This window comes from Vicia villosa, linkage group LG3, assembly GCF_029867415.1.
Source record: "Vicia villosa cultivar HV-30 ecotype Madison, WI linkage group LG3, Vvil1.0, whole genome shotgun sequence".
In the NCBI taxonomy this organism is placed as follows: Eukaryota; Viridiplantae; Streptophyta; class Magnoliopsida; order Fabales; family Fabaceae; genus Vicia; species Vicia villosa.
The window spans coordinates 214,501,843-214,646,021 of record NC_081182.1 but is presented as its reverse complement, the minus strand read 5'-3'; the positions used below and the strand labels follow the sequence as shown (position 1 = coordinate 214,646,021).

The window sequence follows — 144,179 nt, the reverse complement described above, 5'->3', positions numbered from 1 at the left end:
GTCATAAGACCTGTGATGTTGTAGAAGATAGAATGTTGGGCGATTAAGAATTAACATAAGAACAAAATAAGTGTAGCAGAAATGAAAATGTTGTGTTGGATGTGTTTATATCAGACAATATAAGATTAGAAATGACAATATTAGAAACAACGATGGAAAAATGTATATAAAAGTATATAAAATTAACTTATGTGATTTGAGCCTATAGAGAAAAGACTTATAAATTATTCGGTAAGAAAATTAGACCAAATAGAAAAACTAAAAGTAAATGAAGAACTGGAAAAATATAAGAGAAATTATTTTAAATTTTTTAATATTAACGTTTTGGATAGAAGTATGGTTCTGACTTGAATATTAAGATAAAATTAATCCATACAGTTAATAAAATAAGACTTGTTGTTATATATAGCGTGATATATATATTTTTTTTTTTTTTACAGAACGGTGATATTTCTACTTAATTCATGATGTTTCAAGATTAACTCCAGTCGCTATAGTCCCTCCTAATTAATGTTTACATGTAAATTGTCATATAGTGCACTAAATTCATATTTTAGTGTATTTAACTGATCTAGTAAGCCCTTCAGCCAAAAGAAAATGAATTAATAGATTATAGCACAAAAAAAAAAATGAATTAATAGTCAAGAGTCTCGTTAAAAGGAAATAGATTAGTTGAGCCTTCTATTAAAAAACCTATTAGGTGAAATTGTAAGCTTTCAATGTCTATTATTCATATTTTTAGGGTCTTTAGAGTTGAATTTGTAAGAGTTTTGGAGGAAAGCTTTTTTTGGAGGACTACGTATATATTTTAAAATATGTTTAATATTTTAAAAAAGTTTAAAAAATAATATAATGCATTAGCATATAAAATTATGTTGTTTTTTAAATTTTTTAAAAATACCAGACACATATCAAAATATAGACGCAACCATTCAAATTTTTTCCCTCCAACCTTGAATCTCCATCTTTGATTAAAATTATTGTTTTGTTAGAAATTGTTGTTCTGATATTGCATAGGCCTTTGTTTCCCTACGTAGTTTACTTCCTTATCTGTAAGATGGCGAAACTCGACTCAAAGGTCCTTGCTTCAGAGTTCACTATATAATATGTAGGGTATGTTTGAGGTACTTCATGCATCTCTTTCAGTTGTTGGGGCAATTTTAACAGTTGTTTGGTCAGTTTATTAATTATTTGGATCAATATATTATTTTGAGCAAGAATAACAACATTAGTGTTTAGTCATATGATACCATTCTTCCTTTAGGAAGGATTTTTGTTGTGTTGTCCTTAATGATCATTAGGCGTCATTCTCTTGTTGCATCTTCCACACTTTTGGACATGAGAGAATCCCTAGCGATATCATATATAATAACAACTTCGGTTGCTATTGGAGTTCAATTCTAAAGATGTGTATTGTGTGGGTTCGTCAAAACCATGGTTTGGACATTGTCACAACATGGGCTTATATCTTTTCCACTCCTCCGTAGAGTTTCCGTTGCGCCTTGGAAAAATACCATGATGGTTGTCTTAACTTCCATGAATTTGTTGTGAGGAAAGAACTAGTAACAAACCCGTGCCTTCGCACGGGTTCTGGTATGGGGCGCACATTTGTTTCAAATGTATGTTTTTTATTAGAAAAATATTTGATACTTGTGAAAAAATAATAATTGAATGTATAAAAAAATGTTTGGTACCCGTGAAAAATAATAATTGAATGTATAGAAAAATGTATGTTACTTGTGAAAAATAATAATTGAATGCATAGAAAAAATTCCGATGCTTGTGAAAAATAATAATTGAGTGTTTAGAAAAATGTCTGGTACCCGTAAAAAAATAATAATTGAATATTTAAAAAAATGTATGGTACTCGTGAAAAAAATAATTGAATGTATAGAAAAATGTCCGGTATCCGTTAAAAAATAATAATTGACTGTTTAGAAAAATGTCTAGTACCCGTGAAAAAATAATAATTGGATATATAGAAAAATGTTCGATACCCGTAAAAAAATAACAATTGAATGTTTAGAAAAATGTGTGTTAGTTACCAATTTGTGTAAATATCTTAGGTAATTTTTGGTAACTCTCAAGTCTTTTTGTGGTTAATAGTAGTATTTTATTGTCATTTGGTATATATTTATTCTTATATTTATATTATTGTTGAATAGTTCTTATCTTTGCAATCTATGTTGGATTTTGTAGTTTTTATAGATAATTGGAAGCTGGGACCATGGAAAAAAGCACTTTGAAGATGTTCCAAGACCAAAGCCTAGGATTGCTGAAAAGAGGTAGCGCGCTAAGCGGGGTTGAGCCCGCTAAGCGCGCTTTTGAAGAAAAGAAGGAAGTTCTGGCAGAGAGTTCCGCGCTAAGCGAGGTCTGGAGCCCGCTTAGCGCGGTTGGGCGGTTTGAGCAATTATTGATAGCGCGCTTAGCGGGCTGCACCGCGCTAAGCGCGGTCTGCGAAACTTTGTTTATTTGTTTATGGGCCAGATCACTTTGAAAGGAGGTTGGAGATATTTTAGAGAGAAACAAGAGCAAAATACACTGTAGCAAATATAGAGTTGAAGATTGGAAGCCTTGATCGTCGATTAATCGCCATTGGATGCTTGTTAATCTTCATCCTTACCTTCTTGTGCAAGCTACCATTCTCATGGATAGCTAAACCACTTTTGTATCAAGATAAGATGTAATCTTCCTAGCCTTTTGTATGTTTTTCTTGTGAATATATGTGTATGAACAAGTGATGATCAATATAGATGGTTTAGTTTGTTATTAAAGCTTTTCCTTTGGTATAAATGTTTGAGACATCAATGTTTGTATCTAGACTTAACTAATCATCTTTCAAACTATAAGTTGCAGACATGGATTTAGAGTTTGATGTTTACTAAGTATCGGTCCTTAAAACGTTATTTGTATTGTTTAAACGGTGGAGAAATCGTCGGTTAAACACTACGGTAAATCTAACTATATCGTTGCGGACACGGACGATATAGGTGTCGATACGTAATTATATTGATCGTTAGCAAGTTCATAAGCATCTATTTATAAGGAGACATACAAATTTAGGTCGATGAAATCGAATCTTGATACATATTCTTTAACTTAGAACTTTCATTAATTTACTCTTTGCTACTAAAAGAATTGAATGATCTTTTGCAAACCTAAAACTAAAGTAACATTAACTCAAGACAAAATAGGCTATAGAACGGCGGTGATATCGCAATAATCCCTGTGGAGACGATAATATCGAAAAGTACACCACAATACTCTTTCAACAAAATGGCGCCGTTGCCGGGGATTGTTGTTTAGATATTGCAAGCATTGCAATAGTTGGTTTTGTATTGAGTCTTATAATTAATATCTTGTTTCTAAATTTATTTTCCTTGTGTTTGTTAATTTGCTTGGTTAGTTTTTCAGATTACAGTTTATGCGAGGACGTGTACCTGCAGATCAACTCCTTTTTGATCCTGAGATTGAGAGGACTGCTCGTAGAGAGAATAGCAAAACTCGTAGGAGGAGACAACTAGCTAGGGAAAGAAGACAGCAACAAGAGGCATCTTCTTCTTCAACTCCTGTTGAAAACTTGGTTGAGGAAGAAATGGCTGCGGATCCACCACCTCGAGGGCCATGTGTTAACAGCCCTCGTCTCAATGCACAATTTGCTCGTGATCAGGCCAATGGAAGAAACTCCGAAATGAAGACGGGGTTACTTCAATTATTATACCAAAATCCGTTCACAGGGGCAGATCACGAGGATCCATTTACTCATCTAACAAAGTTCTACGAGATTGCCGGAACAATTGGTGCTCCGGAAGACCAAGAAGAACAGGTGTTCAGGAGACTTTTTCCTCATTCCTTAATTGGAAAAGCTAAGGAATGGTACCTTGATCAACCTAATAATGTCATGACAAATTGGAACGAGTTAGAAGAGAAGTTCTTGGATCGGTTCTTTCCTCACAATAGGTTCATGGAAGCGAAAACTTCTATTGCGGTGTTCTCTCAAGGTTCGAATGAATCTCTCAATGAAGCATGGGAGAGGTTCAAGTCCATGGTTAGAAAGTGCAAAGGTCATGGGTTTGATGAGTTGTCTCAAATCCATATCTTTAGAAATGGACTCCAACCTCAACCAAAAACTCTTTTAGATGCTACCGCGGGTGGTTCGTTGATGTCAAAAACTGCTGCAGAAGCGATTGCTATCATTGATAGAATGGCTTTGAATGATCATCAAGGGCAACACAATCGTAGTGCATTGCAAAGAAAACCGGGAGTTCTTGAATTGAATACTAGTGATGCAATACTTGCTCAAAACAAGTTATTGACTCAACAAGTAGAATTGCTCACTCAACAAATGTCAAAACTCCCTCAACAAATCAAAGAGATAAATGGGAGCCCTTCTAAAAATCAACATGTGATGTGTTGTGAATTGTGTAGGGGTGACCATCAAACTGGTTTTTGTCCTCCACCGGATGAAGAGGTAGCGCGCTAAGCGGGGTTGAGCCCGCTAAGCGCGCTTTTGAAGAAAAGAAGGAAGTTCTGGCAGAGAGTTCCGCGCTAAGCGAGGTCTGGAGCCCGCTTAGCGCGGTTGGGCGGTTTGAGCAATTATTGATAGCGCGCTTAGCGGGCTGCACCGCGCTAAGCGCGGTCTGCGAAACTTTGTTTATTTGTTTATGGGCCAGATCACTTTGAAAGGTTGGAGATATTTTAGAGAGAAACAAGAGCAAAATACACTGTAGCAAATATAGAGTTGAAGATTGGAAGCCTTGATCGTCGATTAATCGCCATTGGATGCTTGTTAATCTTCATCCTTACCTTCTTGTGCAAGCTACCATTCTCATGGATAGCTAAACCACTTTTGTATCAAGATAAGATGTAATCTTCCTAGCCTTTTGTATGTTTTTCTTGTGAATATATGTGTATGAACAAGTGATGATCAATATAGATGGTTTAGTTTGTTATTAAAGCTTTTCCTTTGGTATAAATGTTTGAGACATCAATGTTTGTATCTAGACTTAACTAATCATCTTTCAAACTATAAGTTGCAGACATGGATTTAGAGTTTGATGTTTACTAAGTATCGGTCCTTAAAACGTTATTTGTATTGTTTAAACGGTGGAGAAATCGTCGGTTAAACACTACGGTAAATCTAACTATATCGTTGCGGACACGGACGATATAGGTGTCGATACGTAATTATATTGATCGTTAGCAAGTTCATAAGCATCTATTTATAAGGAGACATACAAATTTAGGTCGATGAAATCAAATCTTGATACATATTCTTTAACTTAGAACTTTCATTAATTTACTCTTTGCTACTAAAAGAATTGAATGATCTTTTGCAAACCTAAAACTAAAGTAACATTAACTCAAGACAAAATAGGCTATAGAACGGCGGTGATATCGCAATAATCCCTGTGGAGACGATAATATCGAAAAGTACACCACAATACTCTTTCAACAAAATGGCGCCAATTTGTGTTAGTTACCAATTTGTGTAAATATCTTAGGTAATTTTTGGTAACTCTCAAGTCTTTTTGTGGTTAATAGTAGTATTTTATTGTCATTTGGTATATATTTATTCTTATATTTATATTATTGTTGAATAGTTCTTATCTTTGCAATCTATGTTGGATTTTGTAGTTTTTATAGATAATTGGAAGCTGGGACCATGGAAAAAAGCACTTTGAAGATGTTCCAAGACCAAAGCCTAGGATTGCTGAAAAGAGGTAGCGCGCTAAGCGGGGTTGAGCCCGCTAAGCGCGCTTTTGAAGAAAAGAAGGAAGTTCTGGCAGAGAGTTCCGCGCTAAGCGAGGTCTGGAGCCCGCTTAGCGCGGTTGGGCGGTTTGAGCAATTATTGATAGCGCGCTTAGCGGGCTGCACCGCGCTAAGCGCGGTCTGCGAAACTTTGTTTATTTGTTTATGGGCCAGATCACTTTGAAAGGAGGTTGGAGATATTTTAGAGAGAAACAAGAGCAAAATACACTGTAGCAAATATAGAGTTGAAGATTGGAAGCCTTGATCGTCGATTAATCGCCATTGGATGCTTGTTAATCTTCATCCTTACCTTCTTGTGCAAGCTACCATTCTCATGGATAGCTAAACCACTTTTGTATCAAGATAAGATGTAATCTTCCTAGCCTTTTGTATGTTTTTCTTGTGAATATATGTGTATGAACAAGTGATGATCAATATAGATGGTTTAGTTTGTTATTAAAGCTTTTCCTTTGGTATAAATGTTTGAGACATCAATGTTTGTATCTAGACTTAACTAATCATCTTTCAAACTATAAGTTGCAGACATGGATTTAGAGTTTGATGTTTACTAAGTATCGGTCCTTAAAACGTTATTTGTATTGTTTAAACGGTGGAGAAATCGTCGGTTAAACACTACGGTAAATCTAACTATATCGTTGCGGACACGGACGATATAGGTGTCGATACGTAATTATATTGATCGTTAGCAAGTTCATAAGCATCTATTTATAAGGAGACATACAAATTTAGGTCGATGAAATCGAATCTTGATACATATTCTTTAACTTAGAACTTTCATTAATTTACTCTTTGCTACTAAAAGAATTGAATGATCTTTTGCAAACCTAAAACTAAAGTAACATTAACTCAAGACAAAATAGGCTATAGAACGGCGGTGATATCGCAATAATCCCTGTGGAGACGATAATATCGAAAAGTACACCACAATACTCTTTCAACAAAATGGCGCCGTTGCCGGGGAGTTCTTGAATTGAATACTAGTGATGCAATACTTGCTCAAAACAAGTTATTGACTCAACAAGTAGAATTGCTCACTCAACAAATGTCAAAACTCCCTCAACAAATCAAAGAGATAAATGGGAGCCCTTCTAAAAATCAACATGTGATGTGTTGTGAATTGTGTAGGGGTGACCATCAAACTGGTTTTTGTCCTCCACCGGATGAAGAGGTGAATTATGTGTCTAATCCTAATCAAGGATATGGTGGAAGACAACAACAACAACCTTACAACAATAACCAAGGTTACCAACAAAGAGGTAATCAAGGTTATCAACAAGGATGGAGGCCGGAAGCGGGCCCATCGAATCGTCAAAATCCTTATCAAGGCGGTTACAATGAACAACCTCAACAAACAAAGCTTTCTATCGAGGACACTCTTAGCCAATTCATGCAATTGCAAATTGCAAGCCAAAAGAGTACGGATGCCGCAATTAAGAACCTTGAAACTCAAGTCGGGCAATTGTCAAAGCAACTTGCCAATCAAAACAAAGGTCCTTTTCCGGCTACTACACAAGAAAATCCTCGTGAGCATTGTAAGTCAATTCTAACTCGTAGCGGTAGAAATATTGATATGGGTGTAGGAGAAATAGTTGAGGAAGAGATTGTTGAGAGTGAGAAAGATAGGGTGATTGAAGTAGAAAAAAATGTTGAGGGTGATTTAGTTGAAAATGAGAAAGAGAAAGAATTAGTGGAAAAAGAAACTCTTGAGAAAGTTGTAGAAAAAGAGAGAAAAAAATTGAGTGTGAGTGAAAAGGGAAAGAAGAAGGTGGATGATTCTATACAAGTGAAGAAATTACCTTACCCTCCCGGTCCGTCAAAGAAAGAAGATGCAAAGCACTATGCTCGGTTCTTGGACATTTTTAGCAAGTTGCAAATCAATGTTCCTTTTTCCGAGGCATTAGAGCAAATGCCGATGTATGCAAAATTCATCAAAGACATCATCACTAAGAAGAGAAGATTCTTGGATCCGGAGGTAGTAACGGTGAGCTCTTGTTGTAATGCGTTAATTCAACGCACTACTCCGATAAAATCAAATGATCCTGGGCGGGTAACCTTACCGGTGTCTATTGGAAATGTTCACATAGGCAAAGGTTTGGTAGATACCGGTTCTAGCATTAATTTGATCCCATTGTCTATGGTGAGAAGATTAGGAATCAATGATTTGAAGCCGACAAGAATGACGTTATCATTAGCAGATAAATCCACAGCTCATCCTCATGGAGTTGCGGAAGACTTGCTTGTCAAGGTTGACAAATTTTGGTATCCTGTTGATTTTATCGTCATAGACATGGAAGAAGATCCTGAGATTCCATTGATCTTAGGAAGGCCTTTTATGAAGACGGCCAGAATGATGATCGATATTGATGATGGCTTAATGAAATTAAGGTACCAAGATGAAGAATTATGTCTTGATCTCTTTGAAGCCATCAAGCATCCTAATGATGAGGATGATTGTTTTAGAATCGATGCTACCGAAAGGGCTATTATGAAAGTGGAGAATCAAATGTACTTGTCGAATCCTCTTGAGAAGACTTTAATGGAAGCTCTCGAAGTTCTCACCAAAGATCAAGAGAAGGAAATTGAAGATTGCTTGAGAAATTTAGAGGCTTGTGAGGAGATGAATCCATTTGAAACTCAAATTGAAGAGTTGAAGGATGAACCTAAAGTTGAAGAGCAAAAGGTGGAGTTGAATGTGTTACCATCTCACTTGAAATACGTGTTTCTCGGTGACAATTCTACTAAGCCGGTTATCATTAATAGTGGTTTGTCTAACAAGGAAGAGCATCGATTGAAGGAAGTGTTGACGAAGAATCAAGAAGCAATAGGATGGGTTTTATCCGACTTGAAGGGTATTAGTCCGGCCTATTGTATGCATAAGATTATGTTAGAAGATGATTTTCGGCCCGTGGCACAACCTCAAAGGCGATTGAATCCAACCATGAAAGAAGTTGTTAGAAAAGAGGTTGTGAAGTTATTAGAGGCGGGGATGATTTATCCCATCTCCGATAGTGAATGGGTGAGCCCGGTGCATGTGGTTCCTAAGAAGGGTGGATTGACAGTTGTGAGAAATGAGAAAAACGAGTTGATTCCTTCGAGAGCGGTGACTGGGTGGCGAATGTGTATTGATTATAGGAGGTTGAACCAAGCAACAAGAAAAGATCACTTTCCATTACCTTTTATGGATCAAATGTTAGAGAGGTTAGCCGGAAGAAATTTCTATTGTTTCTTGGATGGTTATTCGGGATACAATCAAATATCAGTGAATCCGGCGGACCACGAGAAAACTGCTTTTACATGTCCTTTTGGCGTTTTTGCATACCGAAGAATGCCATTTGGACTATGTAATGCTCCTGCAACATTTCAAAGGTGCATGCAAGCTATCTTCTCAGATTTGATCGAAAAAAGCATTGAGGTGTTCATGGATGATTTTTCTGTGTACGGGTCATCATTTGACTTGTGCTTGAAGAACCTTGATGTGGTGATGGCGAGATGCATTGAAACAAATTTGGTTCTCAACTGGGAGAAATGCACTTTCATGGTGACGGATGGGATTGTTCTTGGCCACAAGGTTTCTTCAAAGGGTCTTGAGGTCGATCCGGCAAAAATTGAAGTTATTGAAAAGCTTCCCCCTCCGGTGAATGTGAAAGGCATAAGGAGCTTTTTGGGACATGCTGGGTTCTATAGAAGATTCATCAAGGATTTCTCCAAGGTCGCAAAGCCTTTGAGTAATTTGCTCAACAAAGGTATGGAATTTAATTTTGATGAATCATGTCTAAAAGCTTTCCTAGAGCTTAAAGCAAATTTGACCACCACACCCATAATTGTCGCTCCTAATTGGTCGCTTGAGTTTGAACTCATGTGCGATGCGAGTGACTATGCGGTTGGTGCGGTCTTAGGCCAAAGGAAGAACAAACAATTCCATGCTATACATTATGCGAGCAAAGTTTTAAATGGGGCACAGGTTAACTATGCCACCACAGAAAAAGAATTGCTCGCAATTGTATTTGCATTGGAAAAGTTTCGTCCTTACCTCATTGGTTCTAAAGTTGTGTGTTATACTGATCATGCCGCAATCAAATATCTTCTCACCAAGCCTGATTCAAAACAGAGGCTTATTCGGTGGATTCTTTTGCTTCAAGAATTCGATCTTGAAGTGAAAGATAAGAAAGGTACAGAAAATTTGATTGCGGATCATTTGTCTCGGTTAGTGAATACCGAGGTGACAAACAATGAAAAAGAGGTGAGGGAAGAATTCCCCGATGAAAAACTGTACATGGTACAAGAAGTTAGACCCTGGTTCGCAGATATGGCTAATCATAAAGCATCTGGCTGGATACCGGAGGATCTAACTTGGAATCAAAGAAAAAAGTTTTTAAACGATGCTAATTTTTATGTTTGGGACGATCCTCACTTGTTTAAGTTAAGTAGTGACAATCTTTTGAGAAGATGTGTCGCGGATGAGGAGGCAAAAAGCATTTTGTGGCATTGCCACAATTCGCCGTATGGTGGTCATTTTAATGGTTTGCGTACGGCCACAAAAGTCCTTCAATCGGGATTTTGGTGGCCTACTTTGTTCAAAGATGCTTACCACCATGTTGCCTCATGCGACAGTTGTCAAAGAACTGGTGGAATAGGGAAAAGAGAGGAAATGCCCCTCCAAAGTATTGTAGAAGTTGAGGTATTTGATTGTTGGGGTATTGACTTTGTTGGACCATTCCCTTCCTCAATGTCAAATGAATACATCTTGGTAGCTGTGGATTACGTGTCTAAGTGGGTGGAAGCGATTGCTTCACCCAAAGCGGATGGTAAGACCGTGATAAAGTTTTTGAAGAAAAATATATTTTCGCGGTTTGGCTCGCCAAGAGTATTAATTAGTGATGGTGGATCTCATTTCTGTAATGCTCCGCTTGAAAAAGTGTTGGAGCAATATGGAGTAAAGCACAAGGTAGCTACTCCATATCATCCACAAACTAATGGGCAAGTTGAGAGGACCAATCGAGAGATTAAGAGAATTCTTGAGAAAACTGTGTCTAGTTCTAGGAAGGATTGGTCAGTGAAGCTTGATGAAACCTTGTGGGCGTATCGGACCGCTTTCAAAGCACCGATCGGTCTTACACCATTCCAAATGGTGTATGGTAAAAGCTGTCACCTTCCCGTAGAACTAGAACATAAGGCATATTGGGCCTTGAAGCTTTTGAATTTTGACCACAAGTTGTGTGGAGAGAGAAGAAAAATCCAACTTAATGAGTTGGAAGAGATGAGATTGCATGCCTATAAGTCTAATTCGATTTACAAGGAAAAGACCAAATTCTATCATGATAGTAAGGTTAGAATGAAGGACTTTAAGGTAGGGCAATTAGTTTTACTTTTCAATTCCCGGTTAAGACTTTTTCCGGGAAAGTTGAAGTCTAAATGGTCCGGACCGTTTTTGGTCAAAGAGGTTAGAAGCCATGGGGCTATTGTGATAGAGGACCAAAAATCAAAGCAAGAATGGGTAGTTAATGGTCAGAGGTTGAAGGTTTATCGAGGATGCGATTTTAATCGTGAAACTTGTGTTTTATCGTTTGGTGATCCTTGATTGCCTTTGACCGTCGAGCTGACCGACGTTAAACAAAGCGCTTATTGGGAGGCACCCCAATTTGTAAATATTCAGCTTGTTTTATGTGTTTTTTACCGTTTATGTTTTTTGCGTTCTGGTCGAGCCAAAATCAGTCTACCGGTAAAGTTACACTTGCTGGTAGAAGAAAAAATTTTCTGTGTTCTGTCAAGGGCGCTTAGCGCGCCACTAGCCCGCTTAGCGCGCTTTTGCAATTTTGGAACCCCAAGTTCCAGAGACTTGCGCGCTTAGCGCGCTTCAGAGCCCGCTTAGCGCGGGTTGGTTTTTCAGAAGAAAAAAAAAATATTTTTGAATTTTGGGCCTTTGTGTGTTAGACCCGGCCCAGCGCGTTCTGAATGGAGAAAATAGGGTTTTGAGGTTTTGTGGCCTCATTTCCCTCATTTTGCTCTCCTAAAAGAATTTCCTCTCTTGGCTTCTCCATTTTTGTGTTGTTTAGCAATCTAACTCCTTGCTTTTTCTTCTCCTTCATCTTCACCAAGGTAATTTCTCCATTTCCTTTGCTATTTCTTTATGCTTGTTTTATATATTAGGGTTTAATTTTAGTTTAGGAATAGAAATTTTGTGGTTAGGGTTGTTGATTTGAAAACTTAGTGATTCAATCTGGTTTCCGGTGCTTTGTGCTTGTTTAGAATCATATTTGGGTGCTGGAAATGCATGGATGAAACCCTGGTTCGCAGGGGATTTTTTCTGCAAATCGCAGAGCCCGCTTAGCGCGGTAGGCGCGCTTAGCGCGGTCTGGGGATTTCAGAAAAATCCCCTCTTCTCCCTGTTTTTGTTTGATGCAGGAGGAGTGATCTGTTGTTTTAATTCTTGTTATGGCTGTTTAATTTTTGTTATGTATTGTGTTAACATGTTGGTTTTGTGGTGCCGTGTTCCTAATTATTTCAGATGGGACCGAAATTCCTGGGCTCTAAGAAAAGAAAGACCGGAACCGAAGGTGGCAGTTCTTCTCAAGCACCTAGGGCTATTCCGTTTAATCAAAACCGTTTTAAAAGTCATGTTCAGGAGGCGAGGTATAAGAAGTTAGAGGTTAGGACATGGTGGCCAGAGCGAATTGTGAGGATCAATCCTGAGGGAACCTATGGGTGGTGTCATCGCACCATTGAGGAGTATGGTTGGCTTAGACTTTGTGAGCCTGCACCTAAGTTTCATTTGGAGATTGTAAGAGAGTTCTATGCTAATGCCGTTCCAAATGAAGAATTTCCGGTTGAAGGTGTTCCCTTTGAGTTCAAAACTTGGGTGCGTGGTAAGGAAATTGATTTTTCTCGTCAAGCTATCCGTGAGTTTCTTGGAACTCAATTACCTTTTGAGGATGGTGAGCTGTGTGGGTATCATGTGCAATTGGCAAGGGGTAATTTTGATTGGGAGCATCTGAGGGAGGTCTTGTGTTCGGTTGGGCAATCTTATGATCTTAATCCTTCACAGCAGCCCCAGAAATTCTCTAGGAAGTCGTTGTCTACTAATGCTCAGATTCTCATGTCTGTGGTCCTTCATAATTTGAGGCCTAGGAGTCACACTTCTTCTTTACCTGCTGAGTCTGCTGCTTTGGTTGCTCGTATGATTGAGCATGAGCCGATTGATATTACTCGCATTATTGCGAATGAGCTGAAGAGGGTTGCTTTGAGTGGAACTCGCCATGGTGATCGTGCCCCCTGCAAGTTGATATTCCCGGGTTTGATCATGAATCTGTGCAGGAGAGCTAGAGTGCAAATTCCTTCTGAGGGGCTTATGTCCATTGACACTTTTATTGATGATACTTTTATTGAGCGTTACTGTTTGTCCAGGTTAACTGCTGTTCCTGTTGCTGCTGCTCGCCCTGCTCGCCGCCGTAGTGATCCTGATAGAGAGGAGAACTTGGCATTTCATATGGCACATCAGAGAGCATTCATGTTTATGCATGACGCTATGTCTCAGCTGAGGGTGCAGATGATGGAGCCCCATGTGGCTCATCCGTGGAGTTCTCGCCAAGATTTGGTGGATTATGCTAATTGGCCTGAGGTCAGTCCATTTCCTGAGGAGGAGGGAGATGGTGGCGAGAATGAGAATGTGGAAGATGATGATGAGGATGAGTAGTTCTTTTTAGTTAATACTTAGTATGTTTAGTTAGTATGTTTAGTGCTAGTTTTTTTTATTTTTGACTTAAGCTTTGTAGTTTTTGTTCCGTCCTTTTATAGGATGAGGTATTTTGAACCTTAGGCATTGCTATGCCTTTTTGGATATTTTGACACCTGTTGGTGTTTGTTTTTAATTTATTAAGTTTTTAGTTTAATTGCTTTTATTTCTATATACATATGCAATTGTGTTTTTAAATTTTTGTTGTTGTTCTTGTGAAAGTGCTTCCTTTGATGAAGCAAGCTTTTACAACCAATTGGGGCGGTGATGATATAGTGTGAAATTAGCACGTGCAAGGTACATTTCTACCGTTCCTTTAAATATACCATGAATGAGATGCTTGTAACTGTACAATTGAGATGTCATATTTTCTTTAACAAATATAGTTCAATAATGAATCATTTTAGTTCTAAAACTAGTGTGAGGAGCCTTTCCATTGTACATATATATATTATTTTGTGGTTACCAACAATGTGCGTTTAACTCGTGTTTATTATGTTTAATCTTGCGTTTTTTATTTTAATTGTGTAAAGCATGAAAGTGATCAAAGCATTTTGTTTCGCATTACGAGTATAACTTCTCTTCCAAATATAAACTACCCGGTGAGTGTGTGAGTATTTGCTAACCACTTTGAGCCATTTTGCCAAGATTCAATCGGTATCATGTCATGCCTTATAATTGCCGATTTTTGATTTGAATCTTGATGACTTTCTTTGAACCTTGAAAAGTACCATGAAATGTGGTTAGGATTGATTCCTTTTCGCCTTAGAATAGGGAGCATTCGTGATTATGTGGTGGTAATATTCAAGTTGGGGAGAATAAAATTTTGATCTTGGTTGTATTGGTGTGTAGAAGAAAATAAAATTGTGTGATCGGTTGATAAGGATGTGTGGATTTAATCATGATTTGAATGCTCTCTTAGGAATTGACCCCTTTTGTTTCAATGGCCTTGAGAAATGACACTTCCTTGTTAACCAACCCAAGTTTCAACCCTTAAGTCTTTGTGATTCTTGCTTCTACGCTTTTTATATAAATGTTGTGTAGATGATTGCATAATTAATTCTGGATGTTGGCGACATTGTTGTGTGAGTGTTAGGTCCTCAATTTTGTCTCTTACTAGAGAAGTGTGAAGGTTGTGATTCAATTTTGAACTTATTTTGTTTTAGGAGCTGTTTACATCAATTGTGTATTTAGTATTAGTATCTCAAGCATGGTATTATTTGAGCAAGGGTGAGATGTTGCTTGTGTGCTTATGGAATTTGAACCACCCATTTGTTCTTGTCTTAGCTTGTGCTCTCTTGGTTTTGCTTGTTGATTGTTTTTGTGTTTGTTTTCGTTTGAGGACAAACAAAGGTTTAGTTGGGGAGAGTTGTTAGTTACCAATTTGTGTAAATATCTTAGGTAATTTTTGGTAACTCTCAAGTCTTTTTGTGGTTAATAGTAGTATTTTATTGTCATTTGGTATATATTTATTCTTATATTTATATTATTGTTGAATAGTTCTTATCTTTGCAATCTATGTTGGATTTTGTAGTTTTTATAGATAATTGGAAGCTGGGACCATGGAAAAAAGCACTTTGAAGATGTTCCAAGACCAAAGCCTAGGATTGCTGAAAAGAGGTAGCGCGTTAAGCGGGGTTGAGCCCGCTAAGCGCGCTTTTGAAGAAAAGAAGGAAGTTCTGGCAGAGAGTTCCGCGCTAAGCGAGGTCTGGAGCCCGCTTAGCGCGGTTGGGCGGTTTGAGCAATTATTGATAGCGCGCTTAGCGGGCTGCACCGCGCTAAGCGCGGTCTGCGAAACTTTGTTTATTTGTTTATGGGCCAGATCACTTTGAAAGGAGGTTGGAGATATTTTAGAGAGAAACAAGAGCAAAATACACTGTAGCAAATATAGAGTTGAAGATTGGAAGCCTTGATCGTCGATTAATCGCCATTGGATGCTTGTTAATCTTCATCCTTACCTTCTTGTGCAAGCTACCATTCTCATGGATAGCTAAACCACTTTTGTATCAAGATAAGATGTAATCTTCCTAGCCTTTTGTATGTTTTTCTTGTGAATATATGTGTATGAACAAGTGATGATCAATATAGATGGTTTAGTTTGTTATTAAAGCTTTTCCTTTGGTATAAATGTTTGAGACATCAATGTTTGTATCTAGACTTAACTAATCATCTTTCAAACTATAAGTTGCAGACATGGATTTAGAGTTTGATGTTTACTAAGTATCGGTCCTTAAAACGTTATTTGTATTGTTTAAACGGTGGAGAAATCGTCGGTTAAACACTACGGTAAATCTAACTATATCGTTGCGGACACGGACGATATAGGTGTCGATACGTAATTATATTGATCGTTAGCAAGTTCATAAGCATCTATTTATAAGGAGACATACAAATTTAGGTCGATGAAATCGAATCTTGATACATATTCTTTAACTTAGAACTTTCATTAATTTACTCTTTGCTACTAAAAGAATTGAATGATCTTTTGCAAACCTAAAACTAAAGTAACATTAACTCAAGACAAAATAGGCTATAGAACGGCGGTGATATCGCAATAATCCCTGTGGAGACGATAATATCGAAAAGTACACCACAATACTCTTTCAACAATGTGGTACCCGTGAAAAATTATAATCTAAATATATAGAAAAATGTCCGATACCCGTGAAAAAATTATAATCTAAATATATAGAAAAATGTCCGATACCCGTTAAAATATAATAATTAAATGTATAAAAAAATACCTAGTACTCGTAAAATTGAAATAAATTGGATAACTGTTGAGTCCTATCTACTAATATTTTTTATGCTAATGTTTTTAAAAATCTAAAAAAATATTATAAATAAATAAATATTTAGTTGGTTTATAAAAAATAAATTATAATTTTGTTCTTAACTTCTTAAATAAAAGAAAAATAATTTAAGTATATTATATTTATGTTTTTTTGAAAATGAAGAATTTTTTAAAAAAATATTATAGAAACTTAGTTAAATATGGAGATCTCATCAAAACTTATTTTCTATATAGATGTCTTTTCTCTCTCCCAAAAATTAGCAAAATAAAAATTAGTTTTTATGGTAATTTTTAGATCTAAATAGTAAAATGTAGGTATAATAAGGAAAGAAAAAATAGCATTTTTCAAGAAATGATTTTTTATCTAAAAAAATAGAAGCATGCATTGCAAAATTGAAAGTGTTGGAAGAGTTGGAAAAGAGCTCTTAGTAGAATACCCCACCAATTTGTCTTTGTTGTTCTCATTGTTGATGTAGGTTGATCTAGATAACACTCCTTTGTTTTTTCAATGAGAGAGTGTGGAAACAATCAAAGGAATACTTTTTTTAGACTCAACTACTAACTTGAATATAACTTGAATATTGAAGTGTTAATTGTATGCGTCCACTCCTATGTAATCGCTCGAGAGAGTAGCATCACAAGGCCAAGCCATCATGAGTCCACCAACTGTATTTTATCGCTTTTCTCGTTTCATATTTATTAATTAAGGAATCAAATGACTAAAAAAATTTAAGCTAATGGACTTTAATTAAACATTTAACTACTACTTAAATATTTAAATTTTATCTTATTCATTTACTTCCTCATTGGTTGTTAACCTTATAATTTTTCATAATACTTTTTAAAAAAATATTATTAATTCCTTAATATTAAAAACAGTTTATCACTAATTCCTTTTTTTCCTTCCATCTATTTTAATTTCTCTCCAACCAATACCAATCGCAAACACACTCCTTTTATGTGAATCATGTACTATTTTATTAACAACTAGTAAGATACCCGTGTGTGATATTGTATAAAATTTAATTAGATACATATTAATTTAAAATGAATTGTTTAATTGTAAATGAAAAAAATCATATAAATTCAATTATATTAAATAATTATATATAAAAAATTGTAACTTGGAGAAAAAAAAAATGAAATTTTAACATTTAAAAATAAAAATTATCTCTCAATTAATAGTAGTTGTTGATTAAAATAAAATAGATATTGTATTGATAATGACCCGTGAAATAAAAAAAAATCTTTGATGCAATATAAAATATATTTAAATACAAATATAAAATGAACAATAATTATATAAATTTAATTGCATTAAATAATCATAAAAAAATTTGAGATGGAGAAAATTAAAAAAAGAAAATATTATCACTCAAATAAAGAAAATGATTGGTTAAAATAAAATAGATATTGTGTTGATAGTGACCCGTGATAAAACAAAATTTTTAATTTTATTAAAATTAAAAAATAGATATTTTTAGGAGTAATAAATAAATAGAGAAAAAAATTAAAAAAGAAAGTAAGAAAGTGTGAAAAAAATGTGAGAGAAATTTTAAATTTTAATTAAGATAGAGAAAGTGTGTAGTGATCAATTAAAATAAATTAAATATTATGTTGACTGTGACCCGTAAGTTAAATAAATATTTAATTTTATTAAAATCAAAAAATAGATTATAATTTTTGTGATAATAAGTAAATGGAGAAAAATTAAAATGAAAGTAAGAAAGTGTGGGAAAATGAAATGTGAAAGAAATTTGAAATAAGAGAGAGAAGATGTGTGTTGGGGAGAAAAAGTTGAATGCTAAATATTGCAATTGACATGTGGCAAAAGTCTTCATTTTCATTGGACAATAGAAAAGTGATAGAGTGAATTTGTTAATTACTATTTTGTCCAATTTGTAGTGTAATATTTTTTAATAGGAAGGGTAATTTTGTCAGTTTGGTCAATTTCTTAGTAATATGTAGATAGTAGAAGTTAAAATGTCTTGAGATTCCTAAGTTAAGGTTACTAAGTTTTTTATGTTGGTTTTGCTGTTAGTAGTTGGTTTATGTATAAATAAACAATTTATGTTGAACTTGTTTTAGTTGAAAAGCTTTGTTTTAGAATATACTATATTAAAGTTCACACCACGACGACCGCAATCAGTGTTACGTTACCGCGATGGAAATACAAAAGAAAAGGACTCGGCTTTTGACCATTCCATCACCATCATCTTCATAACAGACCCGGCCTCCCTATAGTCATCATTGGCCATTGGGTCATCATCAATAATTTCCTCAACTTTTATAGTAACAACTAACAAGAAAACTTTGGGAATAATTGAATTCTGCTAAGCTTCTAATGCCTTCAATTCCTTCCCAACAACAAAATTCTTACTATTATTGACTATTTCCAACAACAAAATCCATTCCCTATTTGACTCTCTTGCTAGAGGGAGAAGATAATTCTCAAACTATTTCCCGAAAATCCAATTTCTGCCTCATAATCTTGCTTGATGCTTGTTCAACTTTCATTTTCTAAACATTTGTTTCATCGTTGTTACGCGTCATGGTGGATTATGAACACTTACACATGATGCAGGGCTATGTCTGATGCAAAAGCTCTTCTCTGGATTCATATTCTTTAAGATTATCAAGTATCTGACGAATTCTTGTAGACAGCTTCTCATTGTGTTCTTCAACAAGTTTCATAAAAGAAGTTAATTGTTCTTGATATGTTACACACAACCGTTTTCTCATCCGAAGCTCTGTTGTTAGTTCCTGAATTTTCTTATCCTTCTCGTCCTAAAACAGAAACAACGCAGAAAGCAATCAAAGAAATGTTAGCAAAAAAAAAAAAGATGGAATACACAGTTAAAAAACAATTATGCGAACCTACCATTGTTTGGCGCACTTCGCGTGGAGAGACTACTAATGGATGATTATGATCTTTCACAAACTTTGTTATCACCCATTTTCCGGACTTATCAAACTTGATATGAATCATTGCCTTACAACCTTCTCTTGTGCTGGCCCTTGGTTTCCGAACTGGCCCGAGTTTCCCTCGTATGCTAACACAATGACCCTCCTTATTACACCCAAGCCTGCGGGCAAGAATCCTACCGTCTCTTTCTGAGCGTCGACAAGACATCACGCGCATGACAAATCCTACATGTCGGGCATATTCATCGTAGAATATTTTAGCAGCGTCTTCGGATATAAACTCCATGCCTTCATATGGTTCCTGTATAGAAAGGTCATGACAAGAGATGCCCAATTCTCTCCCGGAATAACTCTCTAGCAATCTACACCCATCATTTGGTTCCACTGTCACAAATCATTTATTAACCCATAAAAAATCTATAGTAATTAGAAAGCTTTAGATGATATTTCTCTCTATGGATAATTTACTAATGCCTTTTACACATGTTATAGAAAAGTATTGTGTTGATTTTGGGTATTTCCGTGTGTTTAGTATTCAGAACAGCATTATTACACTGTCTTGGGCTCATTATCTTTTTAGGCTTGCTAATGAGCCCAAGACACTGCAATAATGATGTTCTGAATACTAAACACAGAAATACCCAGAATCAACACAATACTTTTCTATAACATGAATATATGATACTCTTACGAGCATTGTTTGAGACTTCTATTAGCTAAAATGTTAGAACTAAGTTAGAGGTTATGAAGCACATACATCAGGAACAAGTCACTGACACGGCAGTACCGGTAATAATTTTAAAAAATAAATAAGTTGAACGTAATCACAAGTGTCGGTGTCCAGAGGTGTCAGTGCTACAGAGGTTTGAGGTGTACCATAAGAAAATACCAATATTTCAAGTCAACTGCAAGAAATTTCATAAGAATTTCTAGTTGCAAACCTTCATATGTTTCTCGATGTTCACACATAGCCAAACCAGCATCCCCGGAATCTGCCATCCTGCCATTTTGATATGAAAATGAAATTCAAAGGTTCACTTTTCTAGGAAAATGTACAAAGCACAATCAAAATTGAATATAAAGGTAATAAAAATGGCAATTAGAATTGCAGTGTTAAGAATTAGAGAGGAAAATAAGTTACAGAGTGAAGATGGAAGAATATTTGTTGATCCAAATAGAGTGAGGGCGGATCGAGGAGGAGGAGCCGCGAGAGACACGGAGAGTTTGGACCGCGCGGTGGATTAGGGTTGTAGGGTGGGGTTCTTGTTTATAATTTAAGTGGGGGTATTAGTATTATTGCCAAAAATGAATATTTAGAATAAATATATATTAATACAAACAATTCACATCATTAGATTTGTAAAATAATCAATTTATATATAATATACATGTTTAGTAGTAGAATTTTAATAATGGTGGTTGTGGCGAATGCATGTTTAAGTGGTAATTGTTGATCATTAATATTTTAGTAGTTTGTGGTGGTTAGAGTGGTGGTTGGTGGTGATGAATAGTGGTGGTTTATGGTTATTAGAGTGATGATTAAAGTGATAAACAATAGTGGTTAGTAGTGGTTAGATTGGTGGTCGAGTAGATGAAATGGGAATCGATGATGGTTATCATGATGATTGTGGGTGATCGACGAGGTGGTTGATTGTGGTCAGCTTGGTGATCGATGATGGATGGAATTGTGATCGAGGATGGTCTAAATGATGGCTGGTGGTGGTCAACATGGTGATTAACAGTGGTCATAGACTCATAGTGGTGATTGATGGTAGTCATATTAATATCATATGTGGATAAAGTGGTGATAGTTGATGGTCGTGGTGGTAGTCATACTGGTAGTCATACTGGTGGTTGTTGGTTGTTGTCGATGGTCAGAATATTAGTTTGAGCACTAGTATGAGTGGTGGTCAGTGGTAGTCAAAAGTGATCAGAGGTGACCATAGTGGCAATCAAATTAAATATCATAGGTGGATAAAGTAACGATTGAAGATAGTCGTAATAGTGGTTGATGGTTGTTAACAATTGTCGTATTGGTGGTCGCTGGTTGTTGGTATTTGGTAGTGGTCAGGATAATGGTTGGAGCAATGGTATGAATATGGTCAATGATAGTCGGCAATTGTTGAAGTCGATCTCATCGATGGTCAAAATAGTGGTTGGTGACCATTAGTGATAGTGTATTTGATTTAAAAATAAAAAATAAAAAATTCAAAAACCCATTTTCCAATTTTGAGTTTTAGTAGGAAAATATTTTGGAATTATGTAAAAAACATATCAACTTTATCTTTACCAAATATGTTTTGGTTTTCAAATTGATTTTCAAAATCAAAAAATCAAAGGCTTACAACTCCAATTTGAAACCATGTGTCTCTTTCTACTAACATTTTGAAAATCCCCCTCTCACACAAACTTCAAATTAAAAGCGCAAATTACTTATTGCATACAACAATACCACAATCTATGCAACCTATAAGGGTTTTAAAAATTTGCAAAATAACTCAAAAACTTAAAGAAACAATGAAGTTTAACATCAAACATGAATGAAACAATAAGCCAAAAGGTTGAAATAATTATTTTATTAAAAATAAAAGACATAGAGTAATAATTTATGTTTCTTCTTTTTTCTTTCCACAGTGGAACAAACATTGATTGGTAAGTGAGGATGTAATGCTTGTTGTATTGGTTTTGAACTTCTGATGTGATGGACGAAAAGATGACTTGTAAGGTTAACATTTCAACGCTTAAATCAGTATGAGATTGAAAATTTGTGTGTGAATGAGAAATAATTTGAATGCCTGAAAAATTGTGTGTTTTCCCTCTTAAATAGGACAAGAGGTTAGCAGTGAAAATTCGTGAATCATGGTTAATCGTCAAATTGATCTAGATGGCTAGCAAAGCTCTCGCATGTGAAATTATCTGCTCAAAGAGGGAAAAAAAGGACTACATGTATTGTTTTACATCCTTCTTACTATATTATTGGACCTTGTGGGCAGTCCATGATAGTTGTCTCCCAATCCCTTGTTTTGGCTTTGCAAAATTAGGGTTTGTAATACACATCATTGCCCGATCACTGGATTCGTGGATGTGGAGGCCATTCATAGGACACCATCACTCTTAGGAATAATTGCATTAAATTCCTTTCTCATGATAGGTAATTTTTCACTAGGAACGATCAACGCGTGTCCCTACGCTAGTTGGTGATAATGTTCCATCTTTTCCTTAGAATGATCAAGTGATTCAAACTATTTTTTGAGAGATCTCAAACAGTGGTGGTGCCTAGTGAATCGTACGATCCTTTGTGAATGAACAGGATACATATCAAAATCTGAGTGAAAATAAGATGGATGTCATTATAAAAGAGAACAAATGTGGTAAGATCATACATATAAGAAACCCATAATGAAAACATAAGAAGCACCATCAATAAGTTTAAAGAGAACAAAGTGGATAAAAATAGGATAACAAAAAAAAACAATATGAGCAAACTGTACTAAAAGGATATTAATCCAAGCTCTGATAATAGCAACATTGTGACCAACAATGATGACACGGAGGACATCACAAATCAGAGGATGAAAATCCAGATAAACACCAATATATATATATATATATATATATATATATATATATATATATATATATATATATATATATATATATATATATATATATATATATATATATATATATATATATATATATATATATATATATATATATATATATATATAGGATATGTTAACACCAGGTGTAAGACTTGCACCAAATCTCAACAGTTAAAAGTATTGATCAAATAGTTATATTGATGTCAATTAATAGTTGAATAGACACATCAGACTATATGACGCAAATTTAAATATAGAACATCCTAAATTTTATTTGATTTATTCACTTTTAACACATCTAATTTATAAAAATAATTTTTATCTATTTTATTAAAACAACTTAAATGACAATTATGAAAAATGTGATTTTGAATACATCCTCCATTTTATATTATAAGAAAATTTTACCTTTTCACATCCATTGAATAATTAATATATCTAATCTATATATAATCTAAAAGAATTAATTATTAAATAAATTTTTTAAAAAAAAATTGTTTATAATATAAGATTGAGAGAATACTTGATCGTAGTACTCATTTTATTCCCCTTCAAAACTTAAGTGCACCTGTTTTTATTTTCAACACCCCCACCAAAATTCTAATTATTACTACTAGTAATGTACAGCACGTTTAGTCAATGAAGTGTGTACATGTAATAAAGTGATTACTATTTCCAAGTGTCCCTATTTCAAGGGGCATCTTTACTTACACTTAAACAAGATATACTTAACCTTTCTTGTAGTCTACACTTATTACGGTTCCACTTCTAGTCATAATATCCAATTCTTCCTTCCCTCAATTTCACGTTCGCATCAATGGCTGAAAAACCCGAAGAAGAACTCGAAGTCACCGAATGGGAACTCATCAACAACGACGAACCACCAATTGTTTCCGCTACCCCCGAATTCTCCAGTCCCAATTCCTCATCCATTATCAGATCCGATCATTTCTCTCTCAATCAAAACCCTAATTCGGTTAATTCGGTTTCCAGTAGTTGCAGTTCGAACTCCGAAATCGATCGGAACTTCGACGATTCCTACGTCGCGAATCAGCTTTTCCCTAATCCAATTGCTCCGGAATCATCTTCCAATAATAATCGGTGGAATGATTCTGATTCCGATAATTCCGTTATTTCCGATGATTCCGATAGGTTTGTTGCAGATACAGTCGGTTTGAGCGGTGATTCTGAGGAGAAAGTGGAGGAGGAAGTGGAAGAGAAAGTGGTGAAAGGGGAGAATGAGAGATTGGTGTGGTGGAAGGTTCCTTTTGAGGTGTTGAAGCATTGGGTGAGTCCTCTTTTGATTCCGGTTCCGTTATCGGTTGCGGCTGCTGCTGCGTTTTTGGGGCTTTTGATATTGGGGAGGAGGCTTTATAAGATGAAGAGGAAGACTCAGACTTTGAAGCTCAACCTTGCTCTTGATGATAAGGTCGATCTTTTTGTTCTTATTTGCTTTTGATTTATAGTTGCTTGTAGTATTATGCTATGGTTCACAGACACCAGACACAATACTGACACGGATACATAGAGATTAATAATAATTTGAGAAAATGGAAGTGATTGAATGTAAACACAGACATGATAATTTGAGAAAATGAAAGTGATCGAAGGTAAACACACTCATAATAATTAGAGAAGATGGAAGTGATTGAATGTGAACACATAGTCCTAGCGGTTGAAAATTGAATACACCTTCAATTTGAAGTGTTGTGTTAGATGACGCGGATGTTTGTTTCTGCGGTGAAGAAAATTGTTTCTAAGTAAATTGATTTTGGCTAAAAGTGATTTAAAGATAAAGTGATATATGTTTGTATAAATTTTTGCAAAAGTAAGTTGAATAGTAAAGTTTAGTGGAAAAAAATCACGTTTAGACTCAAAAACTACAAATTCTAACTTCAAGCAGAATTAATTCTTGAAAGCATAATCAATTCTACTCTAGAACAGCCAAACATGTCATAACCAATTCTATACTTCCAGAATCTATTTTGAATGCTCCAAATGGGAAACCAATCACATGATATAAGCTTATATAGTTTTTCGATATTAATGGATGTTTGGGAGAGTGTATTTGGTTTTATCTCAATGTAGACTTGGAATATAAAACAGGTAAGCTATTTTTAGCTTATTTGGGTGGATAAGCTTCCTAGAAGCTTATTGGATGATTGCTTGATAAAGCTGTTTACTTAATTATGGTTAATTCATGATTAAGGTATAGATAAAAAAGTTAGAGAAAGGATATAATTTAGACTTTGAATATGGTTTGATGTGATTGATGGTTGTGATTTGATTAAAAAAGAATAGGAAGTAACTCTCATATACTAATAAAAGACTTATAATGAAAATTCCTATAACAAAAAAGTAACCCTTATGTCGTGGTTAGTACTTAGTAATATACAAATACATGATAGTATTGCATAAATGATAAAACACATCTTTTATAGTTGCATAACAAAACTAATTCAGTCACTGAAACAGAGAATGAAGTGTTGTTGCCTAATCAGAGAGGCTCAGTATATATGCTATTTGTTCATTCATGTTATGGTATACGAGGCCCAATCGGGGATTTACTCAGCAACTTCTCATGATAGTGATGATGCCTCGTTTCACGTGTTTTGTTTGGGAATGAATAACAGGATCTTGAGTTGGCACATGGAGACAATACTTTGACTGTCATAGTAGTTGATTGGAACTGCAACATGGACCGGTAATTCAGTAAGAAGAGACTGATTCTAAATTATTTCACCTGATGAATGCAAGACCCTCAAATAGAGTATCTTTCTTCAGGGTCCAGTGCTATTGGTCGAGGTTTAAAATCTTGCCATGTCGTCCGCGTTGTGGCACCGTCATAGCAGATTATGGTGGAAAACTCGCAATATGAACCTATATTTACCATCGTGGAGCCCAAAAACTGCCACGGATATTCGCTATGGCCGATAGTCGATAGCACTGCCAGTATTGTCGATGGCAGACGGTGATCCATGGCGGTGAGCCAAAATCCCGCCACACCCTCCGCCAAGCGCAAAGCGGCGCTGTCATAGTGGAGTATGGCGGGAAAAACCTGCAATATCGGCCAATATTTACCATTTGGATATTCAATAACACTGGCCTGATGCTCTATAGGCATCACAAAAGACATGTAAAGCAAGGTGAGTCCGCGGAGGGGCTTGCATTAAACTAGAATGCACTTTGACAATTTTCCAATGCTCATTTAGTGGCCATGCCCTAAATTGGCACGTCTTATTTTCACTATAAATTTCAGATTTGGTGACGGTTGCATATTGCAATACACCCACCTACAGTATTATAACAGAACTGAAGGTAAACCATACAGTTTCCTCCAAATTCAGCAAGCTTACACCCGCCAGGCATAGATGTTGAAATACCCCAAGATTATGCCCTTTATGCCTGTCTGAAGTAAATCTCTATAGAGCCATCAATCAGTATATAATTATTTTATAGTTTTTCATTGCTTAAAGTATTCTGGTTTTGGTTGACATTTGACTATACATAACTAACCGGAACTGCCTTTACACAAGTGTCTACTAGCGTCAAGGCGGGCACGGGATGTCCACTTTTTAGTACGCACATATGTGAAAATATAAACTATATTATTATTTTTGCTTAATAATTTTACTCTAAATTATTTATAAAATAGTAGAAGATAATGAAATGAACGAGATAGGTAAACTGTTATATAAGAGTTAGTGACAAAGGATAAGTTGAAGTTTAAAACAAAAACTGGAAGAGTTAGTGACAAAAGATAAGTTGAAGTTTAAAACAAAAACTGAAAAGGGTATAATTAGAAGGAAAAAACAGGCCCCACAAAAAATATGTTTTGCCTTGTTCTATCTTGTTATAATGTTTTTAGCAGAAATATGCACATAGAACACCATACACTTGTGATATTATCTGTATGTTTTGACCTTGATTTTATGGCCTGATGATTATTAGACTCGCAGGTTTTTTAGTGTCATTTTAATATGCTGCATTCATTGAGAATTTTTATAACATTGTTAAGTTTCTGAGGTACACTTATAACACTTTTAGCAGAAGGTAGCTCAGCTCATGGGTCGTGTAGCACGTCTCAACGAAGCATTTTCAGTTGTGAAACGTATTCCTGTGGTGCGACCATCTCTGCCAGCTCCTGCTATAACTCTGAGGCCTGTGATGAGTATGAGATGAAGAAAGAATTCGACAAATTACTTTGATTTGATGTAGTGTGAAATTGCAATAATGTTTGTAATATCATAAAAACCTTTTAGTATGAAACATGTATGTATGTATGTATGAATGTATTATGCACGTATGTATGTATGTATAAGTGTGTTGGGGTCGAATTTTTGAAGCTACTCAATGGCTTCTTGTATATGACATTATATCTTGTTGAATTCTATATCTTTCCTACATATTTGTTTTTGGGGTAATACTGCAATATTTTGAAGTGTAATTTTTTTAATTATGAATGTTAATTGGAAAATTTCCAAAAAAATAAGATATTGTAACACTAACTTGGTTTTATCAAGTTGTAACATAATAATAGTGGTTAAATCAACTTTATTTAGTTGTATTTTGTTTATATGTAAGTTAGATAAACTAGTTGTTGAAGGAATTATATTAGTTGTTGAACGAATTAGGGACTGAAGGAAGTATATGATATAGGTTTGAAAAATTTGTCCTCTATGATCACTTAAAATTGATTTTTTAATATTTATATAAAAACTGAATTCTGATATGCATAAATAGGAATAAAAACTTTATAGTACACCAAGTGAATTTTAATAATTATTCTTAGAGAAATGCTAATGCCCTTAGAGCATCATTATCGGCATTTTTGAACCGTTTCTTTACTATTACCTAGGCCTTTATGAGTTTCATGGATAAATTGATCTTCAAAGCATGTACACAAACTTGAAAAAGTATATGTAGTAATTAATTGTGAGATATAAAGTGAGTTTAATGGGACTCATTTTACAGATTTTGATGGATATTTAAAAAATGTAGATGATTGAAATGTATGAAATAATATTAAAAATTTAATAGGATTCATTTAAAGAACTAAAATGAGTTCTTTGGATGTGAATGCTCTTAGGGCACTTTTTAAGTGATTAAAGTAGTATGTTTTTTTAAAAATGCGTGTATTCAATACATTAAAAATGCATTGGAAATCGAAATATTGATTTTTATAAAGAATATTTTCTTTATTTAATATGCTTAAAGAGTGCTTTGAGGGCACTGGTTAGCAAGACCCTTATTCGTATAGTCTTTCGAAATAACTTACAACATTTCGAACGCTACATCATTATTTTTACTACACTTACTTTACGCAACATCATTATTTTGCTACACTTAATTTATTAGCGTGTTGATTATTAATTATTCAACATTTTGTCCATACATCATATGTCTTACATTTGCCATTAACATTTGCAATCTAACAAAAAATTTCCATCAACATGTGCAATACATTTGCGTCACATAACTCACTTAAAATCTGAATATCAGAACAACAATAAAGTAAGTGGATGCTGACTTGTTTTAGTGATAGTCCGATCTTAGAGATATATTCAAGAAACCATAACTAATAAGTATCAAATTAAGAACCAAGCTAAATATCAACTAAAAATAATTATATAAAATAAAATATAATCCATGAAATCGCACGTAAAATCATGGCTGAGTATTAGTTGGGGTTAAAATTCTCAAGAAACATCCTAGCATTAAGAAGAGGGTGATATCAAACTCTCAACGCACAAATGTAAATAGTCCAACATAGTAGCAACTTTAAAAGTACCATTCTTAAAATTGTAAAACATCAACTTCCATTCCGAACTCTTCTTAAACATTAGCATCACTTGATCATCTTCAAAAATATTTAATGTCCTTAGCAAGAGAGAAGACACGCTAGAAGGATCTAGCAAATTAGAAATATCGAACAATTTAGTCCAAGATTCTTTAATTCCATGTTCTCTCATGACCCAAACATCATGGTCAAAAATTATGAACAAACAATCCCTAAACTCATACAAGTTAAATTTCAAGTTATGATCATCTATCTCATCAGGCAGAAAAACTTTTTGATAAGACTCCTTATCCAAATCAATAGAAATAATAAAGGGTAGTTGACTGTTATTCCACTTGACAAACCAATTAATTGTGCCCCTTACATATAATCCTTGTTGATAACCAAAGACATAATCAAAAGGGATTTGAATGCTAGTCCAAGAATCGGTACTCAAACTATAAACCACTACTTTAGTTGTGTTTTTGATAGATATACAACATAAGTACTCTTAAAATAAGTATTTTTTTTAGCCATAAAAAATTGTCTCGAAATAATTGTCTCTTTACTTTTCTAATGTAATATTAACTAACTTTTACTAACTTTACTATTTATCTACACTCTTTTCAAGTCATAACAATATATAACAACCAATAGTAATTAAGGGTAATTTTGTAAAAATATTATTTTTATGGATTCAATCATTACTTTTCTTAATCTGTGTATAACAACCTTAAACGACATTTATTTTGAGACGGAGAGAGTATTTGTGTAAAAAAGTGGTGTAGGAATAGTTACGTTGTTATTTATACAATCTAGTTTAAGCAATCCAATAAAAGTACAACCGGTGGAAACATTTTAGATTTGAAATTGGAAGATCACTTATTTGAACCTATTTAACAAAAATTGTTTCAAAAGGAGTACTATACTGTTTTATTAGTTCCTAACAAGATCGACTCGAAGATCAATACTATTGAAAATTTAGTGTGGAAGTATTTTTATTCAAAATATAATTAGTTCAATATTTTTATCTTTTGAATTTCTTAAGTATAGATGTCATTCAAAAATATATAATTAGTTTTAATTAATTGGTCTTTGATTACACCCTTCTACTACGGTCCATACTTTATCATTTAAATTTCAGTTTTAGATATCATTCTTCCCCATAAAAATGCATCTTTTAAAATATGTGATTAAGTGCAAGTATGATTAGTTTTTCTTTATTAAAATTAGTAAAAAAAAAAAGAACTTTTTATATTTATAAAAGTACGTAAATTTATATAGGAGATAACCTACATGATACTTGACACGAGTCATCAAATTAATTAAGAGAAAATAAAAAGTTTCAATTCTTAGTATTGTTACGGTATATCATAAATAAAAGGAATTTAAGTTTATTTTAATCTTTTAACTTAAAAATTATACATATTAATCTTTTAATTTTTTAAAAATATATTACATTAATCTTTTTCATCTAATTAACAAATGTAAGTCGAATGTTAGAGTTATAAAAGCGGTCTTCTTGTTGTTTGAATCCATTTCGAGGTTAAAAGTGAATTTTCATAAGAGTATGTTGGTGGGAGTTAATATTTCTAATTTTTAATTAAAAGAGGCATCTTTAGTGTTAAATTGTAAGATGGGAAGTCTTCCATTTGTTTATTTGGGACTGTCCATTGGGGAAGATTCGCGGAAACATAGTTTTTGAAACCCGGGGGTGAAATCTATTAAAAATAGGTTATCTGAGTGGAAAAGGCAAAATTTGTCGTTAGGTGGTTGCTTGATTTTGATAAAGTTATTTCTGTCATTTATTCCAGTTTATTTCTTTTCCTTATTCAAGGCTCTCGCAGGTATCATTTCTACTCCTGAATTGTTTAATGCTTTCTTTTGGGGATCTAGGGAAGATAGGAGGAAATGACATTGATTGATTGGAATTCTATTTGTTTGACTAAGAAGAATGGAGGTCTGGGAGTGAGAAGGTTGAGGGAGTTTAATGTGGCTTTATTTGGGAAGTGGTGTTGGAGGATGTTGAGGGAGAGGGGAAGCCTTTGTTGTAGGGTGTTAGCTCAGCGTTATGGAGAGGAAGGAGGGCGGTTGAGGTATGAGAGTGGTGGAGGGTATGTGTGGTGGCAGAGAGTGAATAGGATTAGACTAGGAGTTGACATGGTCGATAGAGGGTGGTTGCTCAATAATATTGAGCGTGTTGTGGGTAATGGCATAGAGTCGTTGTTCTCGAAGGATCCTTGGTTAGAAGGAGGGACGTTGATGAATCGTTTTAGTATGCTTTTCGAGTTAGCTATGAATAAGAATGTGTCAGCCGCACATATGTATTCCTTAGGGTGGGGTGGATAGAGCCGCGTGGAGATGGCGTAAGAGGTTGTTTGCGTGGGAGGAAGAGATGGTGAGGGAATGCATTTTGCTTCTAAGTTATGTGGTTTTGCAGGTTAATGTGGCTGATTCGTGGGTGTGGAGACTTCATTATTCAAATTGTTATAATGAAAGAAGCGCATATCATTTTTTGACAAAGATCTTGGATGATCATTTGGTTCGTTACCATAAGCTTTGGTGGATGAAAGCGGTGTCTTTGAAGGTTAATCTCTTTGTTTAGTGGTTATTTCGTAAAAGACTTCCGACGAAAGACAATTTTATACAAAGACATATTATTAGCGTAATGGAGCAAAGTTGTTCATCTTTATGTGGCTTAAACGAGTCTCGAGATCATATGTTTTTTCGGTGTGAATTTTATAGTAATCTTTGGTTGTTTTTGTCTAGGTAGTTGGGGATTTAGTCGATTTTTCAAGGAAATTGTAAGGATCATTATGACCAATTTGTGTCGTTTGATGGTTGGAGAAAAAATGCATCCAGGTGTTACATATTATTTAGGTAGCAACTATTTGGTTCATTTGGAAAACGAGATACCAATGCGTTTTTCCAGAATAAGAGTCTATCTTAGATGATTATGTGTGATAAGGTTAAAATCCATGCCTTCTGGTGGTTAAAGACTCACAAGTCTTTTTTTAGAGTTGAGTATCAGGGTTGGAGGATTAATCCGCTTTAGTGCATCCTAGGCACTGGTGGCTAGGATAGATTTTCGGTTGTCGTTACCTGAAGTGAGTGGTTGTATTTTTGGGCAGCTCTTCTAATACATCTTGTGCTTGAAAGATTGTTTTGTCGTTAATATATTTTAGTTTTTTTAAATAAAAAACAAATGTAACACGTAAAATAATACATCTTAAAGAGTTAAAATATTAATATTAATATATATATATATATATATATATATATATATATATATATATATATATATATATATTTAAATTAAAAGAATAAGATGAACAATGAAATTAATATAAAAAAGAAATTAAGCCTAATCTAGAAAAAAGTTAAATATATTCATTATTTATTCATTACTTATTGATTGTCTGGTAGCTAGAGGTGGGAATACACAGGCCGGGCCAGTTTATGCACCGGTTAAAAATTGGCAGGTTGGGTGGAATTTTGGACCCGCCGCCCACCAAAGCTCGCTCCGTCAAAATCTGCCGCCGGTCAAAGATCGCTCAGCCAAAGCCCGCTGTCCGCCAAAATATCCATCGCCTATTTGTTCAGCCCATCTCGTCTTAAGTCCGCTCTTTTTTAATTAAATCAAATAATTTTAATTCTTAATGATTTTATTTTATACATTTATTTATAAATATATGTAATATTTTCTTAAATAAATTTTGTTAAAAAGTGTCTTTTATAAAAAGATTTAGTATTTTAATCACTTAAAGAGTACTCTAACGATACTAGTTAGTATTTCCTCTTTTTTTAAATAAAAGTTGAATTTGATTATTTATGGCCCGTTTGTTTTGTTTTTTATTTAAATGATTTTTATAGTGTTGCATAATTTTGTGTAAAAAAAAAGTACTAAAAAAACTTTTTATAAAAATTTCAAATAAAAAATTGCGTGAATAGTTATTCTTAAAATATTGTTTTAGGTATTTTATCTTTTTATCAAAATTTTTTTTGGATATCAAAATTTCAAAATCACTTAATTTTGAAACTATTTCAAATAGATTTTTTATAAAAAAAATCATTTTTGAAATACCTCTTTTTGAAAAAATTGTGATTTTATTATGTTTTGCTTTTTAATAAAGTTTATTTAAGTTATAGGATGTAAAAAATAATGTTTCAATTTAAAAAAAACAATTAAAAAAACTTATAATATTTTAAAAAACGGTTTTGCAAAATCTATTTTTTTAAAGTTGAAACAAACAGGCATTGATTTGTTTAAATTATTAAAATTTATTTAATCATGCTTATATTTTTAAGTACATTTTTATGTTTTATTAAATTTGAATATAAAAAAGATATTTAATATAAGTCTAACTTACTACTATTTTAAAAAATATTTATATTAGCTAATCAATTGATTAAAAAACATATTTATCCTCTTCAAAAGGAATATTGCTTTTACCATTTTGTTTTTTTGTTACAAAATCAAACAAAGTCTTTTTTTTTAAGTATATTTTTATTTTTTATTAAATTTAAAATATAAAAATTATTTAATAAAAGTCTAAATAACTTTTAACAAAGGTAATTTTATAATTTAAATATAATATATTTCTTATCATGTCATTACTAAATATATATAAAACATATAAAACAATAAAATAATATTGTGATGTTTCTACTCATTATTAATATATTCTTTCTGCCCTAAAAAAGTATTTATCAAATAAATCCAATTTAATATATAAATTAATTATAAAAATACAATTGAAATAGAAATTGTAACTTACTACTATTTACAAAAAAAAATATATTAATTAAAAAACATATTTATCCTGTTCAAAATAGTATGTGTAGAGGGAATTATACATTTGTCATAATTTAATTAGAAAATAGTATAAACCACACATAAGAAATTGTATATAAATTTTCTTCTATTATTTTTACCATTTTTGTGAAAAAATCATACAAAGTTTTATTTTTAAGTATATTTTTTAATTTTTTTATTAAATTTAAAATATAAAAATTATTTAATAAAAGTCTAACTAATTTTTAACAAAGATAATTTTATAATTTAAATATAATATATTTCTTATCATGTCATTATTAAATGTATATAAAACATAAAAAAATAAAAAAAATAATAATTTCATGTTTCTCCTCATTATTAATATATTCTTTTTGCCCTAAAAAAGTATTTATCAAATAAATCCACTTTAATATATTAACTAATCCTAAAAATATAATTGAAATAGAAAATTCTAACTTACTACTATTTAAAAAAAATATTTATATTATCCAATTAATTAATTAAAAAACATATTTATCCTATTCAAAAGAAATATTATTTTGACCATTTTGTTTTTTGGTTACAAAATCAAATAAAGTTTTTTTTACCATTAAATATACTTTAAAATTGAATAAATATATTACTTTCAGCAACAGTAACGTTTTCCGTTGTCATATATAAAAAAAGACAAGAAGAAGATAAAAAAAAAAACATTTTTTGAATTTAAAACAAGAACAAAAAACAGACAGTGTTGAAGACAACCTGGATTACTGTTTTTCTTTGCTTATCTCACTCATCTCAATGATTCTCAATTAAAGTTCATCACTTTTCTTCATCTTCAATCCCAAAAAGGTCACAATTCAATGTTTCTTTCAACTCTACATCTGAATTTCTTATGTTTCTGTTGAATTCAATGTTTTTTGATGACCCTTTATTGCATGCTTATTGTTTTTTTGGAAAAGTTGAAATTTTGATTCAAATTGAATTTTGGGTCATTTTGATTTTTTAGGATTTTTTTTTTTTTGCTGATTGAATTGGATTGGATTGAATTGAATTGGGAAATTGGGTTGAAGTTTTGCTGTCATCATCTTTCTGGTGACATTTGCTTCATTTTGCTATAAAGGTTATTCTTTTGCTTTACTATTAAGATTTGTGATTTTTTTTGTGACTTGAAGATTGCTTTAGAATTGAAAAATTTAAGCACTTTTACATGTAATTGAAAAATTTAAGCACTTTTTTTTTGCAGGGAAGTTGAAGTGAATTGGATTGGATTGATGAACAATGCAGAGATCGCGTAAAGCTCTTTTACAAAGAAGAGCTATAGAGAAAGCTGCAAGTGGAAGAAACTGTGTTTATAAAGTTTCTTTGTCTTTGGTTTTTGTTTTGTGGGGACTTGTTTTGCTCTTCAGCTTATGGATCAGTTCCGGCAATGGATATCGAGGTAGCTTTTATTTCCCGATCGCCTTTTTTTCGGTGCTTTTTTTGCTATAGACAAATGTTAGTATATTTTCTCGTTCGCCGGAGTTTGAACTTAGTCTGATCCTTTAAGTTTTCGAGACACGGATACATGACCTTGTTTTGTGATTGAATTGCGCGAGTTTTTGCGTTAATAGGCCAATGTGATAGTTTTCTAGATTCGATCTTTTAAAGTTGATTTCTTGTCATAGGAAAATGTTAGTAGTTTATTTGTTAGGGGACGGAGGATTTGTTAGCCGCATAGGGTTCGAGAACCGTGATCTTGGTGGACTCGCGATGAAATTTCTGGTTTGACATCGGTGATCCATATGTTACACAATCATATCTCATCATTATAATTTATATCACTTTGTTTAAATTAGTTCCTATAATATCTCCCTAATTACCTTCGTCGCGCGACGTGATTGAATGCATGTGTAATTCTTTATATGCAGATGTTTCTAGAGAAGTTCGAGTCAAAGAAAATGAGCACAGGAAGCATAAAAACTCCGAATCCGATGATGAATATTTGACTAAAGGGATTGATTCTTACACTCCTTCTAATACTTTATGCTCTGAAGAAGCTAAAACTGATGATTTTATCGGTGAGTCGCTTTTCGACAAAGAAAACATGGACGATTTTGAGCACAGCGGTAAAGAAAAGTACGTTTTGTCGATCAGAAAGGAACATGAAGTTGAAAGATCTGAATCTTCTGTTAAGAAGATTGATCGGTTGTCTGCAGCTGTGCCGCTCGGTCTCGATGAGTTCAAGAGCAGGGCGGTTAGTTCTAAAATTAATTGGAGTACTAGTCCATCCGGAAGTGTAATACATCGAGTAGAGCCGGGTGGCGATGAATACAATTACGCTTCTTCGTCGAAAGGTGCAAAAGTTTTAGCTTCTAACAAAGATGCTAAAGGAGCTTCGAATATCTTAACAAGAGACAAAGACAAATATCTTCGGAATCCGTGTTCTACGGAAGAGAAATTCGTTGTTATAGAACTTGCCGAAGAAACTTTGGTGGATACGATAGAAATTGCTAACTTTGAGCATTATTCTTCTAACTTGAAAGATTTTGAATTGCATGGTAGTTTGGTTTACCCGACCGATGTTTGGATATTTCTCGGAAATTTCACTGCCTCGAATGTGAAACAGGCGCAACGGTTTGTTCTTCAGGAACCAAAATGGGTTCGATATCTAAAATTGAATCTTCAAAGTCATTACGGATTCGAATTTTATTGCACATTGAGCATAGTTGAAGTTTACGGAGTTGACGCCGTTGAGAAAATGCTTGAGGATTTGATATATGCTCAAGAAAACGGTGAAAAGAAGGTAGCAATATCACCGTCCGATCGTAACTCGTTCGAGCACGATGATAATAATGACGATATTTGGAAAATCGGTTCTGATACTACTACTGCAGAAACCTCTTCTGCGAACGATGAAACTGTAAATAGAAATACTCTCGATCCGATCGAGGAAACCCGTCAACAAGTTGGCAGGATGCCAGGGGATACTGTCCTAAAGATTCTAATGCAGAAAGTACGTTATCTCGACGTAAATTTGTCGGTTTTGGAGCAATATTTAGAGGACTTAAATTCTAGATACGTTAAAATTTTGAAAGAGTATGGCAAAGAGGTAAGCGAAACCGATATAGTTCTGCAGATGATCAAAGAGGACATCAGGAGGTTCCTTGCCAGACAAGAAACTATAGTATGTTAAATTTCTTCCTTCATTATTATTTTTACATATAAATTATGAAACTTCACAATGATTTTTCTTTGTATATTCATTTTAGTAATAATTTTTTTTCTTTGCAGATGAAAGATGTTAGAGATCTTGATTCTTGGAAGTTCCATTTTTCTGAGAAATTGAATCATATACTTAGAGACAATGCGGTTTTGAGGTGAGTTTACGATATTTAGTAGTCGGCCTTGATTTGGTGCGCCTCTAGGGCTAATCTGGCGAGTTAGGTTTCTTTAAAGATAAAATCGAGTTCTAAAACTTCCTTCATAACACTTCAGCGTCTCAACTCATACCACCTGACTATATTTTCGAGAAAATTTTCAAAATATTTAAATCATAATATGATTTTTATCTTTCAAAATTTCATAATACGTCAGCGTCTCAATTCATACCATCTGACTATATTTTCTGAGAAATGTTTTGAAATAATTAAATTATAAAATGATTTTTATCATTTAAAATTAAGTATTTGAGATAGTTGGATTATGATGATTTTTATTATATAATTAATTAATTTTTTTTATTTAAATATTGCAGGAATGAGGTTGAAAAGGTGATAGAAAATCAAGTAAATTTGGAAAACAAAGGTGTATTAGTGTTTTGTGTATGTGTTATTTTTTCATTATTTGCAATATTAAAGCTATCTCTGGATATGGTTATGAGCATATGTGGAGCAATTAAATCAAGGAAATTTTGCAAATGTAGTTCTTCTTGGTTTATCCTATTATTGAGTTGTAACATTATTATTTTTATATTAACTTCATAATAATCCGTTTTAAATTAATTTAAGATGTTATTATCTTCAAGGGTATAATTGTGTTGGTTACATTTTATGATCCCAAAACATTTTTTAAAAAGTTTAGTTGGTGTTTTTTTTGGGAATTGTATTGAAATAATGAAATGTTTTTTATTTAGCTCTGGTTTTCTAGCCTTCAATTTATTGTTAATTATTTTCATTCAAAACAAAACAAAATATAATGAAATAGATGTGTCCTTCATTCAAATTCAAAATCCATGTGTCAAAACTATACGAATTAAAATCCATAATATATAGTTTTTTTTTTAGAATTTCTTAATGCAGGTGAAAAACACCTTTTGAAAACTCTAAATTATCTTTTGGAGATGATCTCTGAACAAATCACAAAAAATTTTAAAAAAATTAATTTGGATATGCATATCCAAAAATAATGAGAAATATTTCGGATAAGCATATCTAAAAACATGACTGAACAGAATGATTGACAGATATATAAATATTATTAAAATTGACTCGCATTGTCATTAGGAAAACAAATAATAATTATTAAAATCAAAATTGACTCGCATTGTCATTAAAAAAACAAATAATAATTATTAAAATCACACTGTCATTCTCCTATATATACTAGTCCTCAGAGGAGAGGTCCGGCCACCAAGATGTTGTTGACTCCATCACAAGGCCCTGAATTAAACAAAAGATTAAAAAGAAATATATTAGTTACTCAATAAATCTAAAAACAGAATATTTGCTTATAATTCAGGCCGAACGAAATACCAGTTACTATTGAAATAATCGAAGAGATTAACATTACCGAGTTATGTCCAGAGATATCAGCAAAGGGGTGTTGGTCAAATATAAGGCATTCACCACCTGCACTTTCAATCCGGGCACGCGCTGTTGCTGTAAAAGATATTGCTGCAACTTTAATGGCTGGGACATCATGTACGATAGAATCAAGATCAGTTACAACACCTGCAACAACACCAATTTTGCCCTCCTAAAAGAAAATAACAACATAAAAAGAGTTAATGAAACTACAATTAAAACAACTTTTAGGTGAGTATACAGAGCAACAAACCTTGTCCTTCAAGGCATCAATCAACCGTGTCAAAGAAATTGTTGAAAGTTGGTTGTCTTTACTAATGATCAATTGATCGAGTACAGCACGATTGAACTTGCTTTCTCTCCTAAGCTTTCTTACTAGAAGGCGATATACCTTGATTAAAAGCTTCAGATAGATATCATCGGATTCATTGTTGCCGTCGGCTTTGAGATTTATTGTACCCTATGTATCAAATTCAAATAAAAATCATGTACACCAGATACATTCATTACTCAATAAAAATATTAAATTGATTAAAGACGTATGAAGCATACCATTGCAGAAAGGGATTCTGGAGGAATTTTGAGCTACTTTGGCTAGGACTCTTGGTATTTTATAGGTGTGATTAATATTTTTTTTTAATTAAAATATTACAAATATATTTAAATATTTTTTAAAGAATAAACCTAAGAAGAAATTATATATGTATCAGAAAATTATATATTTGTTATATTTTTATTGAAAAAAAAAAAGTATAAATCACACCTAAAAAGATTGTATCTAAATTGTTTCTTTCATATTATCTAAAATACCTTTAATAAAAAAAAAAATTCAAGTATGGTTTATAGCTCCTTGGGTTTTTTGAAAAATTCAATTAAACTGGTAAATTTTTTAAAAATCCAATTGTATATTTGGATAAATCCGTTAAAAACTTATAGATTTTTTTCTATAAAAACTCGTAAAATTTTTGAAAAATCCGATAAAAATTATACAATTTTTTAAAATCTTGATTAAAATAACTCATAGTTTTTTTAAAAATTCGATTAAAGTTCATAAAATTTTGAAAACTTGGATAAAAACTTATAGATTTTTTAAAAAGTTCAATAAAAACTTTATTTCCTGCACTTATAATAACTCACAAAAGTTCATTGCATCACAACGCCGCAATATATCACAACAATGAATCAACGACAACAATTCATCAATAATAAATCCACACCATCAGTCTACGCAAACATCGCAAATACGTCATAAGAAACAACGGTTAGCAGGTCATTCTGGAAACACTCCTAATATTATTCTACTCGTCACATGTTTCTGTCTGCTATCTATTTTATTTCTTGGTCTGCTACTATTATATCATTGGAAGCAATTCTACTAATTTAAAAGGACACTGCTAACAATTATGCAAAGACTACAAAGCCTGTTAAGAATATTACTCTGTTGTTTTTAATTGTTACTATTTATACCTGCTAAATTAAGTTACATTACTACTGCTATTTCATGTTATACTAATACTTACCACTGAAATTGATTCATACTAATATATATCTGTTACATTATGCTAATTAATTCATTTGCCTGTTCATTCTAATTTCATTCACCTATACTGAATTTATTTAAGTGTCACTAAGATTATGTTAAAAGCAAGAAAAAGGTACCTAGTTGGAAGGAGTACTACATATAACATGAGCCCCCGTCCCTTTATCAAGATCCACGGCTCAGGGCACTCACCCAAAGACATAAGGGCGCCCGCCCCTAACCCCAGGCCGCCCGCCCCTCCAAGTTTGTGGGACCCTTGTTCCATTCCACTAATTGGGATTTATAAATATAAATATAAGAATGAATCATGATTCATGATGATGCCAATTTTTTGTGTATTCTAAATTATATGAATTTATAGTTTTTTATGTTATTAGACTATTGCGTAAGGTATTTTATTTTTAAAAAAATATAATTATTAGACTATTGCGTAAGATATTTTATTTATAAAGAAATTATAATTATAAATTTAACGTAATGAACATTTTTTATTTATTTTTTTTATTTTATATAAACTATCGAGTTAAAATTCATACGATCTAACCAGTGACCCACTAGTCCGACCAATAATCCAGTGAGTTTACCAGGTCGATAATCGGTCCGGGTTTTAAAACATTACTTCGACCAAATCACAATCATCAACTTGAAGATGTCAGTGAGTGAGTAAAAACAGAAGTGTAACTTTGGACTGGAAGAGTGTAGAAGACTAATTGCAAGTTTAGACAAGAATGAACCCACCATCATCAAACTTGGAATTCCACATTGGATCAGATACAATGGAGGGAGAGATGAAGTGAATCGTATTTCTTAACCTTGCTTCTCGAAGCTTCAAATTCAACCTCTTTCACCAGCATCTAAACAGAAAATTCTTGACAAGTTCAATATGTTCTGCCTATGATTCTTAGCTTCACCACCAATCAACCACAAAACCATCATGTGCCTTTAGTTTTCCTCTAATGCAAATTCTTTTGCCAAATCAGATTTTCAAATGGCAAAGACTCCCTCTTGTTCTTCAATGAATATGGCAAAGACTCACTCTTGTTCTAAGAAACTCTAATTTGAATTTATAATTTGAATTATGTTTTTTCCTTATACGTTAATCTATTAGTCTATAGGGAGACTTGCACTAAAAAATCTCATATTTGCACTAAAAAAATAGATGCTTAATCATTAAACTCATAAATTAAACCAATAAAAACTTATTTAAATTCCAAAGAAAACCATTGTCATTAGGAAAACAAATAATAATTATTAAAATCACACTGTCTTTCTCCTGTATACTAGTCCTCCTCAGAGGAGAGGTCCGGCCACCAAGATGTTGTTGACTCCGTTACAAGCACCTGAATTAAACAAAATATTAAAAAGAAATATTAAAAAGAAATGTTTTATCAGCACAACAATAAAGGTAATGAAATCGAACACATAACATTACCGAGTTATGTCCAAATATATCCCCAGAGTAGAGTTGTTCAAATATAATGCATTCACCACCTGCACTTTCAATCCGGGTACGTGCCATGTTTGTGAAAGATATTGCTGCAACTTTAATGGCTGGGACATCATATACTGTAGAATCAAGATCAGTTACAACACCTACAACAACACCAATTTTGCCCTCCTAAAAGAAAATAACAACATATAAAGAGTTAATGAAACTACAAACAAAACAACTTTTACGTGTAAACTAAGGAGTAGGGACGGAGCTACAGCCCAGCAATTCAGGACATATACTCCCCGATTAAGGGAGGACAAAATTTTCAAAATTTCTGACTCCGCCACTGCTAAGCATCATACAAAGCAACAAACCTTGTCCTTCAAGGCATCGATCAACCGTGTCAAAGAAATTGTTGAAAGTTGGTTGTCTTTACTAATGATCAATTGCTGGAGTATAGCCTCATTTAACTTGCTATCAACCTTCCTTAGAATGCGATATAGCTGTGTAATACATAAAAATACACATACTTATACAATTTTAAAAATCAAAACAAGTAATTGAGAACAGTTCAGCTTAAAAATACCTTGATTAAGAGCTCCAGGTAGATATCATCGGATTCACTGTTGCCGTCGGCTTTGAGATTTATTGCAACCTGTGTATCAAATTCAAATGAAAATTCAGTCAGATTTACCACCCACCGGTGTATCAAATTAACTAAAAACGGGGAGACAAAGAAAAGAGACCATTGCAGAAAGGGATTCTGGAGGAATTATGAGCTACTTCTGCTGGGAGTCTTGGTATTTAAAGGCATAACATAGTCTAGGATTCTGTGGTTTTGTTTTCCGGCTCAATCAATTAAAAGCCCAACCCCCAATATCTCGCAAAATATAGATTTTATAAAATTTAATCCCGCATAATATTTAGATACCACTCTATAGGTGTGTGATTAATATTTTTCTTCAATTAAAATATGTTAAATATACTTAAATATTTTTTAAAGAATAAAAATAAGAGAAAATTATATATATAAAGAAAAAAATTATATATTTATCATATTTTTATTTTAAAAAATAAATAAATCACACTTAAAAAATTGTATTTAAGTTTTTTTCCTTTTCATATTATCCAAAATATCTTTAATAAAAAAAATTCAAATATGGTTTATAACTCTTGGATTTTTTGAAAAATTCAATTAAACTGGTAAACTTTTTAAAAATTCAATTGTATATTTGGATAAATCCGTTAAAAACTCATAGATTTTTTTCTATAAAAACGCGTAAATTTTTTGAAAAAACCGATAAAATTTATACAATTTTAAAAAACTTGATTAAAAAAACATGATTTTTTTGAAAAGTTCGATAAAAACTTATAAAATTTTAAAAATTTGGTAAAAACTCATAGTTTTTCAAAAAAAAGTAGTAATGTGGTTGAAAAATCCGGTAAAAATTCATAAGATTTTGATAATTTTAATAGCGTATTTGAAAAATTCGATTGTTCAAATCCAGTAAAGAAAACTCATGAGATGTCCCAAAATATCAGTAAAAACTCATAAAATACTCTAAATACTTATACTAACTCATAAATTTTCCTACAATTTAGAAATTACAATTTTCTTACAAAGAAAATACAGTTTTTTAAAAACTAAAAAAAATCACAATGAATATTACAATATAAACACTGTAATTATGAGAATTGCAGGATAAAATCTCAAAAATTTGACTTCACCTCTCTTTTTGGATCTATGTCCTCAAATTATATGAATGTACAAAAGTATTCTTAAATCATAATGTTTTTCCTCCGATAATACTTTACTAAAAAAAATCATCATGGTTTCCAACGAATCAGTTAGGTTTTTCTTTTCAAATGTTTTATTCAAGAAAGGATGATTAAACTTTAAAAATTGAGGGAAATATGTACTAAAAAACTAAAAGGTGTACTCATATTCTGTCTCACGAAAATTTAAAAAAAAAAACTATAAAAACTAAAAATAATCATGGTCATATAATAGAATTAAGAAAGTGTTCTATTTTTATCTTTTGACATTTTATTTTATTTTTAAGGGTTAATACCTATTTTGCCCCCTGCCATATAGGCGACATTTGAAAAACCCCCCTGCAAAAAAAAAAGTTGCAAGAATTCCCCTAACATTTGAAGATTCTCTCATTTTAAACCTTCGTCAGATCCAGTCATCCAAAATGCTTACGTGGCATGTATTTTTTTGATTTTTTTAATTGTTTCTAATGACGTGGATGCCCAGGTGGCTTTTTATTTTATTTATTTATTAATTTTAATGCCACATGTATTTTATTTTGTTTTTATTTTTTGTTAATATAGGTTAATATAAGAAAACATGTTAAAAATTTGTTGGAGGTAGGAATTGAACCCACTCCCTTCCACTACAAGAAGCAGCACCTAACCACTAGACTGCAAGTTCAAAGTTGAAATATGTTTACATTTAATTATTCTTATAGTATTCAACTTATTATTTGCATTTAATTAATAATTATATACAACTAATTATATACTAGTTATATTAATTTAATTTAGTTTATATTTTCTAATTAATATTAGTTTAATTTAATTTAACATTATTTTACTATTAACGTTATATTTAAGTTAATTAATTTAATTTAATCATTTTATATTAATTTAAACAATAACGTTATATTTTTGTTATAATTATTACTATTTTAGTTTATATTTTACTGTTTTTTCATTTTTCTGTTTTTTCATTTTTGTTATATTTTAATTTAAACAATAACGTTTTTTCATTTTTGTTATATTAACGTCATTTTTTCATTTTTCTGTTTTTTTTATTTATTTTTTCTGTAATCTTTTTACTATTTAAATATTAAATAAAAATGTATTTAATTATTAGTTTTAAGGTTATTTATTTTCTAATATACGTTTTAATTATTAAATAAAAATGTATTTAAATATTTTTTATTTAATATTTAAACTTATTAAACAAATACAATTAAAACGTATTAAATTAAATAAAATGTATTTAAATATTAAATAAAAACATACATTTTAATTATTAAATAAAAATGTATTTTAATATTTTTAATATGTATTTAAAAATGTATTTAAATATTTTTAAATTAATTAATATGTATTAATATAATTAGTTTAGTTTATTTTTAATTTACTTAAATAGCTACAGGATTGGTTTAGTATATATATTATTATTATTATTTAACGTAAATATATTATTATTATATATAAAACATAAATATTTAACGTAAGTATAGTATATATATTATTATATATATATACCGTAAGTATAGTATATATTATATATATATATATACCGTAAGTATAGTATAAGAAAAATTAAAAGCAAATATATAACAAGTTTAAATATCCAGCCTAGTGGTCAGGCGAAGCATATTTTAAGTGGAAGGGTGTGGGTTCAACTCCCACCCAAGACAAATTTTTGGACATTAACATGCTTACTAAAAATTTATATAATAAAAAATGCTTACTTGGCAATAAAAAAAAAATTAAATAATATAAAAAGCCACATGGGCTATCCAGTCAACGAAAAAAATTAAAAAAATCAAAAAAATACATGCCACGTAAGCATTTTGGATGACTGGATCTGACGAAGGTTTAAAATGAGAGAATCTTCAAATGTTAGGGGAATTCTTGCAACTTTTTTTTTTGCAGGGGGGTTTTTCAAATGTCGCCTATATGGCAGGGGGCAAAATAGGTATTAACCCTATTTTTAAATATAAATCATTGAATTGTTAGGAAAGTTTAAATCTGTTATATAATAACAGCAGTAACTCTAAACAAATAACTCTTGAATAATGTTCATATTTTTTAAGTCTCTACCAATGGCTTTCTGAAATCTAAAATGAAGTTTAGGTTGAAATCCGTGATTCCCTAATGATGTTGTGCATTTTAGAATACGTTTTTATATCAGGAGCGCACAATCTTGTGGAAGTTTACATTTGACTAGGTTGGTTTATCTTCGCTATTGGAAATCTTGGTACGATAACAACTTACAGTTTAGAATGGGGTATTGAACTTAATTCGACAATATATGAGAATAAGTAAAAACTAATATGGAAGTGAATTTGAAAAAATACATTTTAGTTCTAAATAAGAGGCAATACAAATAAATATATATATATATATATATATATATATATATATATATATATATATATATATATATATATATATATATATATATATATATATAGTGAGGACACACCACCAAGTCATCTTGTCACAGACGCGTGTGTCGTCGCCGTCCGACCGGCTCGGTTCGATTCAGTCTAGTTGAATTGATTTTTTTAATCTAAATTAGTGGAATTTAATTATTTACTAATTAAATTAGTTTTGAACATTAATTATTCATTAATTAATGATGTGTCACTCAAGGTTGACTGAGTTTGGTGTCCCAAAGTTGCTGACCAATTAAAAGGAGAAAAAGGAGGGGTCGTTATAGGTGGCGTTCACCACAGGGACATGGTGTTCGCCATGACCCCTTCAACGGTCATATATGCCACGACTGAACTCATGGCGTTCGCCATGAGACCATGACGGTCGCCATAGACTTCAGGCGCTGAAATACAATAACGACATGACTACTTCTTTGTCCACTCCCTATATTTCCTCAATCACTCTCTACACGAATTTTGCTTCCTTTCTTTGAATTTTTCCTCATATAAATATGGTTCAATTGCTTCATTGGATAAAATGGTATCAGATTTCTGAATTTTCTGAAATCTCTCTTCTCCCTCTCCCTCTCCCTCTCTCTTCATCTATAAATTTTCTTTTCTTTAGACTGAATTAATTCTAGAGACTGTGAGTGGTTTAAACACCATCTGAGGGTGTATCTCTTGAACAATTTATTACAGTGCAAGTAATAATTGTAATTTTTGAACGAGCTGGTTTATCCTGGAGACATCGTCGAAACTCGACTATTTTGCATATTAATTGTCAGTACGACGAAACGTCTTAAAGAAAGCGACCTAGTATGTGACTCGTCCATATAATTTTCTCGAGGGAAAACTTTATTTTTCAAAATCGAAAACAACAAGTGTTGGTTCCATTGATATTACAGATCATGTGCTGATTTTTGATGCAGACATGCGTGGAAGTGTGAAGAAAATGAGTGGAATATTATCTGGTTAGTCGTAGTTAGAGTCATTTGATTGATTAGAAATGATATTATTTTTAATGATGATATCAAAGGTCAACTTAGTTGTTCTAAAGGCAACATTACCATCAGACATAAGAACACACGCCAAGACTTCCAAGCGAAAGATTGTTGATCAAAAGGAAAAACATTTAATGCATCTGCTCCCAAAGCTAATAACGTCCCATCAAGAATATGCATTTACTTTTTTTAATATTCAACCTAAGGATGTATATGGAAAATCCCCGATAATACAAAATAAGAACAAGATACTGGGGACAACAACTCTAGGCCATTTGCAAGGCCCATAACAAAAGTCCTAAGAGTGAACCTTGAGTTTATAAACGCACATAATTAGAAGACCTCTGATAAGTCAAAGGCAGACATTTCCGCCATTCAACCTACGACTCTTCCCACATTATGTCACATCACGTACGAACAATTTTAATTGTCCTTGATATATAAGGATAAAGCATAACATTCATGTATTCAAATTCATTTTTACTCTCATTATTTTGCATTCTCTAGCTGACTTAAATGTAGAAGTGTTAATTTTGCGGATCACTCATCTCTCTATTACATTGTAGTATTAATACTTTTGTTAATTATTTTGTATACCTAATAATTAATAATGATAAATTTTCAATTTAATAAATAATTATTTATTAATCCAGTTTATACAAGCTACCCGAAGTTTAGTTGGATTAATCTTTCATGCGTTCATTTACATATCCTACCAAATAAACTGTCTTGCACACTCCTTAGTCACACACTTCATTTTTCGGGATTATCTCCCACATACAATTTTAAAGCTAAATCTCTATCTCTTCATAAAAAAGTTTATACGCATAAACATTTTAATAAAATGACAATACACATTAACCAACCAAATGATAAAGAATAATAAAAATAACATGATGAAAATATGTATGAGAGGTGAATTGAACAACACCTACCATAAACACACCACTACCTTATGCTGGAATCATGCAATATTATAAACATTATGAGAAACGTCTTTATGTCACACCTTGATCATGGTGATACTAGAAAGCATGTCAGGAACTATAAATTTATATTAGATCAATGATATATATGAAGGTGTTGCATTTTGCATTCACTTAAAAAATGAGATCTTAATTTTTGGCTTAAATATGTAAATACTAGAAAAAAAACTATATAGTGATGATTGAACCTAAAATAACGTGACAGTTTGTTTCATCTTTTGTTTTTTTTTTTTTTAAAGTTATTGTGTTACATATATTTTTGTTAAAAAAAATATACAATTAAAAAAATATATTTTAAAAAAGTTTATTTAAAGATATTTTCTGTAAAATGTTATTTTTAGTATTTTATCTTTTTATTATAATTTTCATTTATATTAACATTTCAAAAAATCACTTACATTTAAAGATTTTTCAAATAACTTTTTATAAAAATTATTTTTGAAAGATATCTTCTTGAAAAAATATATAAATTTGACTATTTTAATTTTCAATAATATATAATTTTGTTATTTGATGGAAAAACTTTTCTTTTAACTACAAAAAATGAGTTAGTTTTTTTATAAAAATTATTTTTATAAAATTCATTTTTAAAAATACAAACAAAAAAAATCCAAAAGTTAAAAGAAAGAGATTTAACATGAATGATTCGAGATATGGTGACTAGCACCTATTTTTAAACCTCACACCAAATTGCTTTTTATTTATATATTTAAAGACAAAATATTATTGTGTACGCTTTGTATTATTAAGAATGCTATATTTGAATTGAACTCAAAAATTAAAACACACAAAAACTTGGGTTGAAGGTTTTGTATTTTTTATTAATACAAATAAATTATTTTTTAAAAAGTATTAGGAAATTAAAAAAACCAAATTATATTTATATTAACTAACTAATTTTTTAAAAAATATAATGCATTAAAATTAAAACTTTTATTTTAATGCTAGGTTTTGGATAATCAATCAAAACTTTTATAATGCATTAACCAATAACATTATCCATTTTCTTGTCGTTAAATTAATGAAAATCAATTGTTAAGATTTGAAGTAAGTCTTCTACACTTACTATTGGAGTAAATATATCCATCCTCATATATATTATATGAATTATATAATTCATTTTTTCTATAAATAACGATATTTATTTTTTCATTTTCATAATTATAATTTATTAACTAAATAATTAAATGATTATTATTCTATATAAAATTGATAATTAAATACTATTATTATATATTGAATTTCAAAATTTACTATATAAATCAATTAGCTTAGAAGTATAATTTATTTCTCTTTCCTCAAACGCATTTTTACATAAGAATCTTATGAAATGGCTATCAAAGAATGAAGCTTTACTTCGAATAACGGGAACTTCAATCGTGTCTCCTCCTCCAAGAGCTCGTGGCTCCTCCTCCAAGAGCTATGTGCGTAACTCCTCCTCCAAAACTCAGGCTCGTGATTACTCCTCCAAGCCTCAGGCTCGCGACAGCTTCTCCTCCAATACTCGTATAGAATACCAAATTAGATTTAAAGCGATAATTTAAATATTAAATTAAGTTAAAATTTTATATTAATTGAAATTATTTAGTTAATGTGTACCTTTTAGTTATGATTCATTATTAGAACTATTTGTGTATTAGAGAATTACAATCATCAAATAAATAAAATCAAATTCATTTTTTTAGTAAATTTTATTTGTCTTTTTAATTCTTAACTTTCTCTCATTTTTGTTAGGGTTCTAAATTTATCTTCCTATTAAATTTATGGCTTCCTTGATCATAACCTATTTAACGGGTCTCCATATATCTGTCATATGCTCCTTCATCGACTTCACATGAATCGGCCTATCACTTAGGAATCTCCTACATCTACGCTGTCACTGTCCATATCAAAGCAGATCTACAATTTTGTCTGGTTGGTAGATTCCTAAGTGATAGGCTGATTCATGTGAAGTCGATGAAGGAGCGTATAGCAGATATATGGAGACCCGTTAAATAGGTTATGATCAAGGAAGCCATGAATAGTTGTTTCTCTTCCAATTTAGTCACCGTCTCGATATGGAAGCGGCAAAAAAGGAGGTCTTTGACTTATGATAATCACCTTCTGGTCATTGAGAAAGTGCAGGTAGGAGTGCAAATCACCGTCTGGAGTCTATTATTCTTGCAACTGGGTTATTTTTGGGTTTACAAAGATGTCGAATAGGATGTTCCAACCTGAGTCTTGTTTGTGTTATGTCTTGTAATCTAAGTTATAAACACAATTGTGTCTTTGTTCTGAGTTGCCCATGTTGGTGTTTGGTTGCTACTTAAGAGGTCTCTTATGCCCTTTGGAAGAATTATCCATCAGTAGCAAGAAATGGGTAATTTCATCAATGGCAAGAAATGGTTCCTAGGTTGAGGCGGGTGTCAGTTATCTTCTTCCTCATGTACACCAATGACTTCAGGACTTTATACTCCTTTCTCGAGGTTGTTGTAATGCGGTGTTGAGTTTGTTGTGCTGAAATGGAGATGTTTAGACTATTGTGAATAGATGTAGAACATGATGTCCTGACATCAATCAGATTGAGAAGAAATTTCTCTATGTAGCTGTGTTTAGTAGCTTCTGAAGTTGAGAGATATATTTGAGGAGTGTATGAGCACTGTTGTACTTATGATTTTCCTGTTTGTTTTATTTTTGTTGTTGAACTGTGAATTGTAATATGTTTATTTGTTTTAGCCAAAAAATTTCAAAGGGGGAGATTGTTAATTCTCCATTTTATGGTTGGCATTAATTTTAGTCAATCAAATTAGGCAGCAACATGTTAAAAAGGATGTCCTAACTTGCAGAAAAAATATATTGAACAAAATGTTTTAAAAAAGTTTATTTAAAGATATTTTCTATAAAATGTTATTTTTAGTATTGTATCTTTTTATTATAATTTTCTTTTATATTAATATTTCAAAAAAGCACTTACATTTAAAGTTTTTTCAAATAACTTTTTATAAAAATTATTTTTGAGATATATATTTTTGAAAAATTATGTAAATTTGACTATTTTAATTCTTAATAATATATATTTTTGTTATTTGATGTCAAAACTTTTCTTTTAATAAAAAAATCATTTTTAAAAATACAAATTTATTTTCCTAAAGTTAAAACAAAGAAACTTAACATGAATGATTGGAGGTAAGGTGATTAGTACACTATTTTTAAGCCGCGCACACAATTATTTTTTATTTATATATTTAAAGACAAAATATTATTGTGTAAGCTTTCTGTTTTTAGTAATGCTATATTTGAATTCATTAGGCAAAGAGTGTTCAGTTAAACGAAGCCACCAATCTCAAGCTTGCCTGGGCGCTCTTTAACTCTTCTGATTCTTGGGCCTCTCTTCTTAGGCAAAGAGTGTTCAGGAAAGATAAGGTAATTAATTTCCACATTTTTTCCTCCATCTGGACGAGTATTAAATCAGAGTTGGCTACCATTTTGGACAATTCTTCTTGGTGTCTTGGTAATGGGGCTTCTATCAGCTTGTGGTTTGATAATTGGTGTGGTAATCCGTTGTATTTGGATATGGTGGATTACAATTCTATTGTGGATCATCCTGTGAGCACCATTATTGTCAATGGCCAGTGGGATTTCTCTAAATCTGCCACTCCCATTCCTTCCTCTATCCAGGTGAAAATTCGAAAGTGTCATATTCCCTTTGATCTTAGACCGGATAAGAGAGTTTGGTTTCATTCAGCTTCTGGAGACCTTTCTACTAAAGATGCTTTTGACTTTAAGCGGGTTAAAGGTGTTTGTCAAGATTGGTGGCGGTGGATTTGGTCCAAATCGATTCCTCCATCCAAATCTTCTTTAGTTTGGAGAATCCTTCATAACAAGGTTCCTACAGATGATCAATGGAAGCGGAGGAATTTCTCCTTTCCTTCTAGATGTGCTATTTGCAATGGGGCAGAGGACACGACTCATCATCTTTTCTTTGAATGCGGGTTTGCTTTGCGGCTTTGGCATTGGTTCCAAAATACTCTTAATATCTCTTTTCCCATTCGAGATTGGGCCGACATTTGGAGTACTTTTAGAGCTTCTGGTACGGGTCAATGTAAGATCATTACTATGGCTGCTATCATCTTTATTTTCAACGCTATTTGGCAGGTTAGGAATAAGGTGATTTTTCATAACGCTTCTTTTAATTTCTCTTCTACTATCTCCAACATTTTGGCTTCTGTTTCGTTGGCTGGTAATTCTTCATCTGCTTCCTCTTTTGTGAATATGCATGATTTTGTGCTTCTTAAGAGATTTAGGGTCATTATTCGGCCTCCGAAAGCCCCTGATATCGTCGAGGTTATTTGGAAACCTCCACCTATGAATTGGGTTAAATTTAATTGTGATGGAGCTTCTCTTTCTAATTCTGGTATCTCTTCCTGTGGCGGAATTGCGAGGGATAGTGATGGCGGTTTTTTGGGTGCTTTTGCTTCTTTCTTGGGTGTTTCAAATTCTCTCATTGCCGAGCTCTCGGGCGCCATGTTTGCAATTGAGTTTGCTCATGAGAAGAATTGGAAAAATTTGTGGTTGGAAACTGACTCAACAATGGTGGTAAAAGCTTTTAAATCTACTTCTATTGTGCCTTGGATAATTAGAAATAGATGGCTGAATTGTATAAATATAGTTTCTAATTGGAATTTTGTGGTTTCACATATTTATAGGGAAGGGAATAGTTGTGCTGATGCCCTTGCTAATTTAGGTCTATCTATTACAGATTTTACGCAATTTTCTTCTGTCCCTTCTTTCTTAAGGGCTGATTTTGTAAAGAATAGGCTAGGATTGCCTTTCTTTAGGTTTGTTACTTCCTGATAGGGTTTTGGTTATTGTATCCCCTATCCTTTTTGTAATTTTTCCTTATATATATATATATATATATATATATATATATATATATATATATATATATATATATATATATATATATATATATATATATATATATATATGGAAGCTTCATTTAAAAAAAAAAAATTCATTACAATATTTAAAATACATAAAAAAACTAGGGCGAAGGTTTTGTATTTTTTATTAATTTGATTTTTTTTTAAAAGCCTTAGGAAATTTAAAACCAAATTATATTTATATTAACTAAATAATTTTTTAAAAAACATAATGTATTATAATTAAAATATAATGCATTAACCCTACTTAATTTTTATCTCGATTTTATTTTAATATTATTAGATTTTGGATATAATCAATTAAAACTTTTATAATGCATTAATCTTAATAATATTATCCATTTTCTCCTCTTCACCTCTTTCTTTCTATTTGATTTTATTATATATATAAATATTACATAAATTATATCATTTATTTTTTCTATAAATATTAATGATATTTATTTTCTCATTTTCATAATTATAATTCATTAACTAAATAAATAAATAATTATCATTATATATATATATATATATATATATATATATATATATATATATATATATATATATATATATATATATATATATATATATATATATATATATATATATATATATATATATATACACTATTATTCTATACTGAATTTCAAAATTTACTATAAAAATCAATATAGTCCAAAAGTATCATTTATTTGTCTTTTCTCAAACACAGTTTTACATGAGAATGTTCTGAAATGACTCTTCTTCGAAGATTGGAAACTTCACTCACGTCGACGGCGACAGCGTCATCTCAAAGACTAAGGTTCATTGATAGATCCATAGATATTAGATTTAAAGTGATAATTTAAATATTAAATTAAGTTAAAATTTTATACTAATTAAAATTATTTAGTTAATGTGTAGTTTTTAGGTTTGATTCATTATTAGAATTATTTATGTACGAGAGTATTACAATCATAAAAAAATAAAATGAAAGTCATTTTATTAATTAATTTTATATTTCTTTTTAATTCTTAGTTTCTCTAATTTTTGTTAGGGTTTTAGATTTGACTTTATATTAACGAGTGTTTTCATTCTTGTACTCAAGCATCTAAATGACATCTTCTAATCCATATTACTCTAAATTCACTCATAAGTATTATTCTATTAACATATCTATTTCACCTCCATTACCAACACTTTCATTCTTATTCAGACAAAAACTATATATTTTACCTCCATTATCAAATTTGTCATTTATACTCTAATAAAACTTCATATGACACTCTCAAAGCAATTTTAGACAAACTTTCTAATTCGTTTCAAAACCTGCGGAAAATTGCAGAGCAAGTTGTTGTTGAAGAGTAGAGAGATGAAAAAGATGTGTCAGATGCAAGAAATCTTTTTCCCTAATCTAACTTTGGAGCAATATAATTTTGTCACATTCAAACCTTCATCAATTCAATCTCTGTTGGCATAACCATTCAATCTTATTTGGAGTTTTTGTCCGCTATCATTCACAAACCCATTTTTATAGAAATTACCAGACTCTTTTGGTTTGAGATTATTAATTTTGTTCTGGATTGCATATGTCAGATGTGGATTGGATTTGTGTGTCCTGCCAGATTTTCTCTGATTGATTTTTAACCTGTTTTATAGTGTTGGGTGTCTTTGGTGCACCTTGTATTGGGAGGAAATCACAAATGCAACCGAATAATTCAATAACACAAACTCGCCCAAATATCACATGCTACTTAAAGACAATCAACAAAATACACACCACCAAACAGCACAACACAATTTTAGCGTGGAAAAAACTCCGTTAACTAGAAGTAAAAAAACTACGAGACCCGTAGGCCACTTAAAATCTCCATTATAATCAACAATGGATAAAGCAAGGTTATCTCTAACACTAATTAAAGGCATACATAAACATCATCAAGATCTACAATCAATCTTGAAATACAACAAGAACAAAGAGAGACAAAATAACCCAAAAAACATCAAGAAATTATGACCTCAAAGATTGGAGGGCAACACCAATCCGACTACCGTGCGACAAAACTCAAAATTTCCCCTAGGCAACACCTTCGTCAACATATCCAATCCATTGTCATGGGTTTAAATCTTCTCAAGCTCCATCAACTTGAAATCTAATGCATCATGAATCTAATGATAACGAACATTAATATGCTTCGACCTTGAGTGAAAGGAGGAATTCTTCGATAAGTGAATGACACTTTGATTATTACAAAATAAGACATACTTTTCTTGTTTCACACCAAGTTCCATTGAAAATTTCCTCAACCATAACAACTCTTTTGACTCTTCTACGGTGGCTATAAACTCAGCTTCGGTAGTTGAGAGTGCAACACACTTTTGCAACTTTGATTGCCAAGCCACAACTCCCCCGACAAAACTCACCATATATCCCGAAGTAGATTTCTGATCATCCTAGCTTTCGGCTAAATCTGAATCTGTATATCCAACCAACGTAGAGTTCTTGCATCCCAAAGTTAGTCTCAAATTAGAAATGTCATTCAAATATCTCATCACCCACTTCACGACCTCCCATTGATTTTTTCCCGGGTTTGAGAGATAATGACTCACCATTCCCACGACATGAGCAATATCGGGTCTTGTACAAACCATGACATACATCAAACTACCAATAGCCGATGAGTACTAAATGTTCTTCATACTCAACTTTTCTTCATCCGTAGACGGACATAGTTTATGACTAAGCTTGAAATCAGAAACAAGCACAATGCTTACCGCTTTAGCCTTATCTATACTAAAATGTTGAAGGGCTTTCTCCATATACATTTCATGTGACAAGTACAACTTCTTCTCATTTCGATCTTGAACAATTTCAATACCAATAATTTTTTGAGCCTCTTCTAAATCCTTCATAGCAAAATATTCACTCAAAGTGCTCTTCAACTCTTTATTTCTTGAAATATTATTTCCAACAATTAGCATATCATCAACATAAAGCAAGATAATAATGAAATCAACTTTGGAGAAATTCTGGAAAAACACATAATGATCGGCCTTGGCCATCTTGTACCCATTTTCAATCATCACTAAGTTGAGCTTTTGATACCATTGGTGAGGTGTTTGTTTCAAACCATAAATACTTTTTACCAATTTAAAAACATATTTTTTTTTCCCTTTTCTAGGATTCCATCTGATTGCTCCATGTAAATTTCGTCATGTAGATCACCATGAAGGAAATTTGTCTTCACGTCCATTTTCTCTACTTCCAAATCAAGACTAGCAGCTAGCCCAAGAACCATTCGAATAGATTGCATCTTAACAACCGGAGCAAAAATCTCGCCAAAATCAACACCTTCCCGTTGTTTAAAACCTTTTACCACCAAACAAGTCTTGTATCTTCTTTGAGAAGTTCACCCATCTTGCTTAATCCGATAAACCCATCTATTATTCAATGCTCTCTTACATTTAGAAAACTTCACCTAATCAAAAGTATTATTTTCATAAAGTGATTGCATTTCATCCTCCACGACATCTATCCACTCCTTTTTATTCTCATCCTCTAAAACTTCTTTAAAGTTTTCAGGTCCTCCTACCCATATCATGAATATACCGCATCAACTCATTAGAAGCCACCGGTTTGTCAATACTTTCAAACTCTTGATCAACCTTATTTTCAACAACGTCTTCCGTAGCACCTACATCAACAATATCATTAGGATTTAAAACATTATCAACATTCAAATCTATACCTTGATTTTCAAATGGTCTTGGAGGACAAAACCCTCAAATTTTATTCAAGAAAAACCCACAATCCCTTAACTCGAACAAGAACTGAATCTACCGTCAAACATTATCAACACATGCTCTTCACCTTGATTGACAAAAATTGTTATGTGTAATTGTTGATCAATGAGCGAGAGGTTGAAGATGATAAGAGCCTTGTGTATATCTTTCACTTTTCTTGTTGTTCCAAATGAAATAACCAATGAATCATTTATATGTCATGTGGAGCTAAAGCAATAAGAAAACATCAAAAATCAACTTTTCACAGCGACAGGCCGACCTAAGCAACTGAGAGGGTCGACTTGTGCAAACCCGTGGCTTCAGTAGAGAAGGGAAAACAAGTTATGCGTCGACCTGAACAAGTCATGATTTGACCTATAGGTCGACCTGAGCAAACCTGTAGTTCATTCAAAATTTCATGCGTCGACCTAAGCAGGGTCATGCGTCGACGCATGCTATCCCAACATGGATTCCAGGATGAGTCGACCTGAGGGTCGACTTGAGCAAACCTGTGGCTCTCTCTAAGTTTCATGCGTCGACCTGAAGGATCTATAGGTCGACCTGAACAATCCAAATCACCAAAAATACCATTTCTTGAACCTGTGGGTCGACCTGAGCCCTGTGTAGGTAGACCTGTACCTCTTAAACAACCAAAAATGCCAATTTTTAGATTCTTCAAGCTTCTTACTTTATCTTGTTGGTTTGAGACACATCCATACTTGAATTGCAAGTTTTGACATCATTGAAAACACATCCTTTACCTCACATACTCCCTCTTTTTGATGATGGCAAAACATGTTCTCATGAGTCAAGCAAACTTTTATCATTTCATAGATACATCTACGAAACCAACATTACTTTTTTTTTTTGCAGAAATTTAATGCATAATGTGAATAATGCAATGGTTGAAAATGAATATTTACCTGAAATTGAGTCTTCTCTAACTCCTTTTGATTTATTGCACAAAAAAGTTTGAGTTTTGGAGTGAAAAATGGTATTGGAGAAATAGAGTTTTTAGGTTGCGAAGAGTGAGTGTTGATGAAGAAATATAACAATGGAGGAGTGATCATGTTGACTATATCAGATGCTTTCGTAGATGCATCTACGGAATAATGTAGCGCTAAGACGTTTCGTAGATGCACTTACGGAACACTAGTTTATTATAGTTCCGTTGATGTACGTACGAAAGTTGTACGTATGAAAATTATAAAAAAAATACTTCAAAAGATGTATGTACGAAAGTTGAGGACATAAAGGAAATTTCGCGTAGTGTCTCTCTCTGAATAAGAAATCCTTTGAATAAAATCCAAAAAATATAATAAGTTGGGATCCAAAAAAATATAATAATTTGGGAGTAAGAGTTGCCTATGGTATTTCTTCATCTTCACAGAATTCAACAATCAAGTATCACAATGTTGCATAGATCAAGAGACTCAAAATCAAGATCTAAACCTAAATCGATTTCTAGAAGATTCTTTTCGCGGAAGGTGATGATTTTCTCTCTCATCTTTCTCGCTATTTTGCCTCCAATCTTCTTCCATTTCCGCCTCCGTCGCTTCAACCAGATTCAACTCCGGCGATGCGGTTGGGTGAAAAATCCTCCTCTCGTTTGCGCTCACGGCGGTGATTCCTCCGTCGCGTTTCCCAACACGGTGCGTATGCATACACTCTGCACTCGGATTCTTCGTTTTCAAATTGAAATTGAAATTTGAATGTTGTTGTAGATGGCTGCGTATCACTCTGCTCTTAGCTCTCGAGTTGACTGTATTGAGATTGACGTTTCTCGTTCTTCGGACGGAGTTTTGTTTGCTCTTCATGATAGGTAATTTTCTTCTGAGTTTGTTTTTCTTAATCTGTGTGATATTGTTACATTTGAAACATTATTTAGTAGGTGATTACTGATAATGAAGTAGTTTAATAATTAATTGATGTTAGAAGATAGTGACATATAGTTAGACTTCATTGCTAAATTTAGACTAGTTAAATTGTATTCATAGTGAAAAATAGTTTAATGACTATCTAGTAAAACGGTTACACGCTGGTGCTGTTTTGGTAAAAATAGTGGTTGACTTATAAGTTAACTTATAGTTTTAGTTGTTGGCTGATGACCGATAGCAGATGGTTTATAGCTGATGGCAGATGATTGATAACTTAATAAGATAATTGAAGTGTTTGATAAAATTAGCTTGTTTTTAATGTATCCATATGATATTGTTACCTTTAAAACATAATCTTATAGCTAATTAATGATAGTTAAATAGTTTAATAACTAATTGATGACAGAAGATAAAGAAATGCTTAGTTTATAGTAATTAAATTGTATTCATAATGAAAAATAGTTTAACTACGACGTAAAACAGTTACAATAAGTCTGCAAGTCCTAACTCATGGCAAATGCCGATATCTAGTGTCGATGGACACCATGTTCGAATCTCAGAAGTTATTGTCACTTTGTTTAAGGATAAGAAAAACAGTTACAATAAATACAATTCAGTGGCAATAACGTATGTGGCGGGGCAGGTTCGAGTCTAGTCATTTGGCTACTTCACCAAATAAAATAAAATAATATCACTAGATATTTTAAGATATCATTTAACAACGCTCCTTATGGTCCTCACTGGTTCGAGGAATTAGTCTATGCAGTTGTGCGCAGAGGATTCCTGATTTCTAAAAAAAATGGCAACATAGTGAGATATTATTGTAATTTAGGCTACTATGTTAAATTGTTTTGCACCTTCTGTCATTGCATTTGTCGTCATTCAATTCATAAAAATAGAACATGGAAATAGAAAATATTTTCTAAAAATTAACGGATCATGTATTTTTCATATTTTATATCATTATTTGTCTAATCCCGTTTCATGTAGAGGTAGCTTTATAGTCACTGTTGAGATTAATTCTCATATGATGCAGGCAGGGATTTGCAGCGGTTGTCTGGAAACACTAGTTCTAGAGTTGGTCATATGAACTCAAAACAGGTGATGCTGGAACTTCATTTCATCTTCATTTTAACTATAAATATAACCTATTCTAAGTGTTGCTATTGTTTTCTTGTTGTGGTTTCAAATTTTGCTTACATCGTTGCATACTAGTTTTTTAGTAGACGAGTAAAACTAGCATCTTATATACATTGGATGAAAGTATACCCACAATTCAAGATGCTTAAATCGACTAACTTGACTAAGTGTTTTCAGTTTATTTCTGTAGATAAGAGAGCTTAGTGCTTCACACCAATCTACTGAGAAGATTAATGATGAAAGTATAACCACAATTCAAGATGCTCTGATGGTATGACTTATCATTCAGTAAATGCTATTCCTTTTCTTCCCTAATTCCGTGGTTGGTTCAAGAGAGGAGGGGTGATAACATTCTTTGTTTGGTTCACAGGGGGATGGTTTTTTATGAACGAGAATAATTTACTTTATACACTAATCTTTCATGTTATATTGTATGTTTCTAGTTTGCTGCAAGTTCTGTACAACAGATAGTTCTAGATGTTAAAGTTGGACCCCCGTGGTATGAGAAAGGGCTTGCCAAAGATGTTCTCTCTATTGTAAGTATAATGATTGTGTCCCTTTCCAATTGTATATTACATGTTGATACGACCTCTAGCTCATGTAGAAGTTAGATCTGATTCACATTCTTATTTTTCTGTGTTCTCTCTTATGGGGAAGTTAAATATGAGAGCTTATGAAAAAATTGAATTGCAAAAGCTTTTTCAACTTTTGTCAAAAACTATTAGTTGAAAATCTCATTATTAGTAATATAAAATTTATCCAAATTCCAAACTATCTCACATGATCACATCACATTTTTACTATAAATGTGATAGGCAGGGTGCTTAGTGAGCCTATGTTCTGTTAATAGCCTAATAAGGTAGTTAGGTAATTGGGAAATAAGCCACGTAGCCTTTAAATGAGAAGAGGGCCTTGGAGAATGTTCTATCTTGTCATTCTTACGGACTTGGGGCCTTTTAGGCAATCGGGAGAGTCTAATGTTTTTCGAATACTCCGGGAATAATCGGTAATTAAGGATTTTCCCCCTATTTTCGGCACAACATTAAACCAGCTGGTTCCAATCAAAATGTAATTTCCATATGGGTAAAATGTATTTTTCAGCTTGAAAACAAAGGCTGCTGCCAGTCTGCCACAAACTAAATACACCAAGTTCAAAAAGCCTAAACAAAACCCCCTTGTATCTTGACTCTAGTTGAATTGTTAGTTTATCCATTATGATGGATTGAATTCCTCCTTGTGTTTATCTCAATGTGAACCTTCCTTTCTCTTTCTACATTACTTCCCCCCCTCATCACTTCTTAGATTAAAAATCAAGTGACACACGTGAGCTCTATTACCATCTTCATTTTCTTTGAAAGCCTAACACAACATCAATAGCTCCTAATTAGTTGTCGTAATAGCAAGACTTTAATATTGACTACATTCTTTTGTGCCTCATAGTCATCAATTTACCGGGTCTTTTATGGCTTGCGAGTAAATGAAGTAAGGAAGAAAATTATGAGGTGGTCTCAATGATGAAACTGGCAACTGATGGACTAACTATAACTTCTTTGCCAACATCCATCATATTAAAACGTGAGAACCCTTGCCTTCTTTGCACCACTTTTAGCCACCAACGTAGCATCTCTTGTTCATTTAAAATCACACTAGCAAGCATACTTTTTGTTAATGTCCGATGGTAGAACTTCATTTACAAGGTGCCACACCTAGATTATGTATAATGTGCTTATAAATGGTGGCAGTGTTCACCTTACAAGTTTGTTTTATAGGGGTTGAGTTAGACCCAACCCAATTTCTAAGAGCTTATATGATACATATGATAGTATAAGATATTTTCTTTAAAATATTTCTATTGCAGCCATGTAATTTCCAAGTGTCAATACAATCTTTCAGGTGGAGCAGACAGGGTGCAAAAACTGCCTCATATGGGCTAAAAGTGACAATTTAGCAAGAGATGTGATTAAACTCTCATCAGAAATTGCAGTAAGAAGCAATTCATTTACTTATATTTGCAAACCTTGATGTTTTTATGACTAGAATGCTTTACCTCGGAAAATTTTCAGTCGTCTTGTAGAAGTTGCTTTTACTTAGGTTTTATTGCCAACTTCAACACCGACACGATTAGTTTGGAATGATGCAGGTTGGCTATATAGTAATGATGGAACCTTCAACAGGGGCTAGATCAAAATTGTTGAGGATGAAAGGTGCTGAGGTTGTTGGTGTCTACCACCCGTTGATTGACGAAAAGCTTATGAAAGTTTTGCACAGAAGAAGAAAAAAGGTTTTTGCATGGACTGTCGATGATGCAGAATCCATGGAAAAGCTATTGTTTCAGCAGGTTGATGGTATTGTTTCGAGTAACCCGACTTTACTTCAACGATTAATGCAGGATATCAAAACACAATGTTTTGAAGAAGGTTATTCATTACCAAACTAACATTTGTTTCTAGAACATGTTACATATACCTCTGATTCAAAGATTCCTTGTACATTGTTATTTGTGATGAGTAGAGAACTAATCCCATGTGTATCATGCAGACTTTTGATTTTGAGTATCATGCTTTGGAATATTTGATCCATGCTTTTTAACATGCATTATGCAATAGATGGGTAAATTAATTAATTGATAAATGACCTTCTTAGTTCTTTTATGTCTTATCTATTACATAATTGTCTTTGAATGTTTAATAATAAGACATGTCTTCGAAATAAAGAGTAAAAATACACATTTTCTTATCTTAAATCATATATCCTCTTGTCTTATTATAAGCAAATATTGATGTTTTAGTTCTATTATTCAATAAATTTAAAAATGTATTTTGTTTATAATAATAAAAACTCGATTATATAATTTTGCTAAGTATTTGTATAAAAGATATTACTAGTATATAATTACATTTTTATGGTATATGTTTCACACCACATAGATAATGATGGCAAAATGAATTCAATTATATTCAACTCTACTTTTTACAATTGGATTCACAATATCCTTCATTCAGCTTTTACATCAGTATCAATTAATACGGCGCTTTACGGTTTACAAAGGATCCTTTTTATCTATGGCTGGTAGGATTATGCTAGTCATAACAATCATCCAAAGCATGCTTACACATATCATCACTTTCTGTAACTTGCCCACAGTTCTTCTTAAAGACATTGAGAGGGCTTCTAGATATTTTATTTGGTCCGGAACTATCACCAAAAGGGAAGCTTGTTATGGTCTCTTGGAAGAAAATGTGTAGACCTCAGTCTCATGGTGGCCTTGGCCTGAGATCTCTGATGACTCTTAAATCAACTTCAAATTTGAAACTTGGGTGGGACCTTTTAAATAGTAAGGAACCTTGGACTAAGATCATCAAAGGGAGAGTCATTAAATCTCTTGGCATTATCAAATATCCTATCTTCTCTTCTCTTTGGCCTAGTATCAAATTTGAATGGCACACCTTGTTTAGACGGTTATGACCATTTGGAAGGAGGACAAAAATGCTAGAATTGATAGTCCTCCTTCAACTCTTGAGAATATTCTTTCAAGAGTTAAAGGAGTACTATCAACTTTGTAGGCTACAATCTTTTACATTTTATGGTATATTTGGGATGCTAGAAATTGAGAAAGACTCAAGAATATTCTTCCAACTTGCAGAAACACAATTCAAAAGATTCACTCTCTTCTTCTAACTCAAAACAACTCCAATGCAACAATACCCTCTCTTCTTCTAACTCAAAACAACTCCAATGCAACAATACCCTCTTCCATGATGAATTCCAAATAATTAACTACTCTTTTTGTAATATTGGCAAAAAAAAATAGTGTTTATAATAACTCAATAATATAATTTTGTTACTTATTTTTATAAATAAAAAATAAGTGATGCACTGACGGTGTAAAAAAGTTTTACATTGTCAACCAATCACGATCATGTATAATAAATCATTATTTTAAAATGTCAGTATATCCATTAAACTCTTTTATAAAAAAAATATTACTATATATTTTTATGGTATGTTCCACACCACATATATAATGATGGCAAACACCGACGTGTGATGTGACCTACCAAATTGGATGTACGTGGAGCAATTCTAATATTTATGCATGTTTTTTCCTATCTCAAAATATATATAAAAAGCAAAAGAAAACATAAATATCTTATAATAAAACAAAAATAAAATATAATAATTAAATTATATTTTGGTTTGAAATTGGGGTTTCTTGTGGTGAGATAGAAACTCAGATTCTGTTATTTGGAACCATTTGATTTCAATTTTGTTACTTAAATTTTGAAACTTTGAACCAAAGATGGCGAATGGGAAAACGGGAATTTCCAATTGGATCCAAAAGAAAATCACTGATCCTCTTCTCGCCATTCTCCAAAGGTACATGAATCACTGATTCATTTGCATTTTATCAGATCTGTTTCTGAATTTTGATTCTGAATTAAGTTAGGGTTTGTTTGTTAGGATTGTTAAATAAGTGATTTTGGTATTCAATTATTTAGAGATTCACTTTTAGAGACTTTTAAGGAAAGTGTGTGTTTGTTTTCATGATATAAAATCACTTTTTTTTATAATGGATGTGTTTGATTTTGTGGCGGATAGAATTGATTTTGAATTAATTGATTATGGAAAATTTAATCTAGTTAAAAGTGAGTTGAAGATAGAGTAATTTATGGTTGGATAAATTTAACTAGAAGTGATTTGAACAATAAATTTTTTCAATGTAAAAATCATAGAAGTTATAAATTATAGCTTTAAGTAGAATCAATTCTAAAGGCAGAATCAATTCTACCTTAGAAAAACCAAACACCTCAAAATCACTGCTAGATTAATTCTACACCTCTAGATTGCTTTTGTCTCTTCCAAAAGTTAAACCAAACGTACACTTAGGATCTGTTTGGATAAACAACTTATTTGGAGCTTATAGCACAGTGTTTATCAAAATAAGCAGTTATGAAAAAGTTTGTATGAGCTATTTTTCTAAGAAAAGATAAAGTAAATTTAAATTATTTTTATAAGTTATCTTTGAGAATTTATAAAAGTAAGTTCAAAAAAGTTTATGAATAATGTTTTAAGTTGTTTTAATAAGCTCTTTCAAACATTACAAAACTTATGGCACAAGATAACCTGAAACAAACCAATTCAAAAAAGTGATTATTTTGAAAAATAAGCTGTAAAAAAGGATTCATAATTTGTCATGTTTTTCATTTGGAAATGTTTGTTTATGAATTATATTTGGTGACAATTAGTTTCTTATGGTTTTTTCAGAGGAGCTGAACCAAAACAGTTGGCTTTCTCGGCTGCTCTTGGCATTACATTTGGAATATTTCCTATAGTTGGTATGATGTAATTCACTCATCTTGAATTAGGCGCTCTTTTTTCTATAGATGTTGTTCGCCAATTATTTGCCGATTAAAATCTGGATTTGATTCATGTATTAATGTGAGTGTAGAGATTTTATGCTGTCAACCGATCATTATCGTCTGATTGTTAAAAAGTTTGACTTCAATCATAACTATTTGACAACACTTCTTACAAAACCGCATATCACTGAATAATAGCGGTTTGTTAAACTTAATTAATCAATCTGCAACGTCTCTTTGGAAATTGACCAAATATTGAGATAATATGAGGCTAATGTTTTTCGAATAGGTGTCACTGTATTTCTCTGCGGAGTCGCTATTGCATTGCTTGGATCACGTTGTCATGCTCCAACTTTGATGCTCGCAAACTTTATGGCTACTCCAATAGAATTGAGGTAATTGCATAGAAAAGTCAGAGCTATCTTTACATATACTTTTAATCCTTATCGTGAATCATAATGTTTGTATTTTGTTCATCATGTTACAACCAATGTCAATGTTTGTTTTGTTTCATGATTGATGTCGTTCTATGTTATTATTCTTGTGAGAAAGATTGTGATTGACGATTAATTTTTTTTCATAATTTCAGTCTAATTGTGCCCTTTCTACGTCTCGGTGAATTTATTTCTGGCGGACCTCAATTCCCTTTGACATCTGACGCTTTAAAGAAAGTTCTTACCGGTCAAGCTTCACATGAAGTCATATTAAGTGTTGTCCATGCGGTAGGTGTCATTTTACCGTAATATTTTCCTGTCGATTTGTCTTGCATAGAACAAAAAATCAATTTATTTCTCTTTTCATCGAACGCGCATTTTACGTAGGTTGAAGTTGAACTCTTGATCCTTTCCACCTTTCCTGCATTACATAAAGAATGGCATGGCATGTTTTGTATCTTGTAGAGTGTAGGTGGTTTTTTGGATCCCTATTAAAATTCGAATAGCTCATATTAGGTTTTGGACCCAGATTGACTGACATAGCAATTACACGCAACTTCATACAGTTAACAATCTCTGTCTTTAATCTGAGATCGGACGGCCTAGATTTCACACTAACAAATGATATCTTATTAGGCACTTAATGAATGCACAAAGTTTATACGCTTATGGTTGTTAAGAGTAATGTACTCAAGCACGATATCCTAAGTAGGATCAATCGGCTTGTGAAAGATCGTAAAACTCGGATCGTTTGCACGGCACGTAAGATCCTACCGAAAGAAAAATGGTAATTTCATATATATTTATACACACACACACAAAAACATGAAAATTATAAATTAGGCAGAAACAAATCATGTTTTTATTTATGATCTTGCCTCAAAAAGCTCGATCTTTAACCCCACAGACAACGAAAACGATCTTTCTCTAACCGTAGCACTCTTAGGCACCCTTGGCACATAAGATCTTACGATCTTACGATCCAGCACTCGATCTTGACTACATTAGTTAAGCGTCTCATAGTGGATGAGATACCCTTCACTTTATAAGCCAGTTTTGTAGGATTGGATAACGCAATCCAAATTCTAAGAAGATATGAGAGCCTATCTAGATTCATGTGATTTCTTTGTTCACGCTAGCTTGTTTGAATTGCTTAATGTTTATACGACTATCAAATTTTAATACCATTTATTTATCAAACTCTGGCAGGTGTTTGGGTGGCTTGCGGCATCGCCTTTTATTCTAGGAACACTATACATAATATTTTTACCATGCTTCAGAATTCTCCTGCAGAAATTCTCAAATGTACCTATAAGTCCAAAGAAGCCTCTTCATTCTCACTCAGAAGTAAGCTTGAAGGTAATTTGAAAAAAATAAAATAGTAACCAGTTATATAGTAGTATGTTATTTCTTGACACAAATTGTACATAATTATCAAAGACTTGTAACTGTTTATAAGCTGAGATTGGTACCCTGGTTGTAAAGGATGGATTTTTCAAATTCTTCTGATAAACAGGTTCATAGTAAAGGATTGAATGTTGAATTTCCTTGCATATACATCACACGTTAATCTCGACTTTTGATTTGAGATTGATGTAATGTCGATTGCATGCATGAATTTGTAGATATAAATATTTACATACTTTAATTGGTGTTTGTCATTGATCTAAAATATGATGGTTCATAGTATCTTCATCGATTCCCCGACTAGCTTGAGTTTTTTTTCTTTCAAATTAATCGAGTCGATTTTAATAATTTACTATATTCGATTTAAGATTGATCGGGTATGAAATTTCTATAACTCGATGCTTATATTTTCCTACACCAATATAATAAATTGTTAATTTATTTTATTGTCCAGAATTACTTCATTTTTTCAAATTAAAGATGATCAAAGCCAAAAATATAATAAATTTGTAATTTACTCATTTTGATTTAAAAAATACTTTAAAATAGTCATAGCCTACTTGTTTCATTGCCACTTTGCCTTATTGTCAATTTTTTATCTATTTTTTTTTATTAGATAGAGGGCTTTCGTCCAAAAAGACAAACAATTACACCTAGAAAAAAAAAGAAGTTTCTACTGCATCCTTCCTGATTAAAACTCTAATAAACTTAGGAGCATCTTCAAGGTAGTAACAATAATTTGCGGTTACAATCTAGCCTAGTTAATTTGATAATTATAAAAAAAAAATTAACTTTAAGAGATTTACTATGATATTGTTTAGACGAGGTTATAAATTATGGGTCAGTTTGTATCAGCTTTAAAAAAATGGATTTTTTCTTTGTATTTTTGAAAATAGATTTTCTAAAACTGTTTTTCAAAATATTACAAATTTTTTTATATTCGTTTTTTCTAAAATAAAACACTTAAGGTGTGTTTGGATTGGCGGTGGACAGAATTGATTCTAGTAGAATTGAGTTTGGTAGAATTGATTCTAGCAGAATTGAGTTTAGCAAATTGATTTATGTTTGGATACATTTTTGTAAAAGTGAGTAGAGTAATAAATTACAGTGTAAAAATCATCCAGAATCAATTCTGGAGGCAGAAGCTACAAATTCTAGCTTCAAGTAGAATCAATTCTGGAGACAGAATCAATTCTATTTTTGTCAAACCAAACATCTTAAAATTGTCCAGAATTGATTCTACACATCTAGAATTGCTTTTGGCCTTTTCAAAAGCCAAACCAAACATGCACTTAATTTGACATCCTATAACATAAACGTACATAATTGAAGACCAAAATTTAGTCAAAATCATAATTTTTTCAAAAAGTTGTATTTCAAAAATGATTTTTATGAAAATCTATTTGAAATAGCTTCAAAATTAAGTGATTTTTTGAAATTTTGATATCCAATTTTTTTTGCCATAAATAGATAAAATACCTAAAATCACATTTTAATAATAACTATTCAAACAAAATTTTCATTTGAAGCTTTTATAAAAAGTTTCTTTGAAAAAAAAATTTCACAAAATTTGGTAACACTATAAAAATTATTTTTAAAAAAAAGCCAAAACAAACGGGCCCTATAATTATATAATTAAGGAACACAAAATTAAAACTGATATTTTGCTACACACTAGTAGTGGTGGTTTAGCTAAGGATGTTAAAATACTTTTGAAATTTTGCAAGGAAATTTTGGTCTATATATTGTATCGAATCTGTAAAGTTTAATAGAGATTACCTATTAAGTAGCTGTAATTTTTGTCGTAGCTAATGATGATTGATGAAAGGAAGAAACTTTTTTTTTCTTTTCCTACCGTGTTTTTAATAAGATATTTCAACATAATTTATTAGCAAGAAAAACCGGAGAGAGATGCTCTCTCTTCTCTCTAGAATATTTCCTCCCAAACTTTTAGGGTTTGTTGGTGGCGGTCCCCCACCTTCACGGTGGCCCTCTTCTACTATTTTTATGGTGGTTACTCTTCCCTCTATGAAGGGTAATTCCTCTTTCACCCAACCCCATTCTTATATGTCCATCAGATCTACCCCCTCATCGGTTTTTCCCTATTTCCACTACAAACCACCACTCAACCATCCTCCTCTCTGTTGAATCGGCCGCCGCCTGAGCCACCACCGCTATTAGAAAATGAAAATATCCTCAAGGTTGGTTCTTAGCATCTCAAAGCTGTCACTCTTCTCTGTTTATGCTCTACTGGATACGATTTGCGCACCCACAAAGCCGTTGTGGTTTTATAACAGATTGTATTTTGTCCCTCTTTCAGATCTAGCTTTTTATGTCTTTATGTTGTCTATTTTATGCTTTGGTCATTTGGGTTTTAAGACTGCACTCATGGTGTTTGATAAAAAGCCTCAAAGGATTTTTGTGTTTTGAAGTAACACTATCTCTAGTCAACAACAAAGTTTTGAGCTTTCCACAAGTATGGACAATCTTGAGAACAAAGGAAGTCGATATGCGCATACACAAGTCAAAGAAATCATCCCTAATTGGATTTGGAAAAAGACAATAGATTCTCATTCTTATATTGTCACTAATGGTGCTCTTACAAGAGTTTATGATTTGATGATATGTTGTTGTTTCGGTTTGGTTGTACTTCCTCCGTCCCAAAATATAAGAGAGAAAAATGTATTTTTCTTGTCCCAAAATATAAATTTTTCATTTCTTTCAGGATAAAATTAAATGCAAATTGCATTTAACTTACATTCTCTCTCATCATTTCCATAACCAATAACTAATTAGAATTTTTTTTTAAATTTTCCAAAGCTCTTTATTTCAAGAAAACCATAAGTCAAATGAGTGTTTTTATTTTTCTTAATAAGCATGATTTTGTTTTTTTCTTTTGATAATTTGGGACGAAGGGAGTATTCCTATACCATAAGTCTATTGTTGTTTGTAATGCCTCTTGGTTTTTTTCTTAATGGAATAGTTTTTCCCATCAAATAAAAAAATAAAAAATAAAAAAAGATATTTCAACAAATTATATGAAATTCACTTTACAATGTATGAAATCATCATTTTGATAGGACCTCTAATACACCTTCACTAAAATTATTGTAAGAAAATAAGTTATTATGATAGTTTCACTAATTAGAGTATATATCAAGAACTTTATTTTACTTGTTAGTTATAAATGAATTCACGTCTCATTGTGTCATGCTTTAAGGAGTACGATTATTATATATAAATTATCATTGGTCTTGATTTTTAAATAACGTGTGACTATTTGTTGAACGAAATAATATATATTCATTTTTGTTTGAAAATAAGTCTCTCTTTATCTAACATACATGATAGAAGGGTCAATATTCAGTTGATGACATGCCACATTGGAGTTGATGCTCAAAATTTCTCTAGGGGAGATCAAATAAGTCTGCATTGGATTTGTGGTACTTGATCTTTAAATATACGGTGGTCAATATTGCATCCAAAGCTACTATGCATGGTCGTCCCAAAATGAACTTGTAGACTATTTTACATGGAACCACAAGAAATTGAATTCCATAATCCTGATGTCATTCCCTTCTCTAAAAGTAACATGTAGCTCGATGAAGCCCCAATGGTGGGTTACTGGCTTGTTAAAGACCTGCAAGTTATTTCCCACGTTACATGATAGTGTTTCTCTCCTTAAGCCTAACTTGGTAAACACTTAATCATATATAATATCACATGATCTCCCTTCGTCACTGAGAATCTGCAAGATGACAAAGTTGGCCATGGTTGTCATTTTTATCAATATAAATATCTCGTTTGGATACCTCTGACTTTCTGTTCATGTCTCCTCCTTGAAGACGATTCTCAATTCTGATCAATGGACAATAATTCTGCAATTTATCTCTTGACAATTAATGACATTTTTTATGGTGGGAACTCTCATATGATAAATGAAATGAAATAATATCCCTCTGAGATGGAAGCTATGAATGGTCGTTTCCCTTTCACGTTGTCTTCCTTTTCACTATCATCTCCCCGGGCGTCCTATTTAGTGTATCTATCAAGTCTTGCCTTTTTGATTAAATCTTCTATTGCATCTTTAAATGGAAGCATTCGTCAGTTTCATGTCTGTGACATTTATGATATAGACATTTATGATATATGCAGTATTTTGTTTTATTAGTCTATGTTGACTCCTTCGCGGCGTGAGGGTATTTTACCCTGACTTCATTGAATTCAGTATTGACACGTTACTTTAAGATTATCATTATGGTTGTCTTCGACGGAGTGAATTTCCAAAACTTGGATCGAGATCCCTTTTCCCTTTCAATATCTCTTTTTATGTAGTGTTTGTTGTCTCCCTGCTTTACATTTTCAAATGCCTTATTCTTCTCAACGTCTTCAGGAGTAGCTTCTCTTCATAATTAATTTATGGTTGATCCCAAACAATATGTTCACTTCTACTTAGTGGCTATTCTAATCCTAGTTTCTCCCTGAACATGGAGTCTGACCTCTAGTCTTTCTCAAAGATCCATTAATTGGGTCTGTCACTAGCTCCTCTCACTTCTACAGTCTCCTTTCAAAGATCCATTAATTAGAAATCAAATTTTAAGTTGTTTTTATTAGTGAATTTTTTATAACGTTCTAAAAACTAAAATTACGTGCATAATAATTTTCAGGGACCAAAATATATCAGTTTTTTATAGGGAGCAAAAGCAAAATTTAGTAATTTATAGGAACCAAAAACATATTTAACCCAATTTTTAAATATTTATTATATTTTATTTTTTTAATTTATTATTTTATATCATTAATAGATTATAATTTTGTAAAATCTTTTATCTTTCGTATATTTGTGTAAAATTTCAAAATAATTTATAATAAAAAATGGAGAGAATATATTAATTATCAATTAAATGATATTAAATAAATTAAATGATCGTTACTCCATGAATTACATAAAATGGAGTAATCTTTAAAAAAATTAAGTATAATAACATCTTTTCCCACAAAAGAAACAAAGAGCACTGTTTGTGGCGGCGACGGTGGCGAAAGTGCGACAAAAGCCACTCGTGGCGGCGGCAGTGCAAACCCTAACAAGAAACCACTGTATGTGTTCTTCAACTCCTTAGTTTTTTTCATTTTTCATATCCATAATAAGAAAATCACTAGTTTGAATTTTGAATTAGGGTTTCATAATTTTGAATTTTGAATTAGGGTTTCCTGATTTTGAATTTTGAATTTTCATTTTTCAGATTTGAATTAAACTGAATTTGATTATTTTCCATCAAGATGAAGAATTGCACCACTGATGAAGCATTAGAGTTACTATCAGCAGCAATTAAACTTGAGTTTCATGATGAGAATAGAGAAAAGTACCAATCTTTTTTCCAAATTTTGAAAGATTACAAAGCTCAAAGAATTGATACAAGGGTTGTTAGATTGAAAGTGCATCAATTGTTGAAAGGCCATAAAGATTTAATTTTGAGGTTCAACACCTCTATGCCATCTCAATATGTAATCAAACTTCCACTAGATGGCGACGATAAACAACCACAATGTGGTCGATTAGAGAAAGAAGATGCATTAGGTTTTCTCAAGGAAGTAGGAGATGTGTTTCAAGGTAAGAATAAGGGAAAGTATGATGAGTTTTTAGAAATTATGAAGGGGTTCAAGGCTCAGAGAATTGAAACAAGTGTTGTTGTGGAGAGAGTGAAGGAGCTGTTTAAAGGGCATATAGCTTTGATTTTGGGGTTTTATAAGTTCTTGCCGGAGGAATACCGTCGATTTGAGGAAGAACATGCATTAGCTTTTGTCAAGAAAGTAGGAGATGTGTTTCAAGATAAGAATAGGGAAAAGTATGATGAGTTTTTAGGAATTTTTAAGGATTTCAAGGCTCAGAGAATTGATGCAAGTGTTGTTGTGAAGAGACTGATGGAGCTGTTTGAAGGGCATACAAATTTAATTTTGGAATTCAATGCCTTCTTGCCAGAGAAATATCGAATCACGCTTCCCCTTCAGGTTCACACTGGTTAGTACTTGAAATGTGTTGATTATCTTTTATGCTGTTTTTTTATTTTTTGCTGTAATATGCCATAAACTTAGTTATCTAGTTCTATAAAGTGTCTTTAAATTGGTCCATCTTCTGTGTATTGAGAGAATTGGTTAGTTCTTTGACATATGTTGTCTATATTTTATATTGGTCCGTCTTTGTTGTATTGAGAGAAATGAGTGTACTTCTGGTTTTTTAAATTCGAATTTGACATCTTTGAATAAATTCCGTATAAGCATGAATTGATTCAAACGGGCTAAACTGCTGAAAAATAAGTTGTGACTTAAATCAATTCTATGATAGATGAACATTTTTACAAGTTAAACAACCGAATCTAGTATTGACGTCTTCGTAAGAAATGTAGATATGAATGTTTGGAATCCAATGGCTTTAATCTCACGAAATTGGGGGATGCATAAAGGGTTTTATCTGTTTGTTTTCATCCCTTCAATAATTCTGCACTATTGTTTTTCTTCATATCATTTTCACTGTTTCAATTTTCAGTTTCATCAGAATTCAATGGGGAGAAAATGAAGGTAGCAGAGAACTGTGAAATTCCTTGGGACCTGCTTGATATCATCTCCCGGAAACTAGATATTGACGAGCTCTTCGGATTCGCTGGCGTGTGCAAGAGTTGGAGGGAATTTCATAAAATTTATTGGAGAAATTTCATGGCATCCGAAGAACCATTACTTCTTCGAAAGTCTTCCTATGATAAAAAATCTTTTTCCTTCATGAGCATACATGATCAAAGAGTTTATCACTCAAAGACAATCGATCATTTCTGGAACTCGGCCTATTCCGGGTCTTCTAGCGGATATTTGATCATGACAACCAACAATAATTCATTTATACTAATGAATCCGTTTACAAGAAAAATGATGGAAATCAACACAACAGCCTTTAAAGTCGAGTTTTCTGTTTTTGCTTACCATGTCTTACTTGCTTTCGGCAAAGGCTCAGAGGAATTTGTCTTAGTGGCTTTATGTACAAGTTCCAACAGTTTACATGTCTATCAATCTCGAAACTCCGATTGGATTACTTACTCGACGAAGGGAAGACCATGGAAGGTTGTCGACTTTGTTGTTTTGCATAATACTATATATGTTGTAACCGACAAGGCGAAGATAGGTGTGCTCAGCTTGAATTCTGCAAATATAAAATTTTTAAAATTGAAGAGTACTCCCAAGGTAACTTCTTCCTCACACCTAAGATTGGTTAGTTGCGACGACGGAAAACTTCTGATGATTCATATTTTGTCTTGGAAAATATGGAATGTGTACGAGATAGACTTGTCAATCAAGAATTTTGTCGAGATGAAAAGTCTAGGCGACATTGCATTATTTTATGCTTCTGGGAAATACTTCTATGCGTTGAGCAACCCGGAAAAATGGGGCTATGAAAGCAATTCTCTGCATGCCATCAATCTTTCATCTACACAATGCAGAGTGTCTATAGGGAAGGATAATGAATTGCCAGAATACATTAGCCATGATAGACTAAGTAAACCTCCTACAGGAAGACCCTATTTGTTGGATTGGTGTTTTAAACATCTTCACTATGAAGTGGATTATTCTCTTGTTGAGTGACAGAACATTATTATGCATTGTGTAACTTTTGATTTTTGTGATTTGACTTTGTTCCTTTTGTTTGTCAGTGATTTGAGTAGACTGAAAAAACTTGTCATAGTTTATGGTTTCAATATTAGAAAAGTAATGAGTTAAGAAATGTAGTTGAATACTTTTTTGATTAGTTTATGCGACAGATATAACTTCGTACTTTCTTGATCAGTTTATGTGACAAATATAACTTACGAAGCACCAACACATTCATTAATTCGTTGTAATTTGATAACTTGTGAAGCACCAACACATTCATTAATTCGTTGTAATTTGATAACTTGTGAAGCACCAACACATTCATTGATTAGTTGTAATTCGAAAGAAATGAATGTATGGCAGACATATTCATTGATTCGTTGTAATTTGAAAAAAATGAATAAACTAATTTGATAACTTGTGAAGCACCAACACATTCATTGATTCGTTGTAATATGAAAGAAATGAATTAATTGAAGGTAACTGTATGACAGACATATTCATTGATTCGTTGTAATATGAAAGAAATGAATTAATTGAAGGTAACTGTATGACAGACATATTCATTAATTCGTCGTACTTTGAAAAAAAATGAATAAATTGATGGTAACTGCATGATAATATTACTCATCAAACACGCCCACACGCCTTTTAACTGAAAGTGACTGTATGACATTGTTAGTCATCAGATACAAGATACACCTTTTATTAGAGTATGACACTCTTAGTCATTAGACATAAGATACAAGATACACCTTTTATTAGAGAAACGCATACACGCCTTTTAACTGAAAGTGACTATATGACACTGTTAGTCATCAGACACAAGATACAAGATACACCTTTTATTAGAGATGTGAATTAATTGTTAGTCATCGGACACAACAAACACGTCTTTTATTAGAGATGTGAATTAATTGAAGGTGGATGCATGACACTAGTCATTAGTTATCAGTCACGTCTTTTATTAGAGATTTTCGTGCTATAGAGACTACACTAATACAGATAAAAAATTGTTTAATACACAACCATTGTCTCATCTCAATTCTATATATAATGCTAAGTGTTTCTACAACATTAAAAATGATAAAGTTCAGGAACTTTATGCTATAATTCAATTGACTAACTCAATCCCAGTCAAAGGAAGCCCATCATGAAGTTGAAGAACCACATCACCAACAACCTATGGTAAAACAACAGTCAAGAAAAATATCAGATTCACAGTATTTTTGTTCTCGCAAAAAATTCAATGGTAAAATACGATTTTGTTTTTACGCACGAGCAAAATAATTTTTTTTGTGGATCCACACGCACCTTAGCCATGGATCTATATGAATGTTCTGTAACGCCTGCAATATGAGGAGTCATGATAACGTTCTTAAATTTCAATATCCGATCGTCAGGATCAAATGGCTCCGTCCATGCAACATCGGTGCCTAACCCTCCTAAGTGTCCGGATTCAAGGTGTTCGACCACAGCTTCATAGTCTAAAAGACGACCTCTAGCAACATTCACCAGAAGGGCACCCTGAAATATTTAGTATACTTGTTTAACAAGAAACCTAACCGAAAAAAGTGAAGTAAATTCAAGGAGTTAATTTGAGATGGTAAACAAACCTTTTTCATAGAAGATATAAAGTTATTGTTTATAATACCAGCCTGAAAAAAAATCATAACCGAGTAAATACATATACATGACAAAATTTCCAGCATAATCAAATTGTAATGAAAAAACAAACATTCAACCAAACTAGCTAGAAGTAATTGAAGAACAATGTTGGAAAAGGTTTTAACTGTTTCATTGTTTAAGATTAAGCAACAAACAACAATGTCAGCTTTCCGCGCAAAATCATAGATATCTTCAGAAGTACCCTTCTCGTCAACAAGATCATCAACATCATCTTCATCAAAAATGTAGAGCTCGGTAAGAAATAGAACAATGAACTAATGTTATTGAAAAGTAACAATCGACGATAATAGGGAAGGAAAATACTTTTGCTTTCGCTACTGTGTTGCACAGATGAAGCCCAGCTTCGCTTTGTCGCAATAACTTTTACACCAAATGGTTTCAATCGCCGTGCTAAATCCATTCCAATGTTCCCGAAGCCCAAAATGAATATCTACATTATCATGAGAAAGTAGTAAGGGATGCAGAATACTATTTGATTTCCAAACAGATTCAATATACTCACCGTTTTCCCAAATATAGTATCGGTGATAGGCTCTCCAAGCTTTCTTTGTTGTATGGAAATCCGCAGTTCATTCTGCACAGACGAATTCGTTTTTTCATAAATAAAACAACATTCAACGCAAATATTTCACATAGTGCATAGAGTAAGAAAATTGAAACTCGAGCACGAAAACCGTAGCATGGTAGATTTGTTGTGGACCTGTTAAGCATGATAGTTGGAAGTTTGGAGAGGTTACTTGAATAACAAGTAAACTCTTGAAACTACTAACTCTCGTGCTTAACAGGACCAATCTCGTGTCGCTGCATTTAAAAAGAATGAAGGGACACTTTTGTTGCTAAACTGAAGTTACTATACTTGCTTACGGAGGAGGCCCAGCATTAGATATATGGCCATTTCGGCGCACGAAGCTGAATTTCCAGTTACGTCACCAGGAATCCTAGCAACTTTGATTCCATGCTTTGTTGCAGCATCGATATCAACGCCTAGGAGGAAAATTAACAATTTATCAAAGAAATAAAAATGAAACTGTCTGAAACTCGTCAATAAAAGCTCAACTGAGAATATTACGGTACCTTCTAGCCCGACACCGTACTGCATTATAAGTTGCATCTGAACTGCTCGTGAAATTATGTTTGAATCTAGCTTCATACTTTTTACGACGCAAGCATGATAGTTGCCAATCGCCTTCGGCACTTCTTCCAAAGGTAGAACGTCAACCTGAAAATGCAATAGATAACTTATTTGTATAAACTAAGATTAATTGGAATTTTTCTCGCATTGAAATACAAAGGTGGTATAAAGCTAGAACGATCTATAGGACTGGATTGGCTTAAACTATATCAAACTGTAGACAGTAGAATCATAGAACTTTCGCTATGTCGCGACGCCGCCCTCCTTCACATATTTGGCCATGGCAGAAAGCCTAAAACCCGCCATCTATATCACGGCATTGCCGATATTTGACAACACTAGTCAAAGACTGTTCCGGTCAAGAATCAAACTTGGGTGCTCCCAATCGATTCGGCCTTAACTGAAGCTCATCAATCATTTAAGTTCAAACCACTTAGTTAGAGACTGATCTCATGTAAAAGTAATCCAACTATATAGAATTCATCAAGTGGTTATCCATCTTTCTTCTACCAAACAACATAAAACATCAACATATCAAAAAATAGATAAAAAATCAAAACTAAAGATGCTGAAACAAAACAATTACAATCAGAACCATCTTTGAGTGCAAGGCAGACCACCGCATAACGGCCAAAATTTGTCACAGTTAACAACAACAATTAAGCCTTATCCCACTAGGCGAAGTCGGCTACAAGGATCAACTTTCGCCATAATGTTTTATCAAAGACCATGTTTCTATCCAAATCATTAATCTCGAGATCTTTCTTAATAACTTCTCTTATAGTCTTTCTGGGTCTTCCTCTTCTTCAAATATTTTCATTTCTAATTTTTCCTGTCGAATTTTACCACACATCCACTGCAACATTCTCATCTTCGCTAATGATGAAACAAAACAATTACAATTAGGGCCGTCGTTGAGCGCGTGCAAGACAGGCAGGCCACCGCATAATGACCAAAATTTGTCACAGTTAAACCGTAATTAAATAGTGCCTCTTAAAATATTTAACCCTAGTTAAACCATGGTTAATAAGACTTCTAATAGTTGTCAACCTACAGAGGGTCTCCAAAAACTTAAAACGACTCTGATTACAATATACATGTATTGCTCTAACAGAAATGTACCTCTATAGATGAATGATTCTGCAAATATTCAGCTGTATATTGATTAGAAGCTGGGAAATGATATCCACAAAACAAAACACGAGTCATTTTTTTCTCATTTTTCTCCATCAGATTTTTCCTACACAGCAGCAATTCCAATTAGGTCAATTGTGTGAATGAAATCATTTAAAACTATCATTGGTTCATTCATCTTCATCCATTCAAGCAAGACTGTGTGAATATATATAAGAATGTTCATTTGAAATTGAAATTGAAATTTAAAACATTCCAACAAGAACAAGAACAAAACATTAAAAAAAAAAAAACATAGAAACATACCAACCTCGGATCCTGAGGTTTGGTCGAGAAAAGGCGCAGATTTTGTGCAAACAAAGATTTGCTCCTCCTCACCAATAACCACACACTCTCTCTTGTCATTATAGTTATACTATTGTACGAACTGAGGAATAGTGTTAACCTATAGTACAATGCAATAAATCATAGAGAAAAGAAAATTAATATTGACTTTTAGAAAGAAAAAAACCAAATTAAAGTAAACTAATACGGTTTGATTTGGTTTGATTCATTTGATTTAATTTTTTACAGATATTTTATTGAGTCATACATACGCGTATGAATCACAACATAACTTTATATACAGTTATTCATACATTATCAAATAAAAATAAAATTCATCATATTTTGACAACAACTTTTTATTTAATATGTAAAATTAGGTTAACAAAAGTGAAATAATAAATATAAAATAATATCAAAAATATTATAATAAAATAAAAGATGAAAAAGAAAGAACATAAACGAAAGATTAGAAAAAAGATGTACGTTAAAAACAAAATTGATAGAGAGAATATTTGCATAAAAATGAGAAGGTGAAAAAGAAATAATATAAGAGAGTAGAAATTAGAGAAGAAGAGGCAAGATAATGTTAGGAGAGATTTGAAAAGACTGAAACTGAAATCATAAAAATAAGAATGATAAAATTGTTCGTAATCAAGGTTAAGGTATAATAGATTTAGGTTTGGATTGAATGTGAGTTAACTAAAATTTAGGTTGTAACATAATGTGGTTTGATTCGGTTTGGTTCGGTTTGTAAATTTCAAACCACAAACCGAACTTAACCGTGCAGTTTTGTTAAAAGATGATTCAAACACATCCGAATCAAATACGATTTTTTACAATTTCGTTTTGATTTGGTTCGGTTTGCGATTTTTAATTGGGTTATTTCGATTTTTGAATACCACTAATGCCTAGTTTTCTAATACTAAACATCATTCTACTAATGATATATTAATGGTTTAATGAGATGATTAGTAAGCTCATTCTCGTAGGTTATTAAATTGGATTTCATGCCAATGGAATTATGAACTTTTTTCATGTGCAATATATAAGTCAATTGGAAAGGTTTTGCCTCATTTCTTATCTTGTTTCTCTTAGAAAATGGAAGAGTTTAAGGAGGAAAATAAGAAAGTTTTTGAATTCATCATCAAATGATCTTGCATGTGTGAACTTTTGGTAGATTCTTGAAGAACAAACATTAAATTAGTTTTTGATTATTTTCCTTGTCATCCTTAACCTCTTATTAAAGCACCATACTTCTCGACTTGACAATTAAATTAAATAAAACATACATAATACATAATTATCCAAGTAGGATGTTACTCACATTAAAACATCATTCAAACCCACCTATTTCTTTATAATTAAATCATTCATTAAGCACCAGAATTTTTATTAAGTATTATGGCATTAAAGCCTCAACAATAATTTCAAAGTTAAACACGATTCATCTCTAAAATAAGGAAAGATATGCAACATAACATAAATAAAGAACAAATTGTTCTTTTTGTGTTACATATCAAAGCGACTCCACTAAAAGACTCTATCGTCAAGCAACTAAAAAGACGCAATATCGTCTTTAACCACAAGCTTCTATTTAGGTACTTGATTGTCTGTACTCTAGAGGAGCAAATACTCCACAACACAAACAGGAGATGAGAATACATTCAAATAATTAACGATGCATAAACAATCAGAGTAGTTCACTACATACAGGTTCTCATAGAAAATCAACTATGCACCATAATCACAAACATCCACAACTCACCCACAATCACCATCATCTACATATACTCGTGTAGTGTAACTCACAACACCTTAATGACTCGTATGCATGCAGCACCGACTCAACAATGGTTCCATCTACCGAATCCACGAGCCCCACACCGAGCTCAAAGTCCCACACTAAAATTGGGATAGTCACAAGTCCCCTCACCGAGACTCATAACCTGTCTCTTTCAACAACAACAACAATATAGGATGCGTGCATGAATGAATGCATCATCATAATAATTCAACAACAAATAACAGTATCACATCTGTACTGACCTAGAGATTAGAACTAGAAAGGGCCACGAACGTCTTGCATGGTGTCGAGGAAGAGGAGAGGGGTGTACCTGCAAGGTACTCCGACGATCAAGTAAGCACGGTCATAGATACGAGTATGTGTTTAGGGTTATGAAAAATGTGTTACCTGACTCTCTCAAGAGAGAGAGATTATATAATACCCCCAGCGCGTGGCTAACAATCTGAGTTTTAGGCTAGGCCGTGGACTTGGGCCCAAAACTGGTGACTGCCAGGATTATAGGAGTAACCCTAGGAATCCTGGGGGACTTCTCGACACTAGCCGTTAGACGAGCAGAGGGGCGATCCTGGTCGACACGGAGTGAGATATGGGGAGCTAAATGACCACCTGGGGATGCGGGAGCCGATTTGGTAGGCTAGGCGGCGGCGTGCTCGGTATCGGGCATGGAGAAGAGCGTTTTCTCTGCCCGCGAGTGATTGGGCCTAGGTCATTTGGGTCGTCTCAAAGTTGGACGCGGATTGGACCGTTTCTTAGTGTCGGACAAGTCCATAACAAGAGCCCCCCAAGTCGTTGCTCCGAGCATGGGAGTGATGACTTAAGGTAATCGGGGCTTCGCTGGTACGAGTGTTTCATGTTAAGTCGAAGAGGATAGTCTTCGAGGAGAGCAAGCGTTGTTTCTAGGATCTAAAAAGTTGATGGGATGTGAAGAGGTGACGTCACACGTGCGCCTCGAGATGTGTGCAGATACTACGGCGCAATGATGGCTAAGCTGGGAGTGGACTAGGCGCGCGTTCGCCCACGCGCTAGGGGACCCTTCTATAAATAGGGGGAGCCCACCATTTTAGCACTTTCCATTTCTCTTTCTTCTCTGGATCTCTGCTCGAAGCTTGCTCGGAGTTCTTTTCTGCCGTTCTCCGATGTCAACAACTTTCGGCCAGCTCTCACTTACCGTTTGAACACGTAAGTTTGCTTACCTTTCCAGTTTTCTATGCTTTGCCTTTGTTATTAGGTGAAATGCATGTGGTTTAGGATCGAAGAAACATAATTCTAGGACTTTTCCCGGTAGTGTGTTAGTGGTAGATGGCGGTTTAGTAGGTTCTGGATCTCCGACACCGTCGTCTAGGTCGGGACTATTTGTTGCCTCGTCGTTACTCCGTTGCTTGCGCCATTTTTTAAGAGGGCAGCTACGTGAGCGTGAGAGGGGGTCTCTGCCGGTACCTGGGTTTTAATGAGTGGATCTCTTAACCTGCTCGTCACCGAGGGCATTCCCCGACGCCTTCGTTAGCCATTGAGGGGGTTTCCCCGACACCTTTGTTCGTTGTTTTCAGTTAAGGGCTCTGGCCGAGGACGTCATCCTCGTCGCCTCAGCGCACGCCCTTTCACTTGATTAGCGGTGGAAGAGTGGATTTAATTTTTTGAAGTCGAATTCACTGTTCTCTGCTGCTTTTCAGGTACATGTCTAATCGTTATGACAATGATACCATGAGTGAGGATCACACTGAGAGCGCGGACAACTCGACCGATTCCCTATTCTCACAAAAGCCTTCCTTTGACCGGACGTCTACCGACCAAGAGGAGAATTCTACTTTGCCCGAGGAGACCACTACTTCCAGGGGTGCTTGGGTGACAGACGAGCCGAAGTTCACTCCCTCGAGATTCGTCCTTCATCCCGAGGAGGCCTTCACTGCAGTCACCAGGGAGACGTCCCTGCCTGTGGCCGCTAAGGAACGGAGGGTGGTGTTCCCTTTGGCGGACAACGGGATATCTATAGCGTATGCCGAGGACAGGTTCACCATGTATGAGGTGTGTTTCAAAGATATGGGGTTACGCCTGCCCTTCACCGAGCTCTAGATCGGAGTATTCCATCACATGCACTTGGCACCCTCCAATCTGCACCCTAACTCCATTGATTTTTTGAGAGCTTTAGAATTGGTGTGCGAGCACCTGGGAATTGGGGTGTCTCTTCCCCTATTCTTTAGTTGTTTCCATCTCTAGAGGGGCGTTGTCGATGGTCGATATTCGTGGGTCTCCCTGAAGTAACCGCAGAAACTTATCAAGGCTTTCTCCTAATTTGTTTGGGGCTTTAAAGATAGTTTTTTTCGGATTCATACGATCTCGAGGAAGGCCTTCCTTAGTACTTTCTACTCGAAGGTCTTGCTCGGTCCTGATGGTCGTCCCGAGCTGAACGAGGAAGCGGAACCACGGTATCAGCTAGTCTAGCGGTTTAACTTTAGTTGGTCCGAGAGTTACTTCGTGGACGATAAGGACGCGTATACTGTTAAACCGAGTGCCTTGGACGACGAGGATTCAGCGAGCTATGAAAAACTAGTAGTTTTCATCGAGAGGTTAGGGGTCGTGCATAGATTTGGTAGGGGGTCTTCCGTTGCTCGACAAGGATGGGAACCCCTTGGTTGATAAAGTATTTATTAGTGTTAAGGAGCTCCTCGAGTGCAAGACGACCGAGGATATTCGGGCTTACTTGGGTAGTTGATTTGCTTTCTTTAATTCACTCGACGATTTGGGCGGTTTTTCCTTGTTTATACTGATTTTATTTTCTTGTCGTGTTTCAGATGAGATGTCGAACCCACACGAGAGAATGCAAAGGAACTTGGCGGCCAAGTACAAGAAGAAGGTCATAAAGCTCCAAGCAGCGGATGTCACCAACACTGGTTCTAGAGGCACCTCCAATGCTCCTTAACTCAGGCAACCTTCCTCGCAAGCCACGTCCTAGAGGTTGAAGCGGTCGTGTCCTGACAGTGATCTGGTCGACCTGACCATGGAGAGTCCGAAGTCGAAGTTTAATCTGCCTTCTGTCTTCCAGCAACCGAAGTTTTTTGAGGTTTGCTCTGTTAGACGCTGGCCTTAGGATCTAGAGGGGGGGTGAATAGATCGTTCACAGTTTTACGGATTTAAACGACTTTTCAGCGGAAGTGATTCTGAATCGACTCGCGTCTATTCCGAACCGCTATCGAAACGATTATATATGTGTTTAAAAACCAGTCAAGGACTTGAATTGAATGATAAGAGTATATGTTGCAGAATCAAAGCGTTTCTCTTATTGAAAATCAGATTAACTTTTTGTATGATGGACAATGTTTGCAATGCAGTAAGAGTGATAGAAATAAATATACAAACACTTGGTGATAATGATCAAATTGAAGGTAATTCAATGTGTGATGGATTGTGATGTTTATGAACGTTCTTAGCTCACAATCTTAACACTCGAATCGTTGATCAATTTGCTATTATAACCAAATATGAACAGAATGTAAATGAAAAAGTAAAAGCGACAAGAACACGATATTTGTTTAGGCAGTTCGTCGATCGTCCTCGCTACGACTACGTCTGCCCCCAATTCCAAATTGAAATTGGGTAATCTTTCATTAATGTTGAAAGTAGTATATACAAAGAAGATAACAAAGCGATAAACGATAAACCAATTATGTCGATCCTTTGAATCTTCTTCCCCCTTAATCTTGAGCAAGATCAAGGTTATCCAAGAGCTTCACTTCGATTCCCTTCTGCAGTGTCTTGATTCCTTGAACTCCCCGTTCCTCAATCGTTACACTCAGCCGAATCCTCAATGAACGCCTCTTGATAAAAACCCCCAAGAACCACCCGTCGTGGAGGACAAAACCCGCAGATTTTATTCACCAACAAACCCCACAAACCTTCACCCACTAGGAATCTTCAATTCCGTTCCATGGACGTTATCGAACTCATCACTAACCCGCAACGCAAGAATGATTATGTGTAATTGTGTTGGAGATGATGAAGAACGAAGATGAGAAGCGTTTGTGTATCTTTCAGTCGTTGGTGTTTGCTTGAATAATTACCCTTGGACAATATATATGATAGCTTAACAGTTGGAGATGAGAGAAACAAAATTTTTGGCATTCTTGATCAGTTAGGTCGACCTCTTGTAGTGCTTAGGTCGACCTAGCAGAGCTTGCAGAATTTTGCTCCCAGTTAGGTCGACCTGTTGAAGGGGTAGGTCGACCAGAATCCTCTTCTGATGCGTTCTGGGGACATTTTCACAGATTAGGTCGACCTAGTTGTTGTGTAGGTCGACCTAACAGGCTGGTATGTAAAATTCATCAATTTAGGTCGACCTAAATGGTGTGTGAGTCGACCTAGCAGGAGTATAAGAATTTTTCTCCATTTTAGGTCGACCTGGGTTGATGGTAGGTCGACCTAACTGCTGCTTTTCTGCATTCTTCTTGTTGTTTGAATGCTTATTTGAGTTTGCCATGAATCAAAAAACATCTTTGAGTGTAATCTTGTATTCACATACTCCCCCTTTTTGATGATGGCAAACCATTCGTCTAAGCTTTGGTAGTAAGTGATAAAGACTCAACAAAGCTCCCCCGTACATCCAGCATCTATCTCTCAACAAGGCAATCTCTCAACAAAGCTCCCCCGTACACTCAGCACTCAGCATTTATCTCCCCCTTTGTCAACATCAAAAAGAGAAAACAAGAGAATAGGAGAGTAACAAGACAACCATAGATAACCATGCTAGCATGTACAGTATAGTAGATGCAAGGTAGTTAGTGATAGCATGAGACACATATGTGAGCAAGAGCAATCTTTATGCATGAAGTCACTATAAGCATGTTAATTGATAGCATATTATAGTATCAATAATATTTTTGGAAGTGAACAACAAATACGTTACCGCTTTTGCAATATGACGTCTGGCTTGATGATGAACTACCTTTACGCTAAGAAAAATGTTAGCAAGAAATATATATATACATAAAGTAAAGAAATAATATTAAGAGAAAACAAACGTAATTAGCCCAAATTAGAGATATCGAGTATCCCTAATTCCCTACGAATGTTGAAGTATTGCTCCGTTGCTAGAGGTTTGGTGAAGATGTCAGCTAGTTGCTTCTTGCTTTCTACATGTTCAAAAGTAACGTCTCCTTTCTCTACATGATCTCGTAGAAAGTGATGTCTTATTTCAATATGTTTGGTACGTGAGTGTAAGACAGGATTTTTACTCAAGTTGATGGCGCTTGTGTTGTCGCACATGATAGGTATGCGATCAAGCTTAATACCAAAGTCAAGAAGTTGTTGCTTGAGCCATAATATTTGTGCATAGCAGCTTCCAGCAGCTACATATTCTGCCTCAGCAGTGGATAATGCAACCGATACTTGTTTCTTACTATGCCAACTTATCAATGAGTTTGAGAATAGATGACACGTTCCACTAGTGCTTTTTCTATCGGATTTGCAGCCAGCAAAATCTGAATCGGAGAATCCTACCAAATGACACTCATTTCCTTTTGGATACCATAGGCCATATGTAGTAGTTCCACGTAAGTATCGCAGAATTCTTTTGACAGCTTTCAAGTGAGATTCTTTTGGACAAGATTGATATCTTGCACACATACACACACTAAACATAATGTCTGGTCTTGAGGCAGTAAGATACAATAGTGAACCTATCATACCTCGGTATAATTTCACGTCAACCTCTTTACCTTTCTCATCTTTGTCTAGATTAGTATTTGTTGCCATAGGTGTGTCAATTTCCTTTGCTTCACTCATTCCAAATCTTTTGAGCAGCTCCGTACAATATTTAGTTTGATTCACAAACGTTCCATGACTAAGTTGCTTGATTTGTAGGCCAAGGAAGAAATTTAGCTCACCCATGAGACTCATCTCAAATTCACTCTGCATAAGCTTAGAAAAGTCTTTGACAAGTTTTGCATTAGTCGACCCAAATATAATATCATCTACATAAATTTGGACTAAGAGAATATCCTTATCTTTTCTTTTAATAAAGAGAGTAGTATCAACTTTACCTCTAGAGTACCCTTGACTAAGGAGAAATTTGCTCAAACGTTCGTACCAAGCCCGAGGGGCTTGTTTAAGACCGTATAGAGCACGTTTCAGCTTATAGACATAAGTTAATTACATGTAATTCTCAAAGCCGGGTGGCTGAGCAACATAGACTTCTTCATTTATATAACCATTTAGAAAGGCACTCTTAACATCCATTTGGAATAGTTTGAAGTCTTTAGAACAAGCATAAGCAAGTAAGAGGCGAATAGCTTCGAGACGTGCTACAGGAGCGTATGTCTCTTCATAATCAATACCTTCCTCTTGATTATAACCTTGGGCAACTAATCTAGCTTTGTTTCTAGTAATAACACCGTTTTCATCAAGTTTGTTACGAAAAACCCATCTAGTGCCTATTACTTGATGATCTCCCGGATGAGGGACTAAGTCCCAAACATCATTCCGTTTAAATTGGTTTAATTCTTCTTGCATGGCCATTAGCCAATGCTCATCAAGTAATGCATCCTTAGCGTTTTTCGGCTCAACTTGTGAAACAAAAGCAAAATGATGACAGAAGTTACTTATCTTTGAGCGTGTTGTAACGCCCCTTGAGATGTCTCCTATTATATTGTCAATTGGATGGTCTTTCACGTTTGTCCAGGCCTTGGGAAGTTCTTCATTGTTTGAGATGCTTTCTTTCTCATTTTCATTGTGAGACTCATCTTTCTCTCTCTCAGCATCTTTCTTTACAATACTTTCATCCTCATCTTCCTTATCCTTGACAATGTCTTCAGTGGATGGACCTGCACCATTAAATGAAAGACCTTTCTCGACATATTTTGCATAAGATTCATCAAAAGAAACGTGTACTGACTCTTCTACTATAAGTAATCTCTTATTATATATTCGATATGCTTTGCTAGATTGTGAGTAACCAAGGAATATGCCCTCATCAGCTTTAGCATCAAATTTGCCAAGATTATCCTTACCATTGTTCAAAACAAAACACTTGCAACCGAATACATGGAGATGAGATACATTTGGTTTTCTACCTTTTAGTAATTCATAGGGAGTTTTGTTCAGTATAGGACGTATTGTTATCCTATTCAAAACATAACATGCTGTACTAATCGCGTCAGCCCAGAAATACTTTGGTAGATTACCCTCATTCAGCATTGTTCTTGCCAGCTCCTCTAGAACACGATTTTTACGTTCAACTACTCCGTTTTGTTGAGGTGTTCTAGGAGCTGAAAAGTTATGCTCAATTCCATGTTTATCACAGTATTTTTCAAAAAGAATGTTTTCAAACTCTCCACCGTGATCACTTCGAATTGCAACTATTTTGTTGTTCATTTTGTTTTGACATAATCTTGCAAATTGTGTGAAAGCTGGAAAAGTTTGATCCTTACTAGGTAAAAAGATTGTCCAACAAAATCTCGAGTAATCATCGACAATGACAAAACCATAGGTGTTTCCACCTATGCTTTTAGTCCTTGAAGGGCCAAAGAGATCCATGTGAAGTAGTTCAAGAGGGCGTGATGTTGAAACCACGTTCTTTGATTTAAAAGAGATTTTTGTTTGCTTTCCCTTTTGACAAGCATCACATAGATGATCTTTTGAAAACTTCATGTTAGATAAGCCGATTACTAAATCTTTTGAGACAACTTTATTAAGTAAGTCAAAATTTATGTGGGCGAGACGTCTATGCCACAGCCATGAGTCATCGCCCAGAGCAACTAGACACTTGGTGCTAGACTTAGATACCTCATCCAAGTTTAGCATGTAGATGTTGTTTACTCTTAAGCCCTTAAACATAATGTCTCTTTTCTTATTATGTTCTATTGTGCAGCCAGAATTTGTAAACATTACTTTAAATTCTTTGTCACACAATTGACTTATACTTAAAAGATTATGTTTAAGACCTTCTACTAGCAGCACATCAGTTATAGTAGTGGTAGAAGGGTTACCTACACTTCCTTTACCAAGTATGGCTCCCCGATTGTTATCTCCATAGGTGACATACCCCTTTTTCTTTGCTTGAAACTCAACGAAAAGAGATAGGTCTCCAGTCATGTGTCTTGAACATCCGCTATCAAGGAACCACAACCTTTCGGCAATGTCAAGACACTTTTCCTGCAAGATTAATTTAAAGAGGGAGGTCCCCAATTTTCATTGGGTCCTTGGTAGTGAGTACACAATTTGTTGCACTTAGGCAACCATTGAAATACTCCTTTAGGAACTAAAATTCTCCTAAATTTGCATTTTTCAATGGTATGTCCCTTTTTGCAACAATAATGACAGGTAATATGATGAGAATATGGAGTTTTGCTAGTTGATACTTTTGGTACAAAAGTGTATTTGCTATATAAAGGAGTATACGATCTTTTGAACTTGTTTGGATCAACCGCAAAAGTCACTTTTTGTTGTAGAGCCTTGTCTAACTTGGCTTTTAGATCTCTTACTTCTTTTTGCCAAATGTGACATGTCTCACAACCAAACCATGATGTAGGATCTATTTCAACTTTGTCCTTTTGAATGTCTAGCATAGATTGTTGTTTTAAGGCTTCCATATCCTTTTCGGTTTTCTCAACTTTTGATTCAAGATATGAAAATATTTTCTTATTTGAGGCCAAAAGTTTGAAAGCTTTAATTGCATCTCTATGTAATTCATCAAAAGCAAGTTTTAGTTGAGAATGAGATACCTTATCTACGAGTTCAGGTTTAAGATGACTTACAGCTTTCTTTTTCTTATTTTGATGAGCCATGAAACATAGGTTTGCTGATTCTTCTTCATCGCTTGATGAGCTTTCACTAGATGAATCACTTTCCCATGCTATGTAAGCTCTTTTAGATTTGTTATGACCTTTGCTTTGGTTCTTCTCCTTTTCTTTCTTAAGGTATGGACAATCCGGTTTGTAGTGACCGGCTTTCCCACAATTGAAGCAAAGACCTTTGATCTTTCCTTTGTTGTCGTCATCTTGTTTGAACATGTTTGATTGCTTTCTATAGTTGATCAAGCCTTTGTCGGAATGTTTTGCTCCATTTTTCTTTAGATATTTGTTGTATCTTCGCACAAACAGTCCCATTTCCTCATCATCGGAGTCTTCGTCATCACTTGTGTCACTATCCTTTGGCTCTCGTTTTGAGATCTTGGAGCTCGAAGCTTTTAGAGCTATTGACTTCTTCTCTACCTCTTTCTCCATGTTCTTTTCTTTCTTTGTCCTCTTCTCATGCATGTCAAGGCATTTAAGATGCTGTTCATGTTCCTCTAGTTTACCAAAAAGAGTGGTAATGTCTAAAGTGTTGAGATCATTTGCTTCCTTAATTGCTGTAACTTTGGGTTGCCATTCCCTGTTCAAACACCTTAAGATTTTGTTAGTAGCAACTGCATTGGAAACAGGTCTATCAAGAGAATTTAATCGATTTTTCAGGTGAACGAATCTTTTCTGCATGCTTTCGATGGTTTCACCATCTTCCATGTGGAAAAGTTCGAACTCTTGAGTTAGCGTATTGATCCTAGCTAGTTTGACATCATTCGTTCCCTCGTGGGCAACTTGCAATGTGTCCCACATAGCTTTAGCTGATCTACAATGGGAAACGCGATAGTATTCATCAACTCCTAGAGCTGAGATTAGAATGTTTCTCGCTTTCCAATCGTATGCATATCTCTTTTCATCTTCAGCATTCCAAGTATCTTCTGGTTTTGGAACAACTGCACCAGCTGCATTTGTCATGGTGATCTGAAATGGACCATTGACAATAGTTGTCCAGATGTTCCTATCAATTGCATTGATATGGACACACATACAATCCTTCCAATAGCCGTAGTTTTCGCCGTTGAAAACTGGAGCTCTATCATGAGCCCCTTTAGGTCCGGAAGCCATCTTTCCAATAAGTGTTTCACGTAGCACGGAATAAACCAGAGCTCTTGATGCCACTTGTTAGACGCTGGCCTTAGGATCTAGAGGGGGGGTGAATAGATCGTTCACAGTTTTACGGATTTAAACGACTTTTCAGCGGAAGTGATTCTGAATCGACTCGCGTCTATTCCGAACCGCTATCGAAACGATTATATATGTGTTTAAAAACCAGTCAAGGACTTGAATTGAATGATAAGAGTATATGTTGCAGAATCAAAGCGTTTCTCTTATTGAAAATCAGATTAACTTTTTGTATGATGGACAATGTTTGCAATGCAGTAAGAGTGATAGAAACAAATATACAAACACTTGGTGATAATGATCAAATTGAAGGTAATTCAATGAGTGATGGATTGTGATGTTTATGAACGTTCTTAGCTCACAATCTTAACACTCGAATCGTTGATCAATTTGCTATTATAACCAAATATGAACAGAATGTAAATGAAAAAGTAAAAGCGACAAGAACACGATATTTGTTTAGGCAGTTCGTCGATCGTCCTCGCTACGACTACGTCTGCCCCCAATTCCAAATTGAAATTGGGTAATCTTTCATTAATGTTGAAAGTAGTATATACAAAGAAGATAACAAAGCGATAAACGATAAACCAATTATGTCGATCCTTTGAATCTTCTTCCCCCTTAATCTTGAGCAAGATCAAGGTTATCCAAGAGCTTCACTTCGATTCCCTTCTGCAGTGTCTTGATTCCTTGAACTCCCCGTTCCTCAATCGTTACACTCAGCCGAATCCTCAATGAACGCCTCTTGATAAAAACCCCCAAGAACCACCCGTCGTGGAGGACAAAACCCGCAGATTTTATTCACCAACAAACCCCACAAACCTTCACCCACTAGGAATCTTCAATTCCGTTCCATGGACGTTATCGAACTCATCACTAACCCGCAACGCAAGAATGATTATGTGTAATTGTGTTGGAGATGATGAAGAACGAAGATGAGAAGCGTTTGTGTATCTTTCAGTCGTTGGTGTTTGCTTGAATAATTACCCTTGGACAATATATATGATAGCTTAACAGTTGGAGATGAGAGAAACAGAATTTTTGGCATTCTTGATCAGTTAGGTCGACCTCTTGTAGTGCTTAGGTCGACCTAGCAGAGCTTGCAGAATTTTGCTCCCAGTTAGGTCGACCTGTTGAAGGGGTAGGTCGACCAGAATCCTCTTCTGATGCGTTCTGGGGACATTTTCACAGATTAGGTCGACCTAGTTGTTGTGTAGGTCGACCTAACAGGCTGGTATGTAAAATTCATCAATTTAGGTCGACCTAAATGGTGTGTGAGTCGACCTAGCAGGAGTATAAGAATTTTTCTCCATTTTAGGTCGACCTGGGTTGATGGTAGGTCGACCTAACTGCTGCTTTTCTGCATTCTTCTTGTTGTTTGAATGCTTATTTGAGTTTGCCATGAATCAAAAAACATCTTTGAGTGTAATCTTGTATTCACATGCTCCCTAGATTTTGATCGGGCTAAGTGTCTCCACCTGGAGGAGATGGACAGACCAACGAGGAAGCTTTTGTTGGCCCATAACGTTGCTGCTGCTGCAATGAGGCTCATTGGCGTGGCCTCGGTTTATGCCAACAAGGATACTTCCTTAGAGCTCGAATTGCACAATGTTAAGTCGCCCTTGAGTGATGCTGAAGCAAAGCTGAAGAAAGCCCAACCCGACCTCAAGGATTCTTCCAAGGCGATGGAGGCTCTGGCCAAATTCGAGGAGCTTAAAAATGTCGCTCTCAGAAGCGTGCCCTCGAGGACCAGATTGCTAACCTTGAAACTAACGCCGCTCCTCTTGAGGATGAGCCTAAAGATCTCCACGGGGCAGAAACTCGTGTCGAGCTGGTACATCGCTATCGAGTGGCCTTCGATGATGGCATGATCAACGCTGAGGCTAGCTTTGTGAATGCAATTTCTCAGTTGAGGATCCTAAACCCTGAGGTTACTCTCCAGACCGAGGGATGTAATTATTCCTATATTGTGGTCGACGGACAAGTGGTGATCCCCGTGTATCTCCAGAATTTAGAGATTCTGGAGGATTCCCTTGCTACTGTTGCCGAAGACCGTGGACTAGAGGATGTGGCGCAACAAGGTTCAGGTAATGAGGAGCAACCCGATCGGATCATCCAGCCCATAGTCGAGGAGCACCAGCCTTCTTCCCAATAGTCCTGCCAATTTTTTCCCGGCCTACGTGCCGTATTTTGTAATTTTGTTGGGGTTAGACCCTGTTGATGTAATTTCTGTACTTTCGTGGTCCTTGCGGCCACATTTTTAATTTTTGTTAGGGCTTCGACCCCTTTTGGTGTAACCAAGTACAATGGCCCTTGTGGTCGATTTATCATGCTTACGTTGAACTTATTTATTATTCTTCTCGTCCTCGAAGGACTGTGTATGTTTTGATTATTTTTAAGTGTTTTTCGTGTTCGATAATCGTGCCCGTCGGAGGATTGTATATATCTGTTATTTTAACGTTCAGAAGTTTGCTTGACTTGGTTTATCGTCTTGATGGTGTGGGGAACGGTCAAGGTGGCCGAATTAATTTCCCGGGCTATGTTGGAGGCGCTTGGATCCTCGTTCTCGGTTTGAGTTCCTCGGCGTGAACGACCCATCATGACTTGGGGTTCTTTCAGGGTGGTACAGCGGCAGTGGAGCTCGATTGAAGGTTCCCCTTAGGCAGAGGACTTGCTCGTTATAAGAGCGTTATCCTGCCTTTCATTTCATATCGTTACGCATCGCTCGTACCGGGGGCGCGCGTGCTTGGCCGGTCCTACCGAGGCTGTATTACAGCTGAGAAGGCCGACAGTTTTGTCGTTTCTTAGTTGTAATATTGTTTGAGTTTTTCAACTTTCCATGGTCGAGCTAATTCTTCCCCGTCTAGGCGTTCAAGGTAGTAGGCTCCGTTGTCTTTTTTTCTCGAACTCGGTACGAGCCTTTCTAGTTTGCTGTGAGATTCCCTTCGCGGGAGTCTTTGTGGTTCCTTTTTAGGACAAGGCTGCCGACCTCAAAGTTTATTTTCCTGACCTGCACGTCATACCTTATGGCTATCTTCTGTTTGAGCGAGGCTTTCCGGAGAGAGGCCCCTGATCTGACCTCCTCGACCAAGTCAAGCTCTTCTCTTAGAGCTTCGTTTTTTTCTTCTATCTCCATATGAGATTCTATTCGCCTCGAAGGTATGTGTATCTCGAAAGGGATTATTGCCTCTGTTCCGTAAGCTAGTCCGAAAGGAGTTTCCCCGGTGGTCGAATGAGGTGTGTGAATATCGCATGAAGGACTTAAAGTACCATCAGTATGACTCATCTAAATGTCCCGTCGGAGCCCAAAAGGACTTGAAGTCTCCTGAAAAAGGATCCAACCTAAGGTCTCAGCTTAGGGACTTGATCAAAGTTAGACCGAAAGACTTAACTTAAAAGTCTTTCTTAAGGGTTTCGATTAAATTCTTTCTCGAGAGACCCAACAGCTTGTCAAAGGAGCAAAGAGTCTTTTTATATTAATATATTTATCTCTTTTAGAATATTGAAAATTGTAAAAATTAATAAAATAAAAAAACACATTAATAAAAATATTTTGGTTTTAAATATTTAAAAAAAATAAATATTGTGTGATTAGCTTTCTTTAATAACAAATAATCTTATTAGTTGGTTAATTTTTATAATTAATTTGTTTTTTTTTCAAATTTAAAGTTATAAAATTATAATATTGTAATGTATACCTTGAAGGTAAATGACTATTTTTTATTTAAATATATTATAATTTACATGTATTTAGTTATTTTTAAATATATATGTTTTTTTTTTAAAAAAGCTTTCCAAATTCAAATTTTACTAACATCATTTTTTCCTAAAAAAAAAAAAAACTTCCCTATTAATTTTCAATTAATTTAGGTCACTATTAATATTATTTAAATTATATTACTACTTTAATTTAATAACTCCTATTAACATTAATTGGTATAAACTTTTGAACTACTTTTTTTCTATTTTATAATTTAGGCTTATTTCAAAAGTTAATTGATTGATGGTTAAATTATATTAATTTTTTGAGTGGACACTAATTTTCATATTAATATATTTAAAGTTAATTAGTTGTTTGATAGTCTAAATATTGGGAAAAAAACAACATGTATTAGGCGATTAAGTTTAATAACAAATCATCTTATTAATTTGTCATTTTTCACAAATAACTAATTTTTCTAAGGTTTTTAAATGATAAAATTATAATTTATAGTTGAAGATGCTTGAGTATTTCGAAAGTTTATTACTTGATTATTAATTTATTAAGTATTTGATTGGACACTATTTTTTTATATTAAAATTGAAAATTTTATATATTAATAAAATAAAAATTTGTAAATACAATTCTTTTGGTCTTTAAATATTGAAAAAAAAACTAATATTATGTGACTAGAGTTTTTGAATAACAGATCTGATTATTATTTTGAATTTTCCTAAGGATTTAGAATTATAAAATTGTAATGTATAATTGAAGATACTTGAGTATTTTATTTGATTTAAATATATAATATTTTTTATGATTATTTTATGAATCATATGGAGGGGCACCTTTTTTATATGAATATACTTATCTATTTTAGAAAATTTAATTTTTTTTATAAATTAATAAAATAAAAAACTCATAATAATAGAGGTCTTAGTTTCTTAATATTTTAAAAAAAATTTACAATGTGATTAAGTTTTTTAATAACATATCGTCTTATTAGTTTTTCAATTTTATTATTTAAAAAAAATTAAAATCCAGCAAATTATAAAATATTAATGTATAATCTAAAGATACTTTACTATTTTTATTTTTATTTAAAGATATCATTATTTATGTGTAATAGATTATTTTTAAGAAATATCATTCAAAACAAAGCTTTGAATTTTTAAATATTTTATACAAATCTATATTTCTTTCAAAAGTAACTCCAAAATTAATTTTGTCTAAAAAAACAGTCAAATAAATTGGTCATCAATTTTTTTAAAATTTATAACACTATTAACGCTATTTAAAGTACTCTACTACTTTTATAACTCCTATTAATTATTATTAAATATTATAAATTTTTGAACTACCTTTTATATATTCAAGTCAATGTTGGACACTTCTATTTCTCTTCACCTTTTTTATATATATATATTATTGTCTCTATGTTCTATACTCTTTATTGATGTTCTTTTGATCTTCAACATTATAGTTATGAGTTTCTTTTTTAAATCAACTTGTATTGTAGAAAACAGTTTGACTATGCTAAAATTATACGCGAACAACAATATTGTGAAGTTTCTTCAACGAGGTATGTTGGTTTTTTTGTTCTCCTTTATATAAATTTTAATATATAGAGTATAAAACAAACGGTTTTATAGTTTTCTTCCGTTTAACAGTTGATCATATATATTGTTTAAGATATTATTCATAAATCTTTTGTTTAAGATAATATTCATAAATCTTTTGTGTTAGAAAATATTTTATATATATATATATATATATATATATATATATATATATATATATATATATATATATATATATATATATATATATATATATATATATATATATATATATATATATATATATATTATTTTTTAAGTTATTGTTTATGTTTTCAATTTACAGTAGAAACTCTTTAAATTAATACTCGGTAAATTAATAAACTCTCTAAAATAATAAATTGTCTGGTCCCGACTTGGGCCAATGTAAAAAATTGAAAAACTCGATAAAATAATAAGATGATAATTTTTCGGGAGATCCCTTTATAATTTTCGGTCCCAAAAAAATCATAAATTAATAACTCATAGAAACTGAAAAAAATATCTTACACTCTATTGAAATATAATTCAATAATTGTCTGTTTTACTTTAAAGTTCAAGTCTATTTGGAGCTCATCTCTAACTTTTCTTATTGCATCCAATAGCATATGAACACAGTAGTTACTAATTTACGCTGAGTCTCAAGGTTTGCTGCAACGTAATTCTAATAGACATAGACTAATTTGCCTTTTTGTTTGGTATGTATAGTATAATTACTTAAAAACTCTTTAAATTAATAATTATTAATTTATCGATAAATTAATAACTCTCTAAATTAATAAATTTCTCCGGTCCTGACATTATTAATTTAAAGAGTTCCTACTGTATTAAAAACAACAAAAATTTCAGTAATTTGTCTCGTTAAAGTTTAATTAATAATGGTTCAATTCTTAAGCATTTTTTGCCTCATAATCTTTAAGTGTTTGTGTTAGAACCAAGAATATTAAGATATTTTAAATTAATATTTTTAATTCTAAATCTAATACAAAATCTTAACTTTTATAGTCGATTCGTAAGTCCTTTAAATTTTTATTCTATTTTTTTTATTATATAAGTTTAGATGTTGGTAATGATATCTTTATTGTTCATATTTTGTACTTATTTTTTTTAATAATATCTTTATTTAAATAATCTGTGTTATTATAGTTTAGATGTTTATATATATATTTTAGGGTTTTTCTAACCTATGCAACCTTGCATAGGATAAGAGACAATTAATACACCACTTTTTTAAATATAAATTACCATATTTATATTTATTTATGTTCATCCATTAATTGAGTAGGAGAGAGAAAATATAAAAGATTACTTTTCAACAGAAAAATAATTAATATGATAATTTATATGGAAAGATATTTATACTTTATACTTAATTCATCTTAATAATCATAATAATATTTAAATTAAAATAATAACTACTAATATAGTTATTTATATAGTTTATGATTAATATAGATAAAATCAAATTTTTAATTAATTTTTAAAATTAAATTTGGATCTTCCCTAAAGATAATATCAAATTTATTTTTAATTAGTAAGTTAAACTATATTTCCTTTTGCTTTTATATATATTAAAATCATCAATTTTACTAAATTTCATGCAATGATGTGAAATAAATGATATCCGCTATCTATATTCAAATTAGTGATAAATAAATATAAATATCTAAAATTAATAAAAATAAAAATAATTATATGATAATTTATTAATTATTGATTAGGATTAATGCAAAACTAATTTAAATTTAATTTCACATTATTAAATAATGACGATAAGCTTTAATAAAAATTGTATGTTTCCAATCTTAGAACTCACAAACAATAGGCAGTGAGCGGTTGAAAACTATAATAAGCTTGCACCTGCATCCACCACCAGATTGCAATCCAATTTAAATAAGAAAGAGAAAATGATAAATAAAAAATGTAACATAATAAATATAAATATTCAATAGTGAAAAAACACTTAGATTCAGAGTGTTTATCTTTAGAATTCGTGCAACGAAATCTTCTCTAGCAAATGCATCGAGTTTGCAAGAATTTAACTTAGAGAAATAGTTAAATTCGAGGATGAATTTACTTTCGTATTTGATTCATCCATCGATGAACTCTTCTTTTGATGGTAGAGACAAATCAACATCAGAGAAGCATTTCATCGATAAATCTTCGGACAAGATGTTGGAGGTTTCCTCACTGTATATGAGTTCATCATCGTGGAAGAAATTGGAGTTGGAAAGAGACATCGTAAGTGCAGTCAATTCATTCTAATGCCATGATTTTATATGAGATCGGTCGTCGGCGGGGATGAACCTAAGTATTAAAGAGTGGAGGCATGGGCCCCACTATAATTGTAAAACATATTTAGTAATATTATTTATTTTATTAATTAATTACTATTTTATTAGTTTGTATTTCAATGTTTAGTGTTCTTCGGCACATTACACGATAAAAAACTAGCAATTTTTTATTTCATTTTTATGATATTATTTTTTGGAATTAAAAAAAAAAATTAAAGTTTTATAAATAATAGTAACTTCATTATATTAAAAATTTTAAAAATCATTCTGATTATATAATATACCAAATCATTCTGAGTATATAATATACCATATATAAATGGATATCAGAATGGTTTTTAAAGTTTTTAATATAATGAAATTATTATTATAATAATAAAGCTTTAATTTTTTTTATTTCCAAAAAATAATATCATAAAGATGAGATAAAAAATCTCTCAATACATAATAGCTCTTTATCGTGTAATGTATATAAGAACGCTAAACATTGAAATACAAATAAATAAAATAGTAATTAATAGATAGTATTACTAAATATGTTTCAAAATTATAATGGGGACCATGCCTCCACTCTTTAATACATAGTTATGTCTTGTCGACGAACGATCTCATATAAAATCACGTCATTAATTAGAATGAATTGACTCCACTTACAATGTCTTTTTCCAACTCCAATTTCTTCCACGATGATGACCTTTTGTGCAGTGAGGAAACCTCCAACATCTTGTCCGGAGATTCACCGATGGAATGCTTCTCTAATGTTTATTTGTCTCTACCATTGGAGGAAGAGTTCATTAGTGAATTAATCAAACATGAAAGTAAATTCGTCCTCGAATTTGACTATTTCTCTGAGTTACATTCTGGCAAACTCGATGCATTATTCAGGGAAGAATCCATTGCATGGATCCAAAAGGTAAACATTCAGAATCTAACCATTTTTTCACTATCGAACATTCATTTTCATTATGTTACAATATATTTTTTTTTATCTTTTTCTCTTTCTCATTTGAATTGGATTGCCATATGGTGGATGTAGATGTAGACTTATTATAATTTTCAACCGCTCACTGCCTATCTCGCTGTCAACTACATGGATCGGTTTTTGAATTCCCGACCGTTTTATGTGAGTTCTAAGAAGTCCAATGTCATAATTTAATATAAAATTAAAGAAAAAGATAAACTAAATATGCTTACTGCAGTCAAATGGGTCGTCAGTGCAACTTATATCAGTTGCTTCCTTGTCTCTAGCTGCCAAGATGGAGGAAAATCTAGTCCCTTCTCTATTGGACCTTCGGGTATAGATTTTTATGTATTGTAAAAAATAAAAGGTATATATTTATATATAGTCATATTCTTAGTACATTCTTCATTAAATAAGAATAATTAGTTAATTAAATTTAAAATAATTTAATTCAGGTAGAAGAATACAAATACATATTTGAACCCGTAACAATTAGAAGAATGGAACTACTTGTTCTAAGTGTCTTGGATTGGAGGCGAAGATCAATTACCCCATTTAGCTTCCTCAATTTCTTTGCGTGCAAGTTAGATTCAACTAGAAATTATGTTGGATTCCTTATTTCACGAGCTACACAAATTATCTTATCTCATATCCAAGGTAGATTTTTTATTTATTTAATTTTTATGCATTTCATACGCAAAATTTATGCATAAATAAAAATCGAAGATACATGAACATCAAATTGCACCGCTTGTTGGATCTGATGTGTTAGTGTACTAGCTATAATTTAGGATTTCTGTTAGTGGTTTATATTAACCTAGTGTTTTTAGGAAGTGCTGAGCACATTCTATTTTAGTAGTTAGTAGGAGTTTGTTTCAATCTTTCTCTCCATGCTATGTTCCTGTTTTTCTGCAGTTATTTTTTCAATATTAGTTTTTATTTTGCAGGCTATTTAAGCCATGTTTCAGTATTAAATAACACAACGTGATTTTATATAAGCTTACCTTAGTGTTTCTGTTTTAACATTTGGTATTAGAGTTCTCGCAAGGGGACCTAATTGAGTGATTAAACATTGAGAAGTTTGAGGAGTGAAAACATTAGTGAGAGAAATGGCAGCTGAATCAGGAAATTTCATTGCCCCATGTGTTCCCAAATTTGATGGGGATTATGATCATTGGAGTTTGGTCATGGAGAACTTGATGCTTTCAAAAGAATACTTGTGTGTGATCCAATATGGTTACCAAGCACCTGACAAAAATGAAGTGTTGACGGCAACTCGACAAAAGGAAGTGGATGAAGTAAAACTCAAAGACCTGAAAACAAAAAACTATTTGTTCCAGGCCATTACAAGTCCATTTTGAAGACCATCACGCAGAAGGAGACTGCAAAATAATTGTGGCAGTCAATGAAAACCAAGTATTAGGGAAGTGAAAGACTGAAGAGTTCCCAACTGCAGGTGTTTCGAAGGACTTTTGAAATGTTGGAGATGAAGGTGGAAGAATCTGTCACTGATTACTTTGGAAGAGTAATGGTTATCACAAATGATATGAGAAACCGTGGAGAAGATATGGAAGATGTTAAAATCGTTGAAAAGATACTTTGATCATTAATAGAGAACTTCAACTGTATTGTGTGTTCGATTGAAGTATATAAGGACATCAACCAACTTATGGTTGATGAGCTATAGAGCTTGTTACTCGTACATGAGCAGAAGGTGTGCCATAAGAAAAGTGAAGAGCAGGTTCTAAAGGTAGAGTATGATTCCTACTTTGGACGTGGTAGAGGAAAGAGCAAGTATCCAAGAGGAGACAGTAGCAGCTCAAGAGGGAGAGGAAGAACCAGGCCAGGTTACGACAAGGCTACTATTGAATGCTTCAGGTGTCACAAGCTAACACACTTCCAATATGAGTGTCCAAGTATGAGAAGGGAAACAAACTATGTTGAATTTGATGATAATGAAGAGTTATTGCTGATGACACTAGCAAAAGTTGAAGGTGATGGACACAAGGAAGTTTGGTTTCTTGATTCTGGTTGTTCAAACCACATGACAGGTAACAAAGACTGGTTTTGTGAAATAAATGACTGCTTCAGGCACGCTGTAAAATTGGAAAATAACTCAAAGTTGGCTGTTATGGGAAAAGAAAATATCAGATTTGAAGTTGAGGGCATAACTCAATTGATATCTGATATTTTCTTTGTTCCAGAATTTTCTAGCAACCTTTTAAGCATTAGAACACTATAAGAGAAGGGAGTAGACATTCGTATTAAATGAGGGATATGCAAAGTTTACCACCCTCAAAGAGGCCTAATTATGAACACTAAAATGACTGCGAATCGACTATTCATTGTGTTGGCACTTAGGAAACCTCTCTCGAGCAAGTGCTTGAAGGTAGAAGGAGGGGAAGTTGTAAACCTCTGGCACAAGCACTATGGGCATTTAAACAACAAAGCCATTCACACCATGCAGTATAAAGGAATGGTCAATGGGTTACCATAACTCAAAAGTGCATACAAGGTGTGTGAAGTTTGTAACATTGGGAAGCAACATTGAGAGATTATATCAAAAAGGAGTAAGTGGAGAGTGTTGGAGAAAAATTTATTCAGCAAACTTCTCATGGCAAGCCTTTATGTAGATGATTTAATTTTTGTTAGAAATGATGATGTGATGTGTGAAGATTTTAAGCAATCAATGAAACATGAATTCAAGATGACTGATCTAGGAAGGATGAGTTTCTTTCTTGGTGTTGAAGTACATCAAAGCTCGAAGGGAATCCATCTATGTCAGAAGAAGTATGCTAAGGAAGTGCTTGAAAGATTCAAAATGTGGAACTGCAATCCTTTCAAAAATCCTATAGTACCAGGGACCAAACTCTTAAATGAAGGAGAAGGCAAAAATCTGGATGCTACTACATACAAGCAACTCGTGGGCTGCCTTATGTATTTAACAGTCACCAGACTTGACATGACGTATGTGGTATGTTTAATATCTCATTTCATGGCCAAACCCATAGAAGAGCATATGCAGATTGCTAAGAGGTATAAGTGAGAATATGACTCAATACCAAAGGTATATATTGATACCGATTATGCCGGCGATATAGACGACAGGAATAACACGTCAGGATATGTATTTCTATTAAGTAAAGCAGCTATGTGTTAAAGTTCACGAAATTAAGCTATAGTCACTTTATCATCGACCGAAGCTGAGTATGTAGCTGTAACATCATGTGCTTGCCACTGTGTTTGGGTGAAAGTAATTCTTCAACAGTTCAGTACCAAGCCTTGTCAGTGCTTCGAGATCCTATGCGATAATAGTTCCTCCATTAAACTCTCAAAAAATCCAGTGATGCATAAGAGGACAAAACATGTAAATGTGAGGTATCATTATTTACGTGATCTTACAAGTCAAGAACTTGTGAAACTAGTGTTTTGAGGGACTGAAGAGCAGGTGGCAGATATCATGACTAAGCCAGTAAAATTGGAGACATTTGTTAAGCTAAGAAGCTTGATTGGGATACAAGCTCGAGAAGACTAAATTGGATGCTTGATTAGCTTTTGTAGTTTAAAGGGAGGAATTGTTGGATCTGATGTGTTAGTGTACTAGCTACAATTTAGGATTTCTGTTAGTGGTTTAAATTAACCTAGTGTTTTTAGGAAGTGATGAGCATGTTATATTTTAATGGGTCAGTAGGAATTTGTTTCAGTCTTTCTCTCCACGTTCTGTTCCTGTTTTTCTGCAGTTATTTTTTTCTATTTCAGTTTTCATTTTGTATGCTATTTAAGCCATATTTCAGTATTAAATAACACAACGTGGTTTTACAGAAGCTTACCTTAGTGTTTATGTTTTAACACACTGCCATTTTTTAGATTCATGTAGCCATTTAAAGATATGAAATCTCAACTAACAAGTAGTTATGGTGGTTGGGAAGAATTACTTGTGCCAACAAAATGATTTAAATACTAACTTTTTTCTTTTCAAATTGGCAATATATTTTTGTAGAGGCAAACTTTCTTGCATATTGGCCATCGTGCATTGCTGCATCGGCTATTCTTTATGCAGCAAACAAAATTCCTAATTGGTCTCTCGTTCATCCAGAGCATGCAGAGACATGGTGTGAGGGGCTAAGAAAAGTAAATGCATGTTTTAAATTATGATGAGTTTGACTAATTGTTGTAGTATTTAATTTGCTAATAATTAATCGTGTTTCGAATGTTGGGTGTGGTTGACTTGCAGGATAAAATTGTTAGTGGGACACCCTCCACTATATTATGCTATTATATTCTATGTGAATCACCCGCACTCCGGTGCTAATTTTCAGAGAAACAAACTTGATATTCAATGAGTTAGATTTCTTTTTGAATTAATTGTACTCTATTATACTAGTTCCTATGAGGGTCAAATATAACACTTTATTGTATGTTTCAATTTATGGAACCAAACCATGTGTGAGTCAATCGGTAGAACTTTATGTGTTACATTCTAAATTAGAGTTTTAGTTCCCAAAAGTCAAAGTTTTGGTCAATAAGTGGTCTATAAGAACTTTCACTTCAAGGCATGACCTATAATCTTAGGTCATATTTATGTCAAGCTTCGTCCAACATCATTTGATAAAAGAAAATTCAAATTTGGTGGATGATTTCAAAGATAATTCAAGTATGGTTCACGTGTTTATTTCCATGCCATCTTCATCCAATTCTCAAGCACTTATCAAGACTATTCAAGGGACAATTAAGATTCCCTCATTTGGTATTCAAGTGTTCATTATTGGACCTTTGGAAAGAAAAAAGGTGTGTTCGTATTCGCGTCGGTATCTAATAGCTATACCGAAACTTGTGATTAAGTTTAATTAATTAATTTTTTAAAATTATTATTGATGTCGCTGTGTCAGTGTTAGAGACTTTTTCAAGGTGTATTGCTTCATAGTTCATGAGTAAAGAAATAGTAGAAAAAGTCCCTAAGCCATTATTTAACTTGTAAATATTGTCATTTTGCAAATGAGATTTTAAAACAAACTTGAAGAGAAAATAATATCTTCATACGATTGAGAAGTACTAGATAACTGATAACAAACTATAGTCCTGGAAACAAAACCTTAATGAAAAAGTAATTACCACCTAGCACTGGAATGATCGACCATTCCGAATGGTCACTGACCATAATGTAGTATCACTGATGGTGGCCCCAATTCTCAAAATAGAAGAACTACCCGCTACCTTTGATTTACTCAATTGTACTTCGATACGGCCGTTCGACCTCAAAGATTCAAATGTTTTAGCACCTCAACATCGCTAGGATCATGACCTAACGTCTACAGGAAAGTCTGGATGAAATTTCTAGGAATGTCCCTCATTTGAAAATTAGTATGTATCTCCTCTTTCGATACAATAAAAGGGACATAGGGACCTCAGCGTGACCTATTCTTCCACCAACATTTGATATCAAGGCATCTAACGACCAAAAAGAAGAATTTTCTTCCTCCAAGGAAGTCTCAAACATCCCTTCTGACCCATATTTGTCAGATATGGTTATAATCTCTAATCATACGTGATCGCTACTAAGATAAGGATGAAGAGAATCATAGGATGACCAAATGAGGTTTCCACTTCAAAATATCTCACTAAATCAACATTTCATATTGGCTAGATAAATAGGGGGTGCTAATAAAACTTGAATGATAAGAGTACCTTATGAAAGAAAGTTGATGAAGCAGAATGAATGAAAAAGACAAAAGCTTTAAACAAAAATCTGAGTCACTTCTAGTGACGTTCTTAGGAGGAGGGAACAAAGACGTTTTCTAAAAAGTAATTGAAAGCTTGAATGCTAAATGGTTGCAAAAAATTCAAAATGTTCAACCCACTCTATTGATAAGTTACGACAACATAAGGATTAAGACCAACTACAAACAATAATTGCAAGATCAATAACTGAGATTTCACTCATTGAGACAAGTCAAACTCAATTACACTTAAGCACTCTATGAACCGCGCCACACCCTAGTTGGTCACGTTATCACATGTATCAGGAATGAGTGAGGAAACATCTCAATGTTGGAACCACATTAAATGCGCTTGCTCCCTATTAGTTTTTCAAAACTTGTCCCAAGAGATTCAATTCTATTCCACGCCTGACTAACGACATGTAAGTCAATCAATGATACTTAAGGCTTCCCTCGTCCCTTCAGTGTCCACCAAAAGGCCAAAAGACCCACCTAACCACAATCTAATCCATTTCAAGCTCACACAACTAAATCCAAAATATAAAAATAGTTTGTATGCCATGAGAAGGTACACATACTTTAATCTTCAATTTCACTTTACTCATATCGAGACCACAGCTCAAGATCAACAATTATCCACATCTCATAATTTTTGGTTCATTCGTGAAGTTGAAACATTAATTTCTAATTCCAGAACGAGGCAACTTATATTTTAAATTTTTTATTGATAATCACCGACAATATAAAAAGATAATCTCATATTTTAAATAGAAAAAAATGATATGGATTCCCTCTCATTCGCGCGAATTAATTTCATTTCATGTCTGTACGAATGACGGAGGAGATGGAAGAGCAACCCAAAATCCAGCGACTCAGTGAGTCGGTGGTTAACCGAATCGCCGCCGGCGAGGTCATCCAGCGTCCAGTCTCCGCCGTCAAGGAGCTCGTCGAGAACAGCCTTGACGCCGGATCCACTTCCATAAACCTTTCCATCAAAGACGGCGGCCTCAAACTCATCCAAGTCTCCGACGACGGTCACGGCATCCGGTATGAGGATCTTCCGATTTTATGCGAGCGGCACACGACGTCGAAGTTGTCGGCGTTCGAGGATTTGCAGAGCATCAAGTCGATGGGGTTTAGGGGAGAAGCTCTCGCTAGCATGACCTATGTTGCACATGTCACGGTTACTACCATTACCAAAGGCCAATTGCACGGTTACAGGTTTCTCTCTCTCTTTCAATCATGTATAATAAGACATTGTTTGGATGAATAGTTAAATTAAGCGCTTAAAAATATAATCACTTATGCTTATGTATAGGTAGTTTCTATAATAGAAGATACAACGGAATTAAACTGCTTTTATACCAGCTATAAGCTGTTTTCATGAAAATTATAAGGGAGAGCTTTTGAAAATAAGCTGGAAACAGCATTTGTAAATAGCTTAAGTTGTTTTCATAAGCTCTCATAAACAGTTTCATATGTTCTTATGTCAATAGATAAAGGGCGTGTTTGGATAGATAGCTTATTTGCAGGTTATAGGACAAGTGCTTATAAAAAAAAGTGCTTATGAATAAGCTCGCATAAGCTATTTTCATGGCAAAAGATAAAATAAATTTAAATTGTTTTTATGCAGAATTTATAAGTTGTTTTAAGTTGTTTTCATTAGCTATTCTGAAGAATTTATAAAAATAAGTTTAAAAAAAATTATGAAAAATGTCATAAGCTGTTTTGATTAAGGGCCTGTTTGGATAAACAGTTTATTTGCAGCTTATGGTACAAGTGCTTATCAAACTAACCGCTTATGAATAAGCTACCGTAAGCTATTTTTATAGCTAAAGATAAAATAAGTTTAAATTGAGTTGTTTTCATTAGCTACCTTGAAGAATTTATAAAATAAGTTTAAAAAAATTTATGAAAAATGTCATAAGCTGTTTTGATTAAGTCTCCCGAACAGTGTGTCAAAGCTTATGGCAGTAGATAAGCTCAAATAAGCCTATCCAAACAGGTTCAAAATGGCAATCCAAAAATGGGAATCTAAATAGGCTCGAATCAACTTATGACTATGATGATATTGAGTATTGATTAATGATTTTAGTTTTGTTTATTATGGTTTAGAGTATCCTATAGAGATGGTGTCATGGAGCATGAGCCTAGACCCTGTGCTGCGGTAAAAGGAACACAGATAATGGTATATACTATATCATCTATATATTATATATTGTCATTAATGTTTGATTTCAACTATTGGTCTATATAATGAAGCTAAGTAGAAGTTTATTAGGATATTGTATGTTGATTACTAATTGATAGAAATGCTAGGACTTTTTTGAAACTAAGTTGTACTTAAGTGCTTATGCCCGTATAAATCAGCAAATAGCAATTGAAATAAGATTAATCATCAATTATAGGAGGCGAGCAATTTGGTTCTTGAAAATTTACAAATCTTGATCGCACTTGTTCTTTTCGATTAGTGATTTCAGTTACTGATAATGTGATTGAGAAAATTTTCATTTGAAGGGTCTTTTTGAAATTTTGATAACATCTGAGAATTGTTTGACTTTTACGATATCAGGGACTAATTTAGTGATTCACTCGATTTGGAATTGAATTTTTGTATTTAAATGATTGAGATTTGCGCGCTTACCTGTGCGCGTGCTGTCAGGTTGAGAATCTATTTTATAACATGGCTGCAAGGAAGAAGACACTACAAAATTCTTCGGATGATTACTCAAAGATAGTAGACGTTGTCAGTCGGTTTGCGATTCATCATACTAATGTCAGTTTCTCTTGCAGAAAGGTTGGTTTTTGTATCTTGAACGATAAAACTAAGCTTATTTACCACTACATTCTTATGGCTACATGTGCTGTGAGTTATATATGTTAATTAAATTTCATTGACCATTTGCGACCACTTCTACTGCTACTATCAGCACGGAGCTGTTAAAGCAGATGTTCACACCATGGCCACATCTTCAAGGCTTGATTCCATCAGAACAGTTTATGGGGTCTCTGCTGCTCGCAATCTGGTTGAAGTTGAAGCTTCAGACAATGATCCGTCTTCTTCAGTTTTCGAGATGAATGGTTATGTGTCTAATGCTAACTACGCTGCCAAGAAAATCACTATGGTGCTTTTCATCAATGGTATACATTAGCTATATAAAACATCAAAGCGAGCTATTTTGCTCAAGTACTTAATTTTATTTACTTGAATTTTTTCATTGAAGAATGTTCAATATTTAATCTGAAATCTGACAGCTAATGACTGATTGTTTACTCATTCTCATGAAAATTTTCTTCTCGATTTTTCTCAGATAGACTGGTTGAGTGGTCTGCGTTGAAGCGAGCTATAGAAATTGTTTATGCAGCAACACTACCTAAAGCATCTAAGCCTTTTATATATATTTCAATTGTTTTACCACCTGAGAATATTGATGTCAATGTGCATCCAACAAAGAGAGAGGTACGAGCGTAATCAAGAATATGATTGTGTATAGTGCACATTCTTTATTTGTCATAATTATTTATGAAGCCACTTTCTTGCCCAAACAAAGTTCCATGTAACCGCCGGCAATCTTTTAAACTTCATACTTTATTTTACAGAATAGTCTGTTGGCAGTGTTGTTGTCAAGTTGGTTAACCATTTCTTTTTTACTTTCTTTTTCATTTTGAACAGATTGTTGGGTTAATCTTTTCTCAACATAATTACTCATATTTTTTAGTCATTTGAGTGATAATTTTTTCTCCTGACTTTTATTTATTTTATTCCTTTACTTATGTTGCAAGCCAATGAATAAAGCTTTAGGTAGTCTTTGTTTTCTGATATATCATGTCATGAACCAACTCTCCCAAGAGCTTAGTCTGTTAGACAAAGGCTCATGGATGGTTTTATACCTAACATCCTCTCTTGCAAGAACCCTCTATGCTTGAAGCGTAGACAACACACAGGCCCTTTTTTTTACTTCCCAAAAGCATCCACCGGACCACTTTACCTTGTTATTAAATTTAACTTTTTATAGGGTTGTGGACAACCATCAACATTGGTGTGTCAAGAATCAAACAGTTACAGACAAAGACACAATCAAAAGGGTCTGTTAGTAGTTGTTAAACAAGTTAGGGAACAATCTTATTTAAAAAATTGTTTGGATAAAAGCTCTATTACCAAGGAATTAATACCATGTTATCCTACTATGTAACTAGCATTGAGTTTAAGCATTTGTTAAAATTTTAAATGCGGCATTTATTTGTTATTTCTTCTTTGTTATGGAAAAAAATGTGTTTGTTTGCATATAGGTGAGCCTTTTAAATCAGGAAGTTATCATTGAGAAGATACAATCGGTGATTGAATCAACATTGAGAAGTTCCAATGAAGCACGGACATTTCAAGATCAAGTATGTTTACAAGATAATACTCAGCCCTTTCTATTTTTTTAGTATATAGTTAGAAATAGTTGCTGATTTTGATGTATTGCTTTTTCCTTCTTCAATTGAATGCATGGATAAAAAAGGTAGGTGCGAAATTGTTTTTTATATAAACTGGTGGTGAGTGAACTTTTCCTTGAACTGTTTGCAAATCAACTTCTACAATTTCCACGATATTGCTTTAACCAAATTTTCATCACAAGAGCTTACTCCATTCAGCACCATGGCTGTACAGCGTAGTCTCTTTTTAGAAGCCTTGATAAAGATTAGAATGCAAAACCATTTTCAACTTCACTATTGCAGCCTGCACCATAGCAATATAAATAGTCGAGTCAAGATATGGTTGTTCAAGAATATAGGCCAATTCCTAGACGTGATTATTTAGAACACTGCTGTATCTAACACTGCCTTGTTTCACTAATAAATAGGTTAATTGCTCTTTATAATGAAACCAAACTTTATGAAAAGTTTTACTGGAAATGATTTGCTTCACAATCTAGTTTCCTCCAATCTTTATTATGTATTCCTCATCAAATCCCATCTATACATCTTGGATCATGTTTTTAAATTTCTAAAATATCTCCATTTTTAATTATTAACAAATTCCTGGTAAACGTGAATGCAGATTCTGCTTTTTTTCTTCATGTTTTATTAAATCAGTCTTACGTAGTACCTGTATTTTCTGTGTGTTGTCTCATACTCGTGGCAGACAGCTGGACAATCTTCTATTTCTCGTATTAATAAGAGCAGGGAGGATAATCTCAGCCCTACCCCACCGGGTATTGGAAATGTTCCTGTCATTTTGTCTTGCACACCTTATGTAAGTTTTTGGTTTATACTCATAACGTGTTTCATCTTTTATCGTTGTTAGGCTCAAGAGCACCCAAAGTGCCAGTGAATAAGTTCATTAGAACAGATTCATTAGATCCTGCAGGAAGATTACATGCCTACATGCAAGTTATGCCTAGTGGACAACAAGAAAAGAATGTCACGTTGAGTGCAGTAAGGTGACTACAATTTTTTTTCTTGTACATTTTTGTTTCTAACAAGCTAATATTCATTTTTAAATTGTGTTTTCATTTGCACAAATTGCACTTTGCGGTATATAAACAACTTTACATTTTAATTTTTAACTAAAAGAACAATTAAATTATGAAACTAAGTTTCTTCACCTTATTTGGGACATTGGGTTTTATCTTCTGTAATTAGTTGGTTATTTGTAAATATTTATGATAAATAGTTATTATTTGAGACTGTATTCATGTTTTAGTTTTTGCACTCAATTGCACTATTAATAAGTAAATATTGGACTCACATGTAATTATTAGAATGTATGAGTTTTTAAATTTTATTTGTACATTGTCAGGTCCTCAGTTAGACAAAGAAGGAATCTAAAAGATTCTACAGAACTCACTAGCGTAGAAGAGCTTCTTGAAGAGATCAATAAGACCTATGACCCTGGTATGCTTCTAGATTAATCATAATGATGACTATTGATGCAGCATGTGACCATTAATCTCTACTCTGTTATAAGATAATCCTTTTCCTAGTTTCTTATAGTTAGTTTCAGTTTTGGTTCTTGTTAAGACTCCCAAATTGGATGAGATAAATGACTTGAATTGGAGTTTAGAAGTGGGAGGCATCCCTCTCCTTATAAGCCGGTTTTGTAGGTTTTAGATAGACCCTACCTAAATTCTAAGAGTTCTCTTTTGATGTTTTGAGTTAGTTAGTTTCATAGTTGTTGAAGTTGGGTTTTATAATAAAACTTTGAATATGATGATGATTAATATTATTGAAAACGATTTGATCCTATTTGATACAAAAGACTAAGCTCTGACCCCTATTCATTGGGATAATAATTAAGAAAAATGGAAAATAATCTTAAGAGATACTCTAAGATTAATCCTAAGAGATAACCTAAGATGCTCTAACATAAAACCAAAATATTATAAGGTATTTTCTTATGTTCTGAAAATAGTTTCCCTTTTTATGTTGGTTTACTGCTAGTTTCCATATTATCATGCATTCTATTTAAAGCCTTTTAGGTGTTATTGTCTGTGAACAATCTGAATCAAATATTTTCTGGTTCACGGTCAAATCTCTCCTTCTGCTGCGCCAACTCTATTCTGTGATGTAGGTTGATTTGGAAAAAGTTATTAACAAACATCTACCTTGTAGGAATGTTGGACATTGTAAAGCACTGCACATATGTTGGAATGGCAGATGATGTTTTTGCTTTACTTCAGCATAAAACTCATCTTTATCTTGCAAATGTTGTAAACTTGAGGTAGATATTTTGCTTTTGTTAATTTAATCTGTTATTGACAGTCTTTGTTATTAATTTGTAAGTTAAGGAGGTTAACAGGTCTGTCAGTATTCAGACTTCAGACTTCAGACTCAATGAGCTCTTACATGATGGAGCATGTTTGCGACATAGTGACATACAGTATCTTTTTCCATCTATCTATATGTTTTTGAAAATTGATCATTGCTAGTTTGTTCTTATTTCATTTGCAGCAAGGAGCTTATGTATCAGCAAGTTCTGAGCCGTTTTGGCCATTTCAATGCCATCCAGCTTAGTGATCCAGCCCCAGTGAAAGACTTGATTATATTGGCATTGAAGGAAGAGGATTTAGATTCAGAATCTAATGATGATGACACATTTAAAGAGAAGATTGCAGAAGTAATCTCACTTTGGCTTTTTATTACTTCTAATTTGTTGAAATCGTAATTCTGTGTCCAACTCAGGCTACACTCACCTCCATTTATAATAGCATATCGAATAATACAATAAATGCTAATTGATATGATTTGCTAATTCTAATTCTAATAATAAATAGGGTCATGCTAAGGGAACTTGTTAGGAATCAAAAAAGAAAATTGTGTTGAAAATAACATTTTTTAGACTTTTAAAGTATTGATTATGCAGCTACCAAGATGTTATTACTATATTAAATTCCTTAAGTGCCGGTGCCCTGTAGTGTTACATTTCCACGATTTACGATTTTACTTCCCCATTCCGGTTTTGGGTGAACTCATACAAACTCATAAGTCTCAAACAAGAGAATTTAACTTCTTGAACATGCATGTTTTCATTTGATACATTCTTTTTGTATCTTTATTTATGCATACTTATGGGTATCTCTTTTCCTATTTTCCAGATGAACACAGATCTGCTGAAACAAAAGGCTGCAATGCTGGACGAATATTTTGGTATTAATATTGATGATCATGGAAATATCTCTAGACTTCCTGTGATACTTGATCAGTATACTCCTGACATGGATCGCATCCCCGAGTTTGTGCTTAGTTTAGGCAATGATGTTAGTCATAAAACTCTATTCTCCACCTCTTAAATACTGTCGTACCATCGGCACGCTGTCTCTGTATCTTGAATACACTTTTCGGGATCCATTAAAGTTTTTGCCAACTAAACATTTAAGTGCATGCCTTTTGCTAATTTTGAACATGCATTTTGATGATAGGTTGATTGGGAAGATGAAAGAAACTGCATTCAGGCAGTTTCAGCTGCTCTAGGAAATTTCTATGCTATGCATCCACCGTTGTTGCCCAATCCATCTGGAGAGGGAATGCTTTTCTACAAGAAAAGGAAACTGTTCGACAGTTGTTCCCTGGAGAATATCTGTGATAGTACTGGTATGTACTTCATGCATGTTACTTTCTAGATCACCCTCACTCGTACATGTGCATATATAGCCACACTTATCTGAGAGAGATGACGTAAGTGAATTTTGTTATCAGAGAGTGATGTTATTGACAACAATGTTGAACAAGAACTGCTTTCTGAAGCTGAAACAGCATGGGCTCAGCGTGAATGGTCAGTACAACATGTGCTTTTTCCATCCATGAGACTTTTTTTCAAACCACCCGCTTCTATGGCTACTAACGGAACATTTGTTAAGGTAATGTGTGTTGTCAATGCTACTTCAAAATTTCAAATTGAACCTGCGAGGTTTGTTATGTTTAAATTTTATACTACGAAACATCAAATAATCTATCCTCATTATGTTTCTTTGAAGTTGTATACATTATATATGTAGCCTATAAATTATCACTCTTAATTTTTCCTATGCTTGGCACGAGCCACTAAGCGAAGAGTTACTGATTTATTTGTAGTATAATCTCAGTGAAATAGAGTGTGAGGAAACGTGCAAGTATTCATTTTCTCCTTTCTATTTGTTACAGGTAGCTTCATTAGAAAAGCTATACAAGATTTTTGAAAGATGCTAGCCAACCAAGTGGATTTTGTGAAACTACATACATCAATTTTGAGCCGGGAACTATGGTTTTGGCATTATCTCTGTTTAGTGTTACAACTTTTATTGCTCACACATGTGAATATGTATCTACTATCTAGAAACTAGATTCAAAGGCCTTCTAGAGAATTTTTTGGCCTAGTGATCCTTCATGTTTTTTGTTAAGCAGTTCCAAATGTATAGGTATCATTTCAGTTGGCTCATGGAAATTGATGAATTTAGTATATCATACATAGTATGTGATGATGAATTTCAGTTGGTTCAGGGAAAGTTGATGAATTTAACATCATTTAAGGATTGCATTAGGCTTCAAACTTTTATCCATCTCCAAAACACTTAGGGTGTATTTGTTTGAAGGATTAAAATTATAATTCTGGGAATATCATTCCTAGGAATATTATTGCAACTTTATTCTTATTAATGTGTTTGGCAAATGAATAATTCCTAGAAATATTTTTAGATTTTGTTTTAATTAAAGTTTAAAAATTAAAAATTAAAAAAAAGTAGATGTGTTAAAATAATATGAGAGTGAGAAGTTATGGTTGGTTATTTTATATTCCCATGGAATGTAAGATTCCCATATTTTTACATGGGAATGAAAATGAAGAAACTCATTAACAAAATTTATTCCTGGGAATAAAAAGTACCGGAAATAATTTATCAAAACTTGAAACAAACAAAGGAATATATGAATTCCAATGTCACATTCCCGAGAATAACATTTGTATCTCCGAAACAAACACCCCCTTAGGAATTACACAGTTTCATCTCCATTTTCATATGTATAATGTTTTTTTTTTTTTAAATACGTTTTCTTTTTTAAAGTTCATAAGATACTTATACAAATAAAAGTTCGTGTAAAAAAAATAAATAAAAGTAAATTATAAAGAAATTTTTAATAGAGATTTTGTATAAAATATAAAGAAATTTTAAATTTTTAAATTTTTTTTTTTTGTATAAAATATTTTTAATTGCGTTAAATAAATTTTTGGTCCCTATAAATATTGTAGTTTTCATTTTTAGTCTCTCGCTGTCTTTAGGTAACCATTTTTACAAAAAAAACCGTTGACAAAACCAGCTAAAACCGTTGTCAAAACTCAGGAGGGACTAAAAATGAAACTGCAATGTTTATAGGGACCAAAAACTTATTTAACCCTTTTTAATTTATAGAATACTATAGCAACACAAATTATATTCAAATAATTAAATTTGAAGATTTTTAGTTTTTGGAAGAAAAAAAAATTACGCATAATTCTATTCACCTAAATCTTTTATTCTTTTCATTCAATTCTTCTGATTTTCAAAGTCTTTTTTTATCTTTCAAATTTTCAAACAAAGCCTCAAAATTGAACTTATTTTGATTTCTTTTCTATTTTAAAAATATATATAAATAGTGGAATTGATTTTATGTTATTAATTATTCGTATAGAAATCTATTTGATATTTTTAAATTTTTAAATTAAAAAATAATAAAGCTTGTTTCATAGTATAATTTTACAAAACTATTTTTAAAATGAGAGTTTTAAAAGTTAAAAAATTAAAATTGGTTTTAGAAATTTGATTTTTGAAAATTAAAAAGAGAAAAAAACAAAAAAAATATTATTTTGTTATTAATGCAAATTTGTAATATTGCGCAACTTTAAAATAAATTTTGAAAAATAATATTGTCAAATACATTTTTTATTTTATTTATTTTTTAGAACTCTTTTAAAATTAATTTATAAAATAGTTTCAAAAACTAAAAGTTAAAATTCATTAGTCTTCATTGTTCAATCTTAAATTCCAAAAATAGAGAACACATAATTTAATACAAATTGATAATAGTTATAAAATTGAAGATAAACAAAGTGAACTAAAAGAATCAAAAGAGAATCAACCTTCAATTTCTTCAAAGTTAAAAATAAAAGAATCATCTCTAATGTGATCAAGATTTTTTTACGGCTCAAAATAGTGGTGCTATCTCGAGGATGTTCCCGACAATCTGTCATAATCTTGATTCATTTGTCGTGTTTTCAATTGTTATATATAGCACCGTTGTTGATGAATCAAAAAAAACTTAATATATAGATCATATAAATAATAGAAAACGAAACCATAATGAAAAGTAATCAATCTTAACCTAATTTATAATTTTCTTGAAATCATAGCGAACAAGAACCCTACCTTTTGTAATTCAAAAACACTAAAGTGTCCATAAAAGTGTAAAGAAGATAAGTTTATTTCAATTAAATTAAATACGGATTAATATTCGGGTTTTAAAACACTGTTAATTTTATTATTTGTTTTATAAGTTACTCATATAATTATCCTTTATCAGTTATCCCGCTATTTTATTTTTAAGTCGGAGGTTATTTCATTTTTGGGTTTATTCCATTAGTATTCCATTTTTGATGTAGAATTAATAACTCTGAGACATCATGATTGTGCTATAAATATCAAGGATTGCTGCAAAAATGTGATTGTTATTGCATCTATGATTCGTTCCAGTGTTAGGCGACATACTTTTCTTCGGATTTTCTTAGAGCTTAAAACAAATACACAGTCATGTTCCCATGTTCACATCGCTCCAGTGTTAGGTACATACTTTTCTTCGGATTTTTGCTCGAGATTAGTCTTTGTTAGGGTTGTTCGTGGTATGGTTGTGTCAGAAAACGGAACCGGACCGAACTATTATAAAAGGTCATTCGAACCAAATCAAATTGTTTTAATTTTTACAGAATCAAACCAAATTTTTTGATTAAGTATAATGGATCGAAATTCCAAACCGAATCAAATCATTTGAAAACAATTTTTCCAAACGAGCCACTTTGTTAAAGAATCGAACTGTTATATTGTTTTTAAATCAACTCCAAACATAATGATATGTGAAATAAACACTGTCAGTGGCAATTTGAATCCTCATAGTAACATGTATACAAATTTTATATCAACAAGTCTACCTAAAAATAAATCAAACGCAAAAAATCAAAGTAATTATCTATAGCAATATCCCAAATAAGTTAAAAGTAAATTACATATAAACAGGTTTTTAAGGATCAAAGAAGCATCAGATATTTCCACATGATGCATTAATAACACTAATGTTCAATTATATACAGATATTCACAGAGAATGTAGGCATACTGCTAATACACTTCAGTTTTCATGTTTTAAAGGTTCAGTTTTCGCTAATTTCAAACTTGGTAAGTTCTAGAACCGTTAGTATTTCAGATCAATAATCAAACATAACAGTTTAATTATTTTAACTTTAGTATTTCAGATCAATAATCAAACATAACAGTTTAATTATTTTAACTTTAATTCGGTTCGGTTCGACAGTTCGGTTCATACCTTTTTTTGAACAGCCCTAATATTTGCAGTTCGGTTCATACCTTTTTTTGAACAGCCCTAATATTTGCAGTTATGCCCAGAGAACACATAGTTTGTATAAAAAAAACTATGATTCGCTCCGGTGTTAGGAGACATACTTTTCTTTGGATTTTCTTAGAGCTTAAAACTAATACAGGGTCAGGTTCCATGTTCCCATTATTGAGAAAGATAAACTTTGATATTTCTTTTGGCTCTACAAGATATTTGAAATTTAAATGGAGTTTATAGATTAACCTCTTGCTAAATCCAAATTATAAACTGATCTAAAGCGTGTCTATCTTATGTACAATACAGGTTATAGTCAATTTTCACAATATGGAAGAAAATGCAACATCTCATTTCACAACTTTACTTATGCACCCCCATGACGGAGGTAAAGAACTGATCTATAAATGGCAGCAGCATGTAGGAAGAAGATTAGTGCAACTAGAGCATCATCCAAGAAACCAATCACTCCGAATATTCCTGCAGAAAAAGGGAAGAAAACTCTAACATGAACAATTTCACAATTTCACAGATTAAACAAAATGGTAAAATATAACAAGTAATTGAAATCATTCATCAACATATATGCTTAGCTACACTACAATGCATTACCTTCTGGAATGATGTCAATCGGGCTGACGATGTATATGACACTCAGTATCATCTGTATAAGAAGAGACAATGTAAGTGTTAGGATTCACACTTCAAATGTGTTGTAATTTACCAACTTTATCAAATACGATAATAAGAATATGATTGCTTGATTATTGTCCGACAAACTTCGGTTTCCCAGAATCAATTTATTTATAGTCCCAAATTTATTTCTCCCAAATTGGTTCTGCGATGACAAAGATTGATTCAAAGTGAATTGATACTGTAAAATTGATTTCGACTAAAAATAAGTTGAAGATCAAGTGATTTATGTGCAAAAGTGAATTGAATAATAAATTTCAACGTTGAAATTACATTTAGACTCAAACTACAAACCCTAACTTAAGTAAAATCATTTATGTAAACAAAAACAATTCTATTTTAGAGAAACAAAACATGCAAAATCAATTCTCCACTTCTAAAATCACTTTTGCATCTCCCCAAATTGGAAACAAACATATAATATGTCAAAAACATTCTAAATCCAGAACCAACAAAGCCACACATCATGTAGCATTTTCCCTTAAAAGAGACTAGAAACAGAAAACACCCAAAAAAAAAAAAACCTAAACCTAATCAATTTCATTTTATTCAATTTCAACTATCTATCAATCAATCAACACATGAATTTGAACTGAACACATACAAGCAAAATTTATCAACTTATATTGTCCGATGTGGGACTTTTAACACACCCCCTCACGCCCAGGACTAGACAACTGGAGCTTGGAAATAAATGGTGGGTCAACTCGAGTGTGAAAATAAATGGTGTGTGTGGCCCGATAGCGGAAATCATAGAAGGTAGCCCACCGGATCTTAAACCAGGCTCTGATACCATGTTAAGAAATGTGGTTAGGCTTAATTCATCCCTATAAAACCGACTAGTAGGGTGAGGATTGCCCCCACTTATAAGTACATGTTCAAGCCATATATTGTCCGATACGAGATTCTTAACAAAAACTCCCATAAAAACCTACTTAGCACAACCACCTCTGAAAAAAGGCGCGACAGTGTCCGTGTTAGTATCAGACACCTGCACCAGTAATTACGTTTAATTTATTCATTATCTTAAATTATTATCAGTGCCGGGTTATGTTCGAGATATCCACGCTTCATAGATAAAAACCCTACCAAACTTTGTTCCATTCAATTTCAACTACAGACAACAACAATCAATTAAAGAGTCAGTTGAGTAAGAAAGAAAACCAACCGAAAGAAAAATCCGAGCTTTGATAACAACCGGAAGCGAATTATCAGGATTAACAAAATCCCTAAACAGCCTCCTCAGCAAAAACGGAAGATCAAGAATCCTCTGAGCAATAGGAGCATCAGATTGCCGACCAAAAGTCCGGTTATAAATCTGAATCTCCGACAGAATCTGCTGTGAATCCTCGTTGTTAATCTCGTTGGTCGGAACCAGGAGGTTGATCGGTCGACGACAGAGCGGACATTTGCACGGCTGAATGCCGGAAGTGTGGCGCCAAACAAGGAGTATACAGTTTGCGCAGAACCAGTGGGAGCAGTTTGCTTGACATGGGATTTGGAAGGTTCCGTGGCAGATTGAACATAGGTCGTTTGATGGTGGATGTGGTTCTTGTTCGGACATTTTTGTTTCTCTGTGTGTGATGTTTTTTTTGTTGTTGCTGTCGGTGATGATATGAATCTTATGCTTTGTTTTTGTGGAAATGAGAAGTAGACATAAAGAAAGGTAGAAAGAGTTAGATTGAAATTAATATTACTACACAAGTTTGAATAATATAAATAAAGCTTAAATGCAACTAAAGTTGTCCTATTATTTAATTTTAGTTTCTTTATTTTAAATGCAACTAAAGTTTTTGGGAATATAGTTCCATTTTAATTTGAGAGTATTTTTTAATGAGGTGACAGACATGTTGCTTATGTGTCAGATGCTAGATAGATAAAATATTTGTTTTTTTTATTAAATTTGAATGTTTATTAGACATTAATATTAAATATTGGTAAATATAAATTTTTGATTCGTTTATTATTCCTATAATTCCATGAGAAATCACATTTGAAATTGTTTTTCTAAAACATGAACCATAGATATCTCAGCAAGCCGAATCAAAGAGATTGAACCACAAATGTGATATTCGTCTTCAAAGTTGTTGTTCGTCATGAACGTGAGATTCGTCTTCAACGTTGTTGTTCGTCTTCATCTTCAACGCTGTTGTTCGTCACAAACGTGAGATTCGTCTTCAACGTTGTTGTTCGTCACAAACGTGAGCTTCGTCTTCAACGTTGTTGTTCGTCTTCACTTTCAACGTTGTTGTTCGTCACAAACGTGAGATTCGTCTTCAACGTTGTTATTCGTCTTCACTTTCAACGTTGTTGTTCGTCACAAACGTGAGATTCGTCTTCAACGTCATTGTTCGTCACAAACGTGAGATTCGTCTTCAACGTTGTTGTTCGTCTCCACTTTCAGCGTTGTTGTTCGTCACAAACATGAGATTCGTCTTCAACGTTGTTGTTCGTCTTCGTCTTCAAGTTGTTGTTTGTATTAGTCCGTCTTCGTCTTCACATTCCTCTTCTTTTGCAATGGTCCCAAACTATATTCTTCCACTTTGTTCTTCGTGAGACTTGGAAATGGCAAATCCATCGTATGTATCAAGGTAAGTGCTGACTTATTATGATCCCAAACTATATTTTTGGTAGTTTATTTATTGTTGACATGTGGTCCCTTAAGTGTAATGCTTATTTTGTCACATAGTTATGGTCCTACATGTATGTCCAATTGTTCTTGTATTTGTTTTGTGTAGGCCAACACCTGTTCAAACTGTCAGACTTAGAATACACAATAAGGGGGAATTGATAACTCATCCCATGACATGGTATAAGTATGTTGGTGAGACTTTGACTGAAATGGATTGGGATTGGGATGTTGACTATGTGTCCTATATGGAGAATGAGAAAACGATAAAAGGTGTGGGTTACGGGAATATAAAGTGTCTTTGGTATTGGCACCCTAGGTTTTCATTTTCTCGTGGGCTTCGACCGTTAAATAATGACCAATATGTTTTAAGGTTTATTGAAGATATTAAAGGGTTTAAGGGAGTTGATATATATATATATATATATATATATATATATATATTGAACACAATGTTGATATACTTGATGTCATAAAGAGTGATGAAGCTAGTGTGAATGTGATTGGGGAGAATGAGGGATCTGGTGTGAATGTAAATGTGGAGGAGAGTGAAGAGGCTGATGTGAATGTGAACGTGGAGAATGAAGGAGCTGATGTGAAAGTGAATGTAGATGTGGAGAGTGAAGGGGCTGATGTGAATGTGAATGTGGAGAGTGAAGGTGATGATGTGAATGTGAATATAGACGTGGAGAGTGAATGTGTTGATGTGAATGTGTTGATGTGAATGTGAATGTGGAGAGTGAAGGAGCTGATGTGAATGTGGATGTGGAGGATGATAGTGAAACTGATCCAGATTATGAGAAAAGTGCTGAAGTTGATGAGGAAAGTGAGGAATATGATGGTGAAAGTGAGGAAGTTGATGATGAAAGTTGTAACGCTCGGAAAAATAATTATTTGCTTAATTTAGTCATTTGTGATGTTTATTGAAATTTTCGCGTTTTGGAACTATTTAGTCGGTATTAGTTCTGGATAGCGGATCGATATTTAATCGAAAATTTTAATATTTTTAGTATTAGAAATATTAATGAGTTAATATTTAGCGTTTTGGGAATTTTCCGAGTAATTAAGATTAGACCGAAAATATGAGACATTGAGTTATTAGACTGAAAATATGAGATATAATAATTAATTGAATTAATTAACTTTGTGTGTATTGGTGTTTATTTAGTTTATTGAACTAAATAGAGATATTAATAGATTATATTTAATTGAGCCTATTTATTATAGTTAGAAGTAAATAAGGGGTGTTATTTTTAAGCCCAATATGACATAAGATAGTAAGGGTTGAGGAGAGTAGACATAACATTATCATTTCATTTGCTGAATTTTAAAGAAGAGAATAGAAGGTGGAGAAGAGGAGCAAAAGATGAACAAATGAGAGCCCGGGTTTGAAGAATCAAAGAGGTAAGGGGGAGAATCCTTATTATTATGAGTTAGTATGATTGAGTCAATGGATAACTTAGATTGTATCATTGTTAATAGAAATAGAAATTGAATTAGTAATAGGAACCGGTTAGAAATAATATGAATGATGTGCATAAAGAAATAATAAAAAAATTAGCGGTCCATTAGCCTTGCCGGTCGGCGTGAATGCCTTGAAGGACTGGCATAATGTTGTCGGCACTGTAGTGGATTCCGTTCCGTTGCTATTTCATTTATGCTGTGACTTGTTTTAAGTTCCAGCTATTTACATTTCATTTTGTTACTTTGTTTTTTTTGGTTTGCTGTAGGTACTAATCTGTTCCCATGATTTCATAATGTCACTTAAGAAATTTATAATGGCATGATGCACATGGAAATGAAACCCATTTAGTTATATGATTTTCATTTCATTGCTATTTTATTGTGTGAAGCTGTGACCATGTTTTCGTTTCCAGCCATTCATGTGCATCCTGTAATTAGGAAATGAATTATATAATGAAACAATAGGATAGTGAGAATATGAATTAGTGGCTGATATAAAACAAAATGAAATGTAAAACAGTCCCGTTTGATCGAAATAGTCTAATTAAACGGTATAATTAATTGTCCGGAATTTGATGAAAATTTACGTGGTAGCTAAGTTTAATTAGTAGATTAACAGGGTAGTATTATTTTATTGAAATTGTGCTATTTACGAACCGACTGAAATGGTGTGGATTTGAATATCTTTTATATTAAATATTGGTTTTGGAATAGAAAATGAATTAGTAACTTGGAACTAATATAGTGTAATTATTAATTAGTTGATTTACTTAGTAGTTAAATTAATTTTAATAAGTATAATTGATTGGAATATAATAGGTATTGAATTGATTCTTTGTTTGTCGGTAACTTACGGTATTTTGGAAAGTTGACCGTAATTATATTTTTAGTCAAATACTAATGAATTGATACTTGGTTTGGAAGTATATTCTTATATTTTGTTGGCAATATGAATTAACATGAGATAATATGATTTACTAGTGTTAATTGTATTTTGTGAATCATAATTAAATATTGTTCTATTATGTGGATTGATACCAATGTGTTGTGAATGTTGTGTACAATTTGATATATAATTCATAGGGTTGAATTATTTTTGGTATGCGGTAAGTTAAGATTGATGAGATAATCTTAATTGCATAGTTAGTTGGTAATTGTACATTCATTCATAGCATAGTCGGCTTTATTGTGGAAGCGGTAAAACTGTGGGTTCACATGGTAATAGACGGTGATCCTTGATTGGAAATAGACGTAGAAGACGTTGATCCTTGATTGGGATTAGGCGTAGTGGCTTTGATCTTGTCCGAATCGGAAGCGTGGCTTGGATTCTAGATATTGAATCGGAAAGCGGTGAAACATTGGGTTCATATTGCGGTACCACATGCATAGTGTCACATATCTTGCATTGAGTCAAATTAGAGTTATGCGATAATTGAATATGTGAAATTGATGTAGTTGTGATATGTGTATGAGTTTGATAATTGAAATGGGTGATGTTTGGATACATACTTGATTAATTGTGTGAATATGTGATAATTATGGTTATGTGCATAATTGGAAAGTTAGTATTGGAATTAGAATATTATACTCTTTATACTTGTTGAATGCTTAAGATATGTGAATATATTGAATTGTATTATTTTACATGATTAGGCATGGTATAATAAATTCCTATAATTGTTGATCTTAATCATTGTATCTTATTATACTTTCTTCATAATGATTCGTATTCTCACCCTTCTGTTTTAATGTTGCCCGCGTTTGGCGACATGCAGGTTCTGTCGTTTAGTAGCTTATGTGAGACTTAGACGGATATTTCTTCCGAGTTGTTGGAGATTAGGTAGTGAGTCGATGCTCTGGTCATGTAACACTGGGTAGACTAGGCGTGTTGAACTCATGTTTTCTATTTGGTTATGTATTATGTTATAACTTGTGAACCTGTTTATTTGGCTACTTGTCGTTTGAGAGGCTTTAAGCCAAATATTATGAATATTATGATTATGATTTATTTTATGTTAAGATGCTTATTGAGATATGATCATGGTATGGGACATGAATCATTTTATGAAATACATGAGTATTTTTAGTACTTTCCGTTGTGAATGCATATTCTGTATTGTAATTAAATGTTTAGGTGTTATATGGAATGACCAGGTGTATTGTGGATAAATGTTGTCGGTTTTTAAAAGCTTTTAGTTTTTGGAAACGTCGATGTGACGCCCTTTTGAATTATATGCATGCTTATTCTCTGATTATATGCTTATTTATTTTGGGGTATAAAAGGGGTGTTACAAAAGTGAGGAAGTTGATCCTACTAGAGGTCCCAATATTACTGTTGATTGGACAATAATTTTTCCAATGCCAAACATGATGAAAGCTCTTTCAGACACGGTGTTATTTCAGATGAAGATATTTGTGATTCGGATGAACTGCACACCTCTCTATAAAGTGATATTGAAGATGAGATGCCAAGGTTTCTAAGTTTTAAATAAACCACCAAATTTGAGTTAGGCATGAAGTTTATAGGCAAATTGCAAATTAGAGATACTGGAAAGAAATATGCAATGGAACAAAAGAAAAACAATGTCATAATCAAGAATGATAAGACGGTAGTAGTGGTAAGATGCATGGATGGATGCCTTTTTTATATACGATTTAGTATGAGGAGTGGCAATATATTTCGGCAACTTGTAAGTTTCATTGAAAAGTATAGTTGCAAAGGACACCCAAGAAAAGTATAGTCGCAAATTTATGTATATGTTGAGACATAGTCCTGCCATGAGGTGTAAAGGCTTTATTGCAGAAGCCCTTTAGAAATGGGGTGTCAAGTTGTCAAAAGACCAAGCTTTCATTGCCAAAATAAAAGCATTAGAGTTGATTCGAGGAGCTGGTCGTGAACAATTCTCACATTGAGGACCTATGCTGATGAATTGCTCAAGTCAAATCCAAACTCTACAGTTAAGATTCAATGTGAAGATTCAAGTGTTGGTCTTACATTTAAGAGAATTTATATATGTTTGGAAGCATGTAAGGTTGCATTTGTCACGACGTCTAGACCCTTAATTGGATTGGATGCATATTTTTTAAAGGGGGATTTTGGAGGTCAATTGATAGCTGCTGTTGGGAAATATGGAACTAACAAGATCATGCCCATATCATATGCAGTTGTGGAAGCCGAAACCAATGACTTGTGGCAATGGTTCCTACATTTGTTACTTGATTATTTACAAGCCATCCAAGAAAAGGTCTATGGCTTTATCTCAGACCAGCAAAAGGTATTCAAATTTATGCTTTATGCTTTATGTTTCATATTTACCAGCCATCCAATACAAGGTCTACGGATTTATGGTTCATATTTATGCTTTATGTTTTTACTATCATATTATCATTTCGTTATGTCATTGTTTTATGGATTGGTACCGACTGTTCTTGACACAAGCCATAACGTTTAACAAAGATTATGTGTCAAACAATTGTATGGCAACTGGAGAAAGAAATATATGGGGATAGAGTTGAAGGAAGATTTATGGAGGACTGCTAGGGAGACAACATTACTTGGATGGAAAGGGCAATGAATCGTATGAAAGAACTTAATCCAAAGGCTTGGAAAGACATTTCCTGGTGCATGTTGGAGAAGAGCACATTTTAAGCTAGATACATAATGTGACTTGCAAGTCAATAACATGTGCGAAGCCTTCAATAAAGCAATATTGGAGTATCGAAATAAACTGATTATTACCTTGCTGGAAGGAATTAAGAACTAACCAACATTGAGGATTGCTACACAAAAAAGATGCTCTAGGTAAATGTAAAGGAATTATAAGTCCAACCATCCAAAATGTCTTTGAAAAATTTAAAAGGGAAGTTGGTGGATATAGTGCACAACTTGGCATTGTGCTGATGAATTTGCCATTTTTGGGGAATTTCTTACTCTTCTTCAAAAACGTGGACTATCATATGCAATTTATGGAATTTATTTCCCTTCTCCAAAAACATGGACTATCATATGCAATCTATGAAATTTCTTTCCCTTCTCCAAAAACGTGGACTATCATATGCAATTTCTGAAATTTCTTTCCCTTCTCCAAAAATGTGGACTATCGTATGCCATTTCTGAATTTTCTTTCCCTTCTAAAAATAGTGGACTAATCATATGCAATTTCTGAAATTTCTTTCCCTTTTCCATAAACTCAGACTATCATATGCTATTTATGGAATTTCTTTCCCTTATCCAAAAACATAAACTATCATATGCAATTTCGAAAATATCTTTTCCCTTCTCAAAAAACATGGACCATCATATGAGATTTCTGAAATTTCTTTCCCTTCTCCAAAAACATGGACCATCATATGCAATATCTGGAATTTCTTTCCCTTTTCTAAAAACGTGGACTATCATATGCATTTATGGATTTTCTTTCCCTTCTCCAAAAACATGGACTATCATATGGAATTTATGTAATTTATTTCCCTTTAACTAAAAACTTGGTCTATCATATGCAATTTCTGAAATTTCTTTCCCTTCTCCATAAACATGGACTATTTTATGCAATTTATGAAATTTCTTTCCCTTATCCAAAATATGGACTATCATATGCAATTTCTGAAATTTCTTTCCCTTCTCCAAAAACGTGGACAAATCATATACAATTTATGAAATTTCTTCCCCCTCTCCAAAAACGTGGACTATCATATGCCATTTCTGAATTTTCTTTCCCTTCTCCAAAAATTTGGACTATCATATGCAATTTCTGAAATTTCTTTCCTTTTTCCATAAACGTGGACTATCATATGCAATTTAGGGAATTTCTTTCCCTTATCCAAAAACATGGACTATCATATGCAATTTATGGAATTAATTTCCCTTATTCAAAAACGTGGACTATCATATGCAATTTATGGAATTTTTTTCCCTTCTCGAAAAACATAGATTATCATATGCAATATCTAAAATTTCTCTCTCTTTTCCAAAAACATGGACTATCATATGCAATATCTGGAATTTCTTTCCCTTCTCCAAAAATGTGGACTATCATATGTGTAACACCCTTCTAAACCCCCGCGGAAATTAATAATTAAATCAGAGTTACATGTGAACAAGGGCGTCACAATTAAAATAAATCAATTATCATCTGTCACTGTCATGCATTCACTAAGGAACATTTCATTATAACTCATAATTCATAATATATCATGTTGACACATCGGAATAAATCATCAAAATTAACATCACATCATCGATGCCATAATCCTCAAAATTAATTAAAACATAATAGAGTTATTCAATTAAACTCGAAACATTTCATCCCCCAGTGTTACAATATCAGAGCATGACACCTGACGCTAAACTAAACTATGACTTATGAGCTAATCCTCACCAAGCCGAAAAGCCGCTATCCTCAATTTGAAAAATATAGTGTAAGGGTGAGTCTCATTTGCAATTAACAAATATTATTGCATTATAAATAACAACACATCAATAGTTATATTATTCACCCAATTCATCTATATTCAGATAGTCCATCATCACACATAACACATATGACCAATCATAACAATGAAGTACATTCAGTCATGTTATCAAATTCATGCATATGGATGCAACTGACTCTATGCATGTGGTACCAAACATCATCAATGGGAATAACCCACCGACCGATCCAACATCGTCAAGATACGACCCTGCCAACACAAATTCCACACAATGGGAATTATGCCCTTCACTGAATCCCCTCATCATTAGGATTCAGCCCTCAACAATGACTATGAAATGAATGCAACATACACAACATACTTATATCATCATCATTATCATCATCAAAAGTATGTATATGTATCAGCATCATTCATCACAAATCAATCATCATCACCATCATTACAGAACATACATGTATTACACTAATCATCATCATCATCAATAATAAGAATATACATGTATTCACATCATTCAACACATCTCATATTGTCACATGAAATATCTCATAAGCTCCATCAAACAATCAAACAAATCATTATACGAATCATGTTTAAAACATAACATGTATTGTCACATCTCATCACATATATGTACAATACATCATTCATCAAGCAATAAATTCATGATTCAAAATTAATTAAAAGCTACACCTCATTTCATCATTTAAACACATAGGTTATCTCATAAGGTTCATCATACTCAAAACGGCACTAAAAATGGAGTTACAGATCAAAAGTTACGCATCATTGAACTTTCGAAGAAAATCACAAAAACAGAAAATTTAACACACAGCTGCCATACGCGTATGGCACCTCCCATACGCGTATCACCCATACTCATACGCATATCAGTCATCCCATACGCGTATCAACAGAACTGATTTTTAACTAAAATTTCCCATACGCGTATCAACACCCTCATACGCGTATGACCTCATCCCATACGCGTATGACTCCATTCCATACGCAAAACACCAGTATTCTCCAAAAATATGCAATTTCGCAGCAGTCAGTTTTTCCACTCGTTTTCACTCATAACAGGCTGCGATTTAGGTCCCAACACAACATTTAAACATGTTTTAACTCATAGGATTCATTTAACTTCATTAATCTATTACCCTATATTAGTTTTATACATCCAAAGCCCAATTTCTCATCAATCAATTAGAACTCATATGTTCAGATTTGGTTTTCTAGGAAGAACATCACAACACAGCAATTGATACAATACCCACAACATAAACATCAATTAACATACAATTCTATATAGAATTCACAGAGGTGTTCATCAATTATTCAACTTCTATTAAAATCATCCCAAAACCCAACTCTGATATATGATCAAATTGACTCAAACAATATCCCTAATCATGCCCTATCATTCATAACACGATAAGAGATGGTAATTGGAAGAGTCCCCCTTACCTTAGCCAAGTTCTTGATTTGGTCCTCTTCCTCTTTGGTTCCTCTTTCACGTTCTTCAGTTCTCTCCTTCAGCTTCTCTTTTCACGTTCTAACTCCTTTTTCCTTATTTTCCTTTATTTTATGAAAACATAAAATAAATTAGTAATGCGCTTAACCACTTAACACCCCTTCTTTACTAATCTCAACACTTGGCCCAACTGCCTATAACCCGTAATTTTACTGATAAATCCCTTAAAATGCTAAATTCTTAATAATTAGTTTAAAATTAAATTAATAAATAAGAAAATGCGGGTGTTACAACTCTCCCCCACTAAAAGAGTTTTTGTCCTCGAAAACATACCTCAAGTAAAGAGTTCCGGGTAGGAGTCTTTCATATGACTCTCCAACTCCCAGGTAACATTCCCATCACCCGGTCCTCCCCAAGCTACTCTGACTAATGCTATCTCTTTACCACGTAATTGCTTTAACTTCCGATCCTCAAATTCATCTGATACAATCAACAGAAAGCCTGTCTCATACATTCAAATCTCAACTCTTACGTCACATTTGACCATCCAAAGGTGTACCAATCGTTATATCTCCAAAAGTTTAACAACAATAGAACATTGAGGTGCAACCCGTACCATGCACCCAATAACTGAATAATACAATTACACAACCATGGTATGACCACACCTGATCAACGCTGCAGTAAAGCATTCCATCTACCGAACGTACCAACCTTAGACACACTTTTCCATCTGAGCGATGAGATAATACTTACACTTTTCACCAACTGCTTCCTTCAAGAAACTCGATAATAACATTCCTATACCATTGAATTTCAACTATCTGACTCCTCTCAAGTCACACCAGCAATTATCCAACACGTTACATTCCGCTTTTGCTGCACTATTTTGATTACTCATTACAATCATCATTACGAATTAGATTTCTCAGTTTTACCCAATTCCGACTCTCTTTACTCATTCGTTCAAGAGTCCTTCTTTATCATACATGGTACTAATCTATCACTTAGCAATACTTACTCGCACTCAAAAACAAAGTCCTGATTTACTTCCTCTATTTAAACATTCTAACCATCAGAACGAGTACACACAAGTAATTATAATCACACTCATCAGCCTCAATATACCATTGCTTACAAAATAGCTCAAACTGAGTCCCGCTCTTCTCTAAGAATTAAATCAACTTCGTCCTTCATAGAGTATAATTCCTCATTATATCTGGAAATCTACAATAACACCTTACAACAGTACAAAATTATTATAGCATCACATAGTATCAACTCGTCGTCTTAACTTCGCTGAATACCTACTCGTTAACTACGTACAACCACAATAGCATACTCATCATCTCGGCAATTATTCAAAAGAGTACTAATTCTCAGGAACGACATCCTTTGATCCACTAGATTATAAATCCAACATATAGATCAATACATATTTTCTATGTAGACTCCTGACATATTAATTCCTCTCTGCCCACGAGTAATACTCATAACACTACTCCACATCACACTTTCGTCTTAAGTCATCGTCCAATATGTTGCACTCTTTCATATTCACTTCTTCATAAGTTCACACAACATGGTGAGTGATTATTCTCACGGTTTAATATCCATCACAACTTATACCATTAAGGTAACAAAATAAGTTCATCCCATTTTTATGATTCCATCTACTACCAACAAGAGATTTAGGGTGATCAAGTCCTAAATTTGTCAATAGATAGTCGACAACCATATTTAAGCATAAACTGTCGTTACTACATAATATTGTCCTTTATGAGTTTGTGTAACACCCTTCTAAACCCCCGCGGAAAATACAATAATAATCAGAGTAAACATACAACAAGGATGTTACAATTAAAAAAATAAAGAAAACTCCAAGTCATTTGTCATGCTTTATTAGGAATAATCCACAAATATCAAAACACATATTCAGCACAGCGGAATCTCATTCAACAGTGTTATAAAACATCACCAACATAAATCAACGATACATAATCCAAAAATGGCAAAATAGTGTATCATAAGTAACTCTAAGACTATCGTTCCCAATGTTACAAATCAGAGCATGACTCGACACGAACTACGGACTAGCCTACGAGCTATCCTCACCAATCAAGATGCCGCTACTCCTTAATCTGAAAATGTCAACATGTAAGGGTGAGTTTCATTCGAAATTAATAAGCATTATACAGTCATAAGTAATAAAATATCATAGCAATTATCATTCACCCAACCATACATGTATTCAGATTTACAACAACTGAGCAAAGCACCAATTCACACGTATCACCAATTATATTACACAATCGTTTAATTATATCATGTTATCATGCACATGAATGAACTGACACTATGCATGTGGTACCATACATGGGCTAAACCAATCCAACTGATCTTTTCATCATTAAGATACAGTCCAACCGGCACAAATTCCTCACAATGGGAATCATGCCCACCATTTTGATCCACAAGGTCACCGGGATCCATCACCAAAATGTATATGAATGAATGCAACGTATAACATGCTTACAACATCACCGATCCGATGTATTGCATCGTCTCATTACCAATCACCAATAAGCATGCACATGTCTCAACACCCATTCAAATATATTACACATATTCATGTTAAACATCACCCAATAAATAATCGAAGCAAAATATAAACTCGGACCCCCGTCCATTTCACCCATTCATCATGTAAGGCTATTAATCAGCCTTGCAACGCCCCAAACGACACATAAATCAGACACTCGAATCAAAAGTTATGGGTTTTTAAAATAAAAATAATTTTTTCAAAAACACACAGTGGAACTCGGTTCCTCCCTATGTGGAACCCGGTTCCTGGCTCCGTCTCAAAACTCGCCTCTGGTTTTTACTATGGGAAACCGGGTTGTCACTAAATGGGAACCGGTTCCCAGCACCCAGAATTCCCACGCCTATGCTTTTTATAAGGGAAACCCGGTTCCTCCCACACAGGAACCGGTTCCCACGTACCTGCAGCAGCAATTTCATGGTGTTTGACAGCAAAACACTTTTCCAAATTCAACCAATTTCGTTCCCAAATGAATATCACATACAAACAACACTAAATTGCACATTATAACACAACTCAAACAAGTTTTAAACATCAATTAACAACATACATCATTGTTATCACCCAAATTCACCAAATCGTACAAAATCATGAATATTCATCAAAACCTACCAAATTTCCCCAAAACCCAACACATTCGATTGAATCAAATAACAATCCTAATCAATTCTACTACCCTTAATTGCATAATATCTACTAACCCGAAGAATACCCCCTTACCTCAGAGTCCAATCTTCGAAGATCCTCTTCCTCTTTGGTTCTTCTTCTTTCACGTATCTTTTCTGTTCTCAGACTTTTGCTCTATTGCTTCTAACTTCCTTCTTTATTCCAACTTCCCTTATTTTATGAAAAAAATAGAAAATGTCTCAATAGGCTTACATAGTTAACACCTCCCTTTTGCTAACCACTACACCAAGCCCAATTGTTTATTTCTACAATATTCCTCAATAATGTACCAAAGATGCCAATTAATCCAATTAAATGAATTAAAAATCTAGTTAAATTAAATAATGGAAAATATGAGATGTTATAATCATATGCAATTTCTGAAATTTCTTTCCCTTCTAAAAAAATGTGGACTATCATATGCAATTTCTGAAATTTCATTTCCTTCTCCAAAAACGTGGACTATCATATGCAATTTGTGAAATTTCTTTCCATTCTCCAAAAACACGGACTATCATATGCAATTTCTGAAATTTCTTTTCCTTCTCCAAAAACGTGGACTATCATATGCAATTTCTGAAATTACTTTTCCTTCTCCAAAAATGTGGACTATCATATGATATTTCTGAAATTTCTTTCCCTTCTCCAAAAATGTCGACTATATCATATTCAATTTATGAAATTTCTTACCCTTCTCCAAAAACGTGGACTATCATATGCAATTTATGAAATTTCTACCCCTTCTCCAAAAACGTGGACTATCATATGCAATTTCTGAAATTTCTTTCCCTTCTCCAAAAACGTGGACTATCTTATATAATTTCTGGAAATTCTTTCCCTTCTCCATAAACGTGGACTATCATATGCAATTTTTGAAAATTTCTTTCCCTTCTCCAAAAATGTGGACTATCATATGCAATTTCTAAAATTCCTTTACTTTCTCCAAAAATGTAGACAATCATATGCAATTTATGTAATTTCATTCCCTTCTCCAAAAACTTGGACTATCATATGCAATATCTGGAATTTCTTTCCCTTTTCCAAAAACATGGACTATCATATGCAATTTCTGAAATTTCTTTCCCTTCTCCAAAAACGTGGACTATCATATGCAATTTCTATAATTTCTTTCTCTTCTCCAAAAATATGGACTATCATATGCAATTTCTGTAAATTCTTTCCTTTCTACAAATCGTGGACTATCATATGCAATTTCTAAAATTTCTTTACCTTCTAAAAAACGTGGACTATCATATGCAATTTCTGAAAATTCTTTAACTTCTCCAAAAACGTGGACTATCATATGCAATTTCCGAATTTTTTTTTCCTTCTCCAAAAACGTGGACAATCATAAGTAATTTCTGGAAATTCTTTCCCTTCTCCAAAAACGTGGACTATCATATGCAATTTCTGAAATTTCTTTTTCTTCTCCAAAAACGTGGACTATCATATGCAGTTTCTGGAATTTCTTCTCCAAAAACGTGGACCATAATATGCAATTTTTGGAATTTCTTTCCATTCTCCAAAAACGTGGACTATCATATGCAATTTATGAAATTTCTTCCCCTTCTCCAAAAACATGGACTATCATATGCAATTTCTAGAATTTCTTTCTCTTCTCCAAAAAGTTGGACTATCATATGCATTTTCTAAAATTTCTTTCCCTTCTCCAAAAACATGGACTATCATATGCAATTTCTAAAATTCCTTTACCTTTTCCAAAAATGTGGACTATAATATTCAATTCATGTAATTTCATTCCTTTCTCTAAAAACGTGGAATATCATATGCAATTTCTGAAATTTCTATCCCTTGTCCAAAAACGTGGACGATCATATGCAATTTATGAAATTTCTATCCCTTCTCCAAAAATGTGGACTATCATATGCAATTTCTAAAATTTCTTTCCCTTCTCAAAAAACGTGGACTATCATATGCAATTTCTGAAATTTCTTTCCCTTCTCAAAAAACGTGGACTATCATATGCAGTTTCTGAAATTTCTTTTCCTTCTCCAAAAACGTGGACTATCATATGCAATTTCTGAAATTTCTTTCCATTCTCCAAAAACGTGGACTATCATATGCAATTTCTGAAATTTCTTTCCCTTCTCCAAAAACGTGGACTATCTTATATAATTTCTGGAAATTCTTTCCCTTCTCCATATACGTGGACTATCATATGCAATTTTTGAAAATTTATTCTCCTTCTCTAAAAATGTGGACTATCATATGCAATTTCTAAAATTCCTTTACTTTCTCCAAAAATGTGAACTACCATATGCAATTTATGTAATTTCATTCCCTTCTCCAAAAACTCTTACTATCATATGCAATATCTGGAATTTCTTTCCCTTCTCCAAAAACGTGGACTATCATATGCAATTTCTGAAATTTCTTAACCTTCTCCAAAAACGTGGACTATCATATTCAATTTTTGAAATTTCTTTCCCTTCTCAAAAAACGTGGACTATCTTATGCAATTTCTGAAATTTCATTTCCTTCTCCAAAAACGTGGACTATCATATGCAATTTCTAAAATTTCTTTCCATTCTCCAAAAACGTGGACTACCATATGCAATTTCTGAAATTTTTTTCCCTTCTCCAAAAACGTGGACTATCATATGTAATTTTTAAAATTTATTTCTCTTCTCCAAAAATATGGACTATTATATGCAATTTCTGTAAATTCTTTCCCTTCTACAAATCGCGGACTATCATATGCAATTTCTAAAATTTCTTTGCCTTCTAGAAAACATGGACTATCATATGCAATTTCTGAAAATTCTTTAACTTCTCCAAAAACGTGGACTATCATATGCAATTTCCGAAATTTTTTTTCCATCTCCAAAAACGTGGACAATCATAAGTAATTTTTTGAAATTCTTTCCCTTCTCCAAAAACGTGGACTATCATATGCAATTTCTGAAATTTCTTTTTCTTATCCAAAAACATGGACTATCATATGCAGTTTCTGGAATTTCTTCTCCAAAAACGTGGACCATTATATGCAATTTTTGGAATTTCTTTCCCTTCTCCAAAAACGTTGACTATCATATGCAATTTATGAAATTTCTCCCCCTTCTCTAAGAACATGGACTATCATATGCAATTTCTAGAATTTCTTTCTCTTCTCCAAAAAGTTGGACTATCATATGCAATTTCTAAAATTTCTTTCCCTTCTCCAAAAACATGGACTATCATATGCAATTTATAAAATTCCTTTACCTTCTCCAAAAATGTGGACTATAATATTCAATTCATGTAATTTCATTCCTTTCGCTAAAAACGTGGAATATCATATGCAATTTCTAAAATTTCTATCCCTTCTCCAAAAACGTGGACTATCATATGCAATTTATGAAATTTCTATCCCTTCTCCAAAAATGTGGACTATTATATGCAATTTCTAAAATTTCTTTCCCTTCTCAAAAAACGTGGACTATCATATGCAATTTCTGAAATTTCTTTCCCTTCTCAAAAAACGTGGACTATCATATGCAGTTTCTGAAATTTCATTACCTTCTCCAAAAACGTGGACTATCATATGCAATTTTTGAAATTTCTTTCCATTCTCCAAAAATGTGGACTATCATATGGAATTTCTGAAATTTCTTTCCCTTCTCCAAAAACGTGGACTATCTTATATAATTTCTGGAAATTCTTTCCCTTCTCCATAAACGTGGACTATCATATGCAATTTTTGAAAATTTATTCTCCTTCTCTGAAAATGTGGACTATCATATGCAATTTCTAAAATTCCTTTACTTTCTCCAAAAATGTGAACTACCATATGCAATTTATGTAATTTCATTCCCTTCTCCAAAAACTTGTACTATCATATGCAATATCTGGAATTTCTTTCCCTTCTCCAAAAACGTGGACTATCATATGCAATTTCAGAAATTTCTTAACCTTCTCCAAAAACGTGGACTATCATATTCCATTTTTGAAATTTCTTTCCCTTCTCAAAAAACGTGGACTATCTTATTGAATTTCTGAAATTTCATTTCCTTCTCCAATAACATGGACTATCATATGCAATTTCTAAAATTTCTTTCCATTCTCCCAAAACGTGGACTATCATATGCAATTTCTGAAATTTCTTTACCTTCTCCAAAAACGTGGACTATCATATGCAATTTTTGAAATTTATTTCTCTTCTCCAAAAATATGGACTATTATATGCAATTTCTGTAAATTCTTTCCCTTCTACAAATCGCGGACTATCATATGCAATTTCTAAAATTTCTTTGCCTTCTAGAAAACATGGACTATCATATGCAATTTCTGAAAATTCTTTAACTTCTCCAAAAACGTGGACTATCATATGCAATTTCCGAAATTTTTTTTCCATCTCCAAAAACGTGGACAATCATAAGTAATTTCTGGAAATTCTTTCCCTTCTCCAAAAACGTGGACTATCATATGCAATTTCTGAAATTTCTTTTTCTTATCCCAAAACGTGGACTATCATATGCAGTTTCTGGAATTTCTTCTCCAAAAACGTGGACCATTATATGCAATTTTTGGAATTTCTTTCCCTTCTCCAAAAACGTTGACTATCATATGCAATTTATGAAATTTCTTCCCCTTCTCTAAAAACATGGACTATCATATGCAATTTCTAGAATTTCTTTCTCTTCTCCAAAAAGTTGGACTATCATATGCAATTTCTAAAATTTCTTTCCCTTCTCCAAAAACATGGACTATCATATGCAATTTATAAAATTCCTTTACCTTCTCCAAAAATGTGGACTATAATATTCAATTCATGTAATTTCATTCCTTTCGCTAAAAACGTGGAATATCATATGCAATTTCTAAAATTTCTATCCCTTCTCCAAAAACGTGGACTATCATATGCAATTTATGAAATTTCTATCCCTTCTCCAAAAACGTGGACTATCATATGCAATTTCTAAAATTTCTTTCCCTTCTCAAAAAACGTGGACTATCATATGCAATTTCTGAAATTTCTTTCCCTTCTCAAAAAACGTGGACTATCATATGCAATTTCTAAAATTTCATTTCCTTCTCCAAAAACGTGGACTATCAAATGCAATTTCTGAAATTTCTTTCCATTCTCCAAAAACGTGGACTATCATATGCAATTTCTGAAATTTCTTTCCCTTCTCCAAAAACGTGGACTGTCTTATATAATTTCTGGAAATTCTTTCCCTTCTCCATAAACGTGGACTATCATATGCAATTTTTGAATATTTATTCCCCTTCTCTGAAAATGTGGACTATCATATGCAATTTCTAAAATTCCTTTACTTTCTCCAAAAATGTGAACTTACCATATGCAGTTTATGTAATTTCATTCCCTTCTCCAAAAACATGGACTATCATATGCAATATCTGGAATTTCTTTCCCTTCTTAAAAAACGTGGACTATCATATGCAATTTCTGAAATTTCTTTACCTTCTCCAAAAACGTGGACTATCATATTCAATTTTTGAAATTTCTTTCCCTTCTCAAAAAACGTGGACTATCTTATGTAATTTCTGAAATTTCATTTCCTTCTCTAAAAACGTGGACTATCATATGCAATTTCTAAAATTTCTTTCCATTCTCCAAAAACATGGACTATCATATGCAATTTCTGAAATTTCTTTTCCTTCTCCAAAAACGTGGACTATCATATGCAATTTTTGAAATTTATTTCTCTTCTCCAAAATTATGGACTATTATATGCAATTTATGTAAATTCTTTCCCTTCTACAAATCACGGACTATCATATGCAATTTCAAAAATTTCTTTGCCTACTAGAAAACATGGACTATCATATGCAATTTCTGAAAATTCTTTAACTTCTCCAAAAACGTGGACTATCATATGCAAATTCCGAAATTTTTTTCCTTCTCCAAAAACGTGGACTATCATCAGTAATTTCTGGAAATTCTTTCCCTTCTCCAAAAACGTGGACTATCATATGCAATTTCTGAAATTACTTTTCCTTCTCCAAAAACTTGGACTATCATATGCAATTTATGAAATTTCTTTCCCTTCTCCAAAAATGTCGACTATATCATATTCAATGTATGAAATTTATTACCTTTCTCTAAAAACGTGGACTATCTTATGCAATTTCAGAAATTTCTTTCCCTTCTTATCATTTGCAATTTCTGAAATTTCGTTCCCTTATCCAAACACGTGGACTATTTTATATAATTTCTGGAAATTCTTTCCCTTCTCCATAAAAGTGGACTATCATCTGCAAATTTTGAAAATTTCTTTCCCTTCTCCAAAAATGTGGACTATCATATGCAATTTCTAAAATTCCTTTACTTTCTCCAAAAATGTGTACTATCATATGCAATTTATGTAATTTCATTCCATTCTCCATAATCTTGGACTATCATATGCAATATCTGGAATTTCTTTCCCTTCTTCAAAAACGTGGAGTATCATTTGCAATTTCTGAAATTTCTTTCCGTTCTCCAAAAACGTGGACTATCATATGCAATTTTTGTAATTTAATTCTCTTCTCCAAAAATATGGACTATCATATGCAATTTCTGTAAATTCTTTCCCTTCTACAAATCGTGGACTATCATATGCAATTTCTAAAATTTCTTTGCCTTCTAAAAAAGATGGACTATCATATGCAATTTCTGAAAATTCTTAAACTTCTCCAAAAACGTGGACTATCATATGCAATTTCCGAAATTTTTTTCCTTCTCCAAAAACGTGGACAATCATAAGTAATTTCTGGAAATTCTTTCCCTTCTTCAAAAACGTGGAGTATCATATGCAATTTCTGAATTTCTTTTTCTTCTCCAAAAACGTGGACTATCATATGCAGTTTCTGGAATTTCTTCTCCAAAAACGTGGACCATTATATGCAATTTTTGGAATTTCTTTCCCTTCTCCAAAAACGTGGACTATCATATGCAATTTCTGGAATTTATTGCCCTTCTCCAAAAACTTGGACTATCATATGTAATTTATGGAATTTCTTTTCCTTTTCCAAAAACGTGGACTATCATATGCAATTTCTGGAATTTCTTTACCTTCTCCAAAAACATGGACTATCATATGCAATTTCTAAAATTCCTTTACCTTCTCCAAAAATGTGGACTATAATATTCAATTCATGTAATTTCCTTCCTTTCTCTAAAAACGTGGAATATCATATGCAATTTCTGAAATTTCTATCCCTTCTCCAAAAACGTGGACTATCATATGCAATTTATGAAATTTCTATCCCTTCTCCAAAAACGTGGACTATCATATGCAATTTCTAAAATTTCTTCCCCTTCTCAAAAAACGTGGACTATCATATGCAATTTCTTTCCCTTCTCAAAAAACGTGGACTATCATATGCAATTTCTGAAATTTCATTTCCTTCTCCAAAAACGTGGACTATCATATGGAATTTCTGAAATTTCTTTCCATTCTCCAAAAACATGGACTATCATATGCAATTTCTGAAATTTCTTTCCCTTCTCCAAAAACGTGGACTATCTTATATAATTTCTGGAAATTCATTCCCTTCTCCATAAACGTGGACTATCATATGCAATTTTTGAAAATTTATTCCCCTTCTCTAAAAATGTGGACCATCATATGCAATTTCTAAAATTCCTTTACTTTCTCGAAAATGTGAACTACCATATGCAATTTATGTAATTTCATTCCCTTCTCCAAAAACTTGGACTATCATATGCAATATCTGGAATTTCTTTCCCTTCTCCAAAAACGTGGACTATCATATGCAATTTCTGAAATTTCTTTCCCTTCTCCAAAAACGTGGACTATCATATTCAATTTTTGAAATTTCTTTCCCTTCTCAAAAAACGTGGACTATCTTATGCTATTTCTGAAGTTTCATTTCCTTCTCCAAAAATGTGGACTATCTTATGCAAGTTCTAAAATTTCTTTCCATTCTCCAAAAACGTGGACTATCATATGCAATTTCTGAAATTTCTTTCCCTTCTCCAAAAACGTGGACTATCATATGCAATTTTTGAAATTTATTTCTCTTCTCCAAAAATATGGACTATTATATGCAATTTTTGTAGATTTCCCTTCTACAAATCGCGGACTATCATATGCAATTTCTAAAATTTCTTTGCCTTCTAGAAAACGTGGACTATCATATGCAATTTCTGAAAATTCTTTAACTTCTCCAAAAACGTGGACTATCATATTCAAATTCCGAATTTTTTTTTCCTTCTCCAAAAACGTGGACAATCATAAGTAATTTCAAGAAATTCTTTCCCTTCTCCAAAAATGTCGACTACATCATATTCAATTTATGAAATTTATTACCTTTCTCCAAAAACGTGGACTATCTTATGCAATTTCTGAAATTTCTTTCCCTTCTTCAAAAACGTGGACTATCATTTGCAATTTCTGAAATTTCGTTCCCTTCTCCAAACACGTGGACTATTTTATATAATTTCTGGAAATTCTTCCCCTTCTCCATAAACGTGGACTATCATATGCAAATTTTGAAAATTTCTTTCCCTTCTCCAAAAATGTGGACTATCATATGCAATTTCTAAAATTCCTTTACTTTCTCCAAAAATGTGGACTATCATATGCAATTTTTGTAATTTCATTCCATTCTCCATAATCTTGGACTATCATATGCAATATCTGGAATTTCTTTCCCTTCTTCAAAAACGTGGAGTATCATTTGCAATTTCTGAAATTTCTTTCCCTTCTCCAAAAACGTGGACTATCATATGCAATTTTTGAAATTTAATTCTCTTCTCCAAAAATATGGACTTTCATATGCAATTTTTGTAAATTCTTTCCCTTCTATAAATCGTGGACTGTCACATGCAATTTCTAAAATTTCTTTGCCTTCTAAAAAACGTGACTATCATATGCAATTTCTGAAAATTCTTTAACTTCTCCAAAAACATAGACTATCATATGCAATTTCTAAAATTCCTTTACCTTCTCCAAAAACGTGGACAATCATAAGTAATTTCTGGAAATTCTTTCCCTTCTCCAAAAACGTGGACTATCATATGGAATTTCTGAAATTTCTTTTTCTTCTCCAAAAACGTGGACTATCATATGCAGTTTCTGGAATTTCTTTCCCTTCTCCAAAAACATGGACCATCATATGTAATTTTTGGAATTTCTTTCCATTCTCCAAAAACGTGGACTATCATATGCAATTTATGAATTTTCTTTCCCTTCTCCAAAAACATGGACTATCATATGCAATTTCTAGAATTTCTTTCTCTTCTCCAAAAAGTTGGACTATCATATGCAATTTCTAAAATTTCTTTCCCTTCACCAAAAACATGGACTATCATATGCAATTTTTAAAATTCCTTTACCTTCTCCAAAAATGTGGACTATAATATTCAATTCATGTAATTTCATTCATCTCTCTAAAAACATGGAATATCATATGCAATTTCTGAAATTTCTATCCCTTCTCCAAAAACGTGGACTATCAAATGCTATTTATGAAATTTCTATCCCTTCTCCAAAAATGTGGACTATCTTATGCAATTTCTAAAATTTCTTTCCTTTCTCAAAAAACGTGGACTATCATATGCAATTTCTGAAATTTCTTTCCCTTCTCAAAAAACGTGGACTATCATATGGAATTTCTGAAATTTCATTTCCTTCTCCAAAAACGTGGACTATCATATGCAATTTCTGAAATTTCATTCCATTCTCCTAAAACGTGGACTATCATATGCAATTTCTGAAATTTCTTTCCCTTCTCCAAAAACGTGGACTATCTTATATAACTTCTGGAAATTCTTTCCCTTCTCCATAAACGTGGACTATCATATGCAATTTTTGAAAATTTCTTCCCCTTCTCTAAAAATGTGGACTATCATATGCAATTTCTAAAATTCCTTTACTTTCTCCAAAAATGTGAACTTACCATATGCAGTTTATGTAATTTCATTCCCTTCTCCAAAAACTTGGACTATCATATGCAATATCTGGAATTTCTTTCCCTTCTCCAAAAACGTGGACTATCATATGCAATTTCTAAAATTTCTTTCCCTTCTCCAAAAACATGGACTATCATATGCAATTTTTGAAATTTCTTTCCCTTCTCAAAAAACTTGGACTATCTTATGCAATTTCTGAAATTTCATTTCCTTCTCCAAAAACGTGGACTATCATATGCAATTTCTAAAATTTCTTTCCATTCTCCAAAAACGTGGACTATCATATGCAATTTCTGAAATTTCTTTTCCTTCTCCAAAAGCGTGGACTATCATATGCAGTTTTTGAAATTTATTTCTCTTCTCCAAAATTATGGACTATTATATGCAATTTCTCTAAATTCTTTCCCTTCTACAAATCGCGGACTATCATATGCAATTTCTAAAATTTCTTTGCCTTCTAGAAAACGTGGACATATGCAATTTCTGAAAATTCTTTAACTTCTCCAAAAACGTGGACTATCATATGCAAATTCCGAATTTTTTTCCTTCTCCAAAAACGTGGACAATCATAAGTAATTTATGGAAATTCTTTCCCTTCTCCAAAAACGTGGACTATCATATGCATTTTCTGAAATTACTGTTCCTTCTCCAAAAACGTGGAATATCATATGCAATTTATGAAATTTCTTTCCCATATCCAAAAATGTCGACTATATCATATTCAATTTATGAAATTTCTTACCTTTCTCCAAAAACGTGGACTATCTTATGCAATTTCTGAAATTTCTTTCCCTTCTTCAAAAACGTGGACTATCATTTACAATTTCTGAAATTTCGTTCCCTTCTCCAAACACGTGGACTATTTTATATAATTTCTGGAAATTCTTTCCCTTCTCCATAAACGTCGACTATCATATGCAAATTTTGAAAATTTCTTTCCCTTCTCCAAAAATGTGGTCTATCATATGCAATTTCTAAAATTCCTTTACTTTCTCCAAAAATGTGGACTATCATATGCAATTTATGTAATTTCATTCCATTCTCCATAATCTTGGACTATCATATGCAATATCTGGAATTTCTTTCCCTTCTTCAAAAACGTGGAGTATCATTTGCAATTTCGGAAATTTCTTTCCCTTCTCCAAAAACGTGGACTATCATATGCACTTTTTGAAATTTAATTCTCTTCTCCAAGAATATGGACTATCATATGCAATTTTTGTAAATTCTTCCCCTTCTACAAATCGTGGACTATCACATGCAATTTCTAAAATTTCTTTGCCTTCTAAAAAACGTGACTATCATATGCAATTTTTGAAAATTCTTTAACTTCTCAAAAAACGTGGACTATCATATGCAATTTCTAAAATTCCTTTACCTTCTCCAAAAACGTGGACAATCATAAGTAATTTATGGAAATTCTTTCCCTTCTCCAAAAACGTGGACTATCATATGGAATTTCTGAAATTTCTTTTTCTTCTCCAAAAACGTGGACTATCATATGCAGTTTCTGGAATTTCTTTCCCTTCTCCAAAAACATGGACCATCATATGTAATTTTTGGAATTTCTTTCCATTCTCCAAAAACGTGGACTATCATATGCAATTTATGAATTTTCTTTCCCTTCTCCAAAAACATGGACTATAATATGCAATTTCTAGAATTTCTTTCTCTTCTCCAAAAAGTTGGACTATCATATGCAATTTCTAAAATTTCTTTCCCTTCTCCAAAAACTTGGACTATCATATGCAATTTTTAAAATTCCTTTACCTTCTCCAAAAATGTGGACTATAATATTCAATTCATGTAATTTCATTCATTTCTCTAAAAACATGGAATATCATATGCAATTTCTGAAATTTCTATCCCTTCTCCAAAAACGTGGACTATCAAATGCAATTTATGAAATTTCTATCCCTTCTCCAAAAACGTGGACTATCTTATGCAATTTCTAAAATTTCTTTCCTTTCTCAAAAAACATGGACTATCATATGCAATTTCTGAAATTTCTTTCCCTTCTCAAAAAAGGTGGACTATCATATAGAATTTCTGAAATTTCATTTCCTTCTCCAAAAACGTGGACTATCATATGCAATTTCTGAAATTTCATTCCATTCTCCTAAAACATGGACTATCATATGCAATTTCTGAAATTTCTTTCCCTTCTCCAAAAACGTGGACTATCTTATATAACTTCTGCAAATTCTTTCCCTTCTCCATAAACGTGGACTATCATATGCAATTTTTGAAAATTTCTTCCCCTTCTCTAAAAATGTGGACTATCATATGCAATTTCTAAAATTCCTTTACTTTCTCCAAAAATGTGAACTTACCATATGCAGTTTATGTAATTTCATTCCCTTCTCCAAAAACTTGGACTATCATATGCAATATCTGGAATTTCTTTCCCTTCTCCAAAAACGTGGACTATCATATGCAATTTTTGAAATTTCTTTCCCTTCTCAAAAAACTTGGACTATCTTATGCAATTTCTGAAATTTCATTTCCTTCTCCAAAAACGTGGACTATCATATGCAATTTCTAAAATTTCTTTCCATTCTCCAAAAACGTGGACTATCATATGCAATTTCTGAAATTTCTTTTCCGTCTCCAAAAGCGTGGACTATCATATGCAGTTTTTGAAATTTATTTCTCTTCTCCAAAATTATGGACTATTATATGGAATTTCTCTAAATTCTTTCCCTTCTACAAATCGCGGACTATCATATGCAATTTCTAAAATTTCTTTGCCTTCTAGAAAACGTGGACATATGCAATTTCTGAAAATTCTTTAACTTCTCCAAAAACGTGGACTATCATATGCAAATTCCGAATTTTTTTCCTTCTCCAAAAACGTGGACAATCATAAGTAATTTATGGAAATTCTTTCCCTTCTCCAAAAACGTGGACTATCATATGCATTTTCTGAAATTACTGTTCCTTCTCCAAAAACGTGGAATATCATATGCAATTTATAAAATTTCTTTCCCATATCCAAAAATGTCGACTATATCATATTCAATTTATGAAATTTCTTACCTTTCTCCAAAAACGTGGACTATCTTATGCAATTTCTGAAATTTCTTTCCCTTCTTCAAAAACGTGGACTATCATTTACAACTTCTGAAATTTCGTTCCCTTCTCCAAAC

General features: G+C 33.1%; 11 protein-coding genes and 1 pseudogene across 17 annotated transcripts; 7 read left to right on the top strand and 5 right to left on the bottom strand.

Moving 5' to 3' along the window:
- Positions 1-18,560: 18,560 nt before the first annotated feature.
- Positions 18,561-20,493, bottom strand: LOC131657354 (protein FAR1-RELATED SEQUENCE 5-like). 4 transcript variants are annotated; one of them, XM_058926762.1, is made up of 4 exons: positions 20,362-20,493; positions 20,162-20,220; positions 19,177-19,604; positions 18,561-19,082 (listed from the first exon to the last, which is right to left on the bottom strand). In XM_058926762.1, exons 2-4 carry the CDS (start codon positions 20,217-20,219, stop codon positions 18,882-18,884), a joined length of 687 nt encoding a protein of 228 aa, XP_058782745.1. In that variant the 5' UTR covers position 20,220; positions 20,362-20,493; the 3' UTR covers positions 18,561-18,881. The 4 variants fall into 4 exon arrangements, with proteins under 4 accessions (XP_058782745.1, XP_058782748.1, XP_058782746.1 ...); XM_058926765.1 differs by having other exon boundaries at positions 19,177-19,582; positions 20,362-20,442; XM_058926763.1 differs by lacking the exon at positions 20,362-20,493 and having other exon boundaries at positions 20,097-20,220.
- Positions 20,494-23,544: 3,051 nt separating this feature from the next.
- Positions 23,545-27,231, top strand: LOC131593513 (uncharacterized). Its single transcript, XM_058866018.1, has 2 exons — positions 23,545-24,254; positions 26,876-27,231. Exons 1-2 carry the CDS (start codon positions 23,643-23,645, stop codon positions 27,005-27,007), a joined length of 744 nt encoding a protein of 247 aa, XP_058722001.1. The 5' UTR covers positions 23,545-23,642; the 3' UTR covers positions 27,008-27,231.
- Positions 27,232-34,102: 6,871 nt separating this feature from the next.
- LOC131657353 (SUN domain-containing protein 4-like) lies at positions 34,103-37,384 on the top strand. 2 transcript variants are annotated; one of them, XM_058926760.1, is made up of 5 exons: positions 34,103-34,233; positions 34,628-34,822; positions 35,292-36,547; positions 36,655-36,740; positions 37,118-37,384. In XM_058926760.1, exons 2-5 carry the CDS (start codon positions 34,663-34,665, stop codon positions 37,344-37,346), a joined length of 1,731 nt encoding a protein of 576 aa, XP_058782743.1. In that variant the 5' UTR covers positions 34,103-34,233; positions 34,628-34,662; the 3' UTR covers positions 37,347-37,384. The 2 variants fall into 2 exon arrangements, with proteins under 2 accessions (XP_058782743.1, XP_058782744.1); XM_058926761.1 differs by lacking the exon at positions 34,103-34,233 and adding an exon at positions 34,338-34,504.
- A 450-nt stretch (positions 37,385-37,834) lies between these two features.
- LOC131659912 (large ribosomal subunit protein eL18-like) lies at positions 37,835-40,559 on the bottom strand. The gene is made up of 4 exons (XM_058929026.1): positions 40,518-40,559; positions 38,419-38,625; positions 38,152-38,337; positions 37,835-38,021 (listed from the first exon to the last, which is right to left on the bottom strand). Exons 1-4 carry the CDS (start codon positions 40,557-40,559, stop codon positions 37,965-37,967), a joined length of 492 nt encoding a protein of 163 aa, XP_058785009.1. The 3' UTR covers positions 37,835-37,964.
- A 294-nt stretch (positions 40,560-40,853) lies between these two features.
- On the bottom strand, positions 40,854-42,020 carry LOC131657352 (large ribosomal subunit protein eL18-like). Its single transcript, XM_058926759.1, has 5 exons — positions 41,884-42,020; positions 41,724-41,792; positions 41,512-41,640; positions 41,138-41,323; positions 40,854-41,045 (listed from the first exon to the last, which is right to left on the bottom strand). The coding sequence occupies exons 1-5, from the start codon at positions 41,884-41,886 to the stop codon at positions 40,986-40,988; spliced, it is 447 nt and encodes a 148-aa protein (XP_058782742.1). The 5' UTR covers positions 41,887-42,020; the 3' UTR covers positions 40,854-40,985.
- A 15,314-nt stretch (positions 42,021-57,334) lies between these two features.
- Positions 57,335-61,638, top strand: LOC131657351 (glycerophosphodiester phosphodiesterase GDPD4-like). Its single transcript, XM_058926758.1, has 7 exons — positions 57,335-57,626; positions 57,699-57,796; positions 58,892-58,952; positions 59,182-59,262; positions 59,435-59,527; positions 60,885-60,974; positions 61,132-61,638. Exons 1-7 carry the CDS (start codon positions 57,342-57,344, stop codon positions 61,426-61,428), a joined length of 1,005 nt encoding a protein of 334 aa, XP_058782741.1. The 5' UTR covers positions 57,335-57,341; the 3' UTR covers positions 61,429-61,638.
- Positions 61,639-63,160: 1,522 nt separating this feature from the next.
- LOC131657350 (uncharacterized) lies at positions 63,161-66,342 on the top strand. Its single transcript, XM_058926757.1, has 5 exons — positions 63,161-63,368; positions 64,257-64,327; positions 64,641-64,746; positions 64,941-65,073; positions 65,995-66,342. Exons 1-5 carry the CDS (start codon positions 63,292-63,294, stop codon positions 66,151-66,153), a joined length of 546 nt encoding a protein of 181 aa, XP_058782740.1. The 5' UTR covers positions 63,161-63,291; the 3' UTR covers positions 66,154-66,342.
- Positions 66,343-71,147: 4,805 nt separating this feature from the next.
- LOC131593509 (uncharacterized) lies at positions 71,148-74,023 on the top strand. 2 transcript variants are annotated; one of them, XM_058866015.1, is made up of 3 exons: positions 71,148-71,289; positions 71,473-72,211; positions 72,737-74,023. In XM_058866015.1, exons 2-3 carry the CDS (start codon positions 71,473-71,475, stop codon positions 73,819-73,821), a joined length of 1,824 nt encoding a protein of 607 aa, XP_058721998.1. In that variant the 5' UTR covers positions 71,148-71,289; the 3' UTR covers positions 73,822-74,023. The 2 variants fall into 2 exon arrangements, with proteins under 2 accessions (XP_058721998.1, XP_058721997.1); XM_058866014.1 differs by having other exon boundaries at positions 71,436-72,211; positions 72,737-74,022.
- A 751-nt stretch (positions 74,024-74,774) lies between these two features.
- On the bottom strand, positions 74,775-78,239 carry LOC131593510 (uncharacterized). 2 transcript variants are annotated; one of them, XM_058866016.1, is made up of 10 exons: positions 78,096-78,239; positions 77,774-77,891; positions 76,594-76,738; positions 76,376-76,503; positions 76,022-76,093; positions 75,823-75,949; positions 75,624-75,730; positions 75,447-75,488; positions 75,145-75,357; positions 74,775-75,013 (listed from the first exon to the last, which is right to left on the bottom strand). In XM_058866016.1, the coding sequence occupies exons 1-10, from the start codon at positions 78,188-78,190 to the stop codon at positions 74,945-74,947; spliced, it is 1,116 nt and encodes a 371-aa protein (XP_058721999.1). In that variant the 5' UTR covers positions 78,191-78,239; the 3' UTR covers positions 74,775-74,944. The 2 variants fall into 2 exon arrangements, with proteins under 2 accessions (XP_058721999.1, XP_058722000.1); XM_058866017.1 differs by having other exon boundaries at positions 78,092-78,218.
- A 19,874-nt stretch (positions 78,240-98,113) lies between these two features.
- LOC131659911 (cyclin-D1-1-like) lies at positions 98,114-102,731 on the top strand (annotated as a pseudogene).
- A 2,136-nt stretch (positions 102,732-104,867) lies between these two features.
- LOC131593508 (DNA mismatch repair protein MLH1-like) lies at positions 104,868-113,246 on the top strand. The gene is made up of 15 exons (XM_058866013.1): positions 104,868-105,357; positions 106,252-106,324; positions 106,799-106,933; positions 107,067-107,277; positions 107,448-107,596; positions 108,427-108,525; positions 109,265-109,334; positions 109,427-109,562; positions 109,922-110,016; positions 110,734-110,842; positions 111,073-111,238; positions 111,717-111,878; positions 112,041-112,212; positions 112,318-112,478; positions 112,762-113,246. Exons 1-15 carry the CDS (start codon positions 104,957-104,959, stop codon positions 112,804-112,806), a joined length of 2,184 nt encoding a protein of 727 aa, XP_058721996.1. The 5' UTR covers positions 104,868-104,956; the 3' UTR covers positions 112,807-113,246.
- A 3,158-nt stretch (positions 113,247-116,404) lies between these two features.
- Positions 116,405-118,563, bottom strand: LOC131657349 (uncharacterized). The gene is made up of 3 exons (XM_058926756.1): positions 118,048-118,563; positions 116,799-116,850; positions 116,405-116,666 (listed from the first exon to the last, which is right to left on the bottom strand). The coding sequence occupies exons 1-3, from the start codon at positions 118,441-118,443 to the stop codon at positions 116,554-116,556; spliced, it is 561 nt and encodes a 186-aa protein (XP_058782739.1). The 5' UTR covers positions 118,444-118,563; the 3' UTR covers positions 116,405-116,553.
- Positions 118,564-144,179: the final 25,616 nt, after the last annotated feature.

Excerpts from the sequence above, each read along its gene's own strand:
- LOC131657351 (XM_058926758.1), top strand. The coding sequence starts at position 57,342 with ATGGTATTTCTTCATCTTCACAGAATTCAACAATCAAGTATCACAATG. Across the intron at positions 57,797-58,891 it reads TTGTTTGCTCTTCATGATAG|GGATTTGCAGCGGTTGTCTG; the intron begins GTAATTTTCTTC and ends TGATGCAGGCAG. Across the intron at positions 59,263-59,434 it reads CAATTCAAGATGCTCTGATG|TTTGCTGCAAGTTCTGTACA; the intron begins GTATGACTTATC and ends GTATGTTTCTAG.
- LOC131657353 (XM_058926760.1), top strand. The coding sequence starts at position 34,663 with ATGCAGAGATCGCGTAAAGCTCTTTTACAAAGAAGAGCTATAGAGAAA. Across the intron at positions 34,823-35,291 it reads TTCCGGCAATGGATATCGAG|ATGTTTCTAGAGAAGTTCGA; the intron begins GTAGCTTTTATT and ends CTTTATATGCAG. Across the intron at positions 36,548-36,654 it reads TTGCCAGACAAGAAACTATA|ATGAAAGATGTTAGAGATCT; the intron begins GTATGTTAAATT and ends TTTTCTTTGCAG.
- LOC131657354 (XM_058926762.1), bottom strand. The coding sequence starts at position 20,219 with ATGGCAGATTCCGGGGATGCTGGTTTGGCTATGTGTGAACATCGAGAA. Across the intron at positions 19,605-20,161 it reads ACATCGAGAAACATATGAAG|TGGAACCAAATGATGGGTGT; the intron begins GTTTGCAACTAG and ends GATTTGTGACAG. Across the intron at positions 19,083-19,176 it reads GCGAAGTGCGCCAAACAATG|GACGAGAAGGATAAGAAAAT; the intron begins GTAGGTTCGCAT and ends TTTCTGTTTTAG.
- LOC131657350 (XM_058926757.1), top strand. The coding sequence starts at position 63,292 with ATGGCGAATGGGAAAACGGGAATTTCCAATTGGATCCAAAAGAAAATC. Across the intron at positions 64,328-64,640 it reads TGGAATATTTCCTATAGTTG|GTGTCACTGTATTTCTCTGC; the intron begins GTATGATGTAAT and ends TTTTTCGAATAG. Across the intron at positions 64,747-64,940 it reads GCTACTCCAATAGAATTGAG|TCTAATTGTGCCCTTTCTAC; the intron begins GTAATTGCATAG and ends TCATAATTTCAG.
- LOC131593510 (XM_058866016.1), bottom strand. The coding sequence starts at position 78,190 with ATGACAAGAGAGAGTGTGTGGTTATTGGTGAGGAGGAGCAAATCTTTG. Across the intron at positions 76,094-76,375 it reads TGGGCCTCCTCCGTAAGCAA|AATGAACTGCGGATTTCCAT; the intron begins GTATAGTAACTT and ends TCGTCTGTGCAG. Across the intron at positions 75,731-75,822 it reads ACACAGTAGCGAAAGCAAAA|ATGATGTTGATGATCTTGTT; the intron begins GTATTTTCCTTC and ends TTTTTGATGAAG.
- LOC131593508 (XM_058866013.1), top strand. The coding sequence starts at position 104,957 with ATGTCTGTACGAATGACGGAGGAGATGGAAGAGCAACCCAAAATCCAG. Across the intron at positions 109,335-109,426 it reads TCTCAGCCCTACCCCACCGG|GCTCAAGAGCACCCAAAGTG; the intron begins GTATTGGAAATG and ends TATCGTTGTTAG. Across the intron at positions 110,017-110,733 it reads CAATAAGACCTATGACCCTG|GAATGTTGGACATTGTAAAG; the intron begins GTATGCTTCTAG and ends TCTACCTTGTAG.
- LOC131593509 (XM_058866015.1), top strand. The coding sequence starts at position 71,473 with ATGAAGAATTGCACCACTGATGAAGCATTAGAGTTACTATCAGCAGCA. Across the intron at positions 72,212-72,736 it reads TCCCCTTCAGGTTCACACTG|TTTCATCAGAATTCAATGGG; the intron begins GTTAGTACTTGA and ends TTCAATTTTCAG.
- LOC131657349 (XM_058926756.1), bottom strand. The coding sequence starts at position 118,443 with ATGTCCGAACAAGAACCACATCCACCATCAAACGACCTATGTTCAATC. Across the intron at positions 116,851-118,047 it reads AAGCTCGGATTTTTCTTTCG|ATGATACTGAGTGTCATATA; the intron begins GTTGGTTTTCTT and ends CTTCTTATACAG. Across the intron at positions 116,667-116,798 it reads GATTGACATCATTCCAGAAG|GAATATTCGGAGTGATTGGT; the intron begins GTAATGCATTGT and ends CTTTTTCTGCAG.
- LOC131657352 (XM_058926759.1), bottom strand. Across the intron at positions 41,641-41,723 it reads ACCTGGAGCTCTTAATCAAG|CTATATCGCATTCTAAGGAA; the intron begins GTATTTTTAAGC and ends TGTATTACACAG. Across the intron at positions 41,046-41,137 it reads ATATATTTGGACATAACTCG|GTGCTTGTAACGGAGTCAAC; the intron begins GTAATGTTATGT and ends TGTTTAATTCAG.
- LOC131659912 (XM_058929026.1), bottom strand. The coding sequence starts at position 40,559 with ATGCTGGTGAAAGAGGTTGAATTTGAAGCTTCGAGAAGCAAG. Across the intron at positions 38,626-40,517 it reads TTGAAGCTTCGAGAAGCAAG|GGTACAATAAATCTCAAAGC; the intron begins GTTAAGAAATAC and ends TTTGATACATAG. Across the intron at positions 38,338-38,418 it reads TTGATGCCTTGAAGGACAAG|GAGGGCAAAATTGGTGTTGT; the intron begins GTTTGTTGCTCT and ends ATTTTCTTTTAG.
- LOC131593513 (XM_058866018.1), top strand. The coding sequence starts at position 23,643 with ATGGCTGAAAAACCCGAAGAAGAACTCGAAGTCACCGAATGGGAACTC. Across the intron at positions 24,255-26,875 it reads ACCTTGCTCTTGATGATAAG|AAGGTAGCTCAGCTCATGGG; the intron begins GTCGATCTTTTT and ends CACTTTTAGCAG.